We start from the raw sequence: 144,179 nt of genomic DNA on the forward strand, positions 1-144,179 counted from the left end.
CCTTGTCAACATCTCCCAGTGCTACTGCAGCTCCTCCCTGTTCTGTAAACTCCTCAACACTTGTTTCCTCACTAAACAAGACACTGAAGTTTGGAATCCAATACATGACAGCTCACCGGACCCACTTGTCCTGACTGAAAACTGGCTAACTACCTTGTTGGACCCTGCATTGCCATGTCAATCACCCTCTCTGGATACAAGATTGCAGACCAGGACAATCAGACCCGAAGATGAAATTCCTATAATTTTCAAAAAATCAATCCAATGCTCCACTACCTCAGAAAACACCACCAGCAACATGGAATACTAGACCTTCAAAATTCTCCTCAATGCAGAAAAAACCCTGAGCGGTTCCCTCGTCTACCGACCTCCCAGACCATATGGCAAATTCAGTCACATCATTGCAGACTTTGTCACCCCTCTGATCACCAACTTCAGCACCTTCATCCTCCTCTGCACCTCAACTACCACCTAAAGAACCTCACTGAGAGTCCAACACAACCATCCTCTTTGAAGATCTGCTCAACTCTGGACTCACCCAGAGAGTAGAAGGCTTCCCACAGGCCACTGGACACATACTGAACCCCACATGCACCAGATTCATCAACAAGTCAGCTTGTCTGACCACACCCTCATCAACTTCAGCATCCCATCCCATACGACTGAAGAAACACCATCACCAAATCTTCGTGACTGCACTAGAACAAGACTTCCGAAGAATCCCGGTCTTCCAAACTCCTACACGAACAGCCTAAACACAACAACAACCACCACAAAGCTATCTCGAACTTCAATGACTAGATCACCTGCGCAGATACCTGGCTTCTCTCAAAGCCATGAGTACCAGACCATACACATAAGAGCTCAGTCTCACCAAACCCCACTGCAAGCAACTTGAACTCAGATGGAGACAAAGGGCCCGATGTAGGTAATTCTAATTTACCACTTCTAAAATACCAAATCATACCGATTCGGTATTTAAGAAGTGGTAAATTAGAGGGGGAGAAATGTAGGTAATTCAGAATCGGTAAATACCGAATCGGTAAGATTTGGTATGTACCGATTCTGTAAATACCGAATCGGTATCCCCCATTGATTCCTATGGGCCTTGAAGCCCATAGGAATCAATGTGGAATACCGAATCGGTATTTACCGATTCGGTAAATTCTGATTGTTGCAACGGTGCAGGGGGTGTCACTTTGACACCCTCTAGCACCCCAATTCTGGACTTGTGTGCCATGTGGCACACAGACATGCCCTAAGGGCATATCTGTGTGTCACATTGCACAGGTGTGCATGCACAGATGTGCATGCACACTTGTATTCGGTATTTTACCACCCAATAGGATTGGGTGGTAAAATACCGATTCTAAAGGGCCTTTGGGATTCAGAAGAGTCCCACCTACATGTAGATTTACCGAATCGGTAAATATACCGATTCGGTATTTTACCGATTCAGTAAATTTACCGATTCGGTAAATTTACCGAATCGGTAAAATAGGCCCCCTACATCCAGAAAAGCCATTTTCCGGTCGGTAACAGCCGAATCGGCCATTACCGGCCGATAAATGTCGACCTACATCGGGCCCAAAGTCAGAATGTCAATGGCAAGAACACCTACAAATCAGCCCTCAGATGCTCCCATCAGCAAAGCAGAGCCACCAAGCACTCCACAATCCCCCCCCATCGCACCAAAAGCAGAACCACCTGTGCAAAGGAAGCCTTTGCCACAGTGAGAGATTTCACCTCCGCAAGCTCGATCAGAATAACTCCCATCTCAGGACCTCTGCACCCAGTGATTCCCATGCTGCAGCAACAAGATCACCAGCAGCTAAGAAAACTTTGAGCCCCCAAACTGACTGACTGACTCTACCACCACCCACATTACCGTTTTGACCACTTGCCCCAACATCACCAGTCAAGAAACCTCAATGACCATGCATTCCACCCACGGAGCCCTGCCCTCAACATGTCTTCATCAAAGGACTAGACCCCATCAGCGCAGTGCTCACCCTGTTCAAGAATGACTCACTCATCACAGCCACCTACCCAGATGCCTGAAAACATACCATAGTACTCCCCTTCTCAAGAAACGATCAGAATGCCCCAAAACATTAGCCAACTCCCGGCTAATCTCCCTGCTACCCAACCTAGCAAAAGGCATGAATAATATGATAAATAAGCACCTATCTATTCCCCTTACTGACAACCACCTCAACAACACCAATCAATATGGATTCAGGCCCAACCACAGTACAGACACTCCCCTCATTGGTGCCATGAACCACATCCAGATGATTCTGAACAGAGGTGACCCTCATCCTACTGGACCGTTCTGTAGCCTTGAACTCTGTTTATCACACGATTCTTATACAATGAAGGCACAAAAGTCCCTGCACTTTGTTGGATTTTCTCCTTCCTGCAGGCTGCACATGCCCCCCTTTACCTCAGACACTGCCAATCTCATTTCTGGAGCTCCACATTGATCCTCACAAAGCCCCCCTCTGTTCAACACCTAAATGACGCCACGCAAAGCATTATCCCCAACCACTGAATCAACATCACACCCTAAGCTGACCACGCTCAGCTCATACTCTCTCTCAGACAAAATGTCAAACATCCAGACCCATTTCTCTGCCTGCAAGACTTGAGTCGATAGATAGATGAAAAACAATTGCCTGAAGTTCAGCATAGAGAAAGATTACAGACGAGAAGTAGTAATCTTTGTCTAAAACATTTCGCTTTAGCACTTGGTGGCCTGCTGAACTCGGCCCCACAGCTCTGCCAGCAATCCAAGCAAAGAAACTCATAATAGTAATGAACAACCAGCTCGCCATTAACAGTCAAGTGAACACAATCTCCATCTCCTGCTTCCACAGGCTCAAGATACTCAAGAAGATCTTCAAGTGGCTCCACACCAACATATGAAGAAATGTGAGCCAAGCCCTCATCACCAGCAAGCTAGACTACAGCAACACACTTTATGCTGGAATTAACACTCAGCTGAGCAGAAGACTCCCTGCAAACACATCATCCCACACCTGGCTCCTAATTCATAAATGACCACTCTTCAAACTCATCAGGCACACATAAAAACCTTACACAACATTGGCTCCACATACCTCAACAACTGGACGCATTTTCACAAATCTACCAAACACCTCTTCTTAGCCAGACTCCTTGCACACCCACCACATATGCACAACCAGATCCAGAGGTCTTGCCTTCTCCTACCATTTGACTTCTTTTTCATATGTTGGACTGAGGTTTTACAGCCCAATTTTTATACAGGTTGTTGCAGTCCAATATATCGATCTTTGGAAACGGGTCAAATCCAGGCAAAGCCAATGAACTGTGGAGAGTTTAGCCAATCAATTTGTGAGCCCTATTGTAAGTAGGCTTGCATTCTAAAGCATTGTTTTGTGATAACATTTACGAGATGAGCCACATGAAGATTTTGTGACTCGTTTGTTTTATTGCTGGATTTCATCCTCTTGCTGTCGGACTGAGGGGTGCTTACGTACAACTGAAGTTGGTTAATTCAGTAAGAAAGTTAGATGCTTAACTGTTACAATGCATGCTGAGTATGCACGTTTCAGTTTAATTTCAGGCACATCTCAGTAGTGTCATGGGAATGCATATGGTACTTGGCACGATTGATTTTGCTAGCATCGTATTTACCTATGGTTCTGTGGGAGCCTATCTTCGACACAGTCAATGTAAATTTTCTTCAAGAGAGCATGCACAGATGTATGCTTTTTCTCTGGAGCTTCCTAGAGCTCATGTGTTTTCACACATGTCCCTTCTTTTCCCCATACATTGATAAGATTTGTCCCTATCACCACACTGGTTGCCTCCAGGAGCTATTATAATTCATATAGCACATGCGGAGAATTAAAAAGAAGGTCTTCCTTTTCTTCTATTGTTTCAATTAATTCTAATTCTGCTATCTATACAATTTCTTCCTTTTGTTTGAATGAGAAATTGTCTTTAAAGAACACAATTGTGGGACAGAACTGTTTTACTCATATACCTATAGTTACCCCTGACAAAGGGTGTCATCACCCACAATGCATTGGGTACCTATGGTCAAGCTGTAGATACACATTGATCCATGTTTTGAAAACATTATTTGAAAATGCAACAAATGTGAAGCATAATTTGTGTGACAGTCCAAACAAAGGACTGATGTACAATATTTTCTAATGATGCAATTAAACACTGAAGCGTGTTGGTATGTTGCTTTCTTGTTTTAAATTAATTTGAACTTGTAGTAAGAGGGAGGGTGCATGGTATCAAAAAAGCAGAACATGTGTGTTTAAGTCTTATATGGCTTGACAGGGAAAATCTCCTAAAGTCGGTTTGAGAGGCCGATAGCTCCCATATGCTAACACTGTGTTACCTTATTACATTTAAGTGCAAACCAGTTTGGGAGGTAGGTAAAGGAATTCCCCTACACAAAAGCTTGCACCAGCTATAAAAATGGGACTTTCAGACCCACTCATCAGAACATTCATTGACCTGATTCAGAAGAAGGACTGTCCTGCTGCTAGAAGGGAAGGACTGTCTTGCTGTCTGAAGAAGGAAGTATGGACCTGATTCCCTTAATCCCAGGCTACCCAGAGTTACTGTTAGTGTCAGTTGTCTGACATTCTGTGTGAGCTAAAGATACACAATAAACTTCCATAGACCTCTCTGTAATTGCCCTGCTGAAAAAACCCAGCTGTGCCTACTTAAGCCCTGCAGATGGCCTCTGCTGGAGTGACCCTTGATCCCCAAGAGGTTCTCTCCAGGTCATTGACCCTTGGCTGGCTTCAGAGAGAGTAACTCCTGAAGTACAATGTGATAATCCTGAAATTTGGGCTACTCGCGACTGCGAATGGGCCAGTTCATGCCTAGACTTTGTCACCCGCAACGACCGCCAACGAGAAGCTCTGGTGGGGTAACCACCAGTTACACAGGACCAGCACTTCACACCGACAGCAACCAGTCTATGACCTTCAACCAATGCAAAGCTCCAGTGACGACCAGCTATTTGCACTCCTGCAACAACCATTTACATTGTCCAACTGGCTATTTGAGCTGAAAGTCTCCTCCTCATGGCCTCCTCCCATCTGAATGAAACTCTTTTCCCCATTCTTGAGAATATATCTCTCCAGCTGGACGGACCTTGTCCCTGTATCTGACTCGCCCCCAATTGGTGCTGGCCTGAACTTGTGGCTTCCCCTGGTTAAACACAGAACTGTGAATTGCACTTTCTACCTCTATGCTCCATTTACACAAAAAATTATGAAATTCAGTAGCTCTGGTTCTATGGATTGGATTACTGTTGTTCTGGTATACTTTTATTTATTAAAATGTACTCTGTTATGTTTTCACTTTATTACTGTTACTGTACTCCATAAATGCTTTACACATTGCCTATGAGTTAAACCTGACTGTTTTTGTGGCAAGCTACCAGAGGGTTAATTGCAGGTTAAATTAGGGACTTTTGTGGTTCCCCTGGCAAGGATTGTGGTTGTTGTCTGGTGGGGCTTTGGACACCTCTCAGCCAATGACCCTATTTTGTTCAACAATATAACAAACAAACAAAAACTACTTGCTTTTCAAATATCGCACCTCTGCTGTTTAGAAGTAATCAATCAATCAATCAATCAATCAATCAAGAAATTTATATAGCGCGCTACTCACCCGGAGGGTCTCAAGGCGCTTGGGGGAGGGGGGTCAGCTACTGCTCGAACAGCCAGGTCTTGAGTTGCTTCCTGAAGGAGAGGTGGTCTTGGGTCTGACGGAGGTGGATGGGGAGAGAGTTCCATGTCTTGGCTGCCAGGTATGAGAAGGATCTTCCTCCCATGGTCGTCCTTCGGATGCGTAGAATGGCTGCGAGGGGGTGGCTGGTCGAACGAAGCTGGCGGGTGGGAGTGTAGAAGGTCAGGCGGTTGTTGAGGTACCTGGGGCCCAGGTCATGGAGGGCCTTGTGTGCATGGGTGAGGAGTCGGAACGTGATTCTCTTGTTGATGGGGAGCCAGTGCAGGTCTCTCAGGTGTCCGGAGATGTGGCTGTGACCGGGGATGTCCAGGATGAGTCGGGCGGATGCGTTCTGGATGCGTTGGAGTCTCTTCTGTAGTTTGCCTGTGGTTCCGGTGTAGAGGGTGTTTCCGGAGTCCAGTCGGCTGGTGACAAGTGCCTGGGTGACCGTCTTCCTGGTTTCGGTATGGATCCATCGGAAGATCTTCCGTAGCACGCGAAGGATGTTGAAGCATGAGGACGAGACGGCGTTGACTTGTCTGGTCATCGAGAGGGAGGAGTCCAGGATGAAGCCCAGGTTGCGTGCATGGTCCGTTGGTTTGGGTGCGCTGCCCAGGGCAGGGGGCCACCAGGAGTTGTCCCAGGCGGAGGAAGATGTTCCCAGGATGAGGACTTCCGTCTTGTCTGAGTTGAGTTTCAAGCGGCTGTTCTTCATCCACTCGGCTACTTCTTTCATCCCTTCGTGTAGGTTGGTTCTGGCGGTGGCTGGGTCATTGGTGAGGGAGAGGATCAGCTGGGTGTCGTCGGTGTAGGAGATGATGTTGAGGTTGTGTTGGCATGCGATGGCCGTGAGGGGGCTCATGTAGATGTTGAAGAGGGTGGGGCTGAGTGATGATCCTTGTGGTACGCCGCAGATGACTTTGGTGGCCTCGAATCTGAACGGGGGGAGGCGGACCCTCTGGGTTCTTCCAGCGAGGAACGAGATGATCCACTCCAGAGCCCTCTCTTGGATTCCGATGTTGCTGAGGCGTTGTACTAGGGTGCGGTGGCTGACAGTAATGTGCATAACTGGTGTTACCATTATCCAATGTAATGGTACTTGATTTACAAACCTCGAATAGATGTGTTAAGGTTGTCTTGCTCGGAGTTGCACTGGTATCTGCAAATCACAGCAAGTGTCAGCTGCAAGTGAGTTGACTATCCAGTGGCTTTGATAGCAGGAATCACCACAAAAAGCCACATACAAGTAAAACCAACTACATTATGAATTACATTTCCTAAACATATGAAAGAGCATTGTTACACCAAGGTGTGAGTGATTACACCACCCACAACTTCTTTAGCTCTCAGGATATGCCTAACAGAAACACAACAAAAAGTGTTGTCTTCACTTAGTAGATCAGATTACATTATAGAGCACATCGTAAACATGTAAGTCCAACATAACAGAGATAGATTTTATATGAAACACTGCTCCCTGCTAACTACTCACACACACGCACAACACTTCAGACAAACATATCAACACAATTTATACATGCCACATAGCCAGCATAGCCATGAACAACCATGCGCAATCAACCTCGTCTGCAGGTCAAGAAGGGTTAGCAGTGCAAGGGGGTGTGTAAAATGTGTGTCATTTTGCTTTTGTGCAATTACATGACATTTTGAAAATGTACAAGCACTTACGAATAATGACATGAAATGCAAAACTGGTATTTGGTGATATATCCACTTTGGATGCGAGGATGCATTTTGTGCTAACAAAATAGTATAAAAAAACAAAAGCACCAAGAACGACAGCTGCTCACATTCCGTCATTTGCTGTGTGTTTTCTGCCAACTGCATAGTCCAGGTACATTTTTACAACAAATGGTGCATAATTACACGATGTGGTGTAATAGCATAATTTCAGGAATTTCACATAACAAAAGTAATGCAAAATTATATTTCTTTCCCTGGCATAATACAAATGTTGCCCTTGCCTAATTTGCAGTATCCAGCGACTCATAAGCAAATGGTCAAGACCTTCAGTCATGCATCTAACAGTACCGGCCCGATTCACAAATGTAATCTGCGACTAAATCCTAACTTTACGACTTTTGGTATTCACAGAAGGCATTTAGGAGTAATAAAGTTAGGATTCCTAACTTTACTACTCCTAAATTGAGAAAAATCCTAACTTCATGACCTTCGGTATTCACAGCAGGCATTTAGGAGAACTAAAGTTAGGAATCCTAACTTTAGTACTCCTTAACTGAGAAAAATCCTACCTTTACGACTTTTGGACTTTTGGTATTCACAAACCGCATTTAGGAGTAATAAAGTTTGGAATCCTAACTTTAGTACTCCCAAATGCCTTCTGTGATTACCGAAAGTCATAAAGTTAGGATTTTGTCTCAGATTACTTTTGTGAATCGGGCCCTAAAATCCTGCAGTCTAGCTCAGTGAATAGCACACTGATACCCAACTAACATGATCACTCCTGGCTCCCTGCATAAAAGTAACCCAATGTTTATTATTCACATTACACAATAAGAATGGACCACAACACATAAAAAACCTAATTATACATTGATTGGGATTCCTGCCTGCGGGAAAACTGCAGAAGCATGTATTCTAGGTCCTACAGCACTATGTGAATAAACTAATGGCAGAGGTGTGCTATACAATTGGTATTTACGTAGCTGTACACTTTTTATTCATAAAACATATTATTAGCTCTGGGAAAAATACCCTATGAGTTCAGTATAACACTTAGGAATCTCGCGAAGCTTATTCAAAGAAATACATGTATTATTGCAAGAAATTAAAAATAAATATTTGTAGGTTCCTTATGTACTCAGCTAGTAGGCAGTTCTGTTCTAGCCTAGTGCATTCAGGTGCTTTGCATTTTTCTCAGTAAAATTAGATTAGATGGAGTTGCTTAGAACTTGATTTAAAACAACATTGTCTTTGCGAACCGTGGTCTCAATTTAGCTGTATCGAGTTACTTGGCAAATGTTTGCTACTCAGCTGTCCTGAAACAACATGGACAATAATTCGATTTGAAATGTGAGATTAATCAAGATGTCATTTTTTGGTACAGCATGAGTACTTTTTCACTGAGCCCCAAAACTGCAAGATTTCTTTTTCACTAAGCACAATGTTTCATTTCTGGGCTGGATGGCTCACACAACATTTTGATATATATTATATACCACGCCATTTCACAGATTTCAGATTGCCTCAGCAGCCGACAGACTTACACTTGTGAACATATGTCGCATTTAACATTTTCATTGGGATAACATGCCGCCCTTTATTCATTTACCTCGCTTCTTAAATACGTTTAGCGAAGTCTAGGTGGAGACAGGCATTCACTCGTGGTCTCATGCTCTGACACAGGAAACTGGCAACATTCTTACTTATCTTTACACATGGGGGATAGTAGATTCCTAGGAGCCTCGTCAACCAGCATATCTTGCTTGTGGCCATCACAGGCTCTGAACCATGTGCCTAGTACTTAAAGTCTCTGTTTAGGCTCACTGTAGTAAAATGTGTGCAGTAAACCTGTGATGTCACACATGTTGCTTTACCACACCTTGCAAACCAGTTGAGTCACTTCAATGAACATAGAAAAAATATTGCCACTTGTACATATTGCAGCCTTCCATCATTGCAAGCGCTATGTGATCAAGGCTGCATGTCTGGCGGACGAAACGCGTCATTTGGACATTTGATGCACGAAATAAACATCATTATGCAACAAGTCTTGCCTGCAGAGTCTGTTTTCCGGTATTGCGCCGCACCCTGTGAAGGTGCACGCACACGAAGATTCACACATTGGCTGTTTTAATGAAGCGTGATGTCTCTAGACCTGGTAAAAGTTCACTGAGACGCATTTCGGCTGCACTCAGCCTTTCTCAATCAGTGACATTTGATGCAGTAAATAAACATCATTAAGCAACAAGTCTTGCCTGCAGAGTCTGTTTCCCGGTACTGCGCCGCACCCTGTGAAGGTTGCATCGCTGGGATCCTGATGTGACATATATATATATATATATATATATATATTCAATGAAAAAACCATAGGTTATAGGCCATATATAGTTAGGAATTAGCATTTACAAAACCTTATTTTACTCGCATAAAACCATTGAAATTCCATATATAGTTAGCTAACTATAAGCGCTAACTATATATCGCGCACCCGCAATCCACTGCTGATGATGTCACATATTACATCATTCATGACATGGTCAGTGACATCACTGATGACATCACTGATGACATCATCCAGTGACTGTATGTTTCTGTAAAGTTAAAATATGTTTCACATATTAAAGAATGAGTGGATGTATAAGTGTCTGGATGAAGAATTTAGTAGGTGCATGACTGACTGTATGAGTGAGTGATTAAATGTGTCTCACTGAGTGCATGGGTTAGTGACTAAACTGTCTTAATTCGTGCATCAGTATGTTTGTTGTTGTGTAAACTGCTGCTTGTGTTGATCAGTAGCTATAAGAGTAGCCATATGGGTTATTGATTGGTTGCCCAAATATTTGAATGGGAGGCTGAGTGTGTGTGTGGGTGGCTGGGAGGTGCGTGACTCTGTGCATAGATGTGTAAGCAGTTGATTCACTAGGAGTATGAGTTCAAGAGTGCATGTGGAAACAGCTATATGAGCGGTTGACTGTGCATGGGTGTGTTGGTGAGTGAATGGATTTCTCATTGCTACATGTGCAAGTAAGTACGTATGTAAAACACAATACATGTGAGAGTTGAGATATATAAATAACTGAACATAAGAGCCAGTGAATGTGTGAGTGGCTGTATCGATCACTGTGAGCTTGTATCAGGGATTATATAAGAGAGTAAATATGTGTTATTATATGTTTGAATAAGTAAGATGTGAATAACTGTATAGTTGAGGAAATAGAGGTGTGATTGATTCTTTGCATGACTGACTAGGTGTGTGAGTAACTCCATGGATGAGTGACAGTCTGTGAGTGTCTGTTTATACTGAGTGTATGTAAGGTTATATTAGAGTCTGAAGAGGTTCATTGTATTATCACATGAGTGATGTGATCAGTGATGACAAATGAGATGTCATCAGTGATGTCATTTGAGTTGTCATCAGTGATGTCATTTGAGATGTCATCATTGAAATCATTTGAGTTGTCATCAGTGATGTCATTTGAGATGTCATCAGTGATGTCATCAGTGATGTCACTGACCATGTCATGAGTGATGTAATATGTGACATCATCAGCAGTGGATTGCGGGTGCGCGATATATAGTTAGCGCTTATAGTTAGCTAACTATATATGGAATTTCAATGGTTTTATGCGAGTAAAATAAGGTTTTGTAAATGCTAATTCCTAACTATATATGGCCTATAACCTATGGTTTTTTCATTGAATTTTCAAGGTTTTGTAAATGCAAATTCCTAACTATATATCCACTATAACCTATGGTTTTTTCTGTGAATTTCATTGGTTTTTTAATAGCAAATATGAAAAGCTTTAAAATGTCAAGTACGTGATAGATAAAAACATTTTCATATTTATGCACGCTGATGTGCTTTGAACGCTGCCCCCCCCTCCCCTCTTTTGCCTTTGTTAGTACTCTCTCTTTGCAGATACAGAAGGGTAGTTAACGCAGGCCTTTACCCCCGTTGTAATCCGTCGTACCTCCTTGTCTCTCCATTTGATTGATTGTTGTCCAAGCATTTACTGTTTTAGAATTGGTTCTCTTTGGATCATTCTCTATTTACAAACAAGCACAAAGTCGCAATACTCTGTTTAGTCTTTGCAGATAGTGAAAAATCGTGTAAAAAAATAAAAGTAATCGAGCAAAATCAGTAGGCCACTAATTGGATCTCTTTTTGACCTCGCTAAAATAGAAATATTAGGAACAACCCTTCTTGAGAAATACGAAAATAGTGAGATGAACTGAAATCCACACCATGAGGGCTGCAAGACAGCTCGGCTCCATCACCCATCCCGCACAAAATAATGACAAACCCTATGCAAATATTAAAAATATAGACAACACACCAGCAAAGAAATAGGGTAAAACATTTTATTAAAAAACTATTTACATAACGTTGGTTTATAAGATGATGTCAGTAGTGGACCGATGTGTGAATAGATCGAAAACAGCACAAGGCTCCAAGATCCGGATAGCAAGCTCCTGGATGTTGGGTGCCATAGTTTAGAGTTCTGAATTTCAGCCTTTTTCAATGCCTGTGCTTTGTTGAATCAAAATGGCGGCTTGACACAAAGCTGACTCAAGCGTTGTTACTGATGCTATGCAGACCAAAACTGGTTTTCAGTTTGTACATTTTTCTAGATTTTTCAATCCAAGTTTGGTTGACTTTGTAGAACGATGGCTTCAGATTTTCAACATACGGTGTGGTGGCGCTGACTGGGAGGGGGCGCTTCGCTCCTGCCCCCTCCCCAAGTAAGATTTTCATACGTGAAAGTACGTTAATGGTTTTGGTCCCCGAGATGCTTCGATGTCACTACCATTCTCAAATAGCATAAGTTCTGGATGTTGGGTGCCATAGTTAAGAGTTCTGAGCAGCGCTTGTAACACTGTCTGAAGCTTATTTCCTCCTACTGCAGCTTCACTATTCTCAAAGTAAGTGAGTGTCGTTTGTGGACCTGACTGCATTAGAAAACAATATGATATGTTACCTTCCTAAACAGCTTGACGGAGGCCCCTGAGGGGCGCTGTGATGGCCATGGACTCGGAGAAGACGCTTGGCTCCGACACCCTCCCCAAGTCTTATAGCACTGGTGTAGCCTGAGATCGCCCCCGACATAGGCGGCCGGCTCCCGGGGTCCGGCGGTACTTTTTGCCTTTTGATGACTCTTCAATTCTGGACCTTGTCCCACAATCCGTTTGACCTGAAGACAAGCTGTAGTGAGGCGCCCCTTTATCGTTTTAGTTGCCATTCCGCCCGCTTTTGCTACACTGTGCCTCTTCCGCCATTCAGCTGTTTTCCGCCCGCTCTTGCGACTACAGCGTCTCGCTCACCATGTAGTTGAGATGCGCCCGCTCTAGCGGTGCAGCGATACGCGGCTGCCACAGGACTCTCAAAATGGCGGCCGGCTCTTCGGTTTTGGGCCTGGTCCACTAAAATGGCCCTGGGACACCTTGGAACTCGGACGCTTGTCTGCTAGGGCTTGGATCCCATTCTCGAAAAGCGTCCCCTCAGCCGTGAAGATTCTACAAAAGTCATGGGGGCCTCCGACTCCCGCAGGCTTCTGGTGGGGAGCGGCTGCCATGATTGCTCGTGGAATGGCCACGACGGAGCTACGAGATGGTAGTGGTCTCATGCTGACGCCAGCTTTAGTCTGAAACATCCAGAAACACTGTAGACTACCAATTCGATCAGTTCCGGTAGCGCCCCAACATGACCCGGAAGAGAAGAACTTGCCCTCCCCTCTTTGACTGATGGTTCTTGTTGCCTGTCCCCTCTGTTGTCATTTAACAGAACTTTTTGGACTGCTGAAAGGGGTTGTGTTCTGAACGCTGGTTGGTGGAGACATTTAGACTATATTCTTGACCTACGTTGTCGCGTAATGCGTTTTATGACACGCCGCGTTAGCGCACCCGGAAGTGATCCGAGGCGCGGCGCGCAGCGCGTAACGTAAGCATAACAGGTCATGTGACTTGTTAATAAAACTTTTCATTGGTTCATTTTACTTTTGTTAATTTAATGATGAAAAGCTTGGTCATATGACCTAAAAATTACGCTTTTTATTATTTTCGAACAATATTTTTTTTTCAAACATATGTTATAATATTCCAGGCTAATGTACTTTCCCGGAAAATTTACAACTGTCTGGCAAGTAAAATATATTCCTTTTTCGAGAAAAAGGGCGTTTCTTCCTTCCATGACGGAGCCGTTGAGTAAAAGAGATTCGACCTGCTGTCTTAGTCGCCGATGCGCCTGATTATCAGATTCTTATCGATCACTTTATGTTGCAGACATGAAAAACACAACTGCCCTTGACCATTTATCTTTACTGCGTTCCTACATATTATACCTTTTATCCGTCATGTAATTGGACTGCTTTATTTCACTTGTCTTTTACTGATTCGAAAACAGTCACTAAAAGTAAAAACTTTACAAATGAAAATACTACTACCGTGTTTTGTTTTAAAAACCTTTATTGTGAAAATGTCAGTATACAAATACGGGCCTATAACCACGTGGGCCGGCCACGGAGCAAACTCAAATCGTATATGATGAGGAGACATTTACACTGTAGAAGAACGTAACGAGCGGGCCATTAGGTGACAAGAACAAAGGTGTCTAACAGTTGCGGTATCGGTGGACGTACATTTTGTAATTAAAATACGACAGGGCCACTTACAATAACATTTTCTAGATATACATTTGCGGGCAAAGAGTTACGAGTCCCATTTATACCGGCGCCATTTTGGGCGAGGCCGGGCAGGTCCAAGATATAGTCAAAATGTCTCCACCAACCATCGGCCAGACCAGAACCCCTTTCGGCCCTTTATGTTACAAGATGATGTCTTCCATTCAGAAAATATTGGTGGCAGCATTTTGAAAGGAAACAGAAACAGCCGTTCTCCTAGTGAGTTTCACATTGTTACATTTAGGAAGAATGTTGAAGAGTAGTATGTGGAAAATCTGAAGCCATTTTTCTACAAACTCTCAATCAGACTTGGATGGAAAAAAAAACCTGAAGAATGTACAAACTGAAAACCAATTTTTGTCTGTATAGCACCAACAGTAACGCTTGAGTCAGCTTTGTGTCAAGCCGCCATTTTCATTCAATCAATAGCGTCCCCCTGCACACATTCAGGGACCTGGTCGTGTCTTCAGATGAAACGCATTGTAGGAAAAGAAGCAGAAAGGAAAAGGAAAAAAGTTCCGCCGGACCTAGTGAAGCTGCAGCAGGTGCAAATAAGCTTCAGACAGTCTTACAAGCACTGCTCAGAACTCTCAACTGAGGCACTCAACATCCAGGACTTGCCATTCGGATCTTGGCGCCTTGTATTTTTGTTTTGTTTTTGATGGAAGGGAAAGAACAAAAAACAGACATTGAAAAAGGCTCAACAGTGCAGGGCGCCTTGTGCTGGTTCCGACCTATTCACACATCGGTCCGCTACTGACATCACCTCATAAACCAACGGGGCACCCCACGCCGACTTTCGGCGCAGCATTGTAGGATGGACACACCAGTGCGGCAATTTGATGGACACCACCTCGGTGCCATCCAGATCTCGGCGCGTTCATTCATTCAATAGCGTCCCCCTGCACACATTCAGGGACCTGGTCGTGTCTTCAGAAGAAACGCATTGTAGGAAAAGAAGCAGAAAGGAAAAGGCAACAAGTTCCGCCGGACCTAGTGAAGCTGCAGCAGGTGCAAATAAGCTTCAGACAGTTCTACAAGCACTGCTCAGAAATCTCAACTGAGGCACTCAACATCCAGGACTTGCCATTCGGATCTTGGCGCCTTGTGCTGGTTCCGACCTATTCACACATCAGTCCACTACTGACATCACCTCATAAGCCAACGGGGCACCCCACGCCGACTTCCGGCGCAGCATTGTAGGATGGCCACACCAGTGCAGCCACTTGCTGGACACCACCTCGGTGCCATCCGGATCTCAGCGCGTTCGAGTCACTGTGCCGGGAGAGTGACCGGAACTCAGCTGAACACGCCGTCTTTCGGCGCAGCATTGTAGGATGGCCACACCAGTACGGCAATTTGCTGGACACCACCTCGGCGCCATCCGGATCTCGGCGCGTTCGAGTCACTGTACCGCAACAGTGACCGCAATTCAGCTGGACACGCCGTCTTTCGGCGCAGCATTGTAGGATGGCCACACCAGTGCGGCAATTTGCTGGACACCACCTCGGTGCCATCCGGATCTCGGCGCGTTGTGCTGCCTTCGGCCTATTCGCACATCGGTCCGCTACTGACGCCGCCTCACGTGCCAACGGATTTTCTACGCTTTTTGTAGCCCTATGTCGCATAACAGGTCATGTGACTTGTTTATAAAACTTTTCATTGGTTCATTTTACTTTTGGTTTCCTAAAGATGGAAGGCTTGGTCATATGACCTAAAAATAACACTTTTCATTGGTTTAGAACATTTTTTTTTCCCAAACGATGAAAGCCCCACCTTGTTTCTGGATCATTCAGACTGAAGCTGCCGTCAGCATGAGAGCACCACCATCTCGTGGCTCCGTCGTGGTCATTCCGCGAGCAATCATGGCAGCCGCTCCCCACCGAAAGCCTGCGGGAGTTGGGAGCCCCCAAGACTTTTATACAATCTTCACGGCTGAGGGGACGCTTTTCGAGAATGGAGCCCAAGCCCTAGCAGGCAAGCATCCGACTTCCAAGGTGTCCCAGGGCCATTTCAGTGGACCAGGCCCAAAACCGAAGAGCCGTCCGCCATTTTAAGAGTCATGTGGCAGCCGCCTATCGCTGCACCGCAAGAGTGGGAACAACTCAACTACATGGTGAGCGAGACGCTGTAGTCGCAAGAGCGGGCGGTAAACAGCTGAATGGCCGCCACCTGGGGAGGCCCGTTCACGCCGCCTCCCCCCCCCCCCCCGGGCCGCCGCACGCCAATTTTTGGAGCAGCATTGTAGGATACCAAAACCAGTGCGGCAGTTTACTGGACATCACCTGGGTGCCTGTCGTACATGTTGTGTCAGCCATGTGACACTGGACACAGACCGCTACTGACGAGGCCTCCCCCCGCACCACCCGGGACGCCCCACGCTGTTTTTCTGTGCTGCATTGTAGGATCCCTAAACCAGTGCGGCACCCAGGCGACATCACCTGGGTGCCGTCCAGAACTCTGCACGTTGTGCTGCCTTGGGACTATTCGCACAACAGACCGCTACTGACGAGGCCTCCCCCCGCCCCACCCGGGACGCCCCACGCCAATTTTCGGAGCAGCATTGTAGGATCCCTAAACCAGTGCGGCACCCAGGCGACATCACCTGGGTGCCGTCCAGAACTCTGCACGTTGTGCTGCCTTGGGACTATTCGCACAAAAGACAGCTTCTAACCATTGTTGCTTTTTGTGTTAATAAATGTTTAAATGTTTTTAGTTTTTGTTCTGTTCATTATCGTTAAAAGTTAATAAAGTTTTATAACCTTACTTTGTTGGAGTGTTATCTATTTTTTGAAAAACGGGTGAATGGGGCCTTGAATCGGGTTATTGTCATGTGTGGGCTTTGGAAGTGTGCTGCTGCAGGATCGGACATTTCAAACTCAAATGCACGTTCTTTTTCTTACCTTTCCGAAGCATGGAGCGCAATAGCAAGCAGAGAAAGGGTGATGCACGTGTTGAACACTACCTGACCTGGCAAGTTGCTGGCAGTGCCCCCCCGCCCGCTCCTGAAAGAGGGCACACACACACCGCCGCCCCGAGTACTTCAGAAATCTTTAAAAGACCATGCGCTTGTTCATGAGGCTTAAATGGTTTATCACCTCTTCTAGAACCCCTACATCGACCCTCTGACGTTTCATGGAAAAATTACCATGTAACACAATACCAAGCCCTATCAGCTGAAACCCCCAAGGAATCGTGGGGCATATTAGCAAGGGGGTTTATCTCCGCTTTTTTGGCTTTAAAAACCATGAAAGCGGAGATAAAATTATTTCCCTATTATCAAGCTGTCGCTAACACCAGTTAGTGACACCTAAAAGGAGATAGCGACCATCTTGGGCCCGGCTTTGCATGTCAGTGATACTTATCACTAATGACATGCAAAGTGGCGTGCCAAGATGTTAGCGACTGGAAACAGTCCCTAACATCGCTACCTTCTATTACCAACTTTTGGAGATATTCGCACTAAGCGCGAATATCTCCAAAAGCTAACACCTGCCCTGAGCAGGTTTTAGCCATGTTATCCAATGGGAGGTGGATAACATGGCTAAGAGCATTAGGTCGATAATACATGAATATCGCTGACTTTTCTGCGATAATAGCAAGGTTTATCTGCGATAAAAATCGCCGATGTGCGGCGATAATTTTTGTCTCTAAACAAGTTATAGACAAAAATTATCGCTAGTTGTTAGTAATATGCCCCCGGGTTTTTGCTTGCAGAAATCGGGAGGCGGGAGACTAGCACTGAAATCAGTACTCACACGCCTGAATCAGGAGGATTGGCATGTCTGAATTCTCTACAGCTGGGGCCATAAACTACATCCGCAGGGGTAGGTGATAGCCTGGGACCAGCCTGGCATCTAAAATGGCTGCCGTGCACGACAAAATTGTGGCATTCGAAAAAAGGCAAGATGGCGCAGCCGCTGGAAGAGATATATCAACATATATCAGCCTCCTCAGCCACCCTCAGGAAACATAGGGGATTAGGATATGTCTCCCGCACCCCCTTATACCTAGTACTCTAATTAACGAAGCACAAAATGGCGAATTCCCGTTTCGCTACCAGTTTGCGGCCCAGTTCGCGGCCCGTGAAGCGCTTCTACCGTGAAAAATCATTTTTTTTTTATTTTCCCCACGGGACCCTTTAATAACCCCAACAACATTCCTAGGGGGTCAAGAGGGGGATACCTTGCCCCCTTTCATTAAATTCCCCCTTAGTTTTTCACCTTTTCTTCTCTCTCGATCCTACCGAGAGACAAGATGGCGGCCGCTCCGGACTGTCACGCAGCAAAAAAAAAAAAAAAGCTCACGCACAGCCGCTGGAAGAGATGTATCAACATATATCAGCCTCCTCACCCACCCTCAGGAAACATAGGGGATTAGGATACGTCTCCCGTACCCACTTATAACTAGTAATTTAATTTACGTAGCACAAAATGGCGAATTCCCGTTTCGCTACCAGTTTGCGGCCCAGTTCGCGGCCCGTGAAGCGCTTCTACCGTGAAAAATCATTTTTTTTTTCTTTTCCCCACGGGTCCCTTTAATAACCCCAACAGCATTCCTAGGGGGTCAAAAGGAGGATACCTTGCCCCCTTTCATTAAATTCACCCTTCGTTTTTCACCTCTTCTTCTCTCTCGATCCTACCGAGAGACAAGATGGCGGCCGCTCCGGACTGTTTAGAATGTTGACAGACACCGGAGAGCCAATCAGCTTTCTGCGCGCAAAGTTCCGATAAGCGAAAAGTAAGCGGACCGGATCGCTGCCCAGAGCGCTGTTACAGATATATATCTTGATTTAAACGTTAATTTCTCAAAAACTACTGGAGCACATATATTGAGACCTAGCAAAGGCACATCGGGCTAACAGTCCCTACAATTTTGCCAAGTTTCGTGCAAATCCATTCAGCCGTTCGAGCTAAAAGTGAGTCCAACCGCCCTATGGAAAACTCAATGCAAAAAACGCGTTTTGGGACCCCCCTTTTTTCTCAGCCCCCCCTTGACGAAACCCCACCAAATTTTCAGGAGCTGCTCAGAAACAAAATGTGCCATTTTCCTGAAAATTTCAGCCGATTCCATCCACAAACGCCAAAGTTATTAGACATAGAATTTTCAAAAGTCCCATAGGGAATTAATCCTAACTATATATACCTACTGGCGATAGCCAGTAGGTAATATATATATATATATATATATATTACCTACTGGCGGTCGCCAGTAGGTATATATAGTTAGGATTTTTTCTCTATGGAACTTTTGAAAATTCTATGTCTAATAACTTTGGCGTTTGTGGACGGAATCGGCTGAAATTTTCAGGAAAATGGCACATTTTGTTTCTGAGCAGCCCCTGAAAATTTGGGGGATGTTCCGTCAAGGGGGGGCCGAGAAAAAAGGGGGGTCCCAAAACACGTTTTTCCCATTCATTTTTCCATAGGACCTTTGGCCTCACTTTTAGCTTGAACGGCTGAATGGATTTACACGAAACTTGGCAAAATTGTAGGGACTGTTAGCCCGATGTGCCTTTGCTGGGTCTCAATATATGTGCTCCAGTGGATTTCGAGAAATTAACGTTTAAAAAAACAGATATATCTGTGACAGCGTCCTAGATAGCGCTCCAGATCGCGTACTTTTTGCGTAACGGAGCTTTGCGAAGCGAAGCTGATTGGCTCTCCGGTGTCTGTCAACATTCTAAACAGTCCGGTGCGGCCGCCATCTTGTCTCTCGGTAGGATCGAGAGACAAGAGGAGGAGAAAAACGAAGGGGGAATTTAATGAAAGGGGGCAAGGTAGACTCCTCTTGACCCCCTAGGAATGATGTTGGGGTTATTAAAGGGTCTCGTGGGGCAAATAAAAACAAATGATTTTTCGCGGAAGAAGCGCTTCTCGGTTCGCGAACCGGGTCGCAAACTGGTAGCGAAACGGGAATTCGCCATTTTGTGTTTCGATTTAATTAAATTACAAGATGGTGGAAAAGCAATGTGAGTATTGGGTATAAGGGGGTATGGGAGACTTATCCTGACCCCCTATGTTTTCTGAGGGTGGTTGAGGAGGCTCATATATGTTGATACTTGTCTTCCAGCGGTTGCGCGTGAGCGTTTTTTTTTTTTTTTTTGCCGCTTGACTTCTGTTAACGTTCGATTCGAAGGAAATTAGGAAGTGTTGATCGCCATTTTGACACTGCGAGTAAATATATTGTTAAAAATAATTGTTATAAATTAATCCGTATTGATAAACATTGTCTGCGCCATCTTGCCTTTTTTCCAATGCCACACTTTTGTCGTGCACGGCAGCCATTTTAGATGCCTTGACCAGACCCACTCTCTGCACGCCGCCGATCCTCAGCATGGCTCCCCACCCTCGCAAGCATCTCCCCCACGCACTGGTCACCCCCGCTCTTTCTCTCATGCATGGGCCATAAACTTCCCCCCATCTGCGCTGCTCTTCCCTGAGTATCACACCCTGTGCCCGCCCGACACCTCCCTTTCACCCTATTCACTACCGCACCCTCTGACACTCCTCTTCCTCTGTGTCTGATTGTCCAGGCCGGTCCCAGGCTATCACCTAGCCCTGCGGATGTAGTTTATGGCCCCAACTGTAAATAATCACCCCTGTTCAAAGGAGTTACAGTAGATCAAGGTCGTCACCTCATGAGATCCGTCACACCACACGCGTTCCTACTATCTGATAACGATCCTGTATTGTGATTGGGCAGGGGATTCTCACTGTAAGGGTGTGTGGGACCTAGCCTGAAGCGGAAGATTCCAGGGATGCCTTTCACAATTATGTGTCACATAAAAAATATATAGTACTCCAACAAAGTAGTAGGATTATAACACTTTAATAACTTATAAATATATACAACGCTCCAACAAAGTAAATACCTTAAAAAAAAACTTTTTAAACAACTATTTACATGACATTGCTTTAACCAGGATAGACAAAGAAATGACACAGTGATGTAAAAGTTTCTGAAAGAAATGCCAAGAACGTCCCATGTGAAAGTGAATTTTATCTGGCAATTTTTTTCTTTTCCTTCTCATGAAAAGAAAGTTAATGCCAGGTTTGTTACCTGCCTCATCTTCAAAAAAAAAACTCTCGAGAGGGACCGAAAAAAAATATAGCTATGGTAATCATACCATGCATCGGCACATGGAGAGGTGGCACCCTCTTAATTATTCTAAAGCACAACTTCGAGATTTGGTGGATAACCCCGGACCGGCAAAAACATCCACCAATGACTTAGCAATAAGTGAGTCAGAGGCAAGGGAAACGGTCCCAAATCTGCAAAAGAACTTTGGGCAGATGAGATTGACTTGTGTAGCATGTGGAAAATTAATTTCATGCGGAGAGATGAGTATTACTTTAATAAATAGATCATATGAAAATCATCAATGTCCAAACCGTCCTAGAAATTAATTTTTGTCATTTTTGAGGAAGAGAGATAACCTATAGTGGTACGTTTTCTTTTTCAAAAACCTTTAATAAAAATGTTGGTGCCCAAATACGGGCTTACAACCCCGTGGGCCGGCCACGGAGCAGGCTGGAACTCTAAATGGGGGGAGTGGGGGGGTATTTATTTGTGGAAAACATAACAGAGAGTCAGTGGTCGTTGATTTCATAGTAAAAAGTGCGATAAGTGCAACAAAATCATATCAATAATTCATTGTGAGCAAGTACCAAAAGTGACGAAAATTCGAACCTTCAATAATAAATACAGTAATCAATGATGCATTAGAACTTAATATCAATTCATTGTTCGAACGTGTAATCAGTACCCGTCCCATGTCAATTCATTGTTTGAACGTATAATCAATACCCATCCTGGATCAAATCATTGTCCGAACATATAATCAGTCTTATCTCATATCAATTCATGTGCTAAACACTGCATACATATCTCATGATATCAAGGCTGAGTAATCGGGGCACAACAAGGAGTTGAGAGTTTCATTTGTACCGGCGCCATTTTGGGTGAGGTCAGGAAGGTCTAAGTATAGTCAAAATGTCTCCACCAACTAGTGGTTGGACCGGGACCTCTTTCGGCAGTCCAAAAGTTTTCGTTGAAGGGTAGCAAAGGGGACTGCCGACATGAACCATCAGTCAAAGTGGGGTGGGAGGCAACAATCTCTCCTACCGGGTCATACTGGTGTCCCACCGGAACGGTTCAAGTTGGTAGTCTTGCAGGATTTTGGTGATTTCAAGACTGAGGCCGGCGCCGGCATGAGCGCGGCGACGTCCCGCGGCTACGTCGTGGTCGTTCCGTGGGTGATCATGGCAGTCATTTCTCATCGGGGGTCGGAGGCCCCCGTGGCTCTTATAGAATCTTCAAAGTTGAGGAGAACGTTTCAGGAAACTAAAAGCGTCATTGCACCGCAACAGTGGACGAGACCCCCGCTGGGTGAGCGGAGCATCATTGCCTCGCAATAGTGGACGAGACCTTTTGTCGGGTGAGTGCAGCACCGCTGCATCGCAAGAGTGGAGGAACCCTTTTGTTGGGTGAGTGGAGCATTGGGGGTGCAGCTGAGGGGCCCCCAACTGTGGGGGTGGAAGAGGCTCGTTCGCGCCGCCTCTCCCTCCCAGCGCACCGCACGCCGACACCTGGCGTTGATATCCGTGATGTCCGGACCAGGCGATAAGAGGGGGGGGGTCGGAATCAGAGGCAAGACATCCCCCCCCCGTGGCCTGCAGGGCGCCGCTTCAGGCCCGAACGGGGAGCTCATATCAAGCACACGTGGGAAGCGGGTCAGCGAGCCAGTCTAGAAGAACACCCTCCGGCCTTGTTGACTGAAACTTCATGGACTCACGCCAGGAATTCAAGGCAGCGAGCACGTCGCCAAGTGTAGGAAAACCTTTACAGTATTCAGCAAACGTGCCGACACCTGGCGTTGATATTCGTGATGTCCGGACCAGGCGATAAGAGGGAGGAGGGGGGGGTCGGAGGCAGAGGCAAGACATCCCCCCGTGGCCTGCAAGGCGGCAGAAGAAGGGAATCGGGAGACCAGTACATTTTGGGCCATCCACCCCACGGCTGATAGCTGTTAGCCGGGCCCCGCCCTGCACGTGTCTAGGCCTCATCTTCCGGATGGGCGTAACCGTGGCCCTGTTGCACTTCGGGAGTTTCCGGAATGGGGGTAGGTATCTGCTGATTTGTATCTATTTCATGTTACCGTTAATGGGCGTGGCGGGCGGTGGGACAGACATGCTTGCAGCAGTGGGGGGGTGGCGGAGCCTAGCTACCTCGTGGCTGCCGTAACGTCAAGCTTGGCTTTTTTCACCACTTCCATGTTTCTTATTTCTAGCAAAGTCAAAAACTTATCAGTGGCCTACTGATTTTGTTCGATTTCTTTCCCTTCCTTTTCAAGTGTGTTTCATGTTAAAGGTTCTGTTTATTAGGATACAGTGATTACTTCGTATTTTACATATGTCTTCTTTATTAGGGGTACTCTCCGGTTGAGCCAGATGATGTACCTCTAACAAATGGTCCGGGTGGAACTAGTTTCTCAATCAGTGGGGAGTAGATGGGCATGACAGATTACCACGGGTGACAAAGGTCCGCATTACCCACCCTTCACTACTTGCAAAGACTAGACAGAATATTTCTATTCCATGTTATTTGTAAACAGAGAATACCTCGAAAGAACTATTCCTTGAACAATAAATGACCAGCCAATCAATCAATCAGTGGGGAGAAAAACAGGCATGACGGATTACAACGGGGGACACAAGTCCGCATTACCTATCCTTCACTATCTGCAAAGGGAGACAGAATATTCCTATTCTTCTCTGTTTGTAGACAGGGTCCGATTAATGATCTTTGAGATATTTCCTGTGACAGGGGATATCTCAAAGAGCAATAATTGATAAAAAATTAGTAGGATTATAACACTTTAATAACTTATAAATATATACATCGCAACAAAAACAGTAAATACCTTAAAACATTTTTTATTAAAACAGAAGCAAAAATGACAACTAACATTAGTGATATCCTGGGCGGGTGATGGAACTGGGATTGTTAATGGAAAAAGATCTACAGAGAAAGGTATTGGTGAATTATACTTCTCCAGAAATTTAAAACTCACAAATGTTTTATTTGTGTAATCGTTTCAGGTCAAACGGATTGTGGGACAATGTTCAGAATGGAAGAGTCACCAAAAGGCAAAAAGTTTCGCTTGACCCCGGGAGCCGGCCGCCTATGTCGGGTGCGATCTCAGGCTACACCAGGGCAACAAGACTTGGGGAGGGGGTCGGAGCCAAGCGTCTTCTCCGAGTCCACGCCATCACACCGCCCCTCGGGGGCATCCGTCAAGCGGTTTAGGGAGGTACCGTATCACATTGTTTTCAAATGCAGTTAGGTCCACAAACGGCCCCCACTTACTTTGAGAATAGTGAAGCTGCAGCAGGTGCAAATAAGGTTTAGACAGTGTTACAAGCGCTGCTCAGAACTCTGAACTATGGCACCCAACATCCAGGACTTATGCCATTTGTGCAAGGCAGTGACATCGAAGCAACTCAGGGACCAAAACCATGAACGAACACTCATCTATGAAAATCTTACTATTGATGCTTGATTGAGGCCAAGGAGATCAGAGTGCATGAGTCTCATGCTCGATCGATTGAGCTAGCCGGATCGGGCAACTAAAAGTATAAAATAGTTATGTAAATAGTTATTTAATAAAATGTTTTACCCTGTTACTTTGCTGGTGTGTTGTATATATTTATAATATTTCCATAGGGTTTGTCGTTATTTTGGGTGGGGTGGGTGGCGGAGCCGAGCTGTCTTGCAGCCATCATCGTGTGGAGCTCAGTTCATCTCACTAGTTTCGTATTTCTCATGAAGGGTTGTTCCTAATGTTTCTATTTTAGCGAGGTCAAAAAGAGATCCCATTAGTGGCCTACTGATTTTGCTCGATTATTTTTTTTTTTTTACACGATTTTTCACTATCTGCAAAGACTAAACAGAGTATTGCGACTCTGTGCTTGTTTGTAAATAGAGAATGAACCAAAGAGAACCAATTCTAAAACAGTAAATGCTTGGATAACAATCAATCAAATGGAGAGAGAAGCAGGCACGACGGATTACAACGGGGGCAAAGGCCTGCGTTAACTACCCTTCACTATCTGCAAAGAGAGAGTACTGCTAAGAGAAAATCGGGGGGGGGGGAGGGGGGAGGGGGGGCAGCGTTCAAAGTACATCAGCGTGCATAAACACGAAAATGTTTTTACCTATCACGTACTTGACATTTGACAACTTTTGATATTTGCTATTAAAAAAACCATTGAAATTCACTGAAAAAACCATAGGTTTTAGGCCATATATAGGGGCCGATTATGATCGCGGACGGACTTGCGTCCGTCCGCGATCATTGAGGAGGAGGGGACGTCCGCATGGGCTGCGGAGTCCCCTCCTGTGCGATTAGGATGTGACCGCAAGGGTGGCGGTCACATCCTCTATTTTTAACATTGCGGCGGGTGCGGCTTCAAGCTGCACCCGCGGCAATGTTAAAAATGCACGCATTGCATTTGCATGCAGAAAGAGGCAGGCACCGCGCGGTGCCTGCCGCTTTCTGCATACAAATGCAGGGGGGGTACCATAGGTACCCCTCATGTGCACCCCCCACCCCCCCTTCAACTAGGGGGCCCGCAACGGGCCCCCGCAGTGAAGTTACACATGCTTTTCCACGGCGGAAAAGCCGCCGCGGAAAAGCATGTTTGCAGGCACATACTGATCTGGCGGACGGTGTCTGAGAGACACCGTCACCAGATTAGTGCTTTTCCTCCGCGGTTGTAAGCCAACCGCGGAGGAAAAGCTGCGGACGGAAACCAGGACCCACCAGCCATCCTAATGTGGCGGTGGGTGTTTGGTGGGTCCGCTGCGGATTTTCCGCATCCTCCGGGCCGGCGGTGGCTTCCGCCGGCCCGGAGGATGCGGAAAATCCGCAATCATAATGAGCCCCATTGTTAGGGATTAGCATTTACAAAACCTTAATTTACTCGCACAAAACCATAGAAATTCGCATATATAGTTAGATACAATAACTATATATCGCGCACCCGCAATCCACTGCTGATGATGTCACATATTACATCATTCATGACATGCTCAGTGACATCACTGATGACATCATCCAGTGACTGTATGTTTCTGTAAAGTTAAAATATGTCTTACATATTGAAGAATGAGTGGATGTATAAGTGTCTGGATGAAGGATTTAGTAGGTGCATGACTGACTGTATGAGAGAGTGATTAAATGTGTCTCACTGAGTGCATGGGTTAGTGACTAAACTGTCTTAATTTGTGCATCATTATGTCTGTTGTTCTGTAAACTGCTGCATGTGTTGATCAGTAGCTATATGACTAACTATATGGGTTATTGATTGGTTGCCCAAGTATTTGTATGGGAGAGTGAGTGTGTGTGTGGGGGTGGCTGGGAGGTGTGTGACTCTGTGCATACATGTGTGAACAGTTGATTCACTAGATCTATGGGTTCAAAACTGCATGTGGAAACAGCTGTATGGGTGGTTGACTGTGTACGAGTGTATTGGTGAGTGAATAAATATCTCAGTGCTACAAGTCAAAGTAAGTACATATATAAAACAAAGTACATGTGAGAGTTCACATATATAAATTACTGTGTATAAGAGCCAGTGAATGTGTGAGTGGCTGAATGGATCATTGAAAACTTGTATCAGGAATTGTATAAGAGAGTAAATATGTGTTAGTATATGTTTGAATAAGTAAGGTGTGTATAACTGTATAGTTGATGAAATGGAGGTGTGATTGATTCAGTGCATGACTGACTAGGTGTGTGAGTAACTCCATGGATGAGTGACAGTCTGTGAGTGTCTGTTTACTCTGAGTGTATCTAAGGTTATATTACAGTCTGAAGAGGTTGATCGTATTATCACATGATTGATGTCATCAGTGATGTTGTCAGTGATGTCATTTGAAATGTCATCAGTGATGTCATCAGTGATGTCATTTGAGATGTCATCAGTGATGTCATTTGAGATGTCATCAGTGATGTCATCAGTGATGTCACTGACCATGTCATGAATGATGTAATATGTGACATCATCAGCAGTGGATTGCGGGTGCGCGATATATAGTTATTGCATCTAACTATATATGCGAATTTCTATGGTTTTGTGCGAGTAAATTAAGGTTTTGTAAATGCTAATCCCTAACTATATATGGCCTAAAACCTATGGTTTTTTCAGTGAATATATATATATATATATATATATATATACACATACATATATATTTAATTAACTACTGGCAATACTTAGGACCTATTTTCCATAGGAAACCCGCAACATTCTATTTTGAATAACTTTGGCGCCGGTTGACGAAGAAATTTCAAAACTGGTGGGGCGCTCCAGTCCGCTCCTATCCTAAAAGTCTTGGGGTGATTCCTGGAGCCGGGGCTGAGAAAAAGGGGGTCCCAAAACGTTTTTTTCCCATGCAATTTTCCATAGGTACAGTTCATCGCGGCTACAGCCCGAACGGTTGAACAGAATTACACCAAATTTGGCAAAGTTGTGGTCCTTGGTTCAGATTCGTCCATTTTGCTTCTATGGTGTACATTTGTTCAGTAGTTCCTGAGAAAATGACAATTAAAAGTACATATATATCTATGGCCTCTTGGATGCGCGCATCTCACGTGGACTAAAAGCGCACCGTCCCGATCACGTGCTGAATGCTGATTGGCTGTCAAGTGGTTGTCAACATTCGAGACCAGGAAGTGTTGGCAGCCATTTTGTGCCTCTTTAGAAGAGAGGATCTAGAAATTCGTGGAACAGGTGTGCAAAATTTATAAAGGGGGCAGGTAAGAAATATTTTTATCCTCTAGACCTGCTCCTGTGCTTGTTTAAAAATTAGCTACCTGGGATGGTCAAATCCCGGGGTCCTAAAATATTACATTTCATGGTGGTCCAGAGGGGCCCTGTAGCCCAGGGACCGCCATTCCTCGGTGCTGCAAAATAAATGGGTGAGCGAGCTCAAAGGTTCGTCTAAGCCCGAGGATTACCACCCTCTGGGGCTTTTTATATTTTGGGAGGGGGGGCCGCGTGGTCTCCATTCTGGAGCCGTTGAAAGCCTTGGGGAACAACACCTCCCAGGATTGGCTCTTGCTGTGTCTCGGGGTGCTTACCCTTGGGACACTGCTGTTTGCTGTGGCAGGGCAGGTGTCGAGGTTCCCGCTGTGTCATAGTAAACTTGAGGGCATATTATTATTAACAAGTGCTATTTTTGCCGCTATTTTTAAAAAACAAACAAAATTGCGGTGAAATTTATATCGCTCTATTTACTAGGTAGCGCTAAAATGCATTAATGCATGTTAGCAGCCGGTTTGCTAAGGGCTCGCCTCGTATCTCCAATGAGTTGCAATGTAGGCATTCCCAGAGGCCACGGTAGGTGTTCCTATGACAATATAACATGGAAGAGGGAGGTAGGACAACAGTGTTGTATTTACAAGAGGGCCTTGAATTTGAGGACCGATAGCAAAACTCTCGCTAATTGCGGTTTATGTCAGATCCTAACATCTGTTCTGAAGCAGAATTAAACATGCTTAATATGCAAGGTGGATTGATCTGTTAAGTGCACAGTCTTATATTAACAAGGTTTTTTCGCTGTATTTCTCGCGATATTGGGGGCATATTTACAAGGACAACGTTAAAAATATTGTCGCTTTAGCGTTAGGAAAGTGTTGTTAAATTTGCTGTGGTTTCCTGGAAGCGTAAGCGGAGTGGGCTGGACTAACGTATGTCAGTGCTGCGCGAGGTTGTGAACCATAATTCTGGAGCTATGGGCGTGGTTCTGCGGTGAGCTATATGAGAAATCAACTCATTCGGGTTTCCGTGTTGTAGTGCTGACGTCACTGGGGTCTTAAACGCAAATGTGTCATTATATCTGTAAAGTACCACAGCATGGCCAACATGGAAGCTACGGGGTATCACTGACCCTATATTCATTTATAGTTGCACACATAAAATATGGTGGGCATGACATGTTTCTGCGAATATGAATGTTTGTTGTACATTCAGTGGAGTGTTGTAGCTGTAGTAATACAGGGCTATGAAAGCTTTAGGATGCAGTTTTTGGCACATGAAGGGCAGCTAATATATATACGTATGTGGTCATTGAGGTGCATTGTCGAACTTGGTGCTGGAAATCAGTGTTCGAGCCTCTGATTCGCGTCCACATCCTGTTATTGAATAGAAATGATGCAATCTACACCAGCCTGAAAATGTACTGTAAATACGGCGCTCATGTAAATTGTTGATATAGTACTGGGTCGACTACGTGCTATATAAATATGCACACATTCCCTTTTTTCTCCGCAAACACTATTTTCTATTCAAATCTTTTTTAAAGTGTTGCCCCAAATTCTTATTAATATAAGAGGGCATGATTTACTTTCAGATAAAGTAGAATAGAAATGCTACTACAAACACTCCCTCACTACTTCATCTTTCTTTTATGTTTTTTGTACATTTCTTTTCAATTACTATTTATGAAAACATTGTGACTGTTAAAAAGGAATATTTTATTATTTATTAATTGACATTAATATTTTTTTTCATGTTTACTGCTTGCAACGATAAACCTCCAGTTCCCCATGAGTGAAAATATGTCACAGTACTACACAATTTACATACTGATATACCCATTTTCACTCTAGAATAAAAAGAGAATAACTTGATATTTTTTTTTTTTATTTGTACACTAGCTGTACCCGGCCACACGTTGCTGTGGCTCAGTCTGGTTAAATGGAAGAGAAAGAAAAGTGTAAGCGCACATTTCTAATATGTTTAATTTTACAATGCTTGTGGGTATACAATATGTTTTTGTGACTATTGTCTCTATTATTCCCTTGTAGTTGTTGCGCAGCAAGCAAATCAATAGGGTCTGTTTGGCCTTTCGATTAAAAACACGCGCGTATTGTACACGCGCCTATTCGAATCCAACGTTGTGTATCTATAAACACGCGCTAATGTTACAAAGTGAACCAACTCCTCCCCCCTCCCACCACCCACTTCCCAATCAGCCGAACTACGAATTCCGATTTACTCACCTGTTATCAGGAGAGACCTCAGTGCTGCATCTTTCAGCCCAGTACTGATCCTGAAAAGTAATTTTAACCGTACTTACCAGTAACTTGAATTTCCTTCCGTAGGATATCATTGCCTGCTATATAAAATATATATAAATAAAAAATATATAAAAAAATATATATATATATTACAATTTCAATATTTTTTAAAACATTTTTTTTTCAATTTATATTAAAAATATGTAATTATGTAATGTAATTTAAAAAATAAAATATCTAAAAATAAATACTTTAAAACAATGTAGTAAATCAGTATTAAAGAAATATAACAATTAATACATTTAAAAATTATCATTTACAAAACCTTTGAAATTCACTGAAAAAATCATAGGGTTCAGCCACGTTATAGTTAGGAATTAGCATTTAAAAAACCTTAGAAATTCACTGAAAAAACCATAGATTTCAGCCATGTTATAGTAAGGAATTAGTATTTAAAAAACCTCAGAAATACACTGAAAAAACCATAGGTTTCACACATGTTATAGTTAGCTGGACATTTCACTCATACAAAACCATTGAAATTCCCCCGTTATAGTTAGCTCAGCTAACTATAACTCATGCGCCCGCAATGCACTGCTGATGACGTTACATATTACATCACTCATGACATGGTCAGTGACATCACTCATGACATCACTGATGACATCTCAAATTACATCACTGATGACATCACTGATGACATCAACCTTGTGAAAGAGTGGGAGACCTCCTCTCACCCTAATATAACCTTTGATACACACATTAAAAAATAGAAACTAACATTTTCAAAAAAATGGAGATACCAATACCAGTTACAACAACCTATTCAGTAATTCCAACATCTACATACACATCCACTCATTCACGAACAGTTCTATGTAGTCACTCATACATGTACTCATTCATCATATGTGCTCATATACCTATACATCCTATTACACACCGATACTCATCCATAGAGTTACTCACACACATACTCACACATGCAAATAAACTATCAAACATCCATTTACGTGCATATACAGCTATTCACACACCTCTACACTTACTTCTACAGAGACGTACACATTCTTACTCTCTTAAACAATCACTTATAGAAACACATACTTATTTATACAGGAACTCTTCCAATCTCTCACTCTCACATATACTCACTTATATACATCAATACTCACATATACTAGTTAAAAACATATGTAGTTACTCATAAAGATACTATTGAGACAGTCATTTACTCACTAGCACTCCCATATACACACTCCACTCATCCACCCATACAGTCCTGCACACATGCTGTCTTCAAAACACATACAAACAGTGAGTCAGTCATTCATGCATCTGTGTGCTAAGTAATACCCCCACCAAACCATACAGACACTCATTCTGATACTCAAAAAAACAACTAATAACCCATATAGACACTCATGTAGCTACTCACCAAACCATGCAGCCACTTATACACAAAGTGAGACACTGATACAGATATTTATATATTTAAACATTACTCGCTAATACATGTATTAACTAAAATACACTTAATAAGTAAGTTATACAATCAATTTTACAAAAAATACATCCATTAAGACACTTATTTACCCAATTATTCGTCCATCAACCTTTAGATATACATATATAAAAAAATATTTATTTTTCAGAAAGACACACATTCACTGGATGATGTCATCAGTGAGGTCATCAGTGATGTCATTTGAGATGTCATCAATGATGTGATGAATGATGTCACTGACCATGTTATGAGTGATGTAATATGTGACGTCATCAGCAGTGCATTGCGGGTGCGCGAGTCATAGTTAGCTGAACTAACTATAACGGGGAAATTTCAATGGTTTTGTATGAGTGAAATGTCCAGCTAACTATAATATGTGTGAAACCTATGGTTTTTTCTGTGTATTTCTAAGGTTTTGTAAATGCTAATTCCTTACTATAACGTCGCTGAAATCTATGGTTTTTTCAGTGAATTCCTAAGGTTTTTTAAATGCTAATTCATAACTATAAAGTGGCTGAAACCTATGGTTTTTTTCAGTGAATATATATATATGCACTGGAAAACTAAACACCCACTTCCTTTACAAAGAAATGGAAAGTTTGCATCTCAGCAACCTCTCTAATTTTTCACCTTAGTCATCTTCCACTCAATCAACACAACAACCACAAATACACACACCTACTTGCTACCATTCTTGCCTAAGCTTATCAATTATTCTTCTTTAATTCAAATTCAAAGTGCAGGCCCTTTATTCAGCCTTCATGGTAACTACTACCCATGAATAGCAGTGGGTAATTTGCACACTTCTGTCCATTCTTGCGTCTTTTCTACCATACACTGCGGCAGGTTTACAAGCCCCTTGCGCCACTTTTGCATCATTTTTCCCACGACCTTATAAATCTGCCCAACTGTGTGTACTTTATGCACTAGCTTTCTTCCTTAGTTGTTGTACTAGTTTCTCTTGCTCCCACTGCGGAATCCAACACCCTATCTGTGTAATGACCTGGAAATCCAAAGATCCACTTCACTGACAATGCAGTGGGTAGTTTGCGTCTCTCCAACCTTTATTATTTTTCAAGTTTTTCATCTTCTACTCAATCTACACATCATCCACACATACAGACATCTAATTGCTGCATTCCTTAGCTGTGATTATCAACTATTCTTCTATTTTATATTAATATTCAAAGTACAAGCCCTTTATCGAGCCTTTTTGAGGTAACTACTATTCCAAGAATTCTGCTCAAACACAAAACTGTGCATAAAGACTTAGGACCTCAGTGAATTACGGTGTACCAAAACCCACCTTACCACACAAACCCCCTACCAAACTAGCAATCAGTCACTCATTGGTTCTTCACCCTAGAGCAAAAACACCAATGACTAGTCAACCCAGAACATGCGACTTAGATTACATGAAGTAAAGTGGATAACAAAAACACTCTTTCAATATACTCTTACACCAGTCAAAAACAAGATGTAAATAAAGACACGTGCAACTTTGAAATGTTTATTTCTAAAGCCATAATCTCATGCACACTACCTTAGAAAATACAACCAAACATAGTATCAGAAACAAGGTTGTCAGCATTCTATAAAATACAAACGGAAAAAGCATCCTATAATGCTAAAGGTAAACAAATTTAAAATATACCTACATTTCACCCTCCCTACCTAGCAGATTAGTTTATAACTACGGAAAGTCTCATAGGATTACATGGGCACATCCATACCTCTGGTACTCAGCAGTAATGGATCACATTCAGTGCTCCACAAACTGTCAAGATACAAATGTTCTCCAACTGTGTGTAACTTTGCCTCCACAATGGATTATGAAACGCGCAAGTATCAGAGGTGCCCACAGCTCCATATGTATTATGGCTCGAACATGCGAGGATCATTCTGAATAACAGACACAGTATTCCAGATAACCTTGATGTTCCATGCTCTCACTATACACACAAAACTAGCGAGGCAGTTTACAAATCTAGCATACCAAATTATTCTCATATAAAGCAAAATACTCAGCCTTCTCTAAACAATATCACAAGTACGTGTCGTGTGCAAAGCAGAGCAGGAAAGCAAAAATAGCTTGTAAGCTTCTAATAAACCCATGCTAACTTAACAGGCTGTGAGTGAAACGCTCAGCCCCAGGGCACCCTTTCTTGATCAAAGTACGTGATATAAATGTGGGCGAATTAGGAACGCAGAGTCCAAGCCTACAAAGCAGAGTCAAGTTCACATTTCCAAAAAAAAGTTATTCACTCTTTGATAGAAAACAGTAACTAAATAATAAAGAATACGTAGAAAAATCAAATAGTCTTAATCCAACAGCGTGTAAGCACTGTACGTAGCAACAGCCTCCAAGAGAAAGTCATTGTTCTCATCTGAAAACATTTCAGTCTTCCAATTCAATAGTGAGAATGAACATACATGTTCATCAACAACCGGAGTCTCTATCACCCTCCGAGGAAAACTCGGGTCATCTTCAATGTAACTGCGTGCCAAGAACTCAAGCGCCGCTGCAAAAACATTCCAACGTCCCATTATTCCATGTGTCGCTGCTAAGGCCATAATCCCGCAGCCAGAACAGAGCAAGTCATGAACAACTAAGGGGCTTATCAACTGGTCATAATCCATGTTGGGAGACACCGTACTGCAGAGACACAAATCCAGGGCCCAGTTGAAATCGCAGCTCAGGCAATGGAACACAGGTTGAACGCATGTGAAAAAGGAAAATCGAAACGATAATCTATAAACTGCACTCAACGTTGCAAGAGGCAGCGCTCCATAGTAACTAAGCATTCGGTTGCGGAGCAGCAACAGCCGGGACATATTATCGTCTGCTGCAGGATGTGCATCCATATTTATGTAAACAAATTAATAAAAGCACACCGGCAACTAATGTGAGTATTAAGCACAATCCACCAAAGATGCTGGAAAAAATCAAAAGAAAAAATCCCCAAAAAACACCAAATATACTTTCTACAGAAGTCACAAGGCCACTGCTTCTAACTTTAAAAAAGTAAGGTAACCCCGTAGTCAAGGACACATTAAAGATACGCTCAATTAACTCCTCAAAATTCAAGAGCACGTCTGTATTTAAGTTTATTTCAAGTTTCACGTTTTATTTATTTTTATTTGCTTTGGTGCTCAACTGAGGACCACAAATAATTTAAACATAAAATTCAGGTTTTTTACAACAGTAAAATTTCTTCTGCTAATACAATGTTAAAAAAGGTTTTAAAAATGTATAAAAGTTATAACAGACAAATTCATTTGGCGGGAATTTACATAAAGTGATCAGTTCCTTTGCTAAGTTAATCCTACATTTAATGTATATGGCTTGCAGATACCGCTTCCTTGCCGTTACCACCTTTGGATTTGGACAGACAAACATTAGATGCTCGACATCTTGGTCTCCTCCATTACACAAATTACATTTAGAGTTTTCCTTTAAATGCCATTTGGCTGTTACAGTTTTGACTGGTAATATACCGACAGTATGATTTAGGTTGAAAGCAATGTACTGTTGAATTTTCTTGTATGTTATAGTTTCAGTAAAATTCTTATATGTAGATAGTTTAGAGCAATGCAAAAGGTCAATTTCAAAGCTAAGCCTTGAGGTGAAATGTTTCAAAAAGAGTTTAAGCTGGGATGGTGTCCAAGCTAGCAGCAAATCGGTATTAATCTCCGCTAGCTTAAAGGCAACTGACATGTTTTTCTTAAAATCGTGTTTGGATGAGTCACGATCAATTGTTTCTGTTATGAGCAGAGATCGAAGAGTTCCTTCCTCGGCGTGCAGGAGATTATATGCCCACCTGATGACATTAGCAATTCCTCGAGAGTAGGAGCTGGTTAGTGAGAACTCGAGGCGAAGAGCTTGTACTGGAACGGCCTGTGACATCTTCGTTAGTCTCCGTAATATTTTCCCTTCTTTTAGGTCTAGGAAGTTCCACTGGTTTATGGGAATATATTCCAAGGCATACGATAGTACAGGCCGTATCTTAACAATATATACCTTAAGCAGGGAAAAAAAATGCCTGTGTCCTGACGCTGCGTATAATCTTGTAAGAGCTCCCGCGTGTACATCAGCTTTCCTGGTCAGGTTCACAATGTGTGGCTGATTTTGTAGAGACTTGGTGAAGATTCTGCCTAGATAGCTGTATTCATTTACTTCTTCCACCTTTTCTCCCCTGAGGGTCCAGTTATATTTTGAACTCTTTTTCTTTCTAGAAAAAGAAACTATTTTTGTTTTAGTAATGTTAGGGATTAAGTAATTTTTCTCCGTATATTTGTTCAGTGCCTGGAGATTGCTTTGTAGTCCAAATGGTTTTAAGTCTAATATGATAATATCGTCTGTGTATAACAGCGTATGTAAGTTATGGGAGGCAACTTTTGGTGGAAAATTGCGTGCTTGCTGGAGACATTGAGGCATATCACTGAGATAGAGAGAAAAGAGTTGAGGAGCAAGAAGACATCCCTGTTTGAGGCCATGGGGTTCGGGATAGGGCTAGTTAAGCACTTTTCTCTCCCCATTTGAACCTGGCACCAGGTGTCTGTATGCAGTGATATTAATATTTGTAGTAACTTGTCAGGGATACCCATTTTACTAAGTTTTTCCCAGAGTATTCTCCTGTCCACTCTATCAAACGCAGTCGAAAAGTCGATAAAAGCTGTGTAAACAGCCTGAGATTTGATGGACACATATTTATCTAGGATAGTTTGAAGCATGGCAATATTATCCGTGACTGAATGCTTTGGTCTAAAACCAGGTTGATATCGAGGGTTCAGTCCAGATGAGAAGGCCCAGTTTTTAAGTTGATCCAGGAATTCTGCTGTGAAGATCTTTCCAGTGGCATCCAGCAGAGCGATTTGTCTGTAATTACCAGGTTGAAGTCTTGATCCCTTTTTATGTATAGGTATGATGATACTCCCCTTCCACGACTTCAGGATTACCCCAGTGCTGAGAATGTAGTTGAAGAGGGGGGATAGCATCCTGCTCCATCCTTTAGGATCGGTCTGGAGGACTTTGATTGGGATTTGATCTGGGCCAGTTGCTCCTGTTGATCTCGCCCTTCTTATGTGTATCTCAATAGAGAGGGGGTGGATGTTCCAGTATTTAAGGATTCAGTTTCTGTATTACTAAAAAACATATAGGCCATTTCTGAATTATTGTTTAATTTGTATAGATTAGTGAGATAAATTTCCCATTCATTTGGGGGCACTGGAATACTTTGTAATGTTTTTTTCGTGCCCGTTTCTTTGGAGATTATGGTCCAGTAGTCACGTTGGTTGTTCTGCTTTGCTGCTATCTGCAGATCCACCCAATTTTTATCTTGGGTTATTCTCTTGTGTTTTTCTTTTTCTCTCCTCCGTTGGTTCTTTAGTTTGTTAATTTCTGCTTGTCTAGATGGTGAACCTTCTAGGAACTGTGCTCTTATCAATTTATTTAGCAGCTTTGTTCCAGTATCTAATTTTGGATTTTTGTTTTCAATTTTTCTAGATCTTGGTTGCGTCCGCTTTTTCTGCAATTTTTGCGTTATTTTGTTTATGATCAATTCAAAATTCGTTATTGGGTTTACAGAGTGTGTTGTTTGAAGAAGCTGGTTAGTGGCTATTGTATTAGTTATCTAATTAAGTGTCGCTGAGTTCCAATAAATCCGCCTTTGGTTTTGATTTACCATGACTGTACTGTACTTGTACATGATTTGAGTAGGTGAACATGAATGTATTGTCCACCCTGTACATAACTGTCGCTTCCATGAACAAAATGTATTTTTAGTTGTAAGGCGGATCCAAACAAGTCGAGACTGGATATCATATAATCCAAAAGTGAGGTGCTATTATTTCCCTGTTTCGTATTTGAGGCGGGAATGTCGCCTTCCACATTCCCGTTTAATATGGTTCCATTTAACGTTGGGAGCGATGCTAGTAGAATTTTTCCCCTTTTATCCGCCTTGCTCCCTTTGGGAAATAATGGTATGGAAATTTCCAGCGCCTCTTCTTTATACCAGTTAGTCCATTTTGATATTTCTTTGTTGGATACTTTTCCATTAAGGTCACCCATGATGAGAAACGGTGGATAATCATGCCTTTTAATTATTTGATCTATGTCCTCCAGGATCTCTATCATCATTCCATCCATTTTTGCTCCTGGCGGGATATATACATTAAAGATTAGTACGCTTTGCACACGACACGTAATTGTGATATTGTTTAGAGAGGGCTGAGTATTTTGCTTTATATGAGAATAATTTGGTATGCTAGATTTGTAAACTGCCTCGCTAGTTTTGTGTGTATAGTGAGAGCATGGAACATCAAGGTTATCTTGAATACTATGTCTGTTATTCAGAATGATACTCGCATGTTCGAGCCTGGAGCTGTGGGCACCTCTGATACTTGCGCATTTCATAATCCATTGTGGAGGCAAAGTTACACACAGTTGGAGAACATTTGTTTCCAACCTCCGTGACACCTACTGTTTCCAAGTTTGCCTGATCTTTTACTATTTGATCCTGGTCATCTGGGTTTGCTTTTGCGAAATACTTTCTAATTCCAGGGGTTGCTATTGTCTTTCCGTTTCTTACTGCCTTGTTGGTGCTCTTCCTGATTGCGTCGTCCGTTCCCATTCTTTTCATGAAGATGGTTCTGGATCTGAGCTTCTTATAAGCCATTGCACTGTATTAGGTCAGTTGGAGGTGACACGTTGTTGCCCAGAGGTCCAAGCAGGTCGGAAACTCTATATATTTTCCCCTTCTATTCCCTGCTTTTGACCCACGATAGAAGTGCCTCCTTCCAATAAACACAGTCGGGTAGTTAGACTTCGGGGCCAATGCCCGGCGCGCCGCTCATGCAATGCCAGCACCGGCACCCAGATCCAATTCCCCAAGTTTGTTCCTGTAGTATTATGCAGTTTTTAGGGACCTGCTCTAGACTCCTCGCCACTCCCACTTAGCAAGGGGACTCACTTAAAGGAATGCTTTGTGTCTTGTGGCTCCTGGCCGTGGCGGCATGAAGACCTGGGCTCTGTAGTGACTCCTAGCTGTGGGGATGTGAAGACCCCGACTCTCAGCAGTCCCCCTGCTGTGATCGCCACCAGTCTCAGTCTAAACGGGCGCCGACTTAGCAATGGTAGTAAGTAGATATAGAATGCAAAATGGTAATTTGAATTAAATGGTGGGCTTCATCCATGTTCCCCTTCAATCAAGGGAGGGGGGGTTACGCTGCCGGGGGTGTTGCTGCTATGCTTCTGGGTCATCTGGGTCTGCTTTTGCGAAATACTTTCTGGTGAGTTATTACTATATATAAAGTGTGGCCAGGCGAAGAGGCAGTACGACAGGCTGGCTCACCTTAATTCCCTTGCTGTACTTGACTGGAGTAACCCTCTCGGTGCAGTGACACCGCAGCTCTTGCCTCCTCACCCAGAACAGTACTGGAATGCCGCTCTATTCAGCGTGGTCCTCCGTGTTGCAGGCTCCGAACACCAAAACGCCAGGGCACCCAGCTCACACACCTCCTATGCCGGTGCTGGTGCAGTAAGGTCCGCTGCCAGAAATGCAGGGGGTGCGGGAGTGCGGGAGGGGTCCTCTGCGCTTTAGTCAATGCTGGCCGCTGCTGCCGCCCGCCGCCTTCTCTTCACCTCTGCGGCGGCGGCAACAGCTGCTGGTTTTTCAACTTCTAGCTCCTCGCCTCTCGAAAATGCAGGGAGTGTGGGAGTACCGGAGGGGTCATCTGTGCTGAAGTCGATGCTTGCCGCTGCACGCCGCCTTCTCTTCACCACGGCGGCGGCGGCGGCAACGGCTGCGAGCTTATCGGCTTCTCGCTTCTCGGTGATGCAGTGATGCAGGAAGTATGGGAGTGCGGGAGAGGTCCTCTGCGCCGAATCCGATGCTTGCCAGTACTTGCCGCTCCCGCAGCCCGCTGCCGTCTCTTCAACTCGGCGGCGGTGGCAGCTACGGGTTTTTCTACAGGTTTTTTTTCGGCTTCTACGCTCCTCTGAACTTCGGCTCCGCTCCTCCTAACTGCTGCACCATCCACTCCTGCTCTCACTCGTTGCTCCTCCTCCTCCTACGTCTGTATTTAATAAATCATGCACTTCTGTGCGGGTGTTTGCTACATAAAGAACAAATGTTTCTGTACAAGATATAAGAGAGACCTCTTTTTGAGACAATAGCGCTCTTATACAACTCATTTGGTTGATTCTGCTTTCAAGGTTGAAATCGACCGCCAGATGGAAACATCCAGCTTCCCATGCAGAGGAGTTAACACATTTTTTTTTTTAATCAAACCACACGCTCATTATTTATTATTATTTTAAACATTTGTAAAGCGCGGCTGACACCTTGCAGGTGTCCTGGCGCTAGCGAATACTCTTAACTAAGGGGAACAGACGGCGAGGAGCAAGGGAAGTTGGGGTTTTTCTAAGGGAATAACCACGTTTTGATGCGTTTCCTGAAGGGGAGGAGTTGTGAGATTTGACGGATATCAGGAGGCAAACTGTTCCACAATTTAGCAGCTGCGACTCTGAAAGATCTGCCCCCCGTCCTGACTTTGTTGTATCTGGGAACAACTACCAGAGAGGCTGAGGCTGAGCGTAGAGTTCTGGTAGGGGTATACCAGGTAAACATGGCCTGCAGAGGTTTGGGCCCAGCTCCGTGGAGCGCTTTAAAGACAAGGCAGAGGGACTTGAAGGCCACTCATTGTTTAAGCGGAAGCCAGTGTAATTCAGCTAGGGCCGCTGAGGCTGAAGATCTCCTGGTCCAGCCCAGAACTAATTTGGCTGCGGCTAACTGAACTCTTTGAAGTCGGTCAAGTAGAGCAACTGGGGACTCAAGTAACAGCGCGTTGCAATAGTCCAGGCGAGTGAGGATGGTGCACCTGACTATCAGCTCCCGAGCTTGTGCGGGAAGCAAAGGCATAATTTTGCGCAGGGAGCGCAGGAGAGCTGTGCACGTTCCCACAGTTTTAGCAACTTGGGTTTCTGTGTTCATTTTATTGTTCAGTGTGGCCCCTAGGTTGCGGACCGATGTAACTGGCCGAGGTTTATCTGGTGTTTCCGGGGGCCAAAACTCGCCGGGGAATTGCCGAGGAATGCGACTTCCTGCACAGTACAGAACATCCGTTTTGGAGGAATTAAATTGCAGCGAGTTATTATGTAGCCACCCAGCCGTCTCCCTTAAGCAGTCATGAAAGGCTGCAAGGGGGGTAGAGTCTTCTCCCTCCCAAGAGAGGTTGAGCTCAGTTACCGTAATCATGTAAGCGATGCCTGCTAACATTGCACAACAATCTCCATTATTTCAAAGTAAATAACTCCCGTTTCCAGTAAACTGAACGTTGTTATGATAGCAGGTGTCGGACTACCTTTCAAAACTCAGTCCAAATCAGGCGCATCTTGTATACAAGAGCCATGCAATTGTATGTGTCTACAAATTAAGGAGTGATGTGGTACTATTGTGCAATCCTCACCATTTACATAGACTTCTTTTCCCTCCCTCAGGCACCTATATGTAAATGGTAATAACCAAGCTTCATGGACATCAGTGCTGCCAAAACATCCATATCTGCCTATAGCATAGTATTTCATGCAAACCTCAAACTTAAACAGGTTAAAATGTAACGTTATGATACCGTGGATAAGCCACACACCTGAATTGGATCTTCAATGAGTGACCACTTCTTACCATTCTCATAGCGCGCCCTGTGCTCTGATTTGACAGTGAGAGAGTGATTGCACCATAGTTTATAATGCTAATCATTCTCAGAATACACTACAAATACAGTTCGAGGTTACGCGTCGCATCAAAGCCTCCATGTGACGTCATGTACGGCGCCCCATACAAAAAAGACGTGAATGTTTATAATTGTTTAAAAACATATATTCATGTATTTAATGAACATACTAACAGAAGACTTAATCTAGGATAATTATGGAATCATTTTATTTTTAAGTTTTAAGAATCCTATATTACTTCTATATTGTATGAGTGCAGCTACGTGCCCCTCTGCCTGGTACCCTAGACTCCACCACGCCCAGACCCAGTTCATAAGCACGCGTGATCGTCAACACAAAACCATTAGCACGCATATCACTTTTCTACACATGCTTTTACAACTAGTATGCATTTACCACACATGATAAATGCATAATCTTAATAATGTTTTTTTGTTGACCAACACGTGTTGTAATGCCTGTGCCTTACGTCCTTCAAATTAGTTTCTAGGTATACATGTGACCAACTCTGATAAGATCGGAGGCCAAGGACAAACACCGTGGTTTCTGTGGCACCAAATCTCATCGATCACAGAGAAAATATACGCAGGGTAAAATGAAAGTAACAGGTATAATAAAAATAACGAAGGAAAACTACTAAAATGGCGGTTGGACGGAGTAAGTAATCAACGTTTGGCGCCTCGACACTACATTTCAAATAAATATACATACAATATGTTTATTAATATATTACAAATGTATAGCACCAGATAACTCACATGGCCCGGGGAAAAAAGCGGCTAATTTAATACCTAAAATCAGGAGAGGTTTGCTTGGCGAACTTGAAGAAAAAGAAAAAAAGTGCACTTGCAAACAAGGCTGCGCATGCGTAGACAGTACAACTGATGCAGCAAAAAAAAAGGAAAGTTTTACATACTGTCATAGAAATATAGCTCTAAAAATTGCCCCCGTAATTCCCCCCCCCCGGACCTAATAAAAAAACAGACTTCTAGTTTTTTTTCACCTTTTCCACCGCGTAAAAGTACTGCACGAGTACCCCGCCATTTGTTATTTTTTTTTACATAAAAATTGAGCCTAAAGATTCATGTACCACCCCCCTGACCAAGACTATAGGGTCAGAGATGTCAAAAACCACTTTATTCGATTATTAAAAATCATAAAAGCATGCTATACAGAAGTAAAAATAGTTGTTCAAATTTATCATAAAATCAGTTTAAAAAAAGAACACAATGTCACATTAAAAATCAGTTAATCATATACATTACACTTCTGTTATCAAACAATCCCTCTCTTTTTGTACTGCTAATCTTAACCTTCTACTGCGGAATGATGTGACCAGAAAACTTGCCACACCAAACATAATTACAGGGGATTCCATTAATTGCAAGTGCCATTGTGCAGGTTTCGACTGAATGAATGCTTTATCTTTTAACAGTGGAAGAATGAACCTTTTTCTGGCTTCATGATAAAAGGAACAGAAAAACATAAAGTGCATAGTATCTTGCAGCGAATAATCATCACATTTACAAGGTGCACTGTCCTCAGGCTTACTCCATCCCTGTATGTCACTTAAAACCATATGCATTTGGTTAAGCCGAAATTTTGTCAGTAACCATCTAGGGAAGGGGATCGTAAAAATAGAAAGATACGGTTGCATGGTTAAGGATGAGATGAGCAAGTAATGAGCCCTAACCGTAGGTTTACCTGTTTCTTCAGATTCCCGCTCAGTCTCACAAGACTTGATGAAATTTAATTTCACCCAAGTTAAATCAGCTTTAGTCAGCCACTCGGGGTTAAAGAAAATATCGGGGCGCCCCAGTTTTGTGGTTTCCGTTTTAATATAGGTTAGCCACTGAATTTCATTCACCTTCTCAAGTTTCATACAATCCTTGATTATCTTGTGGTTTAATGTGAGATTGGGGTTCAGCCATAATCTAATCCATTGAAGGATGGGAGCCATATGTATTGTGTCTGCAAGGTAACCCATCCCCAGTTCTAGGTGAATCGCAAAGGTGGCAGTTGATTGTGGAACGCCCAGGAGGGCACGGAAGAATTTATTTTCTTCTCTTTGGATGGAATCTGCTTTTACATTTCCCCAAATTCCAGCCCCATACCTGGCTATTGACATGGTTTTTGCCCTGTATATGGCTAAAATTGCTTCACACGGTTTTCCACCTAATCATTTTGCAAAGCCTAGTATTGCAGCAGCCGAACTTCTCACTGCGTTCACCTTTGTTTTCAATTGCGGGGTCCACTGGCCATTGTCATCAAACCCGACCCTCAAATATGTAAACACCTTTACCCTCGAGATTACTTCCTTATTACAGAAAAATGTTTTAATATTGTTTTTTCTTGCACCTACTGACATAACGTGTGATTATTAACCACAAGGTCCAGAGATTTCATAAAGACTCCAAACGAGTCTGATAGTCTTTGCAGTCCGAGGGGGGTGTGTAACACTAAAACGGCGTCATCCGCGTATAGGAGTACAGGGATGGACGTTTCTCCTCTACGCGGAATATCTAATGTTGCCATCAACAGGTTATCTTCGAGGGAATTAATGTATAGTGTAAATAGCATGGGGGCCAGGATGCAGCCTTGATTTGCCTGACTTTAAATCTGCAGGACATTTTCCCTCCTGTGTCATCCTTATGGAAGTCTTTAAATCCCTGTGTAAATCTGCTAAAAATACACCAAGCACCGATCTAGGCCTAGGTTCAGCAACATGGTCCACAGCCTCGGCCTATTAACTAGGTCAAAGGTTGTGGACAGGTCTATAAATCCACAAAAAATTGAGCCCTTCGCAGCCTACGTGTATTTGGAGATTAATAAATGTAAATTTAAACATTGGTCCTCCGTTCCGCTACCAGATCTGAAGCCATACTGGGCGTTTGTTAGAACTTCATTCTCCGTAACCCACTGCGTTATTTTGGCTAAAATGACCTTCCCAAGAATTTTTACAGAAGAGTCTAATAGGGATATAGGTCTGTAACATCTAGGGTCTCCCCTTTGTCCCTTCTTAAAAACGGGAATTATAATTGAACGGGACCAAGATTTAGGGAAACCATCTACAACCGTCTTATTAAAAACATTTGTCAATACTATCGCCCAGTATTTGCAGTTAGCTTTATACATATCAGAAGGAACGCCATCTGGCCCTGGGGCCTTATGCCCAGCTGTTCCCTCTATAGCTTTCTCAACCTCTTCCAAGGTGAAACTAATTAGTTCCCGAGGGGGTTCAGAAAGAGGTACCTTAAAGGATTCCAGCTCAATGTTACTCCCATATATGTTCTCAAAATGGCATAGCCAATCCTCCTCAGAGATATTAGCTTCCATTATCGAGCTCTGGGTAACCGTGAACAAGGGGTTATTAACGATTGCCCAGAACTTAGAGCTGTCTTTCAATGTTGATTTATCCATTAATGCGTCCCAGGCGTTCTTTTTAATTTCTTCCTTACGTGCCCTCACTACTGATGTATACTCTTTCCTAAGGTGTTTTATTAAGAGCCTTCTTAACCCCTTCCATGCTCATGATGAGCTCAGCTCGTCATGCAGTACACTGGTCGTGTGCTCATGACGAGCTGAGCTCGTCATGAACAATGGGATTCATAGATCATCAGCGTGGAGGAGGAATTGCTGTAGCACTGATAGTGTTAAGTAGGCTGTGTGCTTTAGCACGCTTCTTTTTTTTTAATTGTTTTTTAAAGTTTTATTGTTTTACTGCAAGGAAATACAGCAGTACATAATAAGCAAAATAACATAATGTGTTCTAAAAATATATAACAGATTTTAACGAGAAAAGGAAAAGAGAAGAGAAAGAAAAAAGAAGGAAGAATAAGTCAAGCAGTAAAATAAATTAAATTAAATCCACTCGGCAATTGGTGCCCAAATTTTTTCCCCCATGGCTCTTTTTTTAACCCCCTTTAACTTATATATAGCAGATTCAATGTTGTACATAAATAATAATTTTTCACGCCACATAAAAAATGTAGGCGGATCCGGGCTAATCCATTCCTTAGTGATTCAAGATCTAACTGCAGCCATACAGAGAAAAAGAAAGTAGGAGGTTGGTCTTGGCCTAATAACAGTATGGTCTATGCCAAGGAATAACAATTCCGCAGTTATCTTAATCTCACATTTCAAAATAATGTATAAAAAAGTTTCAATATGTTGGTACAGCATTGAAAGTTTAGGACACAAAAAAAACATGTGTAATTCATCAGCTGCATATAGCCCTCACCGACTGCAGGTCGTACCTGCCGTCGTGCTCCACTTAACAATTTTGCTTGGAGTGTAATAAAGATTATGGATACACATAAAATGTTGGGATTTCATCAGCCCTGTTATAAGACAATCTGAGGCCATTTTAATCGACAATAAAATATCAACATCAGGTATACCTAAACTGTTAGCCCATTTCAACTGACATTGACCTAGGTCATCCCCATATTCCTGCATTAAGCTTGAATAAATAATTCCTATACGGGGTTTTTTTTGCAAGAGCCCTAACAATGGAATTGTGACTGGAGGAATTGAAGGATGGTTCTGTAAGAAGCTTCGAAGTTGAAGAAATTAAAAAAAATCATTTCTTCCCACAGAAAAATTATTCATTAAATCCTGAAATGAAACAATTTGATCATTATAAAATAAATCACCCAAATACCTTATTCCTTTCTGCTGCCATCTATACATGGTTAAATCATAGAAAATTTCTGGTAAGAGATCCTTTGATGTAAAGGGAGTGTAGAAGTTTAATTTCCTTAGTTTTATATGTTTTCGGACTTTTTGCCAGACTCCAAAAGCTGACTTCAGTATCTTATATTTGGTTTTCTTGTAATAACTGGGCTCTACCATCCTCAAAAAGCTGCCCTTAACTTTCTCACCCATAATCATTTGATAAATTGATGGAGTCTGGCAATCAAGCACTTACACTCTATCCCCCATAATTAAGGGGCTAATGTATTGCAATGCGGCAGAAAAATAATAAAGAAGAAAGTAAGGAACATTCCATCCGCCACATTCATTGCTAAGTATCATTTTCTTTGCAGCTTTCCTATGGCATTTATAGCCCCATAGAAACCGAAAAATGGTTCTTTCTAAATTTCTAAAACAAAGCAGTTAATTGTATTGTGCGAAACAGATATAATACTTTTGGTAGAATCAGCATTTTTAAAATGTTAAGTCTGCCATAAAGTGATAAATGTAAATGATCTAGGCGCTGCAGTGAAGTATTAATTTGAGTTACTTGAGTTATTAATTTGAGTTATATTTAGCGCTGGGACGCTCTTGGGCAGCCATGCGCTTAACAAATCTAATTTCATTTCATTTCATTTCATTTAAGTTACGTTCTGGTATCTTCTCTATGGGTAATGAGATCTTAATTCCTAAGTATGTGACCTCTGGAGTAGTAGAGATATTTGTAGGTGGATTTCCTCCTGAGCAGAGAATTTGTGTTTTTTCCAAATTGAGTTTGTAACCAGAAAAAGACCCAAACTGTTTAGCAATCTCATCAATAGCAGGTAGAGCTGTTTGAACATCTGTAGTAGTTATCACTATATCATCGGCATAGGCTAAAACTCGATAATTGATATTAGCTAAGTGAATAGGTTTAATATTTGGTTCCAGAAAAAAACGATTAATTAGAGGGTCAATATAAAAAGCAAAAAGTAACGGAGAACAGGGGCATCCCTGTTGGGTGCCCCTAGTAATTAAGAAAGGTGAGGATATTTGCCCATTAATTCGAATATACGCTCTAGGGGAAGTATACAGAGTTTTTAAAGCTTTTATAATGCCTTGGCCTAGTCCCTTCCTGGACAGGATTTCCCAAAGATAGCCCCAAGCAACCCGGTCAAAAGCTTTCTCAGCATCTAAAAATACAAGTCCAATATTAGACCGAGTTGCTTGAGACCAATCCAAGAAAGAAATCACACGCCGAATGTGATCAGCAGTGTCTCTAGCAGGAATAAAGCCAAGTTGGTAAATAGAAACTAAAGGGGAAATAATATTTGATAATCGTAAAGCTAAAATTTTGGAATTTTTTTTACTATCGGCATTTATAAGTGATATAGGACGGAAAGATGAGGGTAGTAACGGAGGCTTGCCTTTTTTAAGAAACACAGTGATTATGGAATCATGCCATGATTGAGGGGCGCTACCTTGCTGAGCATTCAGACATAGATCCAATAATTCTAATTTTAGAACATTCCTAAACTGTTTAAAAAACTCTAAAGGAATGGCATCAGGGCCTGCAGCTTTTCCTGAAGCTAAAGACAATAGAGAGAGTTCGATTTCCTCCCACGTGAATGGTGAATCTAATTTTTCCTTCTTTTCATTAGATAGAGTAGTATTCAGAGCTAAGTCAACAAACCGAGTAATCTGATCTGAACAGTCAGGATGATCATCGTCAGCATACAACTTAGAATAAAAGTCACTAAATACTTTAAGAATGTCTTCTAATTTGCTAACAGTCGTCCCTGTCTGATTGTTTATTTTATTGATGCTAGCAAATGTCGCTTTTTGTCTAGCCCTCTTTGCCAAGAGTTTACCAGAATTTTCTCCAACTTCATAAACCTCTGTCCTAAAGGCAGAGACTTGTTGAGCAAACTTTGTGGCAAATCGCTGATGTATCTTGACTTTAAGAGTCGTTAACTTCTTTGTAATACTTTCGGTAGGTAAACCTTGGTTACACGCTTGCATAAGCTGAATCTCTAGGGATCTAAGGTTTTTCATTTCGGAATCTTCTTGCATTCTAGCTTCCTTTTGTTTTCTTATTGAGTAGCTCAATGTTTCTCCCCGGACCCCGCATTTAAAAGCATCCCAGACTATTTCTGGGGAAGCAGTGCCTTTATTATTAGAAAAAAATTCTGGAATCCAAGTATTCATATGCTCAATATAGGATAAATCATACAATAATTTACGATCAAATGACCATGATTGAGGGGTATTAGAAGTACTCAATTCAAACTTAAGCGTTATAGGATTATGATCTGAGATAATATTTGGAAGAACCCCATATTCCACTTGAGCTAGCTCATTACATAAACCCTTAGATACGAAGAAGTAACCTAATCTAAAAAATCTTTGATGTGGGGCAGAATAAAAAGTATATCCAGACATTCCTCCCCTTTTCTCATGCCCAACATCAGATAGTCTATATTCTTGAATAATCCCTTTGAGTGCTCCAAATACCTTCTTCTTCCTACCCTTATATGGAGTACTGCTGTAAATGCAAATGTTTCCTCCAAATGTAAATTAAAATCTCCACATAGTATAATATTAGATGACCATTGAGCTAATTCTACACTTAAATGATTAAGAGCAGTGGGATCATCCATTATAGATGCATATAGTGAGCATATAGTAGTAGTCAGTCCTCCAAATTTAAGTTCAGCAATCACCCATCGTCCTAATGAGTCTTCTTTAACTTTTTTTATTTCCCCCATTCCATATCTCTTTAGAATTGCAACCCCTCTTATTGTAGAGCTCTGCCGGGAACACCCTACAATTTCCAGTCCAAGATCTCTTAACCACCCTCTGTTAGACCAGGCGATGTGAGTCTCCTGTACACAGACTATATCCATCCGCATAGCTTTTAACATCTGAGCCATTATACCCCTTTTTCTTTTATCATTTAAGCCCCAAACATTGATAGAACATATCGACAATTTAGCCATTGTATATTTTTTTTTTAAGGTAAATCAGCCTAATTAAAGATACATCAACAGAAATTTCCAGAATTCGGCACCTGCCGTAAATGGATCTTGAACACAGAATGAATACATCTTCCAGCTGTATGTCCTTGCACCACAAAAGAAAGAATTTTTCCCCCCACAACCCCCCCAACTCTTCCCCCCACCCCTCCCTTTCCCCGGCACCCCCCCACCAGAAGCGTAAGGGCTAGCGCCCTCATTGATGGTGAGTATGGGCTGTTGGTTCCGCCCGGGCCAGTCCGACCTGAAAAAATAGTATGCCTCTGGCACAAAAAAGAGCAATGACATAAAAATAGAATACAACTAGAGGGTCAGCCCACTCAATCTAGAAACAGTTGTTATCCTTAGCCTTTATCCTATAAAACATTATTACATAGTTTCTAGAAATTGTTGTGCTTTGATCTCTGATACAAAAAAAAAAGTTCTTCCCTTATGCACAACCTTAAGCTTAGCTGGGTTTAACAGGAAGGTTTGCCCCCCCTTAGCTTGTATTGGTGCCATTAACTGTTTGAGTCTCCAGCGTTGTTGCACTGTTGCAAAGCAGAAATCTGGTCGGACAAAGAATTCGTGCCCCAGACCCTTTCTGGTTTTGGATGGCCTAGCCAGGTCATATAAAATCTCACGGAGAAGATAATTCTGCAAACATATAAGAATAGCTCTTGGATTTTTATTCCCCCCCTCCTGATCATGTTTTTGATTGAAGGGAAAGCGATGAGCTCTTATGATTTCTTTGTCCCAGTCCCATCCTTTAAGATCCTGAAAAGCGTCTGAGAACAACTCTACAACAAACCGTCGAACGTCCTTTCCTTCTGATTTTTCCGCCACTCCCAAAATACGTAAGTTGTTGCGACGAGCACGATTTTCTAAATCAGTTAATTTCCAATCGACATCTTGTCTAGTGCTATCCAAGTCTTTGATTGAGTTTTTTTGTAGAGTTAGCTCATCCTCTACCGCAGATATGCGCGTTTCAGTCTCCTGTACTCTCAGATTGGTATCCGTACTAGACTTAGCCAATCGACGAACAACATTCTGGAGCTTACGTACAGCTCCTTGAGTACGAAGCCCCTCTGCTTTAGTTTCCTCTCTGTGAGTCATAATCATTCGGTACATTGACGTCTGTAACTTATATATAGATTTCAATGTAACCTCTTCATCTTCATCTAGTAACTCTGGAGATTCGGGGTCGGTTTCAATATTCCTACCAGCCCCATCCCATTGAGGTTGACTCATAGCGCCTATATTTTCATCTGTTTTGGCCTCTATGACCTTGCGAACAGTATTTGGGACTCCTTCATTTGTTAAAAAATCAGATCCAAGCATATCTTCTTCTGACACTTGGTTGCAATCATCAGCCCAATCTTTTTCAAGGAGATGACCCTCACTTAGTAGTTCTTCATCAAGGTCTCCTTCCGATGCTATCGATACGTCAGACATTGAAAAAAATTGGCCCCCTGATTCTATAGAATCTGCATCTTGCTGTTCATTCAACCTGGGTGAGACTCTGACTCCCTCTACAGCAAGGCAGAGATCAGATACTGCATCGTCACTCACTCCCGCTCTTACTCCGACTCCTTCCTCATCTAGAGCTAAAATAGCAGGAGATTTGGCTAACTGACTTGCATCAGGATTTTTAGAAATAGCACGTGGTAAAACCTTAGAGGGGGTCAACTCATTTGTGCTATTTTTGTTGGGGTTAGTTGTAGTCTTTTTTCTGAATAGTTCAGGAATAATGGGCTCTTTAGTGGTGCCATTTGCTTGAGAATTACGGTTTTCTGGCTCTGTTACTGTTGCTGTTGTCATTTTCTCTGTAATTCCTGGGGTAGTATTTGCAGGATTAACCAAATTAGTAGTATTTTTTTTTGTTCCTCTGCCTTTGGGAGCCATGGTTGAGTTTTCAATTACTGCGTCAAGATTGTGAAATAGCAAGTAGCAAGTAGCCTTGTTCAGCCTTTGTTCAGCCCTTTAAAAAAAAATGTCAATCACTTAACACCGTAGGTTTTTGTTTTCAAAAACTAAACATATATTTTCAATTGTGTGTTTTCAGTTATTTTGCTGGACCACAGATACAGTCTTTTCTCCACTCGTTTTTAATCGGGTATTATAGCCCCCACCTGCTGCTGAAAAGGTTAACACACCACAATGTAGCAAGTTCGGCAAAGAATGTGTCAGCTCACCACTTGATTAATCTGCAACTCCGCGCGCGGTACCTGGCAAGCTCAGGAAACTGCTACACTGCTACACTGTTGCAGTGATAGATTCAGAGAGCTTTTCAATTCAGCTCCCCGGTCTTATCCTCGCGGCCCCCGCCGCCTCTCCAGCAAAGACGCCGTGAATCGCGTCCTCGCACTCCGCACAGCAACAAATCCAAACGCCATGGAAACACAGCTGAGACGCCGCGGTCCCGCCTAAGCCACAGCAGGAGAAAGCGGACGACCGCAGTGATTTTGCAGCAGCAGCTCCAATGCGAGCCGGCCTCCCTCTCCCAAGCACCACAGCTCAGGAATCACAAAAGTCAATGCAGCGGTCAGGTAACCTGCGGTTTATCCCAAATTACCAACGCCTGTTAAGCCAGGTCGGGTCGGCCAACGGACGGAAACATCGCAGCTCCTCACACGGCTGCAGTAGCGGCCGCCATCTTGCTTCCTCCCGACTATGAATGTTTTCACCACCGCTTTAGCACACTTCTGATCAAATCATCCCTTGGTAAGGTTTGTTTTATGGCGTATAGGGATTGTTAGTTCTTTAGACACTTGTAGACAAATCGCTTCATATGAGGCAATTACGTCCCCCCCATATTTATCCGGGTCTGTACAGGTGTTCAATTCTGAGCCAACCTTCGAAATAACAGAATTGAGGAAATCTTCTGGCGTAACCTTGTTCCACTTTAGTCTCCTCCCTTGGTTTTACTTCCACTACTGCTAGTATTGTAGATGTTTTATTAAAAAGTGAGAGACTATTGTCTAAGACCAACACTACCGGGTTATGGTCACTGAAACTAGAGTGTATAGCATTGTAAAAAAAATACATGGCTTAGAAGCCCAGGAGATAAACATATGTAATCTATTACAGATTCACTGTTTCTAGCTCTATATGTAACTACACGGTCACTGCTTGCCAAGAACCCCACCTCTCACAGGTCATTTGTGGACAGGAGTGCCCCCATTGCTTGACCCTTTGGAATATGCTCAATATGTTGAGGGGTCAGAATGTTTCTACCCTGCCCTTTTATATCTCAACTTTGTTTAACTGTTTTCTTGTGACTCGGCTCTCGCGACAAACAAGATGGCTGCCAACATTTCCTGTTTTGGAGAATTGACAGCCAATCAGCATGCAACTCTTGCTCGTAATTGTACGTCTTTCCAAATGCGTATGCCTCGATTTTCCTTCAAAAAAATAAAAATAAAAAATAGAACCTAAATAGAATGTTTCTAGCCTACCCCTTCCCTTATTTCTCAACTTTGCTTTACTGTTTTCTTGTGACTCGGTTCTAGGGAGGCACAAGATGGCCGCCAACACTTCCTGGTTTCAAGAGTTGACAGACAGTTCACAGCCAATCAGCATACAGCTCGCGCTCGTAATTGAACAGATTTCCGTACGCGTGCTGAACTCCGTCTCTAGATATCGCTCTGATTTTACTTGCGATTTTCTACTGAACAGATTTACACCATTTAGCACAATCTGCAAACAGAACTCTACCTCTCTGCCAAATTTCGTTTAATTCCGTTCAGCCGTTCGGGCTGTAGCCCTGGCTAAAGGTCCCTATGGCAAATTGCATGGGGAAAACACGTTTTGGGACCCCCCTTTTTTCTTGGCCATCCCGGGATGACCAACCCCCGGGACACTGTAGAATGCTATGGCAGGGTAGGAGCCTCGCGCCCTGCCATAGCAAACTTAGTTAGAATTTTGAAAGGAATAGCAGGGAAACCTGCTCTCTCTTTCAAAATGCAAACCAAATTGCTTTTCCACATGGGGAGCTGCATCTCAGCAGCTACCTGTGTGAAAAAGCAATGCCGGCTCCTGAGAGACGCGGGGAGCGGGTGGGACCGTGGAGGGATTGGGGACCCCCTACGGTCCCCAATGGAGAGGGCTAGCCCCGGGGGATGAGTTTGCTGGGACTACAAGTGGCACGGGAGGGGGGCCAAGCAGCCCTCCTCTCCAAAATTCTATTGAAAAATATATATAAAAAAGGGCCGCCCCGGGTGACGGGTCCCGGGGCCGTAGGGGGCCTTAGGAGGGGGGCAACACAGCCCCCCTCTGAAATAAATGAATAAAACAAAAAAGGCCATGCCCCAGGGGATGGGGTCCCCAGGCCGATTAAGGCGTGAGGAGGGGGGCCAAGCGCCCCCTTCCAAATTTTTTATAAAAAATAAAAGAATTAGGGGCAGGCCCTGGGGGATGGGATCCGCAGGGCCAATAAATTAGAAAAAGAATAGGGCTACACAGCTCCCCTTCTTAAAAAAAAAGAAAAGACCGGCATTGCATCGGAGGCCATGCCCCCTCCTTTCAGCACTCTGCAAATACGCCCCCTAGCGCTTTTGCAGATGGAGAACGAATTCCCCTTGAATACTGGGGGTTCCTGGGGGCAAACTTGCCCACCAGGAACCTCCAGTATGCGCCAGGGAGCTGCGTTGCAGAGAGGTGTTCTGAGGCCACGCCCGTTTTTACACCTCTCTGCAACGCAGCTCTTTGGCGCATACTGGAGGTACCTGGTGGGCTAGTTGGCCCCCAGGGGCCCTCAGGATTGAGTACGAATTAATTCTCCAATTTAAAATGCACCACAGGGCGTGTTTGCAGATATGTCACCTCAGGCCACGGCCCTTCCTTCACCATTGTGCAAACGCGCCCCGTGGGTAGTTGTATGTTGGGCAATTAAGTCTCTTTCAATACTGAGGGGCCCTGAGGGCCAACTAGCCCAACAGGAATCTCCAGTATGCATCAGGGAGCTGTGTTGCAGACAGGTGTTCAGAGGCCACGCACCTTTTTACAGCTCTCTGCAACGCAGCTCTGTGGCGCTTACTGGAGGTACATAATGGGCTAGTTTGAGCCTAGGGACCCTTAGCATTCAAGGGGACCTAATCTCTCAACTTAGAACGGCCACCGGGGCGTTCTAAGTTTACATATTGGTGAATGGGGGGTACGGGACCTGAGGTGACGTTTGCAAACATGCCCTGTGACGCGTTTTAAGTTTGGGAAATAATTCCCCTTCAATCCTGAGGGACCCTGGGGGCCAACTAGCCCACCATGTGCTTCCAGTAAGCACCACTGCTCTGTGTTGCAGAGAGGTGGTGCAGGCCATGCCCCTTTTTACACCTCTCTGCAATGGCACTTACTGGAGGTACCTAGTAGGCTAATTTGCCCCTAGGGACTTTCAATCAATCAATCAATCAATCAAGCATTTCTATAGCGCGCTACTCACCCGGAGGGTCTCAAGGTTTTGGGGGGGGGGGGGGTCTGCTAGTGGTCGAACAGCCAGGTCTTGAGTTGCTTCCTGAAGGAGAGGTGGTGTTGGGTCAGGCGGAGGTGGATGGGGAGGGAGTTCCACGTCTTGGCAGCCAGGTAGGAGAAGGATCTTCCTCCCGTTGTGGCTCTTCGGATGCGGGGAATGGCGGCGAGGGCGTGGCTGGTCGATCGCAGCTGGCGTGTGGGAGTGTAGAAGGTAAGGCGGTCGTTGAGGTATCTGGGGCCTTGCTTGTGGAGAGCTTTGTGTGCGTGGGTGAGGAGTCGGAACGTGATTCTCTTGCTGACTGGGAGCCAGTGCAGGTCTCTCAGGTGTCCGGAGATGTGGCTGTGTCAGGGGATGTCCAGGATGAGTCGTGCTGAGGCGTTCTGAATGCGCTGGAGCCTTTTCTGAAGTTTGGCTGTGGTTCCGGCGTAGAGGGCGTTACCGTAGTCCAGTCGGCTGGTGACGAGCGCCTGGGTGACCGTCTACCTGGTTTCGGTGGGAATCCACCAGAAGATCTTCCGTAGCATGTGTAAGATGTTGAAGCATGACGAGGAGACGACGTTGACTTGTCTGGTCATCGGGAGGGAGGAGTCCAGGATGAAGCCTAGGTTGCATGCGTGGTCTGTCGGTTTGGGTGCGCTGCCCAGGGCAGGTGGCCACCAGGAGTCGTTCCAGCCGGAGGGTGATGATCCCAGGATGAGGACTTCCGTCTTATCTGAGTTCAGTTTCAGGCGGCTGTTCTTCATCCACTCGGCTTCGTCTTTCATCCCTTCGTGTAGGTTGGTTCTGGCGGTGGTGGGATCGTTGGTGAGGGAGAGGATCAGCTGGGTGTCATCCGCGTAGGAGATGATGTTGAGGTTGTGTTGGCGTGCGATGGCCCAGAGGGGCTCATGTAGATGTTGAACAGCGTGGGGCTGAGCGATGATCCTTGTGGTACGCCGCAGATGACTTCGGTGGCCTCTGATCTGAACGGGGGGAGGTGGACTCTCTGTGTTCTTCCGGCGAGGAAGGAGATGATCCGCTCCAGAGCCTTCTCTTGGATTCCGACGTTGCTGAGGCGCTGCACTAGGGTGCGGTGGCAGGCCGTGTTGAAATCTGCAGAGAGGTCCAGGAGGATTAGGGCCGCTGTTTCCCCGTTGTCGAGCAGGGCTCGGATGTCATCGGTGGCTGCGATGAGGGCGGTCTCGGTGCTGTGGTTGGCTCTGAAACCGGACTGCGAGTGGTCGAGGGATCCATTCATCTCGAGGAAGGCGGCCAGCTATCTGTTGATGGTCTTCTCGATGACTTTGGCAGGAGAAGGAAGAAGCGAGATGGGGCGGTAGTTTTTGAGTTCGGTGGAGTCCGCTGAAGGTTTCTTCAGGAGGGCGCTGAGTTCCGCGTGCTTCCAGCTCTCTGGGAAGGTGGCGGTGTCAAAGGAGGCGTTGATGATGTCTCGGAGATGGGGTGCGATGATGGAGTCGGCCTTGTTGAAGACGTGGTGCGGGCAGCGGTCGGTTGGTGATCCGGAGTGGATGGAGTTCATCATGCGGATGGTGTCTTCGGTGTTGATCGGGGTCCAGGCGCGGAGGGTGGTGGTGGGGGGCGTTGGTGCGGTCGTGGGGTGCGTCGGCTGTGTGCTGAAACTGTTGTGTATATCTGCGATCGCGGCGAGCGAGTTGCAGAGGTCTTGTGATGGGGTGATGTCGTTTTTTCCGGCGCTAGAGTTCGAGAGCTCTTTGATGATGTTGAAGAGTTCCTTGGTGTTGTGGGCGTTGTTGTCTATTTGTTCCTTAAATGCAGTTTTCTTGGTGGTGTGGATCAGCTGGTGGAGTTTTCGAGTGGCGTGCTTGACGGTGGTCATGTTGTCTGTTGTCGGGTCTCTGCGCCAGGCTTTCTCGAAGGCACAGCAGTTCTTCTTGGAGCTCTTGAGACTTTCAGGATACAGGAGGACTTAATCTCCCAAATTAAAACGGCCACAGGGCATGTTTACACAGTGGGGAAGGGAGGGGACGGGGCCTGAGGTGACGTGTGCAAACACACCCTATGCCGCGTTTTAAGTTGGAAAAATAATTCCCCTTCAATCCTGAGGGCCCCTGGAGGCTAACTAGAGCACCAGGTGCTTCCGGTAAGCGCCACTGCGCTGCGTTTGCAGAGAGGTGGTCCAGGCCGTGTCACTTTTTACACCTCTCTGCAATGCAGCTCTGTGGCGCTTACTGGAGGTACCTAGTGGGCTAGTTGGACCTCAGGGTAACCTCAGGATTCAAGGGGACTTAATCCCCCAAATTAAAACGTGCCACAGGGCGTGTTTGCACACATGTCACCTCAGGCCCCCCCTCCCCTCACCAGTGTGCAAACGCAACCCGTGGCATGTTTTAAGAGGTAGTTTTAATCCCCCTGTCCTATTATATACTAGGGGCTTACAGGGGAGGTAATGCTAATTACACGGGTACCCCAACGCATAGTGTTCCCTAGTGTATGTAGGTGTTTTAACTGTATTCTAAGTGTCTTTTAGCATAGCACTGGCTCTAGGACTGGTTAGTCAGAGTCAGTTACCACCAGTCCCCATCTGAAAAAGTTGAGGGTACAGGATGATTTTGCAAAAAAGGCCTCTTTCTGCTCCTTTTTTTGTTCTTTCTGCACGTCTTCCTTCTTCCTGTACTTTTCTTCATCTTTGAGGACTTCTGTTGCTTCTTTCTGCATTTCTTTTGCTTCTTTCTGTGTGTTTTTTCTTCTTTCTTCACATGTCGTACCGCTGTAGGCATTGGTAGAAACTAGCATTTTAAAAACCTTAGAAAATCACTGAAAAAACATAGGTTTCAGGCACGTTATAGTTACAAATTAGCATTTCAAAAACCTTTGAGGAGCTTTATGTCACCCTTTCCCCATTTGCTGTGGTACGTGACAGAGATGCCCCTCTCTCCAATCCTCTTCTCTCTGGCTATGGAGCCCCTTGCCTGCCTTATTCATAGACCACTCCCTCATGGGCTGGCAGTGGCCCCGCTTTGAGGAGGACAAAATCGCACTGTATGCGGATGACGTCCTGCTGTTTTTGGCTGACCCAGCCCAGTCGGGATCCCGATGCCTCCAGGTGCTTAGCCTCTTTGAATGTATCTCCGGCCTACGGCTCAACCCGGCTAAGTCCGTGTTGGTCCCCTGCACGTATCACGGGAGTGCTTTGATTGGCAATCGATGATCCCCCTTCGGCGGCAGTCCTTCAAGTACTTGGGGATCTGGGTGGCCCTTCTCCCCGAACTGGCATGGTCGCTCAATGTCACCTCCTGGTCCAGCGGGTCCATGCGGATCTCTCTAAATGGCGTACTCTGCCCCTAAACCCTTTGGGAAGGATAGCTCTTTTCAAAATTATGAGTTTTCTCTACATGCTTCAAACCACACACCTCTTGTTCGCCAGGTCTTGGTTCAAGGAGATGGATGGTCTGATTGCGAAGTTTCTATGGGAGGGGGGAGAGACCCAGGCTGGCCCTGGCCCAGTGCTGCATTCCACCTTTTGACAGAGGTCTTGGTCTGACAAGCCTCTATCTGTATTATTTAGTGACCCGACTAACGGCGGATTGTCCGATCCAGCGTATCGCCTGGAACTGCCCACTCTGGCCTTCGCCTCCCTCCAGGGGATGCTCTATGGTGCAGCTATCCCTCTGGCTCTCCCTGAGGTTACTCGTGGAGTGTTCCTGGCTTGGCGGGCCTCATTGTGCCCCCCTGTTGTGTGGTACCTGGCTCGGGGAGGTGGTGTCCCTGGCAGGGTTCCGGAAGTGGAACCTCATTGGGATATCACTGCTGGGCACTGTCTGGAGTGGTACCCACTTGCGCTCCTTTCAAGACCTATAGGCCAGGTATTCTCACCACCCCTCCCAACTTTGCTGCTTTCTGCAGCTGTGCCATGCCCTTCTCTCATACATCCCAGATGGTACTTCCTTGCTGGAGTACAGTCTGCCGGAGGCGCAGATTATGACTGGTGGTTTGGGGAAAAAGATTTGGGAATTTCCAGAATATACCGATTACTCACTAATAGTACCCCCAACTCCCTCTCCCACCTCCGTGATAAGTGGGAGGGCTGGCTTGGGGCTCTAGAGGATGCCGACTGGAGAGATGCCTTGATGAGCCCCAAAACAATCACAGTCTTGGCGCGGCTTCCGTTAGTCCAAATTTACTCCCTGCATGCTGCCTATCTTACACCGCTGCCCCTTCACAGCGCAGGGCTCCGTTCGGATGCCCTTTACTCCCACTGCTCCCATCCCAGGGCAGACTTCTATCACATGGTGGGGCTTTGTTCCGCGATACAGAGGTACTGAGAGTCCTTAACAGGAGAATTGATGGAGGTCTTGGGCTGGGAAGTCCCTTCGGCTCCTACAGGTAATCTATTGGTCATAACTGATGGTCTGGATGGTAGCAGAGCCAAAAAGCTTTTTCTTAACACGGCCTTGGTGGTAGCAAAGAGGGATATCGCTGCCCATTGGCTGATGGCTACAGCACCAACATTGGTGCATTGGCAAAGGGGGGTGGACTGGTGTGCCACCCAGGAACGACCTCTTTATGTGGTCAGGGGTGCCCTGGGAAATTTTGCCGAATGTGGGGGAAGTGGGTGGGGGTGATAGAGTTTTAAGGTGGGTCGGCTGGATCTACGGAACGCTTCTAGGGATTTGGGCCTTTGTTTTGCATGTATGTCACCTTTTATGTCAATGTGAGTTGTGCTTACCCTGGACTATTCCCATGCAATGTAATCCTGAAAGGTGCTGTTTGTTTGGGTACATTGGAAACTCAATAAAATTGATTATCAAAAAAGAAAAAAAACTTTGAAATTCACTAAAAAAAAATAGGTTTCAGCCACGTTATAGTTAGAAATTAGCATTTAAAAAACCTTAGAAATTCACTGAAAAAAAATAGGTTTCAGGGTTGTTATACTTAGTTGGACATTTCACTCGTACAAAACCATTGAAATTCCCCTGTTATAGTTAGTTCAGCTAACTATAACTTGAACGCCGGTTTTGTAAATGTTAGTTTGTATTTTTGAGTGTGTGTATCAAAGGTTATATCAGGGTGGGAGGAGGCCTGCCACTCTATCACAAGGATGATGCCATAAGTGATGTCATGCGTGATGTCATTTGAGCTGTCATCAGTTATGTCATGAGTGATGTCACTGACCATGTCATGAGTGATGTAATATGTGACGTCATCAGCAGTGCATTGCGGGCGCGCAAGTTATAGTTAGCTGAACTAACTATAACGGGGGAAGTTCAATGTTTTAATCCGAGTGAAATGTCCAACTAACTATAACGCCCCTGAAACCTATGTTTTTTTTTCAGTGAATATATATATATATATATGTTTGTCATATGTAACCTGCTTCAGACCCCACTAATCCAAAGGTTTTCAGTTTCAAAAGTTGATTTATGAGAAGTAAACAAAGTACAGCATAATAAGGCATTCAAACCAATGAGAAAGATATGGTTGAGGGAAAAGCGGAAGGGAGAAAAGGGATAATATAACAAGATAGTCATAGATGGTCAATTTAATAACAATTTGAAGATAATATAAAATCTTATTATACATTAATTTATACTGTAAAGAAAAGAAGGGAAGATCAGTGAGGTGTTAGAACTTTCTCAAATAGGGTGGCATTGAGAAGAGGATTGTTCCTGTTTATCCAAAACAAATTTCATTGGAGACCGCAAAACAGAGTTTTGGAAACCAGCAAGCAGGCTTTACAATATGATGTGTCAAGTCTATGGTTATATCAAACTGCATACCACCAAGCTTGAAAGGATAATTCAGAGAAATCTTTCCAATTCTTTGTGAATTGTTGGAATGGCACTGCCGGCAATAAATCAAAAATTCTGTGTGAGTGGAAACCACAGTCCAACAATTCGCAAGACTTCCCAAGAAAACATTAATGATGGAAAAGTGTATCTTGTAGTTAAAACTTGAGTTAATTTGCTTCCAGACGAGTATCCAAAAAGTATGTACTAATTGACAAGTGATTAATAAATGTTTGATGTTTGCAGGATGTGAATGGCATGACCAAATACTGTTAGATGTATCTGGGTATATGTGGTGAAGCATGGCAGGAGAAAAGAAAAGTCTGTTGTAAATGTAAAATAGTTTTTACATTGTGTTTGCAGCAAAAGATGTTTTCTTTTGTGTCGTTGTTTTTTTATTGAAATAAAACTACTCAACAAATAGATGTTTTCCATACTTTTATCCAAATACGGCTCCAAGTTGAAACAGGCCATGTTACCTTTAAATCATGTACCCAGGCTAACTCAGTGTCGGGTTTAGGTTTGTCTAAGGAGACTTATAAGTACTGGTTAATAGTAGAGGCTTTTGGATTTATGAGCAGAATACTTAGCAGGGAGGAGGGTGAAGTCGGTTGGTTGATATAGGATTGGAAGTGAGTGGAAGCATGAATTATATTTTTTAGTAATTGAAACATTATGAAACGAGGGTAGACAATTACAACGATTTTGAGCGTTCGGAGAAGTCAAAAAGGAGTTATTGATTAATAGTTGGTTGGCCCATATTAGTCAAGGTTTCTCCAAGATTTCCAATATATAGAATTTTTATAACGTACAATGAAGTGTTATGTCAAATCGTAGAATTGTGGAGGGAAGCAGTATCTTGGGGTTTGTCTGACAATGAAGGTTCTAGTAATTTACAGATATGTTTAAAAAGAGGCAAGGAGAGAGTCTGGGGTTTACTGGAATAAGCCAAGTATTCCCGAAAAGTGAAATGAGGGAGAAAACACTTCTCCAAATCTGCCTATAAAGGAGAAAATCAGAAGATTCTGCAAGTCAATGAATGGATTGTTTTTTAAAAAAAGGCTGAGGTGTATTTAAGAAAGTCAGGGAAATTAACACCGACATATAATTTTTTACATTTTTGGCCCTAGGTATTTGATTTCTGTCTTGTTCCAGGAAGGTTTGGTGGATCAAAAACCTGATTTAAAAGTGAATTAGTTGAGCTGTAAGATTTCACACTTATCATTATTTGATTTAAAACTGGAAACAAGAGAGTAGGAAGCTTTTTATAGAGAGTGGCAGAAATCATTCCTTCAATCAATCAATCAATCAATCAATCAATCAGGGGGTTGTATAGCGTAGCTACTCACCTATTAGGGTCTTAAGACGATGGGGGGTGCGGCTCCATAGGGTGCTGTGGTCATCTGAAGAGGCAGGTCTTGAGGTGTTTCCTTAAATGGAGCTGTGTAGGGCTTTGCTGGAGGTGGATGGGGAGGTCGTTCCAAAGCTTGGTTGCAAGGTAGGAGAAGGACTTTCCACCCGTTCTGGTCCTGTAGATGCGTGGCATGGTGGCTGGAGAGAGGTCGGCTGATCAAAGGTTTCTCTTGGGTGCGTGGAAGGAGAAGCGGTTATTTAGGTATGCTGGTCCGACTTTGTGGATGGCCTTGTTAGCTTGTGTGAGTAGCTTGAAGGGTATTCTTCTTCCGATGGGGAGCCAGTGGAGGTCACGGAGGTGTTGAGTGATGTGGTTGCGGCAGGGGATGTCTAGGATCAGTCTGGCTGCGGTGTTCTGGACGGTCTGGAGCTTGCAATATAGTTTTTTGTTGAATGCGGCATGGAGGGCGTTGAAGTAGTCCAATCTGCTAGTGTTGAGGGTGTGAGTGACCGCTTTTCCAGATTTGGAGGGGATCCATCTGAATGTTTTCTGGAGAATGTGGAGAATTTTGAAGCAGGGTGAGGATACAGCGTTGATCTGGTGGTAAATAGTGAGTGATGAGTCCAGTATGATGCTGAGGATTCAATCATGGTCTGTCAAGGTGGGAGTAGTTCTAAGGGCGGGGGACCACCAGGTTTTAATTTTATGCTGAGGGGATGGAGCCAAGGATGAAGACTTCTGTTTTTCTCAGAGTTGAGTTTCAGGCATCTGTCCTTCATCCAGGTGGTGTCATGAATCACGCTGCTCATGACTTTACTCATGACTATTCAGACTCATTTTACTACACATGCCCTCTAGACACATGTAGTATTCCCCTCATTAAAACCCACCCCTGTCCCGTGCACCCCGCACGCTTCTTAGTCAGTGTGGTTAGGTGTATGATACTTTTATGCTTCAAGCCTTTTAACTTGTATTATGTCCAACCATGCCTTCAACTGTTCTTTTAATATGAGTATTACTTTGGTCTTGTAGCCTGATTTCATAGTGTACCTTTTATTTCAGGGGTTTTGGACAATTGCGCTAGTTTTAAATTGTGACCTTGTGCTTGAAGGTCTAGTCTTTCTCTCCCCGCATCCCTCACACGCACCTTTTTGGTGCGCATGCAAGGAGAAATGAAGTCTCCGTCTTCACGCACGTTCCTGTGCGTAGCAGGGAGCGGCTGGGTGCGGTCCGGTATTTAAACCGCACCCAGCCTTCTGGAAGGCGCTTTGCCTTCGGTTTTCTTCCGGCGAAGGTCGCGTCTAGTGGCAGCTCTGCTGAGAACTCACCTGATGGCATTCCGGCTTCGTCAGGACTTCACTGCTGCTCATCTTCAAGGTGGTTCTTCCCTGCACACTGGAATAAGAATCCTGAAAGACAAAAGTTGGAAAGCTAAGTACTTTTGAATATTTAAAGGCGCCCTTCGCAAGAAAGGTCGACAATAATTTTTGGGAACTCTAAAAGACTTGCAGAAAGGATGCAAGGAAGAGACTTTGGACATTCTTGATTAATGTTGAATATTGTATTTCAGATCTTTTGGTTAACGTGAAAAGTGTTTGTGTGCTGTGAATAATCTTGATTTCTAGACTAAGAGTGAATATAGCTTTTGATCCTAAATGAAAGATATGTGAAGAAAGACGTCTAGGTTATTGTATTGTTAGGTCTGTGTTATCTTTTATCAGTCACAAGAAAAGACAAGAACCCCCAGGACAAAGAATCTAGAAGTAATATACAAGTAAGTGATAGGTACTAGTGTGAGAAGTTGCGAAAACACTTTTAAAGATCAAAAGTAATCCTTCATTTTATTTCTTAGCTAAACAACAACCACCTGACAATACAAGCTGACTGCCTATCCTAAGAGGACGTCTGACGACTTCCTTATCGCAACTACCCAAAGAAATACTGGACGAAAGCCAACACTACGCTGATCGCAGGTAGGAGAATATCCGAAAACCCTGAATGACTTTGGTTTCAAGAACAGCTAGATAGAATAGTTAAAAACTTTAAAGATAGTTAGGAGAATCCCTGTTTGATTAGGTTATTAAAGTCCTTTGTGCTTGTTGCTTCGCAGGTCGACAGCAAGAACAAAACCCTACACCGCAACGTCCAGTACCGGCCCTCCTCCCTAATCCCTAGTTTAAACCTTGCTGTAAATAAATAGAATCAGTAAGATTTAGTTAGCGGTTTGGGAAGTTGGTCCCTTGCGTCTCTGCGAAATCATCTGCGTCATCCAAGAGGGCTTCATTCACGGACAAGGTAAGGTACGACGTGGACAGGTTTGACAGGTGGCGACGGCTTTCACTCCTTCTTGGAGGTTGTTCCTTGGTGAGGAAGCGAATGAGCTGGATGTCGTCGGCGTAGGAGATGATGTTAAGCCAGTGGTTTTTGATGATGGTTGCCCCGTAGATGTTGAAGAGCGTGGGGCTGAGGGAGTATCCTTGGGGTACTCCACATCTTCTCTTTGTTGGTTCTGAGTGGTAGGGTGGGACTTTGACTCGCTGAGTTCTGCCTCTGAGAAATGAGCATGTCCAGTTGAGGGCCTTTCCTCGGATGCTGGCGTTGTGGAGTCTGGTGGCTAGTGAGCAGTGAGGGATGGTGTTGAAGACAGCTTAGAGGTCCAGGAGGATGAGGGCTGCTGTTTGGCCCCGGTTGAGGAGGGCGCAAATGTCATTGTTAGTGACTAGTAGAGCGACCTTGGTACTGTGGTTGCTGCAGAAACCTGATTGGGATATGGCCAGGACGCTGTTGGCTTCGATGAAGTTTGCTAGCTGGAAGTTGATGGCCTTTTTGCTGACTGTGGATGCAAATGGAAGCAGTGAGATGGGCCTGAAATTCTTGAGGTCCTTCAGGTCTGTGGAGGATTTCTTCAGGAGGGGGTTGGTTTTTCTGTGGTTCCAGTCATCGTGGAATGTGGCGGTCTCGAGTGAGCAGTTGAAATGGCCATGGCGTCTCTGTGGAAGATATGGGGGGACAAGGGTCTGTGGGTGCTCCCGAGTTGATGCTCTTCATGGTATTTAAGGTATCTTCTCTCGTGAGCGGAGTCCAAGTGAGTATGTTGAGTGGCATTGGTGGGGGTGGGGGATTAAGAGATGCAGAGATCCTGGTTGGCGAAGTTGCCGTAGAGCCTCTTAATCTTGAGGTGGAGAAAGGTGCTGAATCTGTTTCAGAGGTCTTGAGAAGGAGGGATGTCTGTAGTTCCTTGGGAGTGTGAGATAAATGTGAGAATGTCATCAGCATAAACTGCTGTTTTAATCTGCTGATTTTGCCAAGAGAATCCTTGTATATCTGGACGATTTCTGATTCTAGAAATGAAAACTCTGAAGCTAGGTTAAAGTGAAAGGGAAAGGGTGGAAAACCTTAATGAACTCCTCGACCTAAAGTGAAATAGGGGGAAGTAAGTCCTTTGGCAATATTAGCCCCCTGAGGAGCGGTATATAACAGGAAGATGAGTTTAATGAATTTTAGCCCAAAACGGAATCGGTGAAGAGTATGGAAAATAAAGGACCAATTTATACGATTAAAAGCCTTCTCAGCATCTAATGTAATTGCTGCTAAGATTCAGGCAAATCTAAGAATTTAGATAAAACGTCAAACATTAGACGAGTGTTGTCAGATATAAACTTTCCTTTAACAAAACCTGATTGCTCCTTTTCGAGAAGGGTATAAAAATTGGCATTATCAAGAGAAATAGGTCTGTAATTTCTGCAAAGTTGTGGATCATTTCCATCTTTGGAAATAAGACATATAAGTGCTTCCCCAAAAAATCTAGCTGAATTACCTTTGTTGGAAAGAGAAGCAAGTAGAAGGGATAATTTGGGAAGGAGCAATTTGGAAAAGTATGTAAAATAGTCAGTAGTAAAGCCATCAGGACCATGAGATTTTTCAGATTTATGACCGGACAAAGCATTCTGAAGTTCTGCTACAGGAATGTTCGTCTCTAAGTCCTGAAAGTTCTACTCAGTGTTAAAGTATTTGTGTGTTGATGAAAGGTATTTCAAGATGTCAAAGTCAGAAGGGGCGTGGTGAGGGGTGTACATAGTTTCATAAAATTGGGCAAATTCTTCTGAGATGTCTATGTCTTTGTGTAGTGAATTTTAGTGAATGTCCGTGATAGATTACATTTTATTTTTGTTCTTCTTAATGTTAAGTTGATTCTCCATTTTGCCTGATACGTTTTGGCCACCATAGTATTTGGCGCTGGATTTTAGAAGTAACAATGATGCACTATTTGTGGAAAATGTACTAAACGGAAGGTTGACTACGACAAGTTCTTTTAGACAGTCCTTAGATTTGGAGGTGTAATACGCATGTTCCAGTTTTCTAAATTTGTGCAAAAATGTCTTTGATTTTAAAGGTAGAGGTTTTATTGTTGTTGGAGACAAACCTTATACCAATATCACAAGCTAATGACTTGAAGGCATCCCATATAGTGTGAAAAGCAAGTTAATCAGTGTGATTAAGCTGAAAAAACCCATGGAAAAAAGATGCAAAGGCAGATGTGAAGGAATTATCTAATACGAGTGAAGTATTAAATCTCCACCTAGTAGGTTTAAAAGTGTTAAGCAAAATGTCTAGTTGAATTATAATAGGGGCATGGGCAGGTATTAAAATGGAACCTATGTCACCAGAATGTAGGGTTAGAGACAAAAATCTAGTCAATTCGTGATTGTGTATGATGGGCTGGGGAAAAAAAAGTATATTCATGCAAAGTGGGGTTGGAAATTCTCCATGCATCAACTAGTGCAGGTTGTTTGTTTAAGAGTGTGAACAAACAATTTTTGAGACTTATTAGGAACATAAGGTGAGGCAGAATTTCTATCAATAAAAGTGTCAACAATCTGATTACAATCCCCTGCAAGTATTAAAAATTCCTCTGAACATTGGATTATTTTTTTGGAGACATCGCACTAAAATCAGTATTAATTTGGACCATATAAGTTAAAAAAAGAAATTAGCACATTATCCATCAAAAGATTTGTAAGTAACCAACGTCCTTCATTGCCTGTTTCTTGAGAAATCAAATGAATTTTAAGAGACTTATGGCATAAAGTTGCAATAGTTTCTTTACATTACCTGGTGAAAAGAAATTATATTGCCAACCAACCCTCTTTTCAATTTCAAGATTTCTGATTCAGCGAGGTGAGATTCTTGTAAGAGAGCAATGTTGGTATCAAGTTGTGAAAAATGAGTTAAATAACGTTGACCTTTAATCAGTGACCCAAACCCTTTACATTCCAAGATATGATATTCATAGACCTAGGGAGGGAATATTAGGAAAAGGGTCCAATAGCATGAATAAACACAAAATATAGACCAAGTATGGAGAAATGATTGAGGAGAAAAAGGAGAGAAAGGAAAAAAATAGGAGACACAATGATAAGAGAATAGGAGATAAAAAGGGATATCGGAAAATATGAGAAATAAAAACACAATGTAAAGAACACGAGGGAGGATGAGGGATTGTGAGGCCTCAGGAAAGAGAAGATATTGTCGGGCTCCACGGAGAGGGCAACAGGGAGACTTAGGACTACACAGTTCAAACAGGAAAAGTACGACCTGTGAGTTGAAGAATAGTATTAGTATACAAGTGTATATGAGAACTTTTATAACCAAGAGTTTAAGAAAAACATTTTAAACAACGCAAGCAAGTCACAGCATACAACATTATAAAAGAGCAATTTTAACAATGAACATTGGGTTGCAATAAGAGTATCAAGTCTTGACAAGTCTAGAAATGTCCTTATTTTGAACTCTGCAATCTTGAAGAAATGTCCTGAGTTGAGACAGATCAACGTAGTTGGGTGTCTTGTTTTTGTGTTTACCTTTGAACAGACATGGATGGAAAAGACTAAAATGAGTAAGGAGGGATCAGAGAGATGGTCTGATAGATAACAATTATTTGCGCCTGTCCACAGGACTCTTCGTGTAATCCAGTGAGAAGTAAATGTTATTACCAGACCAAGAAATCTTTTTTAATGCCTTGACTACTGAGAGAACTTTAAGCAGGTCAGTATATTAAAGGAAATAAGGATGACACATCTGGGCTTCTTGAAGTTAGAAGTAGTAGTAGGTAGGTGACCCAGTCTGTGAGCTTTCTGTGAATTTAGAGAACATGATTCAGGTAAGTGAAGTAGTTTAGGAAGAAATGCTTTGAAAAATGAAATGAAGTCAGATCCTCCAGAACCTTCTGGCAGTCCATAAATACGCAGGTTATTCCTTCTGTTCGAGTTTTCCAAATTCTTAACCTGCCTTTGAAGCAAGGAGACCTGAAATTAAAGTTGATAAACTGCAAGAGTTGCAGTGTTAAAGGATAAAATATGTTGTTCCACTAACAGAATTCATTCTTCCATCCTGGACCTCCTATTGCCAGGTGATTGGATTTTAGCATTAGTGTTCTCCAGGAAAGGCATAATCCTCTAATTTCCTCCAATCAAAGGTGAATTGAGACCAAAGAAGGTGGCTTAGTGGATGACAAAGGATCCTTTTTTAGTCTGTCAGTGGAGGATTTTCCAGCAGTGGATGATGGAATGACGGTGGCAGAGGAGAAATGCGAACTATGAATATAGAAGAGCAGGGCTTCTCCATTTCCAAATGCACTGAATGACGAGGAATGCCGGAAACAAACTTATACGAAATTTAATATGTGCTTTAGAATTTGTTTTCAGTCTGCCCTATAGCAAAAGTAATTGCAAAAACTGTTATTGCCAGGTAATAAGTGCACACAAAGCTGAGTATTTAAAAACTTTGAGGAGTAGACTGAAGAAGAGATGATATCCTCTTAATGAGTGACAGATATATGCTAAATAAGGTGAGCAGAAAAAAAATTTTGTCCCCCTTGTAGCAGAAGTGTTGAGAAAATGATGTTGCCAAAAAACTTACATGCTGGACAAGCTGAGATGTAGAAAGGCTACCAATGAAGATTCCGCAAGTAACCCGAGGAATCAGCCTGAGTATTCCAACATTAACACTAAGGAAAATGGTGGCTGCTCTGAGGAGGAAATGTGCGTCATGTAAAAATAAATAGCGCAGGCTTCGCTCTGCCATAAAGTAGTGTAGAACAATGCTCTGATTGTTCACATCACCATCTGGGGGTAATATGGTGAGCGGCAAAGAGAGGAGCTACCGCTGTGAGAAGAAAAGCCCGGCCGACCTCCGGGGAGCTACACTGGAGCCATCATCTTCTTTGGGTGTCAGGCCACACACCCCAATGTCTTATCAGTCTCTCTGCAGTGCTTCTGCCCAGTTTTGCACCGATATGCAACGCAAATTCAGCACATGAAACCAATGAAACATTGCTGGGAAATATAAGCACACCTTTTCTGGGTAATGTAACCTCATAGTATTTGGGCAGCTGTGGTGTCCTGGAATGTGACACAGTTAGCTGAATGCCTTAAGAGGAGCTCATGTGATTTTAAAGCTATGACCTCATTGGTTGAACGCAATGTGGTTGTGATTGAAGAGCCAGAACAGGAGCGCTCTTACACAGCTACAGTGAAAATGTAGCCTTCCAGGTTAGATGTGAAAGTTAATATTAAATATTGTGGTTTGTAATCATTCTTCTTGAAACCTCTGATGACAACTTCCTCAGATGTTACCTGGCTCATGGGCCATGTGGAGACTGGACAACATCTGTGTTGGATTGTCAGTACCATAGACTGCTCTTTGGCATACGTGTTGCTGGCACAGACTGCTAACTGGCATGGACAAGTCAAAAGGCAGCAGCCATTTGAAGTCCATGCCAGCTACTTGTGTCCACATCTGCTCTCAATGATGACTCAGTGGCAGTGCATGTCTATAACCACCATGGAATGCATAACGTGCATGGGCATGTTGCCATACATAGACAATAAAGAGATTGCATTAAGAATGCTTTCTTAGTAGGCATTTCTAGTTCAACTGCTTTGTTGCCTGCTTGCTGGTAAGGTATTTCAACACACATCTTTAGTCCAGCTTTTTACTTTAACTACATTGTTCAGGTGGTAGAAGTTGCCTTTGTATACACGAAGGAAAGTACTTTCACCACATTGATTGGTAAAGCAGTCAATGGGGTATATTTATCTTACAAGCAAAAGAGCAGATTTGTGCTGCTGAATGAACAGTACTAAACAGGAAATTTAAAAATAATGACTCAATTTCTTTCCGGAAAATAATTCACTAAAAGCGAGTTAAGTGTCCAAAGGCACAAGTGGTGCCAAACATAGTTCAGAGTTTCTGATACAAATTTTTCATATCAGGAAGCTGCAGGGGAAAAAGTACATGTTCGTTGTTTCCAGTTGCTTTCTCTTGTGCACATGAGTATTGAGCTAAACAGTGTCCCACTGTGGAGGGATATGCAAAAATAATGGTTTGGATACTTAAGTAGAATGGCTTTTTGTATGTTTGATTTTATTTTATCCAAAAAGAGACAGAAATTCCATAGTCACCAATTCACCAAAATGTTACGAGAAGCAGATGCAAACCAAAAGGCACTTTTCTCGCATGCCAAACTGTTGCACTGCGTTGTGGGAAATAATCCCTCCAATGTAACAATTCATCCAGGTGCTCCAATGTAAAAATGTTATTCCAATTTATTTCAAATCATCATTCTGTTCATTTTTCTTGCTATTTTCACCACTACGGAGACAGCATAATTGAAGTTGAATTCTTTATTAAAAGTTTTCTAATGTCAGTTGTATGCCTATAAAGCTTCGTACAATGACACGTAAAGTTCAATTACATTATGAAATAGGCACGTGTATTCACCCAATGCATTTTGAGCCTGCATGGCTCTTCCTCGGGGTCTGTAAAACAAATAAAGTAACAGCTCAGCAGACTACTTAATGAGAATACAATGTATACAAAACAATACTGTAATGCCCCATGCCACCCCCAAGAAAACAGCCCCAGCCCTATCGGGTAGCAGATGTAACATCACATAACACCCTTCAACTCAGTGATGTCACAAGATATTACATCATATGATCTTAGACACAGAATTCTCTGAGGAAGGGATATCATTACACATTATCACTCATTCAAAGCCCAGAAAAAATATGTCTATTCAAACACATTATTTTCCATGTATTGACAATAATGAAAATCTGCAGAATCCTGTTTAAAAATGGCTATTTTTGAATTTCACTTTATAATTTTATCCTGTAAAATGTATAGGTTGCACTGTTGTGTTTTTTTAGAGACCTCAGAGTGTATTGTCTCAGGCCCAGAGCTACAGATAATAAACAGTGCACACTTGTCAGAATACGTGATGGCGATTTTTACAGGAGCAGAAGAATAGTCTTCAGTCCACTGCACCACTGACCTAAAATTACTTATCAGTCACATACAATAGCAGAGGGGAATAGGGAAGTGAATAAAGAGAGTAAAAGAACTTGAAGATCCAATTTAAGTTAAAATAATTTAACGTATTAAATTAAGCAGCACAGCAACAAGACTGCACAACTCCAAAGTGCCAGTTTAACTGAGTACTAAGGAGTTAAACATTCTAAGACAGAGTTCCAAAATAATTTTTTTTATTTTTTTTTATTTTTTTGTGATATGACTTTTAACATTTATGAAATTTGTGGGATATTTTTAGATGTAATAATTGTAATCGTTTTTAAAGTGTTTTTTTAATGTATATTATGTATCATCGTCTTTTTATGATATTGAATTATCGAAATAAAGTATTTTGACTGACTGACTGAAATTAGAACACAGGATAAATAAAAACATCTGTGAATGAACATGTTACAATATAATACATCTCCCTTATATAAAATAAAAAGCAACAAGTTAACAACCTAACTTAAAAAAAACCTGAGAAACACTATCTAACATAATCTACCAATTTAGCAGGTAAACATCTTGAACGTGTGGAGTCCTTGACTCTGTTAGCCACAGAATCATATTGTACTTCAGTGGTATTGGAATCAGAGAAATGAGAATCCTGTAACAACCCGGGATTATTTACATTACCATCTGGAATAATAACATTGTCATTGTCTGAAACACCATTACTCTTGAAACCTCCAGGACACCTAGCAACATGTCTGACATTCCAAACTTTGCCATCTTGTGTTATGACCTAATTTCTGAAAAGTGTGGTGATTTTAATAGGTTTGTAAAACTTGCTCACACACTTAGCTACTAAACCAGGTTTCTTTATTCTTACCTATTCACCTACTCTAAAATTATGCTGTTTAGCACTTCACTTCTTGTCATACCATACTTTACATTTAATTAGTTTTTCCTTGACCCTTCACCCAGTATCAATAGTATTCCATTCAGCATGAATATTATCGCCAGACTTTTCTTTGAGCCACCAGGGACAGATATTTGAAGCAGGATCTCTACCTTTCAATACACGAAACGGACTAACTTCAGTAGTGGAATGTGGTGTAATTCTATACATCCACAATCTCTCTCTTAACAAGTTTTTCCAATCTTCTCCTTCCTCCATAACTTCAGTTATATAACCCTTCAAACCCCTATTAAAGTGTTCCACCTGGCCATTCTCATGTGGCGCATACAATGACGTGGTAACACCCTGAGCTTTGAGAAATTGGAAACGAGTTGAACACCATTATCTGTAACTATAATGGCAGGAGAACCTTCTCTGGCAAAAATCTCCTTAAAAAATTCTAGCACTTTTTGGGTGGTGGCCATGAGAACCATCTTGACTTCGGGCCATTTAGAGTGATAATCCACTAACACTAGAGCATAATGTGAATCTAATGATAAATTGAGGAAAGGACCAGAAATGTCGAACGACAATTTTTTCAAAGGTTCTTGTGGCCAATCAACACACTTAAGAGGTGGAACATTAACTCTCCAAACCTTACCATTAGAGTTGCAAACAACACAGTCTCTAACCACACGGTCTGCCTTACGATCCATACCTGGCCACCAGAAGTAACTCCTAATTAACCGTTTCATTGCAGACATTCCAGGTTGAGAATTATGGGCAATATTAAGAATTGTCTCTCTCACACCCAACGGTGGAACACATTTTCCATCCTTATAAATAAAATCCCCATCTAACTTTAAATCCTCTGAAACCTTAAACAAAGGCATAATCTCTTCAGGAACACAATGCTTTTGTGGCCAACCTTCCACCAGAAAACTCTTCAGTTATTGCCAAAATGAATCATTCTCCTCACTATTTTTCCATGTTTCTTCTGATATACTGGAAAAAGCACCAACTACAACATCTTGGATTGTGGTGACAACGTCTAGGTCATCATCTTTTTATTTTAAGTCTGAGTCACATGGATGACGTGACAGAAAGTCGGCTGTGACATTCTTTTTACCTGGCACAAACTCCGTTCTGAAGCAATACTCTTGTAACCTAGAAGTCAATCTAGCAAATCTTGTGGTGGAATTCCAACCACGCCCCGGAGAAAGTATATTCACCAGGGGCTTTTGATCAGTTCTTAATATGAACTCAGTTCCCCAAATATAATTCCTGTAATGTTCTATAGCCCACACACACGAAGAAGTTCCATCTCTTTGACAGCATAGCGCCTTTCTGTCTCATTCAATGTTCTAGATGCAAAAGACACATTCCACTCTTCATTTCACTTTTTTGTGATAATACACCTCCAATACCATACAGGCTTGCATCAACAGTTATAACAATTTTTTTTAATGCAAAATTGTCATAACGTGGGGGCATTAATAATATCCTGTTTGATCTCATGAAAAGCCTTTTCTTGTAAATCTGACCATTGAAAAGGAGAATCACGTCTTAGTAATTTCCTAAAAGGCTCCATTTTAGTTGCAAAATTTGGCACAAACTTAGAATAATACTCACACATCCCCGCAAACTATAGTAACTGGTCTTTGTTTTTTGGAGATGGAGCATTCATAATACCTTCCACATTAGATTTCTTTGGGATCACACCATCCCCTGTCAAAGTATGTCCTAAATACTCTACACTTTTCTTGAACATTTTTTGCTTGTGAGCTTTAAGTGTTAGACCATTCTTTTCCAACCTTCTACACAGCTCAGACAAGTGTTTTAAATGATCTTGACTATTTCCTGAAAAGATTAAAATATTGTCTTGAAAACATTTGACGAAAGAATCCACATTCCTAAAAATGTTAAACATGATTCTCTGGAATACCGATGCCGCTGAGGCTAAACCAAATGGCATTGTCGTGTATTGATATAAACCTTGAGGCGTTATGAATGCTGTTAACATTTTTGAATCATCTGTCAACGGTACCTGATGATACACCGATCTTAAGTCTAACATAGAAAATACCTTGGCCCCCTCCAACATGGAAACCACCTCATTAATATTTGGTAGTGGATGGCAATCCACCACAATTTCTAAATTCAAGGCTCTTAAGTCAACACATAACCTCAAATTTGTATCTGGTTTGTGGACCAGAACAATTGGAAAAACCCATTCAGATGAGTGAAGTGGTTCTATAATTCCTTCTGTTACCAGTTCTGTTAACATGTCCTTGAGTTCTTCCCTTACATTGATCGGAACAGTTCTTATTTTTTGCCTAACAGGTTTAGCATTAGCTTTGAGTTTGATCTAGTGGGAATAGTTTCTAAGTTTCCCCAAAGAATCAGAGAAAACATCCTTAAATTATGGTTTTATAAAACTTTCTGATGTTATCTTCACCTGTAACAGAAATGTGGTTAGAGCAAAAAGACTCATCCAAAATCACAGGATCTTTAAGTCTGGGATTCAACATTATTCTTACTTTATATTGATCCCTCCAAGCAAGAACGTTTATACCTTTGACTGAAACATAATAATAATAATAATCCACATTTCTAAAGCGCGAACCATCACCCATTAGGGTCTCTAGGCGCTGGGGGCCGTCGGGAAGATTAAGCAAGCTATTGCCCAGAGTCACATGGTGCTGGGCTAATCTGACCCCCGGCCCCGGGGATCGAACCGTGATCCCCAGATTCCGGAGTCAGTCACCCATGGCCGCAGCATCACACCTCTCACTCACCTCTTAATTCCTGCAATTCTGCCCTTAAAATTCACAGTAGTTTCAAAATAGCCAATCATGTCAATACGTGAACCAACATAACTCACAGGGTTTATGTCAGATGGAATAATATCATCCATCTTAAACACACTCTCAAGTTTTTCTGTAAAATATTGATTTGAAATATTAGTCCATGGCGAACTCAAATTAGCCATTAGCCTCAATTCCACATTTTCCACTAGAACTAAACACATTGGAGAATTTGAAATAGACATGTCATTGGCATCATCCACATTTGCAACATTATTTGGAAGAGAAACTGCAAAACCAGAGCTTGTTTCTTTTCCCAATGTGCTAAAATATGCTCCAGAATTTCCACCACTGTTTAAAAACTCCAACAATGGACGAAACCTTTGGTCGATATTGCGTTGGAACCTTCTTTTGATCTCTACACTTGTTTGCAAAATGTCCTACTCTACCACAGTTTTTGCACTCTCTTCTTGTCGCTGGACAACCACTAAATGAGGATTCATGGTTTCTGTTCCCAAACCTGTAGCAAAATATGTTTTTTCAAGTTTTCTTTCAAATCTTCTATTGATATTAAAATTTTCATTAAGACTCAGAATAGCGTTAATGTTCTGTGTGTCATATTTTATTTCCTCTTCTCGTTTTACTATTGCAACTTCTTCAGGTTTTTCTGTTTTATTACTGATAGTCTTGACTGTATGCATCCACCTTTCCATATGTTCAAAAGCTTTAGCAGTTGAACTAGCTTCCGGCAACTTGGGCTCTCCCATCACCCATAACTGTTCCTGTGTTTTTTACACTTAATGTGAACCACTATCTGATCCCTGATCATTTCATCAGAGATATTTCCGAAATTGCAATGTAAGCTCAAAGTACGTAAAGTGGTCAAGAAATCATCAAACAATTCATTTTCTTCCTGTTTCCTTGCATAGAATTTAAATCTGTTTAAGGCAATGTTGCTAGTTGGTTTAAACCTTTTTCCATTCTTAGTAACGCCTCATTGAGCACATTAGTTGCTTCTGCATTTTCTGTAATAATAATCTGAGGGAGAGATCTAAAAAACATCTGTCCTTCAGATCCAAGACAGTGTAGTAAAATACTTTTCTTTCTCTCCGCTCCCATCCTTTCGCCTTCATATAATTTATAAATTCTTCTTTCCATCTTGACCACAGCAGTGGTAGTTCCCCTTCGCTCTGTAAGAATTTTGCGGGAGGATCAAACTGCATTTTAAAAAAAATAATTTAAATGCTAATTATCTTACTTGAATTTGTTATTGTCTCAATGATTGTTTTGTAGTTACATTCCTTTTAACATCCCATCTGTAAATATTGCACTGTTTTATGTGATAATTTGAAATGTTCCTCTTTTGCTTTGTTAAACTTTCACAGAACAACGTGTTATATTCCTAAATTAAAGACTAGCCACATCGCATCACCAATGCACACTTTATTGTGTATCCACTTACTTGTAAATTCCGTTGTTTTTTTAATTAAAACGGCAGGAATGACTGGTAATAAACGACCATCCGATTGTTCGTCCTTATAGCAAATATCGTAGTGGTTGCTATGGCCATATCCAGGACAAACAAAATGGCTGCCACGTACTACGTGTACTCGTCACTTCCTCCCAGGATGCCTCAGTCGAGTTCTCTGCGCTTCCGACTGCGCAAAGACACAGGAATGGCGAAGGTTGCCGAATTCCAAGTCCCCGTGTCTATGTCGCCACGTCTCGCAAAGGAGATTCAAAGAATGCTTGCACTGGTAACTGTATTTTGAAAGTCGCCGCTGCTGAATAACCTTTTTTATTCAAAATCCGTTGTTTTATATGAACGTGGGGTGTCCTTCTCCTTTAGCTCCATTTGGTTAACACATATTCAGTCTTCACATCAATTTTTCAATGAAAAAAATAAATTCTTCTTCTTAGAAATTTTACCAAAACAAAAATGTTTCCTCTCCAGAACACAACTCCTCTGTGCTGCTCCCTTGTTGTGAGTGGTGTCCTGGTCCTCATCGCAAATAAAAGAACTTGAAGATCCAATTTAAGTTAAAATAATTTAATGTATTAAATTAAGCAGAAGAGCAACAAGACTGCACATCTCCAAAGTGCCAGTGCAACTGAGTACTAAAGAGTTAAACATTCTAACAGGATAAAAACATCTGTGAATGAACATGTTACAATATAACACAGAGATTGAGACAGCCTCAGATTTCAGCTGATTCTTCACTACAGGTATCTCTTCCCAGAAGGGTTGACTCTTGTAGGTACCTACAATATATCGCAACACAATTACTAAGCACTAGCATTTGCTGTGCTGATATAACCATATTCTACACAGCAACGTAACTTGATACATTATTTCTAATTATTTACCTGTAGCTATCTGAGGGGAAGATACTCTCCATTGAACTAAATGTTTTTATTGAATGTAGATAAATTAATTCTTGTCTTTTTATTAACAGTTATTTATAATTGACTCTTTAGTAATCTTCAGTTCAATCTTTATATTGATGGAATGGGTATATATATATATATATATATATATATATATATATATATATATATATATATATATATATATATATATATATATATATATATATATATCCTTCCCACGAGTGCTGGTAGTGGAGAAGCACTGTCAGCGGGCGGTCCGTGCCGGGCACCAGCAGTCCCGATAAATTCTTTACACCAGTCACCTCAGTAAGAAATGATAGCACGGACACCTCTTCTGTGCAATAAATGATGGATTTAATGGCAAATAGCAACGCGTTTCGGCGATTAAGCCTTGATCACGCTCACAATCTCGCCAACAAGCAACAGTTTTAAATCCCAAACAAGTGTAAACAAAATAGAAAAGAGACTGTTTAGCAGGTATACACAATTTGATAGTAAATGTGTCGGCCATCTTGGTATGTCGAAAGTTTAAATAATAACATTGCGACAGATACAGTTAGGAACCCAATAAAGTTAAGACACTGAATGTTTAAAGTGCACATCCAGCATGTACCATTCACAGTACAAAGTACTTCAAAACTCATGCCCAAGTGGGCAATGCATAATATGTCATAATGTATCATGTCAATGCAGTCGTGCCCCAGTGGGCGTTTGCAAGCAATTGTCCATCGCCCTATTGTTGACTCCAGGGAAATGTCCTCAAGAAAGTCCTAGCCCCAGTGGGCTGTAATAGAGGATGCTCTGTTCCATTCAACCGGACAGTTCCTTCACACAGCCTACACTGCAAAACATATTCTAACAGTCTGAAAGAAAAAGGTTAAAATTACCGAAAGGCAGAACCGACAAGCTAAAATATCACTCATATCTCTTACTGTAAATGTATTGCAAGTTCTTCATTCATATTTAGGCCACCAGGTACAGTACTTTCGAAATCGATAATGTAGGTAGATTCGAGTTTCCTAAGGGACTGTTCTCGGTTCCCCCCTCTTATGCCAAGATCCACCTTGTCAATCACTACCATCCGGAGCTTGGTCTCATCGCTAAAATGCTGTGTCTGAAAATGACGGGCAACAGGGTAGGTTTTAGTTTTGTTCCTGATGGCCCGTAAATGCTCTAGAATTCGTTTTGTAGCTGTGTGTTTGCTGCTACCAACATACCACTTATTGCATGGACATATCAGAATGTACACGCAGTAAGTTGTGTTGCAGGAAAGGGATTTTCTAATATGGAATTCCTTACCAGTGGTTGGAACCAACAGTTTCTCACAATTCACACTCCCTTTGCATGCTTTGCATTTTCTACAGCATTTATATCCGGTTCTGGTAGTGACATTTCTAGTGAGCGTAACATGATTATGGCTGAGTTCATCTTTAAGAGATCTATTTTTCCTGAATGTGATTTGGGGAGTACTAGCCAAATCCGTTTTGAGATGGTCGTCATTCAACAAAACATGCCAATGTTTGTTGAATATGTTACGTATCTCGCTGGCTTGTCCACTGTAAGTGGTGATGAACCTCACATTCTTACTATCCTCAGGCTTTTCCAAAGGATACAGTAGATCATTCCTAGTAACTTTCTCAGCTCTATCACAAGCAGATTGAATGGTTTTGCTGTTATAACCACGTTCACTGAATCTGTCACACATCACTTGCTTCTCAATTTCAAATGCTTCTGTGGTACTGCAGTTCCTCTTGGCCCTCAGCAATTCCCCATAGGGGATGCTTTGTATCAGATTGCGAGGATGTGCACTATCTGCCCTTAGGATACTGTTGCCTGCCGTTTTTTTGCGATGCAATGTAGTTTCGATATTGGAACCATTGATGTTTACAGAGATGTCAAGAAAGTCAATAGTCTTCTTGCTATAGCTATAGCAAGAAGACTATTGACTTTCTTGACATCTCTGTAAACATCAATGGTTCCAATATCGAAACTACATTGCATCGCAAAAAAACGGCAGGCAACAGTATCCTAAGGGCAGATAGTGCACATCCTCGCAATCTGATACAAAGCATCCCCTATGGGGAATTGCTGAGGGCCAAGAGGAACTGCAGTACCACAGAAGCATTTGAAATTGAGAAGCAAGTGATGTGTGACAGATTCAGTGAACGTGGTTATAACAGCAAAACCATTCAATCTGCTTGTGATAGAGCTGAGAAAGTTACTAGGAATGATCTACTGTATCCTTTGGAAAAGCCTGAGGATAGTAAGAATGTGAGGTTCATCACCACTTACAGTGGACAAGCCAGCGAGATACGTAACATATTCAACAAACATTGGCATGTTTTGTTGAATGACGACCATCTCAAAACGGATTTGGCTAGTACTCCCCAAATCACATTCAGGAAAAATAGATCTCTTAAAGATGAACTCAGCCATAATCATGTTACGCTCACTAGAAATGTCACTACCAGAACCGGATATAAATGCTGTAGAAAATGCAAAGCATGCAAAGGGAGTGTGAATTGTGAGAAACTGTTGGTTCCAACCACTGGTAAGGAATTCCATATTAGAAAATCCCTTTCCTGCAACACAACTTACTGCGTGTACATTCTGATATGTCCATGCAATAAGTGGTATGTTGGTAGCAGCAAACACACAGCTACAAAACGAATTCTAGAGCATTTACGGGCCATCAGGAACAAAACTAAAACCTACCCTGTTGCCCGTCATTTTCAGACACAGCATTTTAGCGATGAGACCAAGCTCCGGATGGTAGTGATTGACAAGGTGGATCTTGGCATAAGAGGGGGGAACCGAGAACTGTCCCTTAGGAAACTCGAATCTACCTACATTATCGATTTCGAAAGTACTGTACCTGGTGGCCTAAATATGAATGAAGAACTTGCAATACATTTACAGTAAGAGATATGAGTGATATTTTAGCTTGTCCGTTCTGCCTTTCGGTAATTTTAACCTTTTTCTTTCAGACTGTTAGAATATGTTTTGCAGTGTAGGCTGTGTGAAGGAACTGTCCGGTTGAATGGAACAGAGCATCCTCTATTACAGCCCACTGGGGCTAGGACTTTCTTGAGGACATTTCCCTGGAGTCAACAATAGGGCGATGGACAATTGCTTGCAAACGCCCACTGGGGCACGACTGCATTGACATGATACATTATGACATATTATGCATTGCCCACTTGGGCATGAGTTTTGAAGTACTTTGTACTGTGAATGGTACATGCTGGATGTGCACTTTAAACATTCAGTGTCTTAACTTTATTGGGTTCCTAACTGTATCTGTCGCAATGTTATTATTTAAACTTTCGACATACCAAGATGGCCGACACATTTACTATCAAATTGTGTATACCTGCTAAACAGTCTCTTTTCTATTTTGTTTACACTTGTTTGGGATTTAAAACTGTTGCTTGTTGGCGAGATTGTGAGCGTGATCAAGGCTTAATCGCCGAAACGCGTTGCTATTTGCCATTAAATCCATCATTTATTGCACAGAAGAGGTGTCCGTGCTATCATTTCTTACTGAGGTGACTGGTGTAAAGAATTTATCGGGACTGCTGGTGCCCGGCACGGACCGCCCGCTGACAGTGCTTCTCCACTACCAGCACTCGTGGGAAGGATATATATATATATATATATATATATATATATATATATATATATATATATATATATATATATATCCAACATAAAGGTTACCCCCAAAAGGAAAAGCCACCAGCCAGGTACACTCCTCGTTTTTATTTTGCAAGTAACAGCCTGCTGCAGATGTAGCAAAGTCCAGTTCAATCAGAAGCCTGACGCATTTCATGCTCGAAGAGCATTTCTTCAGAGGCTTGAACCCTGTGCGAGACGCTGTAATCCTTCATCATTTAACACCTGCCCCAGTGGGCGTTGGCTTTCCCTAAGCCTTCTGGTGTTCGTAGTTTCTGTATGTTACTCAAGTGAGCTGCTCGCTAACAGAGTCAAATAGTTCAAGAATTAAAAGCCCCAGTGGGTGGAAGTTGTCTCCTTACTTCTGCGCTGTTCAATATTCATGCAAAAAACGACCTTCCTGCAAAGCTGTTAGCCGGGTGACTGCAGCTTTAAACCACTTTCATGTGGCAGGGCTTTTCCGCGACCGGGGTCGGCTGCCAAACTATCCAACATAAAGGTTACCCCCAAAAGGAAAAGCCACCAGCCAGGTAGGTACACTCCTCGTTTTTATTTTTTTTAATTAAATTTATGACGTACTATGTTGGAAGTTCTTTTAGATACGTTAGTATTTCAGACGTATCTGTAAGCGCAAAAGTGAAGCATTGCTGGAGTGTGTCACAAAAATGAAGCTACTCCAGCAATGCATCCTTTCACATGGGGCAAAGCCCCATGTGAAAGGGCCTGCACGCCTGCTGTGAAACAGGCGTAATATTTGGAAGCAACAGCGTCATAAAAGTGATGCGGTGATATGTCATAGATTTCACTGCGTCACTTCTACGACCCTTTCTTGCGTCAATACGTCCCTTTTGCATACATTACACCTGACGTAGGAATAATGTGGTGCAGGGGCTTACAAAGTGACGCAACTACCTAGATGCGTCACTTTGTAAATATGACTGAATAAGGTGCATTTTTTACAGCACTGGTGCGTCACAAAAAGTGACGCTCTGGTGGTGTTAAAGTGACGCATGGCCTCATAAATGAGTCCTTCAGTCTTCTACTCATGCGTCATATTAATTTTATGACGTATTATGTTGGAAGTTCTTACAGATACGTCAGTATTTTAGACATATCTGTAGCGCAAAAGTGATGCATTGCTGGAGTGTGTCTCAAAAATGAAGCAACTCCAGCAATGTATCCTTTCACATGGGGCCAAGTCCCATGTGAAAGGGCCTGCACGCCTGCTGTGAAACAGGCGTAAGATTTGGACGCAACAGCGTCATAAATGTGACGCAGTGATATCTCATAGATTTCACTGCGTCACCTCTACGACCCTTTCTTGCGTCAATACGTCCCTTTTGCATACATTACACCTGACGTAGGAATAATGTGGCGCAGGGGCTTACAAAGTGACGCATCTACCTAGATGCGCCCCTTTGTAAATATGAATAAATAAGGTGCATTTTTTACTGGACTGATGCGTCACAAAAAGTGATGCTCTGGTGGTGTTAAGGTGACGCATGGCTTCATAAATGAGGCCTTCAGCCTTCAACTCCAGCAATGCATCTTTTCTTACCCTTCCACACCCCCGTTCCTTTTCAACATTTTCTTTGAATATCAACATTCCCCATATTCACTCTTCTTCTCCTTACTTTCCTTCCCAACACTCACCTTCTTTAAGTCCCCCTACTTCACTTCCTTTCTCCTCTCATACCTTTCTGTTCTTTCTTACTCATTTTCCTTTCCATTATAAATGCACTCCATTTCACTTACTCTTTTTCAGTTTTTTAAAGAATATAGCTCTTTGATGAGAATTGGAGGTAGTTCTGAAAAGAACTTTTTGTTTTCTTCTTTTTTCAAAACAGGAACAAAAACAGGGAATGGAAACTGCTCAACAGGAGAAAAAAAACAAAAAAAATTAGGGGTGGAAAGGGCAGTGATGGTTCTCCAATGCTCGAACCATGAGCTGGACACTTTGCTCCCCAAAGGTAAGGAGTTGATTGCAGTATCTGCATCTCAGGACACCATGGTTAAAAGCAGGTTGAATATTTGGCACGAGCTCCTGCGATTGCCCCCTCCCAGAAGCAGTTGCTCCTCCGGTGGATGTAGAGGCCCCATCACTAGGAACCTCTTGTGCCAGAGCCCTGACACTTTCCCGGGCAAAATTCTGGGGGTGCTTCCTCTCCACATGCCGGATCATCGTAAAGTTCCCAAATGAGTATTTTTTTGGGGGGTCACCCCGTGACAGGACTTGTTTGCAGATCCTGCACTCCACTTTTGGAGCATTCACCTTTTTTTTGGTTAGGTGGTATTTAAAAACATTTCCAAATAAAATGTTCCTTCACCTTTGGTTGAGGAGGCTCTTCATTGATGAATTCAGGTTCTTCATCACTGCTGGATTCTCTGGCAGCCATGGTAAACCAAGAAAGATCCAGGAGCAAAAAACAGGTCTTTCAGTCACAAAAGTGAAAGAAGAAGTGAAGGAAATGGGTGGGGATTTCATTCTTTGTAAAAAAAAATGGAAGCAACCAATGAAAAGTGTTATTTTAAGGTCACATGACTTGACGCGCTGATGCTGCGCGCTCCGGAGCGCTTCCGTTTGCGCACACGCAGCGCGAACGTAGGCGCTTCCGGGGCGCATACGCGGCGCGAACGTAGGTGCTTCCGGGGCGCATACGCGGCGCGAACGTAGGCGCTTCCGGGGGCGCTTACGTTGCGCGCCGAAGTGACGTCTTCATAGTTTTACGGAAATGCAAAATCATTTTCATTTCCTTATAAAAAAAAACTGCTTTTATTTGATTGGTACGAAATGTTTTGCTTTATTATTAACTTTTCATTCATATTTTTTTCACTAATGAAAGTAGCGCTCTGGGTGCGCTTTCCGGAGAGCTTACCGGAGCGCGCACCCAGAGCGCCCCAGGAAAAAATGATTAAAAAAAAAACTTAAAAATTAATACTTACACAAAACAGCAAATTGTAAAAAAAAACATAGGTTAGAAACTCGATATAGAAAGGAATTAGCATTTAAAAAACCTATGAAATTCACTGAAAAAGCCATAGGTTTCACACCAGTTATAGTTAGGAATTAGCATTTAAAAAACCTATTAAATTCACTGAAAAAACCATAGGTTTCACACCAGTTATAGTTAGCTGGAAATTTTACTGACTTGAAACCATTGAAATTCCAACGTTATAGTTAGTTGGACTCACTATAACTTGCGCGCCTGCAATGCACTGCTGATGACGTCACATATTACATCACTCATGACATGGTCAGTGACATCACTCTGACATCAATGATGACATCATCCTTGTGACAGAGTGAGAGACCTCCTTTCAGTGTAATGTAAGCCTTGAAACACATATTCAAAAATAGTATTTAACATTTTCAAAAAAATGGAGATACCCATACCAGTTACAACAAATAATTCAGTAATTCCACCATCTATATACACATCCACTCATTCACCAACAGTTCTATATAGTCACTCATACATATACTCACTCATTATATGTAGTGATACACCTATACATCCTGTTACACTTCGCCAGTCATCCAAAAGTTACTCACACACATATTCACACATGCAAAAAAACTATTGAGCATCCATTTATTTGCATATACAGCAATACACACACTACCACTTTACTTCTAAGAACTTACACATACTTACTCTCTTAAACAATCACTTATAGAAACACATACTTATTTAAACAGGAACTCTTACAATCTCTCACTCTCACATATACTCACTTATATAAATCAATACTCACATATACATGATTAAAACATATGTCGTTACTGAAAAAGACAATAGTAAGACAGTCCTTTACTCACTAACATACACATATACACACTCATCCATCCATACAGTTTTGTACATATGCTGTCTTCAAAACACATACAAACAGTGAGTCAGTCACCAACCCATACAGCCACTTATACACAAAGTGAAACACTGATACATACATTTCAAATTTTTAAAATGTACTTGCAAATATATGTATTCACTAAGATACACTTAATAAGGCAGTTAACCAATCAATTCTTATATTAACAAACATCCATTTACACACTTATTTAACCATTTATTCTTCCATCGTCCTTTACAAATACATATATAAAACATATATGTTTTTCAGAAAGACACACATTCACTGGATGGTGTCATCAGTGATGTCATAAGTGATGTCACTGACCATGTCATGAGTGATGTAATATGTGACGTCATCAGCAGTGCATTGCAGGCGCGCAAGTTATAGTGAGTCCAACTAACTATAACGTGGGAATTTCAATGGTTTTATGTCAGTAAAATTGCCAGCTAACTATAACTGGTGTGAAACCCATGGTTTTTTCAGTGAATATATATATATATATTCCAAAACTCACAGTCCCAATTTGAGAGAAAGCCCGAAGAGACCAACTTGATGTGCATCAGATCTTTTTATTTCGAATGTGGCCTGCATTCAAAGTAACTGGGGGTGAGCATATTCCTCCAATGTTCAGCCAAACGCGTTTCGAGTGTCCTCTTCGCCAGTGGCTGTGAGGAAAAGCAGGAGGGAAACGATTTGCCGGTGCTTCTGCTTAAAGAACTCTCCTGCCCGGTTGGGCGTGGCTGCATGGCCTTGTGGGAGACTACATTCAAAATAAAAAAGATCTGATGCACATCAAGTTGGTCTCTTCGGGCTTTCTGGCTTCATGAAGGCGGGTCCGTGGCGGCATTGGTAATGCGGCCAACAGCGGAGGAGATTGAACGCGCATTCAAGCAATAAAATGCGTGTTCACATTGGGAATGTGGCATTAAAGCGGTACAAAGAACTAGTGGTGATGTACCAACACTTCTGAGAATATTTTCGCAAGAGGACAGCGTACCCACTAAGGTTTTATTATGGTGCGGACCACGTCTCCCACAAGGCCATCCAGCCATACCCAACCGGGCGGGAGAGTTCTTTAAGCAGAAGCACCGGCAAATCGTTTTCCCTCCTGCTTTTCCTCACAACCACTGATGAAGAGGACACTCGAAACGCGTTTGGCTGAACATTGGTGGAATATGCTCACCCCCAGTTACTTTGTATGCAGGCTACATTCGAAATAAAAAGATCTGATGCACATCAAGTTGGTCTCTTCAGGCTTTCTCTCAAATTGGGACTGTGAGTTTTGGATTATATATATATATATTTTTTTTTACCCCCGTGACTGTACCAGTGCAGCCCACAGCATTCTGGGACTTGTAGTATCGACGCATTGGGCGTCCTATACTTTCCATTTAACTTTCAGCCATTAAGATCTAGCGCTGTCCGGGGGGCGGAGCCTACTCTCACCCAGCAGGAGGGGAAGCGGTATTTATACCGGTGAACATTTGCCCGTGACCTGCTGTAACCATCTGGCGCTGACGAGGCTAAACATCACGCCGAAATGCATCCGCCTTGATTTTGGTTTGGCATTAAAGGTTCCTCCCATGTCTCCCCGCCTGTGGCCTCTTCTTCCTGTTCTTGGAGGAGTTGTATGACATTTTAGCGTGACAACCAGTATCGCGCTGCCGGAGGCCCCCGCACCACAAGCTGGCCCCAGTCACGCTGGTTTCTCTGCTTTCGTGGCAGTTTCTACACCCAGGTGACTGGGAGGACTGGGGCCCACCTTTGGAATCGGCTAACGACGAAGCAGTGTTGGAGTGATTCTACCCCACGCCGGGCTCGCTGGATTTCCGGACCTGCCCCTGCATACTCAAATGCCGGGACCTTATGGTTGGTGCGGTTTGGGGAGATGAGGGGGTGCCAGCCATGTGTATTCCAAGGTGAAATTGGCCCGTTAAAACTTTTTTTACCCCCGTGACTGTACCAGTGCAGCCCACAGCATTCTGGGACTTGTAGTATCGACGCATTGGGCGTCCTATACTTTCCATTTAACTTTCAGCCATTAAGATCTAGCGCTGTCCGGGGGGCGGAGCCTACTCTCACCCAGCAGGAGGGGAAGCGGTATTTATACCGGTGAACATTTGCCCGTGACCTGCTGTAACCATCTGGCGCTGACGAGGCTAAACATCACGCCGAAATGCATCCGCCTTGATTTTGGTTTGGCATTAAAGGTTCCTCCCATGTCTCCCCGCCTGTGGCCTCTTCTTCCTGTTCTTGGAGGAGTTGTATGACATTTTAGCGTGACAACCAGTATCGCGCTGCCGGAGGCCCCCGCACCACAAGCTGGCCCCAGTCACGCTGGTTTCTCTGCTTTCGTGGCAGTTTCTACACCCAGGTGACTGGGAGGACTGGGGCCCACCTTTGGAATCGGCTAACGACGAAGCAGTGTTGGAGTGATTCTACCCCACGCCGGGCTCGCTGGATTTCCGGACCTGCCCCTGCATACTCAAATGCCGGGACCTTATGGTTGGTGCGGTTTGGGGAGATGAGGGGGTGCCAGCCATGTGTATTCCAAGGTGAAATTGGCCCGTTAAAACTTTTTTTACCCCCGTGACTGTACCAGTGCAGCCCACAGCATTCTGGGACTTGTAGTATCGACGCATTGGGCGTCCTATACTTTCCATTTAACTTTCAGCCATTAAGATCTAGCGCTGTCCGGGGGGCGGAGCCTACTCTCACCCAGCAGGAGGGGAAGCGGTATTTATACCGGTGAACATTTGCCCGTGACCTGCTGTAACCATCTGGCGCTGACGAGGCTAAACATCACGCCGAAATGCATCCGCCTTGATTTTGGTTTGGCATTAAAGGTTCCTCCCATGTCTCCCCGCCTGTGGCCTCTTCTTCCTGTTCTTGGAGGAGTTGTATGACATTTTAGCGTGACAACCAGTATCGCGCTGCCGGAGGCCCCCGCACCACAAGCTGGCCCCAGTCACGCTGGTTTCTCTGCTTTCGTGGCAGTTTCTACACCCAGGTGACTGGGAGGACTGGGGCCCACCTTTGGAATCGGCTAACGACGAAGCAGTGTTGGAGTGATTCTACCCCACGCCGGGCTCGCTGGATTTCCGGACCTGCCCCTGCATACTCAAATGCCGGGACCTTATGGTTGGTGCGGTTTGGGGAGATGAGGGGGTGCCAGCCATGTGTATTCCAAGGTGAAATTGGCCCGTTAAAACTTTTTTTACCCCCGTGACTGTACCAGTGCAGCCCACAGCATTCTGGGACTTGTAGTATCGACGCATTGGGCGTCCTATACTTTCCATTTAACTTTCAGCCATTAAGATCTAGCGCTGTCCGGGGGGCGGAGCCTACTCTCACCCAGCAGGAGGGGAAGCGGTATTTATACCGGTGAACATTTGCCCGTGACCTGCTGTAACCATCTGGCGCTGACGAGGCTAAACATCACGCCGAAATGCATCCGCCTTGATTTTGGTTTGGCATTAAAGGTTCCTCCCATGTCTCCCCGCCTGTGGCCTCTTCTTCCTGTTCTTGGAGGAGTTGTATGACATTTTAGCGTGACAACCAGTATCGCGCTGCCGGAGGCCCCCGCACCACAAGCTGGCCCCAGTCACGCTGGTTTCTCTGCTTTCGTGGCAGTTTCTACACCCAGGTGACTGGGAGGACTGGGGCCCACCTTTGGAATCGGCTAACGACGAAGCAGTGTTGGAGTGATTCTACCCCACGCCGGGCTCGCTGGATTTCCGGACCTGCCCCTGCATACTCAAATGCCGGGACCTTATGGTTGGTGCGGTTTGGGGAGATGAGGGGGTGCCAGCCATGTGTATTCCAAGGTGAAATTGGCCCGTTAAAACTTTTTTTACCCCCGTGACTGTACCAGTGCAGCCCACAGCATTCTGGGACTTGTAGTATCGACGCATTGGGCGTCCTATACTTTCCATTTAACTTTCAGCCATTAAGATCTAGCGCTGTCCGGGGGGCGGAGCCTACTCTCACCCAGCAGGAGGGGAAGCGGTATTTATACCGGTGAACATTTGCCCGTGACCTGCTGTAACCATCTGGCGCTGACGAGGCTAAACATCACGCCGAAATGCATCCGCCTTGATTTTGGTTTGGCATTAAAGGTTCCTCCCATGTCTCCCCGCCTGTGGCCTCTTCTTCCTGTTCTTGGAGGAGTTGTATGATATATATATATATATATATATATATATATATATATATATATATATATATATATATATATATATATTACCTACTGGCGGTCGCCAGTAGGTATATATAGTTAGGATTTTTTCTCTATGGGACTTTTGAAAATTCTATGTCTAATAACTTTGGCGTTTGTAGACGGAATCGGCTCAAATTTTCAGGAAAATGGCACATTTTGTTTCTGAGCAGCCCCTGAAAATTTGGGGGGGGTTCGTCAAGGGGGGGCCGAGAAAAAAGGGGGGTCCCAAAACGCGTTTTTCCCATGTTAATTTCCATTGGGCGTTTGGCCTCACTTTTAGCTCGAACGGCTGAATGGATTTGCACGAAACTTGGCAAAATTGTAGGGACTGTTAGCCCGATGTGCCTTTGCTGGGTCTCAATATATGTGCTCCAGTGGATTTTGAGAAATTAACGTTTTAAAAAATGTATATATCTGTGACAGCGTCCCAGATAGCGCTCCAGATCGCGTACTTTTCGCGTCACGGAGCTTTGCGAAGCGATGCTGATTGGCTCTCCGGTGTCTGTCAACATTCTAAACAGTCCAGAGCGGCCGCCATCTTGTCTCTCGGTAGGATCGAGAGACAAGAAGAGGTGAAAAACGAAGGGGGAATTTAATGAAAGGGGGCAAGGTAGACCCCTCTTGACCCCCTAGGAATGATGTTGGGGTTATTAAAGGGTCCCGTGGGGAAAATTAAAAATATTTGATTTTTCACGGTAGAAGCGCTTCTCGGTTCGCAAATTAACGGCTGAATGGATTTGCACGAAACTTGGCAAAATTATAGGGACTGTTAGTCCGATGTGCCTTTGCTGGGTCTCAATATATGTGCTCCAGTGGATTTTGAGAAATTAACGTTTAAAAAACAGGTATATCTGTGACAGCGTCCCAGATAGAGCTCCAGATCGCGTACTTTTCGCGTAACGGAGCTTTGCGTAGCGAAGCTGATTGGCTCTGCGGTGTCTGTCAACATTCTAAACAGTCCGGTGCGGCCGCCATCTTGTCTGTCGGTAGGATCGAGAGACAAGAGGAGGAGAAAAACGAAGGGGGAATTTAATGAAAGGGGGCTAGGTAGACCTCTCTTGACCCCCTAGGAATGATGTTGGGGTTATTAAAGGGTCCCGTGGGGCAAATAATAAAAATTAGATTTTTCGCGGTAGAAGCGCTTCTCGGTTCGCAAACTGGTAGCGAAACGTGAATTCGCCATTTTGTGTTTCGATTTCATTAAATTACTAGGTATAAGGGGGTACGGGAGAAGTATCCTGACCCCTTTTGTTTTCTGAGGGTGGCTGAGGAGGCTCATATATGTTGATACATGTCTTCCAGCGGCTGTGCGTGAGCGTTTTTTTTTTTTGCGTGACGTCTGTTAACGTTCGATTCGATGGAAATCAGGAAGTGTTGACCGCCATTTTGTCCCTGCGAGTAAATATTTTGTTTTAAATAATTGTTATAAATTAATCCTTATTGATAAACATTGTCTGCGCCATCTTGTCTTTTTTGCAATGCCACACTTTTGTTGAGCACGGCAGCCATTTTAGATGCCTTGACCAGACCCACTCTCTGCACGCCGCCGATCCTCAGCATGGCTCCTCACCCTCGCAAGCATCTCCCCCACGCACTGGTCACCCCCGCTCTCTCTCTCATGCATGGGCCAGAAACCTCCTCGATTGTGCGCTGCTCTTCCCTGAGAATCACACCCTGTGCCCGCCCGACACCACCCTTTCACCCTATTCACTACCGCACCCTCTGACACTCCTCTTCCTCTGTGTCCGATTGTCCAGGCCGGTCCCAGGCTATCACCTAGCCCTGCAGATGTAGTTTATGGCCCCAGCTGTAGAGAATCACCCCTCTTCAAAGGAGTTACAGTAGATCAAGGCCCCCACCCGATGAGATCCGTCACACCACACGCGTTCCTACTATCTGATAACCATCCTGTATTGTGCTTGGGGAGGGGATTCTCATTGTGAGGGTGTGTGGGACCGAGCCTGAAGCGGAAGATTCCAGGGATGCCTCTTTGTACATCAAAGTTTTTACAATTATGTGTCACATTAAAAATATATAGCACTCCAACAAAGTAGAAGGAAAATAACACTTTAATAACTTATAAATATATAGAACGCAACAAAAACAGTAAATACATTTAAACATTTTTTTAAAAAAGAAGCAACAATGGTCAGTAGCTGTGTTTTGTGCGAATAGTCCCGAAGCAGCACAACGTGCTGAGTTCTGGAGGGCACCCAGGTGATGTTACCTGGGTGCCGCACTAGTTTTTGGTATCCTACAATGCAGCTCCGAAAAACGGCGTGGGGCGTCCCGGGGGGTGCGCGGGGAGGCCTCGTCAGTAGCGGTCTGTTGTACGAATAGTCCCAAGGCAGCAGAACGTGCTGAGATGTGGATGGCACCCAGGTGATGTCCAGTAAGTTGTCGCACTGGTTTTGGCATCCTAAAATGCTGCTCCGAAAAACGGCGAGGGGCGTCCCGGGGGGGGGGGGCGGCGTGAAAGGGTCTCCCCAGGTGGATGTACTGGCGCGCCCCTTTACCGTTTCAGTTGCCATTCCGCCCGCTTTTGCTACACTGTGCCTCATCCTCCATTCAGCTGTTTATCGCCCGCTCTTGTGGCTACAGCGTCTCGCTCACCATGTAGTTGAGTTGCGCCCACTCTTGCGGTGCAGCGATAGGCGGCTGCCACAGGACTCTTAAAATGGCGGACGGCTCTTCGGATTTGGGCCTGGTCCACTAACATGGCCCTGGGACACCTTGGAACTCGGACGTCCCCTGAGCCTTGAAGATTTTACAAAAGTCTTGGGGGCTCCCGACTCCTGCAGGCTTCCGGTGGGGAGCGGCTGCCATGATTGCTCGCGGAATGACCACGACGGAGCCACGAGATGGTGGTGCTCTCAGGCTGATGCCAGCTTTAGTCTGAAACATCTAGAAACAAGGTGGGGCTTTCATCGTTTGGGAAAAAAAAAATTTTTAATCCAATGAAAAGTGATATTTTTAGGTCATATGATCAAGCCTTCCATCATTAGGAAACCAAAAGTAAAATGAACCAATGAAAAGTTTTATAAAGAAGTCACATGACCTGTTATGCTTATGTTACGCGCTGCTATAAAAAGCGTAGAAAATCCGTTGGCACGTGAGGCGGCGTCAGTAGCGGACCGATGTGCGAATAGGCCGAAGGCAGCACAACGCGCCGAGATCCGGATGGCACCGAGGTGGTGTCCAGCAAGTTGCACTGGTGTGGCCATCCTACAATGCTGCGCCGAAAGTCGGCGTGGGGTGCCTGGGGGGGGAGGTGTCGCAAACTGGCCTCTCTCGCCTCCTCAGGTGGAGGCACCTGATGTGCAGTGCGGCGCCACTTATCTTTTCACTCGCCGACCAGCAGAGTTGCGCCCGCACTTGCTGCTACAGTAGGCCGAAGGCAGCACAACGCGCCAAGATCCGGATGGCACCGAGGTGGTGTCCAGCAAATTGCCGCACAGGTGTGGCCATCCTACAATGCTGCGCCGAAATTCGGCATGGGGCGCCCCGTTGGCCTGTGAGGTCGCGTCAGTCAGTGGGGGCTGTTTAAGAAAGCAATGTGATGCTGTGCGTCGCCCCCAAGATGGAGGCTCCTCAGCTGCAGTGGGGCGCCGCTTGGTGTTTCACTCGCTATCCAGCTGAGTTGCGTCCGCACTTGCGGCTACAGTAGGCCGAAGGAAGCACAACGCGCCGAGATCTGGATGGCACCGAGGTGGTGTCTAGCAAGTTGCCGCACTGGTGTGGCCATCCTACAATGCTGCGCCGAAAGTTCCATGGTCCGGCGGAACTTTTTTCCTTTTCCTTTCTGCATCTTGTCCCACAATCCGTTTAACCTTTAGACACGACCAGGTCCCTGAATGTGTGCAGGGGGACGCTATTGATTGAATCAAAATGGCGGCTTCACACAAAGCTGACTCAAGCGTTGCTGGTGATGCTATACAGACAAAAAATGGTTTTCAGTTTGTACATTCTTCAGGATTTTTCCATTCAAGTCTGCTTGAGAGTTTGTAGAACAATGGCTTTAGATCTTGCCCTCCCCTCTTTTGACTGTTGGTCTTGTTGCCTATGTCTTCTGTTGTCATTTAACTGAACCTTTTTTGACTGCCGAAAGGGGTTCCGGTCCGACCGCTGGTTGGTGGAGATATTTTGACTATATCCTGGACCTGCCCGGCCTCGCCCAAAATGGCGCCGGTATAAATGGGACTCGTACCTCCTTGTTGTGTACTGGTTGCACAACCTTGATATCACGAGATACGTATGCAGTTTTGAAGCACATGGCGGGCGGGAATGAGAATTGATTGAATATTTCGACATCCCTATTGATATTAAGTTCTGATGTGTTATTGATTACTGTACTATTGAAAGTTCGAATTAACGTCACCCATGGTACTTGCCCGCAAATGTATATCTAGATAATTTTATTGTAAGTGGCCCTGTCGTATTTTAATTACAAAATGTACGTCCACCGATTCCGCAACTGTTAGACACCTTAGTTCTTGCAACCTAATGGCCCGCCTCTACAGTGTAAATGTCTCCTCATCATATACGATTCCAGTTTGCTCCGTGGCCGGCCCACGTGGTTATAGGCCCGTATTTGTATACTGACATTTTCACAATAAAGGTTTTTAAAACAAAACATGGTAGTAGTATTTACATTGGTAAAGTTTTTAATTTTAGTCACTGTTTTCGAATCAGTAAAAGGCAAGTGAAATAAAGCAGTCCAATTACATGACGGATAAAAGGTATAATACGCAGGAACGCAGTAAAGATAAATGGTCAAGGGCTGTTGTGTTTTTTACTCCTGCAACATAAAGTGATCGATAAGAATCTGATATTCGGGCGTATCGGCGACTAAGACAGCAGGCCGAGCATCTTTTGCTCAACGGCTCCGTCATGGGACGAAGAAACGCCCTTTTGCTAGAAAAAGGAATATATTTTACTTGCAGGACAGTTGTAAATTTTCCGGGAAAATACATTAGCCTGGAACATTATAACATATATGTTTAAGAAAAAATAATGTTCGAAAGCAATAAAAAGCGTAATTTTTAGGTCATATGACCAAGCCTTTCATCATTAGTATAACAAAAGTAAAATGAACCAATGAAAAGTTTTATTAACAAGTCACATGACCTGTTATGCTTACGTTACGCGCTGCGCGCCGCGCCCCGGATCTCTTCCGGGAAGCTGCGCTTCGCGCACTGGAGTACGTCCGGGTGCGCTAACGCGGCGTGTCATATAACGCATTACGCGACAACGTAGGTCCAGAATATAGTCAAAATGTCTCCACCAACCAGCGGTCGGAACACAACCCCTTTCAGCAGTCTAAAAAGTTCTGTTAAATGACAACAGAAGGGACAGGCAACAAGAACCATCAGTCAAAGAGGGGAGGGCAAGTTCTTCCCTACCGGGTCACGTTGGGGCGCTACCGGAACTGATCGAATTGGTAGTCTACAGTGTTTCTGGATGTTTCAGACTGAAGCTGGCGTTAGAATGAGAGCACCACCATCTCGTATCTCAGTCGTGGCCATTCCACGAGCAATCATGGCAGCCGCTCCCCACCAGAAGCCTGCGGGAGTCGGGGGCCCCCAAGATTTTGTAGAATCTTCAAGGCTCAGTGGACGCTTTCGAGAATGGGGCCCAAGCCCTAGCAGACAAGCGTCCGAGTTCCAAGGTGTCCCATGGCCATTTTAGTGGACCACGCCCAAATCTGAAGAGGCGGCCGCCATTTTGAGAGTCCTGTGGCAGCCGCCTATAGTTGCATCGCAAGAGCGGGAGCAACTCAACTACATGGTGAGCGAGACGCTGTAGTCGCAAGAGCGGGTAGTAAACAGCTGAATGGCGGAAGAGGCACAGTGTAGCAAAAGCGGGCGGAATGGCAACTGAAACGGTAAAGGGGCGCCCCACTACAGCGTGTCTTCAGGTCAAACGGATTGTGGGATAAGGTCCAGAATGGAAGAGTCATCGAAAGGCAAAAAGTTCCGCCGGACCCCGGGAGCCGGCCGCCTATGTCGGGGGCGATCTTAGGCCACGCCTGGGCAACACGACTTGGGGAGGGGGCAGAAGTCAAGCGCACCCTCCCAGTCCGCGCCACCACACCCTATGTTGAAAATCTGAAGCCATCGTTCTACAAACTCTCAACCAGCCTTGGATGAAAAATCTTGAAGAATGTACAAACTGAAAACCAGTTTTTGTTTGCATAGCATCAGCAGCAACACTTGCTATCAGAATGCCTGAGTTTCATGCTAGATCGATTGAGCTAGCCGGATCAGGCAACAAAAAGTATAAAATAGTTATGTAAATAGTTATTTAATAAAATGTTTTACCCTGTTACTTTGCTGGTGTGTTGTATATATTTATAATATTTGCATACAGTTTATCGTTATTTTGGGCGGGGTGGGTGGCGGAGCCGAGCTGTCTTGCAGCCATCATGGTGTGGAGCTCAGTTCATCTCACTAGTTTCGTATTTCTCATGAAGGGTTGTTCCCAATGTTTCTATTTTAGCGAGGTCAAAAAGAGATCCCATTAGTGGTCTACTGATTTTGCTCGATTATTTTTTTTTTTAACACGATTTTTCACTATCTGCAAAGACTAAACAGAGTATTGCGGCTTTGTGCTTGTTAGTAAATAGAGAATGAACCAAAGAGAATAAATTCTAAAATAGTAAATGCTTGGATAACAATCAATCAAATGGAGAGACAAGCAGGCACGACGGATTACAACGGGGGCAAAGGCCTGCGTTAACTACCCTTCACTTTCTGCAAAGAGAGAGTACTTCTAAGAGAAAAGAGGGGGGGGCAGCATTTAAAGCACATCAGCGTGCATAAACACGAAAATGTTTTTACCTATCACGTACTTGACATTTGAAATCTTTTGATATTTGTTATTAAAAAAACATTGAAATTCAATGAAAAAACCATAGGTTTTAGCCCATATATAGTTAGGGATTATCATTTACAAAACCTTATTTTACTTGCATAAAACCATTGAAATTCGCATATATAGTTAGATGCGCTAACTATATATCGCGCACCCGCAATCCACTGCTGATGATGTCACATATTACATCATTCATGACATGCTCAGTGACATCACTGATGACATCTCAAATGACATCACTGATGACATCACTGATGACATCTCAAATGACATCACTGATGACATCACTGATGACATCACTGATGACATCACTGAAGACATCCCAAATGACATCACTGATGACATCTCATTTGACATCTCATTTGACATTACTGAGCACATCACTAATGACATCATTCATGTGATAATACGATTAACCTCTTCAGACTCTAATATAACCTTAGATACACTCAGTGTAAACAAAAACTCACAGACTCACTCATCCACGGAGTTACTCACACACCTAGTCAGTCATGCAAAGAATCAATCACACCTCCATTTCCTCAACTATCCAGTTATACACACCTTACTTATTCAAAAATATACTAACACATATTTACTCCCTTATACAATCCCTGATACAAGTTCACAATGATCCATACAGCCACTCACACATTCACTGGCTCTTATGCACAGTTATTTATATATGTCAACTCTCACATGTACTGTGTTTTACATATGTACTTACTTTGACCTGTAGCACTGAGATATCCGTTCACTCACCAATACACTCATGCACACAGTCAACCGCCCATGCAGCTGTTTCCACATGCACTCTTGAACTCATACATCTAGTGAATCAACTGCTCACACATCTATGCACAGAGTCACACACCTCCCAGCCACCCCCACACACACTCAGTCTCCCATACAAATACTTGGGCAACCAATCAATAACCCATATAGTTACTCATATAGCTACTGATTAACACATGCAGCAGTTTACAGAACAACAGACATAATGATGTACAAATTAAGACAGTTTAGTCACTAACCCATGCACTCAGTGAGACACATTTAATCACTCACTCATACAGTCAGTCATGCACCTACTAAATCCTTCATCCAGACACTTATACATCCACTCATTCTTCAATATGTGAGACATATTTTAACTTTACAGAAACATACAGTCACTGGAAGATGTCATCAGTGATGTCATCAGTGATGTCACTGAGCATGTCATGAATGATGTAATATGTGACATCATCAGCAGTCGACTGCGGGTGTGCGATATATTGTTAGCGCATCTAACTATATATGCGAATTTCAATGGTTTTATGCGAGTAAAATAAGGTTTTGTAAATGCTAATCCCTAACTATATATGGGCTAAAACCTATGGTTTTTTCATTGAATATATATATATATATATATATATATATATATATATATATATATATATATATATATATATATAACTCACCTGTGAACAAGGCAATTAGCTGAACCATGTTAGGTATATACCCCTGAGCACTTTCCCTTGTGACACGCTGCAGGAGACAACACCGTACAGCGGATGTTAGCGCTGACAGGTTGGAAGAAACAGTGCTGCCTTTCGCGCGCCAAACCTCCTGGCCACGCCCACTGCTGGAGGCCACGCCCACTGCAACACAGGCTTCTTAAGCGTGCTGAGTGCTAGTCGCGTTATAGAGACCTAAGCGCCTGAGGCGGAAGCCGGGTGCATTTTGCTCGTGTTTTAACTTGTTTCAAAATTGTTTTGCATTTGTTTTTAAACCACTTGCCACTCACCCCTGAGCACTTTCCCTTGTGACACGCTGCAGGAGACTACACCGTACAGCGGATTTTAGCGCTGATGGGTTGGAAGAAACAGTGCTGCCTTTCGCGGGCAAAACCCCCTGACCACGCCCACTGCTGGAGGCCACGCCCACTGCAACACAGGCTTCTTAAGCGCGCTGAGTGCTAGTCGCATTATAGAGACCTAAGCGCCTGAGGCGGAAGCCGGGTGCATTTTGCTCGTGTTTTAACTTGTTTCAAAATTGTTTTGCATTTGTTTTTAAACCACTTGCCACTCACCCCTGAGCACTTTCCCTTGTGACATGCTGCAGGAGACAACACCGTACAGCGGATGTTAGCGCTGACAGGTTGGAAGAAACAGTGCTGCCTTTCGCGCGCCAAACCTCCTGGCCACGCCCACTGCTGGAGGCCACGCCCACTGCAACACAGGCTTCTTAAGCGTGCTGAGTGCTAGTCGCGTTATAGAGACCTAAGCGCCTGAGGCGGAAGCCGGGTGCATTTTGCTCGTGTTTTAACTTGTTTCAAAATTGTTTTGCATTTGTTTTTAAACCACTTGCCACTCACCCCTGAGCACTTTCCCTTGTGACACGCTGCAGGAGACTACACCGTACAGCGGATTTTAGCGCTGATGGTTTGGAAGAAACAGTGCTGCCTTTCGCGGGCAAAAACCCCTGACCACGCCCACTGCTGGAGGCCACGCCCACTGCAACACAGGCTTCTTAAGCGCGCTGAGTGCTAGTCGCATTATAGAGACCTAAGCGCCTGAGGCGGAAGCCGGGTGCATTTTGCTCGTGTTTTAACTTGTTTCAAAATTGTTTTGCATTTGTTTTTAAACCACTTGCCACTCACCCCTGAGCACTTTCCCTTGTGACACGCTGCTGGAGACAACACCGTACAGCGGATTTTAGCGCTTACGGGTTGGAAGAAACAGTGCTGCCTTTCGCGCGCCAAACTCCCTGGCCACGCCCACTGGTGGAGGCCACGCCCACTGCAACACAGGCTTCTTAAGCGCGCTGAGTGCTAGTCGCATTATAGAGACCTAAGCGCCTGAGGCGGAAGCCGGGTGCATTTTGCTCGTGTTTTAACTTGTTTCAAAATTGTTTTGCATTTGTTTTTAAACCACTTGCCACTCACCCCTGAGCACTTTCCCTTGTGACACGTTTCAGGAGACTACACCGTACAGCGGATTTTAGCGCTGACGGGTTGGAAGAAACAGTGCTGCCTTTCGCGTGCCAAACCCCCTGGCCACGCCCACTGCTGGAGGCCACGCCCACTGCAACAGAGGCTTCTTAAGCACGCTGAGTGCTAGTCACGTTATAGAGACCTAAGCGCCTGAGGCGGAAGCCGGGTGCATTTTGCTCGTGTTTTAGCTTGTTTCAAAATTGTTTTGCATTTGTTTTTAAACCACTTGCCACTCACCCCTGAGCACTTTCCCTTGTGACACGCTGCAGGAGACTACTCCGTACAGCGGATTTTAGCGCTGAAGGGTTGGAAGAAACAGTGCTGCCTTTCGCGCGCCAAACCCCCTGGCCACGCCCACTGCTGGAGGCCACGCCCACTGCAGCACAGGCTTCTTAAGCGCGCTGAGTTGTAGTCGCGTTATAGAGACCTAAGCGCCTGAGGCGGAAGCCGGGTGCATTTTGCTCGTGTTTTAACTTGTTTCAAAATTGTTTTGCATTGGTTTTTAAACCACTTGCCACTCACCCCTGAGCACTTTCCCATGTGACACGCTGCAGGAGACTACACCGTACAGCGGATTTTAGCGCTGACGGGTTGGAAGAAACAGTGCTGCCTTTCGCGGGCCAAACCCCCTGGCCACGCCCACTGGTGGAGGCCACGCCCACTGCAACACAGGCTTCTTAAGCGCGCTGAGTGCTAGTCGCATTATAGAGACTTAAGCACCTGAGGCGGAAGCCGGGTGCATTTTGCTCGTGTTTTAACTTGTTTCAAAATTGTTTTACATTTGTTTTTAAACCACTTGCCACTCACTCCTGAGCACTTTCCCTTGTGACACGCTGCAGGAGACAACACCGTACAGCGGATTTTAGCGCTGACGGGTTGGAAGAAACAGTGCTGCCTTTCGCGCGCCAACCCCCTGGCCACGCCCACTACTGGAGGCCACGCCCACTGCAACACAGGCTTCCTAAGCGCGCTGAGTGCTAGTCGCGGTATAGAGACCTAAGCGCCTGAGGAGGAAGCCGGGTGCATTTTGCTCGTGTTTTAACTTGTTTCAAAATTGTTTTGCATTTGTTTTTAAACCACTTGCCACTCACCCCTGAGCACTTTCCCTTGTGACATGCTGCAGGAGACAACACCGTACAGCGGATTTTAGCGCTGACGGGTTGGAAGGAACAGTGCTGCCTTTCACGCGCCAAACCCCCAGGCCACGCCCACTGCTGGAGGCCACGCCCTCATCCATCTATAAGCATGTGCATTCCCTGGAAGTGCAGTGGACAAGCGCAGCGGGCGCGCCGTCAACGCGCCGAAGGCGCGCCAAAGGCAAGCCCGTCTGTGCCCATCAGCGCCAGGACGGGCCCCAGGGCACGCCAGGCTGGCCAAACCATCACGTACTCGGCTAATACTCTCAGAGACTTTCAAAATACCGTCACCACCCCTTCGCCAATGACCCTTCGTCGCATATCCGCTGTTGGCCTCATGCGCCCCGACAAAATCCTTTCCGGCGACTGCGCCCTTTCAGCTTTACCTACCAGGAACTCCACGCCCATTAGGATCTTATACCTGAACACTCGCTCACTAGCGAAACACGCTGAGGACATCTTCGTATTGTTGTCTAACTCTAACCCTGATCTGCTCCTGCTCACAGAAACCTGGCTAACCTCAGAGTCCCTTCCTGATATACTGGCTCCCCTCCCCCCTGACTATTACATCCTTCACACCGATCGTCCTGACGACCGGCCCGGCGGTGGGGTGGCAGCCATTATATCCAAACGTCTGATATCTACCTCCTCTCACTCTCTACCCCTCCCCGAGGTGGAGAATCTACTCTTCAGTGTACAAACGGACTCCGGCCTTCTCACTCTCCTCCTTCTATACCGACCCCCCCACTCAATGCTCTCTTTTTCTTCCACTATAAACGAACAACTGTCCTCTTTGTTAACAATGCACTCCTGTTTCGCTATGTTTGGCGATTTGAACTATTGGTTCAATGACTCTAACGCTGGCACTCATGCCACCGAACTTTTCAACACCCTCACTAACCTGAATCCTGTTCAACATGTCACCCAACCCACCCACATCAAGGGACATATCTTGGACCAGATTTGGTCCTGTAACCTGGCCCTGTCCCCGCCAGACATATTCCCCTGTGTCTGGTCAGACCACCATCTGGTGGACACCACCATAACAATGGTCGGTCAGATCCCTGCCCCATTGATGGCCGGTGGCTTGTCACGGAAATGGAGCACCTATGACGCTCAGGGCTTTCTTACTGCTCTTGCCGACTCTCGCATTGACCCCTCCGACGATATTGACAAACTAGAACAAAATCTAGGCTCCTGGCTAGAATCGGCCAGCGATTTAGTTGCTCCCTTAGTCAAATTCCCCCGCACCAGGCACCGCAATTCTCATAGGTGGTTTTCTGAAGAGCTCAAAGCCCACAAACTGAAAACCCGCCAGTCGGAACGCATCTGGAGACGCAACTACTCAGACCTAGCCAGACAATCCTATCTGACTGCACGCAAAGAATATAAGGCAGCCATCAGATCGGCAAAGATAGATCACTTCTCAAAAAGGATCTCATCGGCAGAAGACAAATCCAAGGAGGTGTTCAGATTTCTGAATGAGCTAAATTCTGATGATAGAACCTTCCCGACTCAGACCCCCACTCAGGAGGCCTGCGATACTTTAAACTTGTTCTTTCTGGAAAAAATCATAAAAATTAAAATGACCATTCCACCCCCTCCCATGTCATCCCCACCGGATACCTCCTCTACAAACTCCATGACTCTCTCTACCCTTCCCGCTTTGGACTCCACTTCCTTAGCGGAACTTGCCATCCGTGTCAAATCCGGTTCCCCAAATGACTGCTGTCCACCATCTGTTTTGCGGAATGTATGTCTTAACCTACCTGACGACATTCTAAATCTACTTAACAGATCCCTTCGCCGCGGCATCTTTCCTACCTCTTTCAAGGAGGCCATCTTACTACCCCTCCTAAAAAAAACTGGCGCCGACCCTGCAGAGCCGTCGAACTATCGTCCTATTTCCCTCCTTCCCTACGTTTCCAAAATCTTGGAGGCCCATGTTACTCGGTGCCTGTCAAATTTCATCGAATCCTCTTGCCATCTGGAGCCTAATCAGGCGGGCTTCCGACCTGCCCATTCTACAGAGGCTGTCATCATGGCAGCCCTTGATACACTCAGAAGCAACGCAGACGGTGGACGTCATCAGGCCTTGGTCCTGTTGGATCTGTCGGCCGCGTTCGACACGGTGGATCACAACATACATCTCCACCGTGTCGGGCAGGCGGGCTTCCAAGGTACAGCTTATGAGTGGATCAAGTCCTTCCTTACTGGAAGAACACAGGCAGTCCGCATGGGCCCTTACACCGCCAACAAGACCCCCACTTCCTGAGGTGTCCCCCAGGGTTCGTCCCTCTCCCCGCTCCTCTTCAACTTGTACCTTCGGCCACTGATCCAATCCCTTCTGAAATGGGATATCATAGTTTTTAACTACGCAGACAACTTGCAACTCATCTTCCCCCTTAACTCCCCTCATGCCATCAAAACATTTCACGAGGTCATGATTCACATCCAGCTCTGGATGAACCAGAATCAATTAAAACTAAACCCCGGCAAGACTGAGCTCCTCCTCCCGGGGCTCAGCCATACCCTTTGGGGCCCACAGTACTGGCCTCCAGAGCTCGGCTCTCCCCCTACCCCAGCTAAAGCTGTAAAAAGCCTGGGCATAATCATTGACGCCGAACTTTCCCTCAAAACCCAAGTTGGAGCTGTAGTATCCTCCTGCATGTACCAACTCTGGAGGATACGCAAAGTCCGTCATCTTCTCCCCCCCGAAGCACTCACTCAAACTGTTATTTCACTCGTCCTTTCCAGACTGGATTTTTTCAACGCAATTTATCACGGTCTCCCTCAATTCCTGATACACTGCCTCCAAGTCATCCAGAATCAGGCGGCTCGCCTGATTCACGGATCCCCCAGATGGTTATCAGCCAAGCCTCTGCTCCGCAACCTCCATTGGCTCCCGGTAGACCAGAGGTCCACTTTCAAGGTGGCCTGTCTCACCTTCAAAGCTCTTCACTGCCCCAGACCCGGGTTCCTCAAATCCCTTATCCATTCTCACTGTCCGACACGCAACCTCCGATCAGCCCATCGCGATCTGCTAGTCACCCCCAAAAGCAAAACTAAAAAATTTGGCGGTCGCCGTTTTTCCTATCTGGCTCCTGCACTCTGGAACCTCCTCCCCCTTTCAATCAAATCCTCTACATCTCTTCTTAAATTCAGGAAACTGTTAAAAACGCACCTTTTCCCCTCCCTCAGTTAGGCTTTCCGCATCCCGTACTCCCTCCTCACTCACTTTGTTTCTAGCGCCAGGAAGCTTCGGTGACAGTGCGCTTTACAAATGGCACCTAAGATAAGATAGGATAAGATATCTATACTACTATTAGAGAGAACACCAACCTTTGAGCCAGGTAAACTCGAAAAGTACACCACCAATCAAAACACCCAAGACATCTTTGAAAACCTCAGGGCAAGCGGAAGGACATAGGCTATTAAAAATAAAAAATATACGTTGTTTAAAAAATTTCAAAATAAAAATAAAGTAGTCCCTTGCAAGTAGCGCCAGCCGCGACGTCTGCGTGATGACATCATTTGCGTTTGCGCTCCCTGGCAACACTTCCGGAAATGGCGCAGAAGATCGCGACCTGCTGGGAGGACTGCCGCGGCCCTGCATGCTGCTGGGCGAAGTGGCGGTCTGTGCAGGAGAGGCGCAAGGAGAGTGGCAGCCTGTGCGGGCAGGGCGCCTGGAGAGTGGCGGCCTGTGCGGGCGGGGCACCTGGAGAGTGGCTGCCTGTGCGGGCGGGGCGCCTGGAGCGGGACCGGGGGCTGAGGTAAGGATCAGGTTCGGGGAACGGGAGGGGGCGGGCCGGGCCAGGCCAGGGGTGGGAGGGGGCTGGGGGCAGAAGTGCAAGCAAGCCTCAAATGCTGCCCCCAGCCCCTTTCTGCCCCAGGCAACGCTGGGGCGGGCTGCTAGTATATATATATATCTATACTACTATTATAAAGAGAGAACTGTGTCCTTTGAGCCAGGAAAACTCGAAAAGTACACCACCAATCACAACACCCAATACAGCGTTGGAAAGGGGAGGTCCAGGAGATGGACATAGGCTATGAAAACCACACCATTTACATAAGTGGGGGTGGGGGACGTTAGGGAAAAAGTAGTCCATATGGGCGTATGGATACAGTGATTGCGCGCGGCGTTCGGCATCGTCACAACGCTTGCGAGAGGCGCAATGGCGTGTGGGCGTGACGTCACGTCAATGCGACGTTCGCTGTCCGGACCGGAGCGCAGGAAGGAGCAAGGGAACAAAACACGACATGCGGGGAAGAGAGGTGGCGCGGGATCGACACACAACATCGGAGTGCCCAGCACAGGGAGGAGCAGCGATGCTGGTGGGACTGCATGAAGGAGCAAGGGACACACACCCGACATGCGGGGAGGAGCGGCGGCGCGGGAGCTGGTATGTACGCTCTGCTGCTCCCTCTGCTGCACGTCTCCTGCAGCCGTGCGACCCCCAGCCCCTTCTGCCCCGAACAACGTCGGGGCGGGCTGCTAGTATAATATATATATATGCGCTCCAACCTGTTCTCTTGAGATATCCAAGAAATGTTGTGATAGCAATTATGGAATCTTTCTTGTACTATCTTTATATTTTTTGATTGAATGGGTATATATACAAATTTGATCACGTGCAGACCAGAATAGACCTTTACAAATACGTTCAAAAATTGAAACTCCAAAAAATATTTGCTCTCAACCCTGTAAACGTAACGAGAACAACCACAGAATTGAACGAGGACAATGAAGAATCAGGATTGAGAGACAACGACCTTGAAACACTCATGACAGCGCAAAATCTGGCGGGTATGGAAGAAATTCCGAATTCAATGGAAGCAATGAGAGCGGAGGGAATCCGACAAGAGAGAGATCCTAGTAACCTAAAGAGAAAATCAAGGGTTCTCCCTCAGAAACCACTTTCTCTCCTGAGGCGGAAGCCGGGAGCGCAACCTGTACCTATTTTAAAAATTTGAGAGTCACTAAAACTTTGTTGTGTTTTTATAACTCACCTCACTCTTTCCTGGCACCACTTAGGACCAAAGCCTGATCCTAAACTGACCGCGCAGAGGATTTAGCGCTGCCGCGGACTTGAGGAAAACAAACACTTCTTGCCGCCATTACCGGTGACCCGCGAGGCCGCGCCCACTTCTAGGCCACGCCCCCATCCTCGTTTCCCCCTTTAAATTATGTGTATTTTCCGGACGCGCTGCGGACGAGTGCAGCGGACGAGTGCAGCGGGCGCGCCGTTTGTGCGCGCCTAAGGCAAGCCCGTCTACGCCCGTCATCGCCTGTCCCCCTGGCCGAGCTTCACGGGAACACCATCAATATGATAGAGAACTCCTTATCTCCCTGAACCCTGGACGGAGCTGTGAGGAGATATCAAGCAACCTCGGACTGACATGCCTTCAATGTAAGTCCTGCCACTTTACTACACCCAGCCCCTGTTATTCTGGGCAGAGATTTGGCTCGCCCAAACATACCCCTCTCATCGTCCTCCAACTCAATGTTAGGTCCCTCGTAAAACATCATTTAGAGGTAAACACTCTCCTACTTGATGAGAACCCTGACATTCCCTTTCTATGTGAAACCTTTCTACGTGATGATATGACTAGTCTACCTAACCTCACGTTACCAGAGAGTTACTTAATGAAGACCCTAAATAAAGACGCGAGAGGTGGTGGTATCGCAGTCATCTATAAAAAGCAATTTATTTGCTCCTTCACCAAGGAAGATATCTCGGGCTGTGAAAGTGCTCGATTCAAGATCACAACGGGCCCTCACTTTGCCCTGTCTGGCCTCTACATCTATCGCCTCCCGTCGCTCTCCTTGAGGTGGCACACTCCTTAGTGGTGAGGTCAGCCAATTTCACTATATTAGGTGACCTCAATCTTCATTTTGATCTATCTCAAGACCCTACCATCAAAAACTTCCTGGCCGACTTTGCTGCCTTACAACTCAATTCTCTAATCCAGACCGCCACACATTCGGTCGGGTATATATTAGACCCTGTTTTCACTAACATCCCGGAGGTTAAGACAGAAGTGCCCAAACCTATGGGATGGACAGACCATTATCTTATTAAAATGACTATGCTAGTTAGAGAAACGTTAAATAAGACTGAGCCAACTCGACGCCTAAAGAGACCTTGGCATAAACTTTCAACTAGTGACCTGCACGCCACTAAAGGAGAATTCCATCGTGAGGCAAACTTGGATATCAATATGACTTATGATGCCTTTCATGATTGGATTACTAGAGGACTAGATACTCTCATCCCAGCCAAATGGACCAAAGGGCGCAGCTCTCCCTCCAACCCATGGTATAACGACACCCTGAAATCCATGCGAAAAGATTGCAAAAAAGCCGAGCGAATCTGGAGAAGGGAATACAATAATAGAGACAAAGCCTTCTACTTATCCAAACAAAAACTTTACCATAAAGCTATCTGCTCCGCACGCGCCTCCTTCTAAGCAGAAGAAATTAACTCTAGCTCGAATCCCGCTAAAGTTGTTTTTAAACTGGTACAAGAACTGCAGAGCAGCAGATCCCCTACCTCCAGTATCACCTCCGTGCAGCATTGTGAGGACCTTGCCACATTCTTTGTAGAGAAAGTGCAAAGAATATACAGATCATTTCCACAGCACTCTTCCAACCCGCCTAACTCCACTAACTCCATTACTAATGGTACTACCATGACGCTCATACCAGAAATCTTGTATGAGGACCTAACTAAACTCTGCAGGAAAGTTAAGTCTGGCTCTCCAGCAGACCCGATGAGGCCGACCCAATTTATGGAATCAATAGAATTTTTTCTGCCTTCTCTGGCCTCCATACTGAATCTTTCCTTCTCTTCGGCTAGTGTCCCGACTGTTTGGAAACAAGCTTGGGTCTCCCCTATTATCAAGAAGCCCACCCTAGACCCTTCCAAACTGGAAAACTTCAGACCTATCTCGCTGCTCCCATGGCTGTCTAAACTTGCAGAGGCTCATGTTAACAACGTCCTGTCCCTACATATGGATCAAAACAACATCTTGGACCCATCTCAAAATGGGTTCAGACCGGGCCACAGCACCGAGTCTGCCCTCCTGGCCACGACTGAACATCTCCGGACGATCCTCGATGCCGGTCAGAGTGCTGCGCTGATTCTATTAGACCTCAGCGCAGCCTTTGACACGGTATCCCATAACATTCTGTTAAATCGTCTGACGACAGTAGGGATTTCCGGTCTTGCCCTGGAAAGGTTCCGTTCCTTCCTGAAGGACAGATCCTTGCGGGTGTCAGCTCCCCCGTTTCTTTCAAAACCCCATTCCATTGGACAGGGAGTCCAGCAGGGCTCTGCACTAAGCCCATCCCTTTTCAATCTTTACGTGCAGCCACTTGCGGTAGTGGCTAAAGAGTGGGACCTAACGCTGGTGTCATACGCAGATGACACGCAGCTGGCCATCACTCTCACCGAAGGCCCTTCTACTTCGGCCTCAAGATTTAGGGGTGGCCTTGCTGCAGTAGCCCAGTGGATGACGGACAACTACCTGCAGCTCAATGCAGGCAAGACGGAGGTGCTGCTCCTCGGAAGGAATACCAGCTACTGGAATGAGCACTGGTGGCCCTCGTCACTGAGTACTATTCCACCACGTAAATCCTTGATCAAAAACCTTGGCGTCTGGATGGACTCTTCACTCAGCTTTCAGACCCACACAAAAAAAGTGGCAGCTACTTGTGTGGGCCTGCTGAGGAGTCTCAGCCCAATACTCATTTTTTTTTACTCTAAGGTTCGCCAACTCATTGTCCAAGCCAAGCCACAATTCTCTCCCGCTTGGACTACGCCAATGTTTTACTTCTTGGCGCCAACAAAGGGGAGATAGCGCGACTGCAAAGCATGCAGAACTCTGCGGCAAGAGCCTTGGTTGGTCTTCCCCGCAGATGCTCGTCAGAGCCACTATCCGAAAGTTGCACTGGTTACCCATCTAATCCCGAATCCAGTTCAAAACCCTCATCATGACATTCAAAATCCTCAAATCTGGATGCCCAGAACTTCTGCGTCCACTCCTTACACCGTATGTGCCTCGGCGCAACCTGCGCTCATTAGGCCAGCACCTATTGATTGTACCCCATACAAAGCTTTGCCGCACTGGTGGTCGCTCCTTTAGGGTTTTGGGAGTTAAGCTCTGGAACGCTCTGCCACTGAACATCCGTTCCTTGGAAAACTTGTCTACTTTCCGGAAGGCCATCAAGACCCCTCTAGTTAGGACTCCTGTCTATCCCACTTCTTTCTTCCTCAGTATAGTGTCTGTGGTTCCTTATCGTCGGGACGCCTCTTTGCTGGGGCAGCTGTTGCGCTCTACCAAAAAAAAAATAACATAACATAACATAACATGATGCACTAGATGTCTTTAATGATGCAGTACTAGCAGACCTTCAAACACTTGCAACAAAAACAACAGAAATGAACATGAAGAATTCCAATAACACCAGAAAGGAATGGGAAGCCATTAAATCTCTGAAGGCTGACATGAGTATAGAAATTAAACCCTCCGACAAGGGTGGAAATATTGTTATATTCAGCAAAGAAAAATACAAACAAGAAGCAATGAAGCAACTATCGAACAAGGACTGCTGTGAAATAATTACCAGATCTGACTATGTAAAATGCACCTTAAAATTTCAGACTTTGCTGGAAGGATCGAGGGATGAGGGGATGATCAATAAACATGAATTTGATTACCTACAGTGTGAAAATCCAGTGATCCCCATTTTTATCACCTTCCTAAGGTGCACAAAGACATCAAGAACCCTCCGGAGAGACCGATAGTCTCATCGATAGGCAGTCTTTTGGAAAATACATCCAGGTTCATAGATAGATATTTGACACCATTTGTAAAGGACTTATCCTCATATGTGAGGGATACTCAGGACTTCCTCAGACTGATTGATGACATCACATGGGACTCAGATATGCTTCTGATCACCCTGGATGTCGCCAATCTATATACATGTATTGGGCACAAGGATGGCATCTCTGCTGTAAGCTGGTTTCTAGGCAGGAAACCACTCAAATTCCACCAACACAACCAAATGCTCCTTATAATGATCGAATTCTGTCTAGAAAATAATTTTTTTTTGTTTGCCGGTACCCTGTACAGGCAGACACGTGGGACAGCCATGAGCACGTGCTTCGCCCCCAGCTACGCAAACTTGTTCGCGGGCTGGTGGGAGCAGCACGTGGCCTGGGGAGTGATACCTCTGTGAACTATCTGGACCAAGAGGTCTATGTGGTAGGTAATATACTCCACAGGAAACTCTACAGAAAGCCCATGGCAGGCAATGCCGTACTACTTGCGGCAAGCCACCATCCCAAGAACCTAATTCGAAACATTCCATTTGGAGAATTACTCCGCCTGAAACGTAACTGTTCAGGTAATGAAGAATTTGTAAAATCCCGGGAGGATGCCACAATGAGATTTAAAGAAAGGGGCTATTCCAAAATAGTACTAGGGAATGCAGCAAGTAGAGTAGACTTGATTGACAGAAAAGACCTACTGTTAGATAAGACCAAAACAGAATCAGAAGGTATAACACGGATGATTACCAATTTCAGTATAAGATCAGGAGAACTGGTCCAGGTATTTAACAAGAATTGGCATATCCGACAAACAGACGCCACCTTGAAAAGAATCATACCTGCACATCCATCCATTACTTATAGACGCTGTCAATCCTTAAATGACCACCTGATACACAGTCACTTAGAGGTCCCACCCGAAGTAACAACAATGAAGCCCATTAAAGGCTTCTTCCCGTGTATGCGCTGCAAGGCCTGCAAACATAGTAAAAAGAGAACAAAATATGAAGGGAGACCCAATGATCCGCGCCCAACAAGAGAGATTGTGAAATTTCTCAATTGTAACTCTGACTTCATGATATACTGCTTGGAATGTCCCTGTTCCAAGAGGTATATCGGAAGTACAATTCACCCCGCTAAAAACACGTATTGGAGCACATGCGTGCGATAACAAATCGGGACAAGACTTACCCCGTGGAACGCCATTTTGAAACACATCACAACAGCGACAGAGACCTACTCACCTTCTTCTGCATAGACCAGGTGGATAGAAGGGAAAGAGGGGGTGAACGTGTTAAAGCTCTTAGGGTGTTGGAGTCGAAATACGTCATAGACTTGCAAAGCAAATTGACAACAGGGCTGAATAACGATGAGGAGCTATGGGTACACCTATAAATGAATCGAGACAGAAGGCGCTAAAAGTATAAAAAGCGGGAAAGGAGTAGAGGGAGATACGATCATGGAATATGTGGGATCACATAGCAAATTAAAATTAACTGAATAGAATAACACCTTTCTCCACCGGTGAAAGTAACAACATGACTGAAATCATCGGATCTAACTAATTTGCCAATTGCTCTCTCCCGAGTCCAGGGACTTAATAAAAATGCCCAATGGCCCATACAGGGCTGGATAACAACAGAGGAAGCCCATACAGGGCATGATAAAATAACAAACAGGGGAATAACAGAATAATCGATATATACTTCAAAGTACGGCAGTTGCCTATCGATAGGTACAAATAATTATTTCTATAACAACTGACATGTGGATTATGTTTCAAATTAATTGAACAGCGTAAATAAGAAAATATTTGTTCAAAGAAAATATGCAATAATGCTGGAAAAGAATGAAATACTATTTCTTTTTTGTATATTTCCCCCTTCTAGGTTTGTATAATCATATATATCATGAATTGTATTAAGAATCTGTTTTTAAACATAGCACTAGCACTTTTGAAACCATTGTTTTTAAGACAAAAAAGGTACTATGTCCCATTTTTCAACATACTAAAAGATGGCCACCGCTTTCGGACACATAGGTGAAGTCCTCTCTCACTGTCAATTTAGAAAGATGTGGGAATGGTGGACAATATAATGGTTTCCTTCAGTCACACTCACTGACACTGACGAAGCCGTGAGGTGAAACGCGTCTGTTGGAGGGGCAGGGGGTCTGCCAATAAATCACTTTCAAAATGGATGACCTGAGTGCTTTCTATTTTCGGCTTGCGGAAGAAAAGCAGAATAATTTTTTATATGTATATATATACATATATATATAGATATTTTCATAATATACAAGATGGGCGCAAATTTATCATGTTACTTCGTAACACTGATACAAACTTGGATTTATCCAGTTAGAAATGTTTAGTATTTAAATAACTTGACTTTGCAAAAGAACGCTACAATTTATAAAATTAACGTATGTGCAATTCACGAACATTTAGAATCATTTTATAAATTATTTAAATAGCGATTAAAGCATGTATTGATGTCAGGTATAGAAGAAATACTAGGCAGTATATGAGAACATAGTCTTTTTTCAATGCCTTTTATTCTTGTGAACCTCACTGAAATGCAACTCAGGTTTGCACTTTAACTAATTGTTTATAAAGAAAAAAATGGCGCAGTTTTAGCTGAATGTGATCAAGGGCTGCATAGCCCGAAACGCGTCGTCGTGAGAGGTGACAAATAAAATACTTCTTGCCTGAAACATTTGCTGCTGAGGCCTGAGTTTCCTTCTTCGCCAGGTGTTTGCTTGGAAGTGGTGGGAATCATTTCGAATATATATATATATATATATACACACCCACACACAAAAATTGGGAGGGTGTTTCCAGTAGAGCAACACGCTGGATAAACTATTACTGCTTTTAATATACCTGCATTTATGCTTTTTATATAACAATCAATTGCTTTACACTATGTAATATGTATGCTAAAATGTTAATGTATTTATACAGATCAATTGCAGATCAATTGCATAATTTGCATATAGCTGTAGGAGTGTAGGACCAATGTTTACATTTGTACTCTATGACTGCTTATGAGTGTACTGTAAAATGACATTTCAGACGTTCAGTCTCTTTTCCCTTTTTAGTCAAGCACCTAGCCTTTAAATTCATTAAGGAAAATCACGAGAAATCATGTGATCAAAGCCCTGCAAGGCCAAAACGAGTCATGTCAGCACAGCATAACAAATAAAAATGTGCACTAAATAGGAGGAGTTCATTTCCATTTGTGGATTCAGCAACGCAAGAATCGCTGACAAAATATATATATATACTTATTTATATATATTACCTACTGGCGGTCGCCAGTAGGTAGTTATAGTTAGGATTTTTTTCACTGTTAAATCTCGCAATTCTATTTAGAATAACTTTGGCACCGGTTGACGAATCTGCCTGAAAATTTCCTCAAAATGGCCTTGCGGCGCCCCGGTCCTTCCCTGAAAGTTTGGGGGGGATTTGTCAAGCGGTGGCTGAGATAAAAGGGGGGTCCCAAAACATGTTTTCCCCATGTTAATTTCCATAGGGCGGTCGACCTCACTTTTAGCCCAAACGGCTGAATGGATTTCCACCAAACTTGGCAAAATTGTAGGGACTAGTAGCCCGATGTGCCTTTGCTATGTCTCAAGATATGTGCTTCAGTGAATTTTGAGTTATTTAGGTTAAAAAAAATATATATATCTATGGCAGCGTCCCGGTACGCGCTCCGGGGAGCGCTCCGGGCGCGCCACGCGACTTGCGCGCAGAAAGCTGATTGGTTCTTGGGTGTCTGTAAACATTCGAAACAGTCCGGAGCGGCCGACATCTTGTGTCTCGGTAGGATCGAGACACAAGAGGTGGCCAAAACAAAGGGGGAAATGACCATAAGGGGGCAGGGTAGACCCCCCCCGACCCCCTAGGTTTGATGTGGGGGCTATAAAAGGGTCCCGCTGGGCAAAAAAAAAAAGCGCACCAGGGAGAAAAGAGAATGGCAGAGTTTAAAAATTTAAGTCATTTTATATAAATGGGAGGTAGTTCTGAAAAGAACTTTTTTTTAATTGTTTTTGTTGTTTTATATATTTTTTTTGGTGAACATTTTTTACTTTTTTTGGCTTTTCAAAACAATTTTATATTTTTTTCTGTTTTTTTACTACTTCGAAAAAAACAGAAGGATTTGAAAATGGCTCAACAGGAGCAAAAAAAAACAATAAAGAATCATTGCTTTCGTTTGTGAGAGCACTTGTGGTTTTCTTCTGCTCCGTTAATTAAGGTGATACTTTTTTCACCATAAGCAATAGTAGCCCCACAATAAATACAAACTATTTTGAAGTTTGAGAATTTGCTGTGGATGTTGGGCACCATTTGACGCCCTTCAGGTGCTGCAAAAGATGATTCCGCACTTGAGGTGCTAGGCTGAGGGGTCTGTGGGTTTTCAGCCATAGCTCTCACCTGTGCTTGGGCCAAATTATTTGGGTGCCACCTCTCCATGTGGCGAATCATGGTGTGGTTGCCAAAACTATATTTTTTAGCAGGATTGCCACGTGAAAGGATGTTCTTGCAAATTAGACAAGCTACTTTAGGGGCATTAACTTTCTTCAGTCCTGCAGGAAAACTAAAGAAGATGGGTGGGGTTCCTCTGGTAGGAACTGTCTCTCCTGCTCCTCCTGCTCCTCTTCGTCCTGCTCACCAACAAAAAGCAGAGGTGGTGGTGGTCCTTTTGGTGGTGGTGGTGGTGGTGGTGTTGGAGCACCAGCAGCAGCAAGTAGAGTAGCCATTATTGGGCTCTCACAAAGAAATAGCTCTTGCTCTCTCAAAGAAGAAAGTAAGAATGAGGAAAAAAGGTGGGGACTTTCCTCATTTGGAAAAAAAATTATTAGAAACCAATGAAAAGTGTTATTTTCAAGTCACATGACCCGATGCGCTTACGTTACGCGCTCTGGCACGCTTACGTTACGCGCTCCGAGCCGCGCCGCGGAGCGCTTCCGGGTGCGTTTATGCAGCGCGTCAGAAGACACATCGCGCGGCTACGCGATACGTCACGCTTACGCGACGTGTCACGATGTTGTTTTCGATCGTGACATTGACGCTAACGGGACGCTTCCCGGTTCGCGCACCTGGGCGCTTCAAAATACTACGCTTTCCGGGGCGCACGCCGGGAGCGCTCCAGGGCAAAAAAAAAAAAATACAAAAAAAAAATTGAAAAATTGTAAGGACTGGTAGCCCGATGTGCGTTTGCTATGTCTCAAGATATATGCTCAAGTTGTTTTTAAGAAAATTAACTTTTAAAAAATATATATTGGGCTACATTGGGCTATATATATGTTAGAGCCCAAATGTAGCCCAAATGTAGCCCAATGTAGCCCAATGTAGCCCAAAGATGGCCACCAGAGACAAAAAAATACAAATGTATCCCAAATATCAGCCAGATGTAGCGCAACTATAGCCCAATGATAGTATGTACCAGAGTGTTCTAAAGAACAGCTAGAGCGCTAACAGTCTTACTTATAAAGTGAGACTTTTAGTTAGGAATTAGAATTAAAAAAACCTTTGAAATTCACTGAAAAAACCATAGGTTTCACACCAGTTATAGTTAGGAATTAGCATTTAAAAAACCTACTAAATTCACTGAAAATAGGTTTCACACCAGTTATAGTTAGGAATTACCATTTAAAAAACCGATTATTGCTTCCGGGGCGCACACGTGGCGCGAGCGTAGGCGCATACGCGGCGCGAACGTAGGCGCTTCCGGGGCGCATACGCGGCGCGAACGTAGGCACTTCCGGGGGCGCTTACGCGATGCGCCGAAGTGACGTTTTGATAGTTTCACGGAAATGCAAAATCATTTTCATTTCCTTATTTTTTAAAAACTGCTTTTATATGTATGGTACTAAATGTCTTGCGTTATTATTTACTTTTCATTCATATTTTTTTTAATGAACGAAAGTAGCGCTCTGTGTGCGCTTTCCGGAGAGCTTACCGGAGAGCGCACCCAGAGCGCCCCATGAAAAAATGATTAAAAAAAAAATTATAATAATAATTAATACTTACACAAAACAACAAATTTATAAAAAAATCGTAGGTTAGAATCTCAATATAGAAAGGAATTAGCATTTAAAAAACCTATGAAATTCACTGAAAAAACCATAGGTTTCACACCAGGTATAGTTAGGAATTAGCATTTAAAAAACCTATTAAATTCACTGAAAAAAACATAGGTTTCACACCAGTTATAGTTAGCTGGAAATTTTACTGACATAAAAACATTGAAATTCCACGTTATAGTTAGTTGGACTCACTATAACTTAAGAAGCCTCTGTTGCAGTGGGCGTGGCCTCCAGCAGTGGGCGTGGCCAGGGGGTTTGGCACGCGAAAGGCAGCACTGTTTCTTCCAACCCGTCAGCGCTAAAATCCGCTGTATGGTGTAGTCTCCTGAAACGTGTCACAAGGGAAAGTGCTCAGGGGTGAGTGGCAAGTGGTTTAAAAACAAAAATGCAAAACAATTTTGAAACAAGTTAAAACACAAGCAAAATGCACCCGGCTTCCGCCTCAGGCGCTTAGGTCTCTATACCGGGACTAGCACTCAGCGCGCTTAAGAAGCCTGTGTTGCAGTAGGCGTGGCCTCCAGCAGTGGGCATGGCCAGGGAGTTTGGCGCGCGAAAGGCAGCACTGTTTCTTCCAACCCGTAAGCGCTAAAATCCGCTGTACGGTGTTGTCTCCAGCAGCGTGTCACAAGGGAAAGTGCTCAGGGGTGAGTGGCAAGTGGTTTAAAAACAAATGCAAAACAATTCTGAAACAAGTTAAAACACGAGCAAAATGCACCCGGCTTCCGCCTCAGGCGCTTAGGTCTCTATAACGCGACTAGAACTCAGCGCGCTTAAGAAGCCTGTGCTGCAGTGGGCGTGGCCTCCAGCAGTGGGCGTGGCCAGGGGGTTTGGCGCGCGAAAGGCAGCACTGTTTCTTCCAACCCGTCAGCGCTAAAATCCGCTGTACGGAGTAGTCTCCTGCAGCGTGTCACAAGGGAAAGTGCTCAGGGGTGAGTGGCAAGTGGTTTAAAAACAAATGCAAAACAATTTTGAAACAAGCTAAAACACGAGCAAAATGCACCCGGCTTCCGCCTCAGGCGCTTAGGTCTCTATAACGTGACTAGCACTCAGCTAATTGCCTTGTTCACAGGTGAGTGAGCAAGGCGGAGGCTTCCGCCGAAACGCGTCTGTGCAGCATGTCGGATTAAACTTTCTTGAGTTAAATTCACGGAGTCAGTGCCTTCCTTCTATCATATGGGAATCGGATTGGTAAACAATATATATATATATATATTCCAAAACTCACAGTCCCAATTTGAGAGAAAGCCTGAAGAGACCAACTTGATGTGCATCAGATCTTTTTATTTTGAATGTAGCCTGCATTCAAAGTAACTGGGGGTGAGCATATTCCACCAAATGTTCAGCCAAACGCGTTTCGAGTGTCCTCTTCATCAGTGGTTGTGAGGAAAAGCAGGAGGGAAAACGATTTGCCGGTGCTTCTGCTTAAAGAACTCTCCCTTATTAAGTGTATCTTAGTGAATACATATATTAGCGAATAACTTTTAAATATTGAAATATATTTATCAGTGTTTCACTTTGTGTATAAGTGGCTGCATGGGTTGGTGACTGACTCACTGTTTGTATGTGTTTTGAAGACAGCATATGTGCAGGACTGTATGGGTGGAGGAGTGTGTATATGTGTGTGTTAGTGAGTGAATGACTGTCTCACTAGTGTCTTTATCAGTAACTACATATGTTTTAATCTAGTATATGTGAATATTGATGTATATAAGTGAGTATATGGCAGAGCGAGAGATTGTAAGAGTTCCTGTTTAAATAAGTATGTATTTCTATAAGTGATTGTTTAAGAGAGTAAGTATGTGTAAATGACCATAGAAGTAAAGTGGTGTGTGTATAGTTCTATATACAAATAAATGGATGTTCAATAGTTTATTTGCATGTGTGAGTATGTGTGTGAGTAACTTTTGGATGACTGTTGGTGTGTAACAGGATGTATAGGTGTATCACTACATATAATGAGTGAGTATATGTATGAGTGACTATATAGAACTGTTGGTGAATGAGTGGATGTGTATATAGATGGTGGAATTACTGAATTGTTTGTTGTAACTGGTATGGGTATCTCCATTTTTTTGAAAATGTTAATTTCTATTTTTGAATATGTGTTTCAAGGCTTACATTACACTGAAAGGAGGTCTGTCACTCGGTCACAAGGAGATATATATATATATATATGCAACAGCAATTCCAACCACTTCTGTCTCGCGGCGAAGCAGGAACTCAGACCGACCACAGCTTTTCAGGCAAAGTATACATTTATTTTGTTCTTACACCACAGCCAGCAACGACGCGTTCGGGCTTCAAGAGCCCTTGATCACATTCAGCTATCTGTATGCTTTTTTCACTTTTTATTTTGTGCTTACCACCGTACACGCCCCCTCCCAGGTGAAATTTTGGGTCGTGTGATCATAAACAGTAACAACAGACTATGCAAGGTAACTGCTGTACAAGTCATTATTTCTGCCTGAATGCAGGAATACATATCATCAAATTCAGCACTCAATATAGACATGCAATTACATTATTTAAGCATATCTCAGTATGAATACTAGTATTTAAATAATGTTATGAAATCTATGTTAAAAACGTTTTATAGCTGGATAAATCCAGGATGTTTTAATCACATCTCTATTTGTCCACTTTAGAATTAGATGTGTATCGTATCTTATTATTTCTAATCTTTTCATGTCATGTTGATCAACTTATTGGTCCCAAACTTATCTTACTTGTGTAAATATGCAAAAAGTGCTCCAGTGCTTTCTTCCTATATCTAGTGCAAATACCATAGATAAAGTGCTACAGAATATGTGCAAAGATAAGCCAACAATAAATATAAAGTGCATTTTCATAAATATGTACATTAACAAACATGATATATAAATTTATATCTTAAAAAGCAAAATTAATTTCATACAATCTCAACAGTGTACAGTTTTTACTCCAGCCGGATAAAAAATCACTACTAAAACTATATAAAAGATTTATAAAATTGCTTAAAAATATAATATCATCATTGTTTAAATTCAGTGAAAGAGTACTCGATTCTGGTGCATAAAAAGGTGTTCTATTACACCATGTGGGCAATGAATTTTTTCAACACATCATTAACTCAACGGCCCTCCCAGTCATAGCTGCGCATCCTTTTCATGCCATTGTATCCATTTAGAAAGAAAGAAATCTGCTATATTTATAAATATGTGTGCATGTCCTCCGCATTGTTTAAACCTTGTGGTCATTTACTATCAAGTTCAAGGATAAACTTGGTTTCCAGTTGTCTTAATTGTCTGTCTCTGTTTCCCCCTCTTTTGCTAGCTGGTACTGCTCCAATAATAAAATAAGACAGGCAATTTATATCCTTATTATGACATTTGTTAAAATGTCGTGCCACAGGGTAAGCTGTATCATGGTGGAGGATTGCTCTCAAATGTTGTAATATTCTGACGTGTACCTGTAGCCTTGTGCTTCCCACATAATTCAGGCCATAGGTACACATCAGAACATACACAGCAAATTCTGTTCTGCAGTCATAACTTCCCTTTATAGCCACTGGAGATGCATCAAATGGAGTTGTGTATGATGTTTTATTACACCCAAATTAGCACGCACAACATGTTGTGCATCTTTTGAACCCCCTGGTTGGCTGTAGCCAAGACATAGCCTTTCTTGTTTCTGGGGAGTTCTTGTCTAGTTCATTGCCCATTGACCTACCTTTTCTAAAAGATACAGTAGGGGAAGGGGATAGGCGTTCTTGTAAAACAGTGTCTGTTAGGACAATGGGCCAATGCTTCTGTACAATAGTTCTAATTTTCTGTTCCTGTCTGGAATACGTGGTGATCAATCTGGGGCTGTCTGTGTTTTCATTCTTAGCTGTTACTTTATCAGTTTCTTTCTTAAACAGACTAGATCTTGGGCGCTCCTCAGCTTTTCTAATAGCGTCATTAATAATTTTGTCACTATATCCCCTCTTGCTGAGTCTAACCCGCATTTCCTCTTGACAGTTCTTGAAATCCTCATCATTACTACAAATTCGTTTCAATCTGAGGATTTCTCCATAGGGTATGTTACCCAACAAAGGCCTAGGATGTGAACTATTTGCATGAAGCGTTATGTTTCCTACTGTGAGCTTCCTGAACATCGTGCTTTCAATTCTGGAATCCTCAACATGGAGTCTAATATCTAAAAAGTCAATTTGTGTTGTATGAATGTGCGAAGTGAACTTTAAATTCAAGTCATTGGTGTTAATGTCTTCAATAAATTTCTTTGCTGATGTCAGGTCTCCTCGCCATATCAAAAAGACATCATCAATTATCTATAGTATGTAGACACATTCTCCTCAAACTGTACACTGTGTTTGCGCCTGAGGACCTGTTCCTCCCACCAGCCCACATGTAAACACACGTAGCTGGGGGAAAAACAGGCCCCCATGGCAACACCTCTGAGTTGTTTGAACAATACATTATTAAAGAGGAAGAAATTATTATTGAGGCACCAACTGATAAGTTTAATGATGACTTTGTTGTGGCCATAGACCTCTATCGGTCGTGATGATAGAAAGTATTTAACTGCTTCCATGCCTTGAGTGTGGTCTATGCTTGTGTATATATATATATATATAGTTGGGTTATAGTTAGGACCTAGTTACCATAGGAAAATCACAACATTCTATTCCCAATAACCTTGGCACTGAGTCACAAATGTAAGTGAAATTTTCCAAATTGTGGCCCGCTCCGGTCCGCTCCCATCTTATATTATCACAAAAATGAAAAAAACATAGCGCTAGCTCCTGGGCTTCATATAAGTAAAGCCCCCTGTTTGGCCAGGTTTTGGGGGCAGAAAAACAAAAGTGTGGGGGGCCCCAATCCCCTCACAGTTTCCCGGGGACCGCCACCCCGGGGCATTGATTTTTAAGATGGGGCATTCAAGTCCCCTCTCAAACCCCAGGGACTACCACCCCTGGGGCTTTTATTTATATATTTTCGAGGGCACACAACCCCCCCGCTGCCCAGGGGACCGCTACCCCCGGGCTTTTCTTTAAAAAAAAGAATCTTGTGTGGGGGCTGGAGCCCCCCCACATGCCCCAGGGACCGCCACCTCCCCGGGGCTCTAATCATTAAAAAAATGTGGGGTCCGTGATGGACCCCCACGCCCTAGGGACCACCACCCCCCTCCTGAAGCCCTCAATGGCCCTGGGAATGCCTCGCAGTTCCCGCTCTCCCATAGCAAACTCTGCTTTGGTATTTGGAAGAGAGAGCAGGGAACCTGCTCTCAGTTCCCAATACCAAAGCAGAATTGCTTTTCCACACGGGAGCTGCATGTCAGCAGCTCCCCATGTGGAAAAGCAATGCAGGCTCCCGAAGGACGCGGGAAGCCGGTGGGACTGTGAGGCATTGGGGCTCCCCCCACGGTCCCCATCATTGTGTATAGGTCCCGGGGGATGGGGTCCCTGGGGCAAATATAAATTAGTGCTAGAAGCCAGTTTATTTTAATAAAAAAATTGGAGTCGCGACTACAGTGTGGCTCCAAAACGTGCTGTGTGTGCGACTCCAAGCAAAAAAATGTAATATTTTTTAAATATAAATCTAGCTTATATGTTTAGATCTTGGGTGGCTCTAAAAAGAGCCCTTGTGTTTATTGGAAGATTTTGGTACCTACAAGTAAGTACCTATGCAGAGTCATCTGTGAAATGTACACCATCATTCCTGTAGATGCCATGCATATTAAAACACAGATTGTTGTTGTTAAAGGACCCCATCCTATAATCTCTGAGATAAGCAGAAACAGCTTTATTGGCATGTTTCCTAGCTTTCTCATTTTGTAGACAACATTGATTGGGCCATTTCTATTTCTGTATTTAGCAAATGTTAGAGTAGACAAAGGCAGTTTGGGGGAAAGTAAGATCAATTCTGCAAAGGTGTCCTTTATTAGCACTTCCAGACCTACTCCATTCAAAATGCCTAGGTCATTGCCACCACAGTGCACAACTATGAGGTCAGGTTGTTGAAGATGCAAAAAGGATTTAACCAGTGGTATCAGTTGGTGCCACTTTAATCCTCTCTGTCCAATCCATTTAATGTCTACATTTGGAAAAGCTAAATCTTTGTTAATACCTCTGCTTTCAGCATACCTTTTGCACCAAAAAATACAGCTGTGTTCCACAATCCACACTCTAAGCATCTTGAAGGGAAGTCTGGATGCACTCAGAAGATGTCTGTAGGTGAAGTAGGTAGTTTGTAAAATAAGATGTTTCTAAAATGGTGGACAAGATGCAGTTTTAAAAAAAAAGAAGAGAAATGATTGGCTGATTCAGAACATTATACACTGAAAAATAGGGTGCATGTTTCTGTGTTTAAAAAGCATGTTTCTTATTGATTAGTGAAAACTGTTTGAAAGGTACATTAGATAAGATAAGCTTGCACTTTGGAAAGGTAAGCACACTCGGTGTTTAAATGTGTAACATTGTGTGCTGAACTGACTGGTGACCTGTGTGTTCAGTTGAGTGTTCCATGCACTGTTACTATGGTAATAGGCATTAAGCAGAATGAGGGTAGGTTTGGAAGTTATGTGTGGCATTAAAATGTGTATTTCTTATTAATATTACAGTAATATGTAATTGCAGTGAGATTTTCGAAGTCACTGGTATAGTTGAAAGTAGTGTGTTATGAGAAAAAACAGGGTAAAACTTTTTGTCATATACTTTTGAATTCTCGTCTGGATCCGCGGGTCCATTGCTTACGGTGCACGGACCAAGTGTGACTCCAAAGAAAAATCCAGAAGCTATTTTAGTTCAGTTAGAGGTCAGTTGGCAAGGGTTATTATGTGTAACCAATAGGATTGTGTGTTAGAGTTTGAATTAACCTGGGAAGCAATGTGATTTAATATTTACATGTATATGTGTGTAGAATGAGAGGGAAAGTTTGCCATTTTTTGGTTTTGCTAAGAGCAGTGCACTACAGACATTGTGTGCATAGGAAAATCTGGTGTGTGATTCAGATACTTCATACTCTACAAATCAATTTGAAAGGTGAGTCATTAGTTTGTGAGGTGTTGTATGTGGTGCCTTTGTTTTTATTCATAAAATATTCTTAAAATTTGCAGTAAGTGATATATTTTCTTATGAAGAAATATTTTTTTACAGTTTTTTGTAATGTGTTTAAATATTCTTTAAAATATAGTTTGTATATTATTATGTGTCTTTTGCAATAGGGATTGCTGATTGTTTTAATGTGTGCATATGTATAGTGGTATTATAGTGCATAACTGTAGGTGTTGATTTGAAATTGGAAATGTATATCTTGAGTTAAGTTATTGTAGTGTAGTTCCTATTTTCCCAATAGGTTCTGCGCATTGGAATAACATAAACAGCAGTGTAGACGTACGACTTTGGTCATCTAGGTCTCTACTGACTATGTTAGACTTAATTTAGGTTTGCCAGCTAGCTCAGAGGTCACAGGAAACTTTCTCGAATGAACAGGGAGGAGTGAACTTCCCTGATTAGACAAGAAGGGATTCAGTTTCTGACAACCGCATAAACATGACAACTTTGCTCCCTCAGAATAAAGAGTGTATCTCTAGAGTCATGTGAAAACAATAGACAGCTATTTCACTCAGTCAGTCGTGCATGCTTAGTTCCAATAGATTGCAGAGAAATAGAGAGACAGGCGTTTTCAATAAAAGGTGTTATTTTATTGAGCAGTCTTCTTTCTCATGCAAGAGAAATGAATTGCCACAATTGCAATACTTATCATAAAGTAAAGTGCGTACAGTAAAAGTAGTATTATGAAATAATACTGTAAAAGCATTGATATGGTTTCTTAGCCATATGATGCTAAAAATGGATAAAATATATACATACATAAAAACATTGACTAACAAACTCATCTGGTGCTTCTAAGATACGCCTACCCCGGTGTACCTGACCTAAGCCTAATACGTGGGAAGGAGTAAGTAAGTAGCAGTTTTAAGTTAAAGTTGGGTTTTTGACAAGTATCGGAATCAAGAATTCTCTCTAAGGTTTTAATCATCTCCGTACCTTGGTTATAGAAAGAAGGAGGTCTTGTATCTCGCTCCTCATGACTCGATCTCCCAGCAACCCGCGAGGGTAACTCAGGATCACCGGAGCTGGATTTTCTCGGCGTGAGAAAAGGCAGTTTCTCCAGCGCATCAAAAAAAGGGAGGGACGGCTTCCTTCGTCTCTGGCAACAGCTGGGCTCTCGGACAAGTAGAACGTCGCTCTGCTCCCCACCACCGTGTGTTTGCTTAAGGCAACGTTGGTATATTTATACCTGAAAGGTGTCGGGTTTGACGTAAGGTTGGACATAAGACGTCATTAAGAACTAACAGTTCTTGCTGGACTCTAGGAGTTCTTGTGCAAATCAAAACAAAAGCAGGAGGGGGATTCCCAGGCTGGTTTGTTTAAAGAACGCGTTGTGCTTTCTAGGAGTCTATGGGAGTATCCTTACCGTGCTTTGGACTGCATGGGCTATTACTAAATAGGGATCTGATTCTTATGCCTTTATAAGGGTACTATTTATTAAAACCACATAAGGGCATGAATTGGGAAAATCGAATTAGGGTCCTAGATAGAAATACAGCACCCGCTCCACGGATTAATGCCCATCATTACTAAAAAATAAGCAATAGTAAACATACGATGCATGTGTGTTTTCCAACCCACCCCAAAATACATAATTGCATTTGAAATGGTGTATGGTTTATACACGAAAATGAGTAATGGTACTGTACGTTTTCAAGCAAGGTTATCATTCAGTTAAGTTCATATATATCAGCTGAATGAACTGCGAAAATTATAAATGAAATTACACATGAAATGGCTCTGTATACAGAAGAGAAGGTCGAGACCATTTCATTACATACTTATACGATATTGTACATGTGCTAGAGGCTGAGGTGAAATATTGTCTCTAATGTTTCTAAAAATAGAAGCTCTGTTCTCTAAGAATAGTTCTACTTTAAGCAAAGTATCATGTGACGGGAAAAATTGAAAAATATTTTGATTTGAAAGGAAAAATAATTTTGTTTTCAGAGGAAAAATAGTTCCAAATGTTTTCAATTGCTTTGTTTAACAGAACTGAAGGCCAAATTCAGAGTTCAGGGAACGCTGTGTGTTTGTTGTTCTAAAAAGTTATTCCCGTTGTTCAGGGGAGAACATCATATCAGACAGACTCGCAAAAAATTGGTCTACCTCATCAGGTGAAAGTTCGACCAAGTTAGAAAATACTGAAATTGTGCAGTTCTCTGCGTGATTGCTATCATCGATGTTTGGACCAGCAATGCTCACAGAAGGTTGTACCTGTTTGGTGCTGCTTTCCTCTCGTACTTCACCGCCACCTACTCATAGTGGTGAAGTCTCAACGAATGCCGTCATCAGAATAGGTAGGTTCTGGGGACAACGCGTTGCATGAGTCGTTACCGGACCTAGCAAAGTATCGATATCCATTGGTAATGCTGATAGTAGTGTAAGACAGACGTCCAACACGCATTCTTCTCCGCATAGCAGACATCGAAGCACAGGTAAGATGCAATCCTGCCAGATTGGTCTGAATGAAAGAAATCAAGTTGCACTCAGATCTCTTGGCCGGGCCAATCCGAGGAACTTAGTGATACGGTCTCGGTATCGTATTGCTAGGATCGTTTCTTCTATCGTTTCTGGAGTCTTGTCTGTGGATTGGCTTGCCATATCGGAGCAGAAGGAGCAAAAATAAAATTCCTGCTACGAGTTCCAAAATTAAAGGTAGGCCGCCAAAGACAGAATGGACAAAATTCGGGAAGATGCCCAGAACTCTTTCAAATGGTGTTAACAGTCCGGAAAAAAATGTCTTAAATACATGTGCGATGCCACTGCAGCTGTCCTTGCAACTTGCAGGTCAGACGTTTCTTTGGATGATGTCAAAGGCACAGTTGTCTGTAAAAGAATAGACTTCATTCTGCTCAAAGTATCAATTCGAATAGAAGAGATATTCACATAAGGCCATATTGCCGCCTCCATGTCTGGATTGCTGTTTGGATACAATACTTGCATACAGCAAACGACCCTGGAAGTAACAGTTACGAGATAACATTCTCCTGGCAGCAATCCACAACAGCTGTGGTCAGTTATTACAACATAGCTACCGTTGGAGAGTTGTCTGAAGAATGGTTCTATCTGTGTTGCAGGAGTGCCTTGCAGGTGACATGAAAGGTTATTTGAAGACCCTTCGCAAGCTCCATGCAAGTTAATACCTTGACACAGAAGTGTACCGCTTAGTGATTTTTTACAATTATTGCCACTAAGGAATACCTCTTTTTTCCTTTCACTGTAACATTTGTGTGTGTAAGGTAAATCCCAGGTTGATTTGATGTAACCTTTACCCAACCTTTCATACTGGACTGCTGGTGTATATTCTTGGCAATATTTAAACTGGAAAGTTGTTATTGGAATTGTAATTCTTCCGTGTATTATCCATTCAATGACAGGTCTCTCTGACATTGTCAATGGTAATCTCTCAAGTTTTTCAATGCTCAGAATCGTATAATCTGATCCTTTTTGTGCCAAACTGATCTGTTTATCAGTAAGGTTAGGATAGAAAATAATGACGTTATGTTGATTAGACGCCATGGCACGTAGCCTGAAAGTAGGTTTTGCAACGTCCAGCCAAGTTGTACAATAGAACGCAATTGGGACTGACCATGTTGTAACATTAGGAAGTCTTGCTCTATTATATCAAAGGCAGATGATACAATACTGTCCAATGAATAAATTCTGGAAGACAGAGTCGTTAACCCATTGTCCACAACAGAAAGTGATTTTTCCAAATTTATACGATCAATTTCTCGTATTTTTTCTGCTGTTTCAATTTGCATTACTTTCCAAGCTTCGTTGTATGCAGCGTATATACCGGCCGCTATGAAACGTTTTTGACACTGTTTGCGAGGTCCCATTGTGAAATCTCGCAAGTCAGCACCCTCTTTAAATAAAGTCAAGTGTTGCTTAATTTCAGCCAGTGTGGATGTTTGTAGCCACTCAAGCTAGAGATGTTGTCTCTGGGAATATCTTGGGTCTGGTCTGGTCATTTTGAACCCCTGTCTTTTGTTCAGGAATCTATCTTGACAGTTGTTTGTGTCTATGGGCCAGATCAACCATTTTTTCCAATCAGGATTTGTTCTGTTTTGGTGAAAAATATGGGATACATTTATTTCCATATCAGTAGTACTGTTGTAATCAGGTATGGGCTTCGGAATAGATGGTTAGTTTAAGTCTTTTATCTTTGCTAAACCAAGACAAGTAGTTTGTTAATTGGTATCATTCAGGAATATTATTTGTTCTGGGATCATACAGGCTCTAAATATTGATTCTAGACCTTGTACCTGCCAGTCTTTTGTTCCCCAGATGGTTTTTGTTTCAATGTTGTTTTTCCAAAATTCAAAACCAAATGTTGACATTTTGTCATAACATTTTTCAGAATAAACCAATTTAGTATTTTTCAGCATGTTTTTCATTCCTGTCCTATTTAACATTTTAAAATAAAGCGATTCTGGATCACTGTTGTTAAACCCTGAGAAGCATGGAATTTCTCAAAAAATGTTTTCAAACTTCCTTTTGGTGGTGTTGGATAATGTTCCCATTGATTATAAGTAAAAACATTTCTAGGTTGTGCAGATTTATGCAAATAGTGATGACCATAGTGATTGTAACAGTATAATTCTTCATAATTTGATGAACCCTGTAAATAATCATGTTCTGTAAATTTAGCTGACATTATTAAATCTGACACCATATTATTAATATTTTCAAAATCCCAATCATCAGAAAAGGAACTTGGTTTCACAAAATCACTTAAGGAAATCTTGAACTGGTGTGGATACTTCAAGAGCTCAATCGGGCCATAAATATCATAGTCAGTTCTGTCCCATACAATACCCCAGGTATTGGATTGGCTGTGATGTTCACTGATGATAGTTCTCTTTTCTCTATGTGAGAGGGTCTGTGCGACTTTAGGACCAAGTTGATGTTCTGACTTGCCGTGTCCATTGTACTGTATTTTCCATCAATAAATTTTCCCAAACGTAAAACTAGGATTAGCCAAAGTAGAAGGATAAGTACACCTAACACAATCCAAAGTTCAATCCAAGGGGAAATCAGATATGTTTCTTTGAGTTGATGAAAAAGTTCTGTAATTTTCATTTTGAAAGTTTTTGTTGCTGGCTTGTCTCCATGTTCACTAGGATCATCAGAAAAGTCCTCAAAGTTGATAAAATAGTCAGATGCAGTTCTGTCAATTGGTGGGATCGCTTCCGGATTTCCATTGATCTTTGCATTTTCTTTTGTTACGTTTGTACATTCTGAAGCTACATCGTTGTAGATTGGTGTACCTTCACGAATTGTTGCAATTTGGGTTTCAAGAGGCACAAGTTCCATGGCTTTGTTTCATAGTCCTTTTTTATTTACTGTTGGTTTATCGAATGTGATTAGTATCTCAGTTTGAACCTCTTGGATTGTAGCAAAGTTTGGTCTTCTGCTATTTCTTGGGAGTCCAATGGGCCTGCTATTTATTATCGGCCACATGTTTGTTGTTTCACCAGGTCGATTGAAACAATTCTGCTTTCTTTTTTACCAGCAAGTGGCAGTAAAACTACTGATCCTGTTCCGCTGATAGCTAAGTAGTACTGCTTTTCTGTAAGAAGGCCCAAATTCCTTCTTCATCGCGATCTTTGCTCTGACCAGATCCCCAATCTTTGGAATCCAGACAGGTCTTGCTGGGACAGGTGGTTCTTCAGTGGTTGTTGGCTTATTCTTTATGTTACTTAGACTCTTTCTTGGTTCATTCAAGTCCTGTAAAACAGCCAAACGATCTTTGATATCAAAAGATTTTTCTTCTACCACTGAAGTCTGACGATCCAAATCCTGGATAATCATTCTAGTTCCAAACAAAAGTTCATACGGACTGAAACCTTTTAGAGAATCTCTTGGCATGTTATTAAGACTACGTTGGACACTTATTAAATGTTTGACCCACCCATCACCCGAACCTAATACCCTCGCCGTTATAGATTGCTTTATGTCACGGTTTTTTCTTTCCACTACCGCATTTCCTTCAGGATGGAAGGGAGAAGAGTACCGCAATATAATGCCCATGCTGGTCATGGCCTCTTTGTAAGCTCGAGAGCTAAACGCAGGACCCTGGTCAGAATGTAGCATGCCAATTGCGTATGTGCCGATAAAGACTCGCAAATCTTTTATAACAGTTCTGGCATCAGCCGAGCGCTGGGGTCTACATTTTTAGTGAATCAAGTCTTAATAATTATGGGGACGCATTCCTCCGGCTGGATTTCTGCGTTATAGATCGCCTGATGCTTTCTAATAAAGGTGTCCTGGCAATAGTCTGGTCCGGTTCACAACTGCGATCTCTGTTGCAGTCTGGACAATCCATTGCAAATTTGTAAATTTGCAAGCTCATCCCCGGCCACCAGTATTCTGATTGTAATTGTATTAGAGATTTCAAGATCTGTTGGTGCCTTGGACCCAGTCCCATATGTGCGTCTTCAATCAAGAAAACTCTCCGGTTCGTGTTTGGAATTACTCTATCCCCCACTCCAGGGTTTCGATGCAAAAGGAACGGAGTTTGCATCAATTATGTATGTATTATTGAGTGGATAGTTGAGAGGTAATGCTGCATAATCGCCTTTTAATGAGGCTTTTACCGCCAGCATGGTTTCTCCATCTATTTGTTTTTCTGAACGCTTTTTAGTGGCTACGGAAGCCGGTTGACCAGCCACCGCTGTGGCTCTATCAGCCAATAAATTCCCTGCAACGTGAATGCCATCACGTCGATGACTCAGTGTATGTATCACGTGAGTCTTTTGTAGTTATTTTTGTAACAGAACTACTTGTTCCCAAAGCTTTTTGTGCTTTATTGTGGCACCTGTGTCATCTTTGTACCCGTTCTTGCTCCATGTCTGCATATCACTGTTGTATGACTTGACGCAGTAATGTGAATCGCACACTATTAGTTTGGGGAATTTGCGATCGGCATTTTCAAGCGCCTTCTTTAAAGATCTTATTTCAGCTCGCTGAGCTGAGCAGTTTCTGAGTGATTCAGTTTTGGTAATCATTGGTTTGAATTTACCAGAGTGCCAGCGACCTTTAACAATCGCGCAAGCTGCATTGTAGGATTTTTTTCTCTACATTGTACTGATGTGCAAATCTGTCCATATAGATTATACAGGTATAATGTTCGAGAGGCAGAATTTCGATTGGCAGAGAATATTCTTGTTCGTATTCTAGATCATCTAGTTTTTCATTTTCGGGTCAAAATAGTATTCCACGACTTCTGCAGCAAGAGCATTTTCCCATTGTATCCATTTTGGATCTAATGCCACTGTTTTCAAGTTGCGTGGACATGTTAATGCCTCAAGGGCTGATTCTGCAATATAAACAGTTATTCTTTTGCCTTGGGCTAGGGCTCTTTCTCCTGCTACAGCAGTTTGAACCGCTGTCAGATTTTTTTCTGTAGAACTGAATTTCATTTCAGCCTGTGTGTACAAGTGTGATTTGTAAGCTATTGGTACCGTTTCTCCCTCATTGGAGGTCAGGTATGTGAATCCGCATTTTCCTGGAATTACTCGGATTACAAGGTTGCGTATGTTGTCGCGAGTTTGCAATTTTGTTTTAGTTAACATGTCTGTCTGTAATGATCTCAACATTTCTGTGTGTTTTTGAGTCTAATGTATGGGTTTGAAATCAGGTTTTATTAATTCATAGAGAGGTTTAACCCTCTCTGCATAATTTAGAATGTATGTTCTTCCGAAATTCAGGTAGCCTAGTTTTGATTGTAAATTTCTCCGCGTTTTTGGTGCTTGGAGTACTGCACATTTCTCTAAGAAGTTGTCTGCCAGGTTTTTGCCTTCACTTGATAATTCATATACTAAAAATAGGACTCTTAGATGGGCAATTCTTGACATTTTAAAGTTGAATTTGTAACCCTCTGATGCAAACCCAAGAATTATGGTGTTCACTCTTTTTAAGTGAGTCTCCAGGTCATCGTCTGTCAGATAGATGTCATCAACATATGATAATGCTTCATCATAATATATTTGTAGTAATTCTGTTTCCCTTGCTGAGAATAATCCTGGGCTATTCTTGAATCCCTGTGGGAGTCAGTAAAGTTGTTTTTGCGACCCCATTATTGAGAAAGCGGTTAAGTACCTGCTTTCAGGTGCTATGTTTTGACAGAAGAATCCATTTGAAATGTCTAATGTCGTTTTATATTTTTTGCGCGCGATATTGTTCATTAGTGCGGTACTGTGTGAATTTTGTACTGCAAATGTTTTACAGCAGGAGTTTAAATGTCTGTAGTCCAAAACTAGACGATATGAATCGTCTGGCTTGGAGACAGGAAACAAAGGATTGTTCATTTGTGAGGTGCATGTTTCAATCACCCCTTGGTATTCAAGTTGATCTAAGATCTCCTTGACTTGCTTTTTAGCTTCTTGTTTAACTGGGTACTGTCTTTGTGCAGTCGGTTGATTTTTCAACTGGATTTTGTGGTGAGGAGAATCCTCATCCCATCCCACATGATTTTTGTATAATGCAGGGGCTTGGGCCACCGCCCATTTTCTTGCAAGTGTGTATTTTTTATGAATTGGGATATGATTTGAGAAGGCAGGCATAATCATTTCTTCGCCATTGGGGCACTCCCTAACTAAATCTGGTGGCCAGTCTTTTTCAGCTAACAGGATGTCATAGCCTTTAGAAAGATTTTCCCAAAAGAGACTTTTAATTTTCCTATTTTTATCTCCCTCTATACGCAATGTTATTTCATATAGTTTATGGGGCACACTAACTCGTGTGTCTGCAGTTTTCACCTGAATGTATTCATTCGTGTCCACTGTCTCCAGAAGAATAATCAGGATCTTGGGAGCTATGCTCACTTCTGCTGCGCTGTCTAGCATTGTCTAGGCCCACTCTCCGTTTTTCAGTTGTGTCCTCAGAATCCTCGGCATGTTTAATTTTAATGCTTGCTACCTTCTTTCTGGGAAATTGTGTTTTCTTACTTTGATGAGCAGGTTCTTTGACTTTGGACTTGATGTGCTCTTCCTTGTGTTCTGACCATCCTCTTCTTTCCGATTTCTGTGAGGAAGATCGAGAAAGATTGAGTTAGAAGGATCGAGAGGGACGTGCATCAATGTCTTGATATCTGTCAGGTTTTCTTATTGTATCCCTATCTCTAAGGTTATATCTTTTTTCCCAGGGTTCCCTTTGGGGAGATTTGTCTCTTCCAACCGGTGATTTATTCCTCCATTGGGGAGAACTTCCTCTGGACTGGAATTGTTTTTCTCTGGGAGTGGATTGTTTATTACCATCCCAGCTCTTTTTTGGAGTATTTAGATTATTTTTAATATAGTTTTTTTCAGGATTTTCAATTAGTTGGGGTTTTACCGGTTTACCACCCAAACTATCTCTTCCTAATTCTTCATAGGATTTTTCTATGATGTTAGCAAGCTCAAATGGTTGGTCTGTTATATCTGTCTCCTTCAATTTCTGGCGGATTGCCACACATGTTGCTTCTCCTTTTATGTTGGCTAATAATATAGCCGAGACCCGCTTAAAGTCCTTCAGTAATTTCTTACCCAGAGTCAAAGCAGGTTCTGGACCGTATTCATTTTTAATCTGTCTTTAGGACATCTGGTATAACCGCCATAGACAGAACACCATGTGTTTTTGTGTAGATGGAAGCAAAGACTGTACCCCAAGTGTCACAGTCCTCCACATGTGGTGTGATCCCCATTGGGAGGCAGATAGTCAGAATTCTGTGTTTTTCGTGTGGGGTAGTATCAGGAAATATTGCCTCTATCTGGGTGATTTTTTGAGCTAACCAGAATGGAATTTGTTCCCGTTTTGAGGGTGTTTTACCAAGACACGATTGTATGTTCTGTGGTATAATCCTGTTTGTGTTCCCCTGATGAGGGGTCAGTTGTGGGATGTTAGTTGCTGGTTGGACTGTTGCAGTTCGCATGATATGTTGGACAAATTGTCTATGTATTTTAATTAAAAGTTTTAGCTGAGCTAAAAGTTCCCGGTCCGACATTTTATCAATGTCTGGGTGTGGTGTGTAGCTGGCTAGAACCGGGCAAGTGGCTCCTGGTCTACCTAGTGGACTGTGCCTAGTGATGTGATTTTGATGTTTTAGGGCGCCTTTAAACCAGAGCAGGTGCTCTTGGTATGTTAGTGGGATTTCAACGTCTTCGAAAGGAGTTTATATATCCGGAGGTTCTTCTATTTTGTGATAGTGGAAGTCTTTTGTTACAGCGTGTGCTGCTGGAAAATTTATCCATGAATAGAATACCTCTGTCTGCCGAAACTCATGTGCCTCTATCACGAATATGACTGTACCACCTCTTGGTGATAGTCCATTCTCTATAGGTTTAAGAGTTATTGTTCTTCTTATATTGACCGGAATGATTATAGCATTCGGGTCATTTTCTTGACTAAGAGTCAAGCTGCTAATGCTTCTTTCTCTCTTTCGTCTTCACTTTCTCCCATTTTACTGACAGAAAGTTTTGTTGCAGATCAAGTTTCAAGGAAACAAAGATTAGGTGCACAATATTTTGGAACACTGTATATCCTTCATTGTTGACTAAACCAAGAACTAATACATAGGATTGTCATCCTACTAAGTTCCGGCGGATATTAACCTTTCACCCACTCCAGACATCTATTGGAGTTTTTATGGGAGAAAGGGGTCTGTGTGAAAAGCACGACTGAGTTACTCTAGTGTCTTGCGTTAGATTATCGCCTTACCAAACGTTGGGCGCCATGTAGTGTAGTTCCTATTTTCCCAATAGGCTCTGCGCATTGGAATAACATAAACAGCAGTGTAGACGTAGGACTTAGGTCATCTAGGTCTCTACTGACTATGTTAGACTTAATTTAGGTTTGCCAGCTAGCTCAGAGGTCACTAGAAACTTTCTCGAATTAACAGGGAGGAGTGAACTTCCCTGATTAGACAAGAAGGGATTCAGTTTCTGACAACTGCATAAACATGACAACTTTGCTCCCTCAGAATAAAGAGTGTATCTCTAGAGTCGTGTGAAAACAATAGACAGCTATTTCACTCAGTCAGTCGTGCATGCTTAGTTCCACCAGATTGCAGAGAAATAGAGTGACGTGCGTTTTCAATAAAAGGTGTTATTTTACTGAGCAGTCTTCTTTCTCATCCAAGAGAAATGAATTGCCACAATTGCAATACTTATCATGAAGTAAAGTGCGTACAGTAAAAGTAGTATTATGAAATAATACTGTAAAAGCATTGATATGGTTTCTTAGCCATATGATACTTAAAATGGATAAAATATATACATACATAAAAACATTGACTAAAGAACTCAACTGGTGCTTCTAAGATATGCCTACCCCGGTGTACCTGACCTAAGCCTAATACGTGGGAAGGAGTAAGTAAGTAGCAGTTTTAAGTTAAAGTTAGGTTTTTGCCAAGTATCGGAATCAAGAACTCTGTCTAAGGTTTTAATCAGCTCCGTACCTTGGTTATAGAATGAAGGAGGTCTTGTATCTCGCTTCTCAGGACTCGATCTCCCAGCAACCAGCGAGGGTAACTCGGGAACACCGGAGCTGGATTTTCTCGGCGTGAGAAAAGGCAGTTTCTCCAGGGCGTCAAAAAAAGGGAGGGGCAGCTTCCTTCGGCTCTGGCAACAGCTGGGCTCTCGGACAAGTAGAACGACGCTCTGCTCCCCACCACCGTGTGTTTGCTTATGGCAACATTGATATATTTATACCTGAAAGGTATTGGGTTTGATGTAAGGTTGGACATAAGACGTCATTAAGAACTAACAGTTCTTGCTGGACTCTAGGAGTTCTTGTGCAAATCAAAACAAAAGCAGGAGGGGGATTCCCGGGCTGCTGGAGGCTTGGTTTGTTTAAAGAACGCGTTGTGCTTTCTAGGAGTCTATGGGAGTAGCCTTGCCGTGCTTTTGACTGCATGGGCTATTACTAAATATGGATCTGATTCTTATGCCTTTATAAGGGTACTATTTATTAAAACCACATAAGGGCATGAATCGGGAATATCGAATTAGGGTCCTAGATAGAAATACAACAGTATTAGTGATGAGAGTAGTTTTAATAAGTGTCTACAGAGGTATAGCTTAAAAATGTGACACCATTGTCACAGGGAATAGTCTTGCCTGTCTGGAATCACACTGTGAGTCTGTGTTCACTTATACAATCATTCTGACAGAAGCATGTGGTTATTTAATCTCTTTGCTGACACATAACTGCTTAAAAAGTTATCCTGTTGTCAATTTTTTTTATATTCAAATTCTATTGATCTTCAACAAACACAAACAAATCAGCAAAATCACCGATAGTAGATATTCAGTTACACCATCAAAGTCCATATGACCCCAGTTCTGCACCCCGTGAGGTGTCCAACCAAAGATAGAGTCAGAGTACCATTAGCTTCCTTCGACAGCGCCCAGCCATTTACCCCATACCCTCCGGTATTTCTTGGGACATCCACTGGCCGTGTATAGAGCTTTCTCTTGTATAGCGCACCAGTCCTCTCCATTGTGCCATTTTCCCAGAGCTGGTGGATCGGGACTAATCCATGCTGCTGCTATGTTGCGCTTGGCAATTATCATAGCTGTGTTAAAGAAGGTCTTATATTTTCGGGGCCACTCTAGCCCATTTGGTATCCCCAGTAATGAATGTCGTGGATCGTGAGGAATTGTCCAGCCCAGGACCTCCATCAGCCAGCCGAGCACAGGTCCAGACCACGTGAAAAAAATCTGCTGGGGCCTGGCTGCACCTAGCGCACGATGGATCAGAGCAGTAGGCCCACTCGGTGAAGGTGTACCTGAGTGAGGTAAGCGGTGTTCAAATAGTATAATTGGATTAGTCTAAATTTGGTGGGGGCGGTAATTGTTTTGGGTACCATGAGCCTATCGCGCCAGTCCACCTCGTCCAGGGGCCCCACCCAACCGTCTATTGGTCCTTCAGTTTTTCCAGGGAGGTGGGAATATTGTTGATTAAGGTGCTGTATATAAGGGGAGATGCCCCCCTTGCCCAAGTCCCCCAATAAAGTCTGGGCCTCCATGGGGCTCTATTCCAGGAGCCGAATGTCATCTATGATGTGCATGTGAAGGGCGTGTCTTAACTGTAAATGTTTGTAAAATTGGGATGGGGACAGGAAATAACGGTTGCACATACCCTGGAAGGAAAGCTTGTGGCCCCCCACTCAGATGTCCCCAAGCTGTGTTATACCAATTAGGTCCCAGGTTCTGAACCCCCGCAGACCACTCACTTCCCGGAGCAAAGCCCCTTGCCAGAGGAAGGTGCATTTGGTCAATTTGCCTGTCCAGCTGGTATGGCGCAGTGAAGCCCGCCAAGCCAAGAATACCGAACATGTCACGTCTGGCAGCTGGATCAGGATGGGTCCCCCATACAACATGGCCTGTATTTTAGAAAATCCCAGTTCACACAACTCCAGCCGGTAGGCCGGGTCAGACCATCCCCCGTTGAACCAATCTTGGACCACCAGCAAACATGTGGCTATAAAGTAGAGGTATAGATGCGTCATGCCCATGCCCCGTCAAAGGTAGGAATCCTACATGTGGAGAGAGCCAGACTCGACTTCCAGCCGCCACATAAAAATTTGGTAAGTAAGCCGTCCAACACTTTAAACCAGGATCTGGGGAAACAGAACGGGGTGTTCTGGAAGACATAGAGGAAATGGGGAGGATCAGCATTTTAAACAAGGCGACCCTGCCCAGAGGGTTCAAGGGCAGTGTCTTCCATTTCTGAAGGTCTTCTTTGGCCTTTTTGACCAGTGCGGTTACATTGCCTGTTGTCTACTATTAGCAGTATCAGAACCAGTCACTGTTTATGCACTTGGAGAATGATTCAGGCATTCAGACAAGCAGTGCTATAGTGAAATGTGTAGAATGTAAATGGTCACCTAACCCCTTCCAGACTACTGAGTCTCTCCTGCTGAAGTCCAGGGAATAGTCTTGCTTGTCTGGAATCACACTGTGAGTCTGTGTCCACTTGTACAACCATTCTGACAGAAGCAAGTGCTTATTTAATCCCTTTGCTGACACATAACTGCTTAAAATGTATCCTGATGTCAACCACTAGCAGTATCAGAACCCAGTTACTGTTTATGCACTTGCAGAATGATTCAGGCATTCAGACAAGCAGTGCTGTAGTCAAATGAGTAGAATGTATACAGTCACCTAACCCCTTCCAGACTACTGAGACTCTCCTGCTAAAGTCCAGCGAATAGTCTTGCTTGTCTGGAATCACACTGTGAGTCTGTGTCCACTTGTACAACCATTCTGACAGAAGCACATACTTATTTAATCTCTTTGCTGACACATAACTGCTTAAAAACGTATCCTGATGTCAACTACCAGCAGTATCAGAATCCAGTCACTATGTATGCACTTGTAGAACGATTCAGGCATTCAGACAAGCAGTGCTATAGTAAAATGTGTAGAATGATTGCGGTCACCTAAGTCCTTCCAGACTACTTAGTCTCTCCTGCTAAAGTCCAGGGAATAGTCCTGATTGTCTGGAATCACACTGTGAGTCTGTGTCCTCTTGTACAACCATTCTGACAGATGCATGTGCTCATTTAATCTCTTTGCTGACACATAACTGCTTAAAAACATATCCTGATGTCAAATACCAGCAGTATGAGAACCCAGTCACTATCTATTCACTTGCAGAAAGATTCAGGCATTCAGAAAGGTAGTGCTATAGTGAAATGTGTAGAATGTATACAGTCACCTAACCCCTTCCAGACTACTGAGTCTCTCCTGCTAAAGTCCAGGGAATAGTCTTGCTTCTCTGGAATCACATTGCGAGTCTGTGTCCACTTGAAGAACCATTCTGACAGAAGCATGTGCTTAGTTAATCTTTTTGCTGACACATAACTGCCTAAACACTTATCCTGATGTCAAATACCAGCAGTATCAGAACCCAGTCATTGTTTATGCACTTGTAGAATGATTCAGGCATTCAGACAAGCAGTGCTATAGTGAAATATGTAGAATGATTGCGGTCACCTAAGCCCTTCCAGACTACTGAGTCTCTCCTGCTAAAGTCCAGGGAATAGTCTTGCTTGTCTGTAATCACACTGTGAATCTGTGTCCACTTGTACAATCATTCTTACAGAAGCATGTGCTGATTTCATCTCTTTGCTGACACATACCTGCTTAAAATGTATCCTGATGTCAACTACCAGCAGTATCAGAACCCAGCCACTGTTTATGGACTTGGAGAATGAATCAGGCATTCAGACAAGCAGTGCTGTAGTCAAATGTGTTAGAATGTATGTGGTCACCTAGCCCCTTCCAGACTACTGAGTCTCTCCTGCTAAAGGCCAGGGAATAGTCTTGCCTATCTGGAATCACACTGTGAGTCTGTGTCCACTTGTACAACCATTCTTACAGAAGCATGTGCTTATTTAATCTCTTTGCTGACAAATGACTGCTTAAAAACGTATCCTGATGTCAACTACTAGCAGTATCAGAACCCAGTCACTGTGTATGCACTTGCAGAATGATTCAGGCATTCAGACAAGCAGTGCTGTAGTCAAATGTGTAGAATGTATGCGGTCATCTAACCCCCTCCAGACTACTGAGTCTCTCCTGTTAAAGTCCAGGAAATAGTCTTGCTTTTCTGGAATCACACTGTGAGTCTGTGTCCACTTGTACCACCATTCTGACAAAAGCATGTGCTTATTTAATGTCTTTGCTGACACATAACTGCTTAAAAACTTACCCTGATGTCAATTACTAGCAGTATCAGAACCCAGTCACTGTTTATGCGCTTGCAGAATGATTTAGGCAATCAGACAAGCAGTGCTGTCGTCAAATGTGTAGAATGTATGCGGTCACCTATCCCCTTTGAGACTACTGAGTCTCTCCTGCTAAAGTGCAGGGAATAGTCTGGCTTGTCTGGAATCACACTGTGAGTCTGTGTCCACTTGTACAACCATTCTGACCGAAGCATGTGCTCATTTAATGTCTTTGCTGACACATAACTTCTTATAAACATATCCTGACGTAAACTACTATTAGTATCAGAACCCAGTCACTGTTTATGTACTAGGACAATGAGTCAGGCATTCAAACAAGCAGTGGTACAGTCAAATGTGCACAATGTATGTGGTCCCCTAACTTCTTGCAATCTACTGAGTCAGTCTTATAAAAGTGCAGGGAATAGTCATGTTTGTCTTGAATCACACTGTGAGCCTTTGTGCACTTCTGTGATCATCTTGACAAAAGTATGTCATTATGAAATCACTCTGCTGAAACATAAGTACTTATAAAGTGACTACTACTACTACTACTAGTACTCTAGGTACTCATTCATAGTTTATGCATTTGTATTGCACTTATTCATTTTAATAATTATTTAATTAGTAGATGTGTATATTCATTGTGGTTTATAAAGGGACTGTTTAAATGTTTTTTATGTAGAATGTTTATGTTTAGAAATAGAATAGTATATTTGATTTTTTTTTTAAATAATGTCCTATATTTTTTTCAGGTTTTGTTCATCATCATTAAAAGAAACTTATTATGGCTAGAAAATCATAAAAGAGAAAACAACACAAAAAGGACTATTATTTGAAGAAAACTCAACAGCAAATATTGGATGAACAACAGCATGTTAGAAAAAAGAAGACGTCTTGCGGTAAGAGAACAAAAGAATTTATTAAAAAACTTTCAATGCCTAATAATAGTGTGGAGATTGTGGAAACTATAAAGAATGCCTCAACAACATAAAAGAATACCAAGAAAAAGATTGTAAAAAATTGGAAATTACATTCAAAAGACACAATGTATGGTAAAAGGCAGCAGTGTCAGGATAAAGAAATAAGAAAGAAGATCTTTTACAATAGAGCTGTCTTTATTTTGTGAAAAGATGTGAAGAAATACAAAAGAAGAGCACCATGTTATAAAAAGAAAAAACAAATTGAAAATATTGTTGAGAAGGCTTTTGAATTAAAAAGGAAATTATTAATTTTAGTTTTGAACAGAATTCGATCACTAGATAAACAAATTCATTTTATGAAGCCCAAAAGTAAGCAGAAAAGAGTAATTAACAGAACTATTTTTTTTTTTTTGGGTGAATGGTAACACAGTTCAAGTTCAGAACCTTTATTTAATGAAGACAGTTATTTTCAAACCAATACTTTATTGCTTGCAGTTGATACCAGTGGTCGAGCTTATGAGGTTAGAAATGGTTGTCCTATTGAGGAAGAGAAGATGGTTTCTAGAAATGTAAAAGAACTAATAGCTGATGAAATTCTAGGGAGATGTCCTAAAGCCCCAGTGTATACTTGGGATTGCAGTAGTATTTGTAGTATACAACAGGAATCTATAGATATTTTATGCAATTTTTTACGACAGTTTAGTAAAAAATGTGTTAAACAAAAGATTAAGATGTTGCAAGGACTAGATCCTTGCAGAGTGAGAAAAAATACTGGTTTGCAAGGTCATTCTCTGGCTTGTCTTTCTAGGAAAGTATGTCAGAGTGTTTTTTCATCATTTCAGAATGTTAGCAGTACATCATTCTCCAATGCGGAAGTTAGTCAGAAGATTGTATTACGCAAAAAGTGTGTTCTTTGACCGGGGTGGATAATCACATCACCGTTGGGACGCTGTGTATGATTCTGAATATTGAATTTTAGAACCAACTGAAGAGCTAGTGATTTACACGAAACTTGTCTGGAGCCTGAAACGGCCAATAAGTAAGCATGGATATGAATTTTGGATACTGCGCAGAAATAGATAACGTGACAAGGATATTTGTGCTTGAAGTGTGTTTTGGAGGATTACTCATCAACTTCAAAGGAACTTGGAATAAAGGTTTCCACGTCAGCCCTGATGAAGCCTTTGGGGTGAAACACGTTGGCTGTATGGATCAAGAATATATGAAGAATTTTTTATGAAGACAAGTATCCTTATCAATCTGTGTGATTTGTGTGCATATTATATGTTATTTACCATGTGCCTCTTTGAGCGATTGTTGTGTATAGTTTAATTTAGGCCCTAGGGCAGTGGACCTACAAAGGAGGGCACAAGCTAGATTACTAAATGAGCCTACATTCAGTGATAGAAGAGTAAGTGCGTGTTAGGAAATAGGTCTAGTCTGTCTTCTATGGCCATATTCCACCATCACATGATCGGCCCTGAGGGGATAAAAGAACCCCCCCTTCTTTGATTCAGTGCTTGGTATCTTTTAGCTTTGGGTTCCAGGTGCTGGGTTGTGGTATCTAAGCTGTTAGAGAGATTTGGGTTCACGGGCTCGTGTTCCTTTGTTACTAGATCCACTCTGAGTCATTCGTTCTGTTTTTGCCTTGCCTTTTCCTTTCCCTGGTTGTTCCGTTTTTTCCTATCATTTGGTTCATCTTATGGGATTTCTGCATCCCGCCCCCCCTCCCTTCCTTTGTTTTCTTGAAATACTTAGTGCTGTTGTGTTTTCTTGCTTATCGAGGGTAAACTGGGGCTCCAGTCCCCTCGAATGATGCCCCCTCGGAAGGAGAGTCAGTTTGTGTTCTGAGAGACTCCAGCTGGCGTCTTGGAGAGTTAGCTGCGTGGATTCCGAGCAGCACCCTCTACTTCCGCGTTTGTTGTAGGCAGTCCGCCTCTTTGTGTGCCGCTTGGGCGCTTTCAGCCGTGCTGAGACCACGGAGAAGCTGCTGATCCCGGAAGAGGGATTCATTTGTTTTTTGTTCTCCCCTCTCCGTTCAAAAACTGTAATCACTTACCAGGACAATAGTTTGGGGGTTTTTCATGCCGAGTACAATGGCTTTTTCCCCCTAAAATCCCGTTTTTGGCGGAAAGCGTCCTCGAGTGCAGTCCCCTTATTTCCTACCTCTTTCTAGAACTGGAAGCTCTTACGATAGTGGAGTTTTTATCCTTCCTGCTGCCAAAGACCTCCCGAGGCTGATCCTGTACAAGTTACAAGTAAGGAGGTGGTCTTTTCATTACATGGTGGAGTGTGGTTATGGGATTGGGAGAATAAGGGGTACACATAGGAGTAGGACACAGAAGTAATTGTGTGTATATTGATCCGTAAGTACAGAGGCGTGGAGGTGGTGGTCGAGTATCATTGTCCAGTCCAGCTCAGGGGTGAAGCCTTTTTTGACGTCCCTTTCGTTTGTCTTCCTGTCCCCTGCCCTGGGCTCGGGTGTCCTCTCATGGTTATCTACCTCACGTTCCTGCAGTGTTTGGGCCAGTGGAATCCAACAGTGCGGCTGTAATTGTTTTCCCCCACTGCCTGTGCTGTTTTCTATTTTATTACGCAAAAAGTCCAGCACTAATGTTAAATGAGTTTAACAGTGCTCTTTTGTGTGGGTCAGTGTCAGGTATGAAGAAAGTTTGTGATTAAATTGAGTTTTGTTACCTTGGTCCTGAACAAGAGAGTGCAGAAACTGACACATAAATAGAAGAAAATGTTCAAGAGAATGTGGAACATACTATTATAAAACATTTTGAAGAACAAATTGCAAAGTTTAAGGTGATTTCAGGTGAAAGGCAAAATTATTCTTGTGTTTGTTGCCGACGAACTCACTATAAAAATCAGACTAGGACTGTTGATCTATATTTAAAAAGTGAAAGAGAAAATAATGATAAGTGGAAGGAATTTGCAACTTATTTTTTGGTAGAGAATTGCTTTGATGTGGGTTCTGATAAGCTTATTTGTAAATATTGTTATAACAAATTAGACAAGAATAAAATGCCCGCTAGAGCTGCCCATAATAATCTAGAGTTGGTAACTATTCCTCCAGAACTGATAGATTTAAATACGTATGAGTCTATTCTGATTCAATGTGTGCACCCATTTCAGGCTATTGTTCGTATGGAGCCTAAAACAGGTAAATTGCCTCCTTCAGATTTACAGAGAGGATTAAAAGGAAGAGTTGTATATTTACCTCTAGATTTAAAGAAAAATATTGAAATTATTGGTGTTGAGAATGTAGAAAGTGGTCCATTAGTTATTCTAGTTAATGGTGTTCCTACTAAGAGTAAGAACATCTGGCAAGAATTAGTGGATGTTAAGAAAGTGCAAAAGGTAACATTATATCTGATAAAAAACAAGGATTACTACAAAAATGTGTATGTGGAAGAAGAAATACTTTTAGGAGATGACAGTGAAATGTCAAGTGGTCAAATTGAAAAAGTGGACATCCCCAAAAGTGAAGAAATCTATGAACATTATAGTGTGCATCCACCTCATTCGAAAGAAGTGATGGGGAATACTATTGAATTATTTCAAATGAAGAAAGCAATGGGGACTCCCATGAGTGTATGGGAAAAAAGTTTGGAAGCTCGTTATTTTCCACAGATGTTCCCAACTGGAAAAGGTGAACAATATGATGAACGATCAGTGCAGATTCCTGCATCTGAATATCGGACAACAAGATTGTATGCAGAAGATCCAATATTTGGACAGTGTATCCCATATATATTTCATCTTTTGTTTGAGAGTGACTTGTCAGGACTTTCATATGCAGTTAACCACATATTAAAAACAGGAGTAAATCTTCAAAATGTTTCTGCAACGAAATTTATGGATAAAGTAAATCAGAGAGAAGATCATTTAGAATCTCAGCTGATTAATTTGATGGCATGTTAGCGTGGTACTAATGAGTATTGGTCCGGTCGTCATCGAGAACTTAAATGTATGCTAAGGAACTCCTATATGGTTTGTTACCCTAAGCTGTGCTGAATACGCTTGGAATGATTTACTTGAATTTCTTCGAGAAGCAAATTTGAATATAACAAATATTGAATACAAAAGACCTGGAGAATTGTGCTTTTTGGATCCTGTTAATGTATGCAGATATTTCAATCATAGGTTTGAAGCTATGATGTCTTTTATCTGCAATAAAAAGAATCCTCCTATTGGAGAAGTTGTAGATTTCTTTTGGAGAAAGGAGTATCAAGCTAGAGGTGCTCCTCATATACATATGCTGTTATGGATCAAGGATGCACCCAAATTCGGAACTGATTCAGATGACAATGTTTTGTCTTTTATTGAAGAATATCTCACATGTGCTATACCAAAAAGAAAAAAAGAAAACAACTTAAGACTTACTATTCCAAAGTCATCAATGTGACAAATACTGTTGACGAAAGTACAAGTCTGAGGAAAAGTTTTATACCAAATGTCGTTTTGGATTTCCAAGTCCAGTCATATCCAAAGGAAGAGTAAACAGTTTCATGTCAGCTGTGAGACATACCATTACTAGAAAATCTCTTAAGAATACACACAATTTGAGAAGAAGTGAAGAATCAAAGTATAGCAATGATTATAATCCTGTTATTCTCTCAATGTGGAATGCTAATATGGATATCCAGTATGTTTCTGAGAATTCCATTGCTGTTGCCCGGTATGTGACATCTTACATAACAAAATCAGAAAAGACGGAGTTGAGAGAAATGTGGGAAGATATTTCTCACAAAAGAGTCTTAGTAGGAAATTATACAGTTTCAGTTAGAAGATGTTATTTCATTGAGAAATTGGAGCATATGAATGCTCAGATCGGTTATCATCTGCAAGTTTATATTCAAAATCTAGAAGAATCATTTGGGTGAGTCTAGGTCGTGCTGCAACATGAAATCTGTACAAGAAATTGAATATTTAGCAGAAATAGAACCAGAAAGTACAGATATTGTCAAAACAAACATGTTGGACACAGAACATATGTCTTTATGAAATGCTGCAATATTACACTTTTAAACGGAATACTACAGAAAACATAAATGATGGAAAATATGCAGTGATTGGTTCCGAAGGATGTTTGGTGAAACAAAGGAAAGGAAATTTGATTAATCACAGAAAACTGAGTTGTGATCCTTGAGATAAAAAGGAATTTTAATTGTTAGCACTTTTGCAACTCTTCAAACCGCAGTGTACAGAATTGGAATTACTTGGAGATTTTCAGAGCTATGAAGATTCCTTCAATGCTTGTAAAGATACCATAGAATGTAGAGTTTTTGCAAATTATCTGAAAATCTTGAATTACGAAATTGATCACGAAGCCACTATTGCAGCTGAGATTGCTAGAGACAGTTTTCAAAATAGCTCTGCTCCACTGAGTCAAGATCCACTAGGGCAACCAATTCTTGAAAATGAAGTGCCAATCGTGATAAATGAAGTGGAAACAGCAATGCATCAAGCTCAAGAAGATATTATGGACTTAGGAAACTTGGAAGAAAAACTTAGGGGTCCATTAGGATCGCGGGCGGAAACAGTCCGCCCGCCACCCTAACGGAGATTGGGACCGCCCGCCTAAAGGGCGGGGGTCCCGACATTGGCATTAGGATGCGCCCGCCACTGTGGCGGGCGCATTCCTCAAA

Source organism: Lissotriton vulgaris, chromosome 6 (assembly GCF_964263255.1).
Source record: "Lissotriton vulgaris chromosome 6, aLisVul1.2, whole genome shotgun sequence".
Lineage (NCBI taxonomy): Eukaryota > Metazoa > Chordata > Amphibia > Caudata > Salamandridae > Lissotriton > Lissotriton vulgaris.